Source organism: Mya arenaria, chromosome 6 (genome assembly GCF_026914265.1).
Source record: "Mya arenaria isolate MELC-2E11 chromosome 6, ASM2691426v1".
Lineage (NCBI taxonomy): Eukaryota > Metazoa > Mollusca > Bivalvia > Myida > Myidae > Mya > Mya arenaria.
In genome coordinates this window covers 77,132,116-77,238,283 of record NC_069127.1, presented here as the reverse complement: position 1 = coordinate 77,238,283, position 106,168 = coordinate 77,132,116, and the positions used below count along the sequence as shown (strand labels likewise).

Below are 106,168 nucleotides of genomic sequence, written 5' to 3'. Positions count from 1 at the left end.
ATCCTTAAATGCTACTGATTTTGGTAATTTATGTTTTGCTTTTATTGATGTATTAAGAAACCCGTGATATTGACGATAGGTGCACTCCTTAATGTAAAGGAATGTAAACAGGAACATTAAAGCATGTGCATTTCTTCCCACCGCACCATTGTAGAACAGAATGATATCCTATTAAAACATAATTCACACAGTAAACAAAATGAAAGGATGAATCTCTATGCATGTGAAATTTGAGATATTTGAAATGTAACAAAAATGTGACCAACCTACAGGTAAGGAATCTGGTTAAAATGAATTAAGTTTTATGGAGTCAGACACAAGGCATTCAGCGATTATTGAAAAACAATCCTGCAGATACCCGATACCACCGTAATGAGTTTACAATGTGTTGACAGTTACCCGTAAGTTTCTTAGCAGGGGCGGATCTAAGATTTGGCGTAAGAGGGGACGTAACTTAGGGGCGTAAACTTTTGACTTGCGCCCTTTCCTCAGAACCGAAACTATTTGGTTTATTTGGTTGAAAGTGTTGGTAGGGGGGATTGGTTACTCCACCAGGACCATTTTAACAAATTATAGTCCGAAATAGGCATATTGTATTATTTTTTCTCGTTTATGGAAATAAAAAGACAACTCGGACGATTTAAGGAGGGTGTGCACCGGGTGCGCCCCTACCCCCAACCGTATCCGCAAGTGCTTAGTATCACAAAACCTTTTCATATGACGTTAAGGATTTGTTTGTTTAATTTCCTTATGTTTAGTAAAGCTCATGTGTGTACGTGATATAGCATTAGTCAACTTGACTTTCTTCTCGCTGTACACTGCCAGTGCAGTTTTTGAACATGTTTTTAACCGATCAACATATTCGGTTAGTACCACCTAAAATAGCGCGTAAAAACTTACGCTGTACTTATTTCAATTGATGTCCGGCGGTGCGTGCACTCTGAGAAGACAGTGGAATAGATAAAGCATCTATAGTACGATACTAGGAGTTCTGCAGCTGATTGTATACACATATGATACATTATCCACAGGTCAAGGTGCACATTTAAATGATTGGATTGGTTGATAGTAATAATTGGATAAATATTGACCAACCAATGAACGCTTTAGCTAACTTTGACCAATCCAAAGAGATAAAATTATCACGTTTTAACCAATATGTTGTTCGTAGCGAAATATAGGCCCCGTTTACGTCTAAAAGCAACGACAATCGATAATTACTTCCCTGGGATAAGCCAGTACCAAGTATTTCATATGCTTTTGTTACGCTTAAGAGTGTCAAATAACTACCATGTGACGCTTGAGAGCGTCCAAAAACTACCCTCTAACGCTTTGAAGAGTCCAATTACTACCATCGTACGCTTTAGAACGTCAAATAACTACCCTGCTACGCTTAAGAGCGTCCTATACCTACCATGTAACGCTTTTCAGAGCGCCAAACAACTACCCGCTCAACTGTAGAGCGTACTATAACTATTCTGTTACGCTTTAGAGCGTCCAATAACTACACTGTAGCGCTTTAGAGCGTCCAATAACTACCCTGTATCGACTAAGAGCGTCCAATAACTACCCTGTAACGCTTTAGAGCGTCAAATAACTACCATGTACGGATTTTAAGCGTCCAATAACTACCCGGTAGCGCTTTAGAGCGTCCAATAACTACCCTGTAGCGCTTAAGGCCGTCCAATAACTACCCTGTATCGCCTAAGAGCGTCCAATAAATACCTTGTAACGCTTAAGAGCGTCAAATAACTACCATGTAACGCTTTAAAGCGTCCAATTACTACCCTGTAGCGCTATACAGCGGCCAATAACTCCGATGTAACGCTTAAAAGCGTCCAATAACTACCCTGTAACGCTTTCGAGCGTCCAATTTCTACCCAGTAAAGTTTTCCTAAAGTGTTTCCAAAAACAAAATCACTGCCTCATTTTACCTTCACATTTTCACCTCATTTTTTCAGTAATCATTCCAACGGGAAAGGAAAGTTTATAATTCCGCGTTATTTTCATCAATTATCACGGCGATCTGACATCGATCTGATAGGAAGGTCCTGGTTCATTTTATCAGAGATATTCACATGACGCTTCCATGCTGTTTACATGCAAATATATGGGACAGCTTCGCGTTTGATTGCAATCTTGTTTATGCTTTGGGAATCTATTGTATAACATCAGATTTATGTATACGTGAACTCTTAATTTGAAATAAAAATAAAATAAAATGCCAGATTCGAGAGTTCATTGCACTGTAGCACTAGAAATCGAGAAATGCATCCGTCAGTTACAAGAAAATTCATGGAAATGAAATTTTCCCGGATTTACATGTTATGCGTAAGAGAGGTTAATCTTGGGGTTTTCCCCACAGCGCTCTCATTTCACATGAGTGTTCGTCTAAAAGAGGCAGTCTGTCTGTGTGTCTGATAACACAGTTGTATATTATTTTTTTTCTTGGTGTCCGAATAAATTGTGATATATTAATACAAAAAGTGATATTAACTGTTGTTTCATTGTTAAAAACATTTTGGTTTGATAATTTACAGCTACAAAGTCATCGTGTTCGTATATTTATGGACTTCTATTCTAGTTTCATTTTCACCTGTATATGAAGTGACGGAGCATCCTCTTAATGTGATAAATTGCCAACGCTCAGATAATGAATAAATTTTGAGAACAAAAAGTGAATTTTGTGATGATTTTGGTTTATTTACAATACTGTTCATTATTTTCGGTAAACAAAGCGACATAACGTTGTCATAAATGTTAACGCGTGACGAACAATGTTAGACAACGGAGATTTAATTATGCTAACATTACTTTTAGGGCCAGCTCATTTTAACTTAAGGACATAAATAAACCGCATCTGATCTTAGTCTATTTCGGATTTAGTTTCAATGCATTGTATGTGAGAGCTTAACATTGACATTAAAATATTCAAATCTGAAGAGTTTGGTGCAACAATGTTTCGTGGAGTATTTATGCTAATCGTTGGCCTCATCAACATTAAATGTGAGTATTACTATAATAATCATATCCTGATAGTGTAACAATGTGAACATCTAATTACGTATTCCATTATAAATTCTGCAGCAATTAAAATTTAGCGTGTTTCCCATCTATGCTTGAGGTTAATTGAAATGTATACAGCTGATTGTTGTGAATGTTAATGGATAAGTCTGATCACTGTCCCTGATTTGCATAACATTGTAGTTGACGGCAAAAGCAGATACAATCATGAAGATTCTTTCAAAAGATCAGTGCTCAATATACATTATTTTTCTCATGTATACAATGTAACTATCTTCACACTATTTTTGTTATTTATTTATCTTTTGAGTGGGTAATAGAACTGATTACAATATTTCAAGCCTTTTAAAAGATTCAGATTAATATTCAACATATTAATTAAGTAATTTGAACACAAACGTATTCCTCATTACATGATCAAAAGAGTAATTCAAGTATACATATACACAGAAAAAAACATGCACGAGTATCTCATTAAGTAATTAAGATAAGGCTGCATCTTAACCGCTAATGATGCATCACATATAAATGAAGGATTTAACGTAAATGATGCGTACTATATGCATATCTTCATTGATCAAGTTGCGTTTTCATTGACATGCAGAAAAAAACACTTCATGATTGAATTTTCATTCTTTAAGATGTAAACGGTGAATGTTTTAATGGAATAGGCGAATGCAATTGGTATTTATGTAAAGTTATATTAAACTTCAATACTTAATTTGTTTCCATGCTCCAAACCATGGTTTCAATTACACATAATTGTTATCATCCAAAAACAAGCATGGTATTTCCAGAACATTAATTATCAAATTACACATCACATTTTAAAAATGCCAGAAATAATCTTACACAAAGAGTATATAAATCAAGATAAGGCATATTTTTTAACTGAAAGTTCAGTAGAACAGCCAGGATTCTGATAAGCCATTAAGCATAGCAGGTGCAGGTTGGAGGATTGAATGAATTTTGCAAAAAGGTGGATTTATTCAACAGTCACACATAAAATAAACTTGCATGACATCGTATTACAAGCACACGTTTTTAACGTAATTATACGACGATATAATTGACGTTGACGTTATAAATTTTAACGTCGGGTTGCTCCGCCATATCGTTGGTACATGTTTTAAATTTATTGTAACTTTTTTACTGTTATATGTATGGAATCGAAATTTTAGAGTGAAATGGAATAAAAGATGTAGTAAATCCGTACTAAATTTCATTATAATACAATGAGCCTTTCAAAAGGAATGCGTTCAATCCGGGAACTTTCCGAACATACCTCGTATATCATATATTATCTTGAATGTGTTTTCTTGTCATTTGACATTTATTACACCCTGTCATGAAATGCAGATCTAGAACGAGTTTTTAAAATACTTGGTTCCACTCTAATTACCTTGTAGAACAGAGTAGTGAACTAAACGACCATTTTACATTATTTTCTCATGTTTTGTATATTGAAACAAAACAAAACAGAACAACATAGATATATTTCAAATTACCATTATGTAGCATATCGCGTCAATGACCAGCCGACCGGGTTTATAGCCTAACGCAGTATGTGTATGGCCCAACCGACCGGGTTTATAGCCTAACGCAGTATGTGTATGGCCCAACCGATCTATTTATAGCCTAACGCAGTATGTGTATGGCCCAACCGATCTATTTATAGCCTAACGCAGTATGTGTATTGCCCAACCGATCTATTAATAGCCTAACGCAGTATGTGTATGGCCCAACCGACCGGGTTTAAAGCCTAACGCAGTATGTGTATGGCCCAACCGACCGGGTTTATAGCCTAACGCAGTATGTGTATGGACCAACTGACCGGGTTTATAGCCTAACGCAGTATGTGTATGGCCCAACCGACCGGGTTTATAGCCTAACGCATTATGTGTATGGCCCAAACCGGCCAGGTTTATAGCCTAACGCAGTATGTGTATGGCCCAACCGACCGGGTTTATGGCCTAAAGCAGCATGTGTATGGCCCAACTGACCGGGTTTATAGCCTAACGCAGTATGTGTATGGCCCAACCGACCGGGTTTATAGCCTAACGCAGTATGTGTATGGACCAACTGACCGGGTTTATAGCCTAACGCAGTATGTGTATGGCCCAACCGATCTATTTATAGCCTAACGCAGTATGTGTATGGCCCAACCGATCTATTTATAGCCTAACGCAGTATGTGTATTGCCCAGCCGATCTATTGATAGCCTAACGCAGTATGTGTATGGCCCAACCGACCGGGTTTAAAGCCTAACGCAGTATGTGTATGGCCCAACCGACCGGGTTTATAGCCTAACGCATTATGTGTATGGCCCAAACCGGCCAGGTTTATAGCCTTACGCAGTATGTGTATGGCCCAACCGACCGGGTTTATGGCCTAAAGCAGCATGTGTATGGCCCAACCGACCGGGTTTATAGCCTAACGCATTATGTGTATGGCCCAAACCGGCCAGGTTTATAGCCTTACGCAGTATGTGTATGGCCCAACTGACCGGGTTTATAGCCTAACGCAGTATGAGTATGGACCAACTGACCGGGTTTATAGCCTAACGCAGTATGTGTATGGCCCAACCGACCGGGTTTAAAGCCTAACGCAGTATGTGTATGGCCCAACCGACCGGGTTTATAGCCTAACGCATTATGTGTATGGCCCAAACCGGCCAGGTTTATAGCCTTACGCAGTATGTGTATGGCCCAACTGACCGGGTTTATAGCCTAACGCAGTATGAGTATGGCCCAACCGATCTATTTATAGCCTAACGCAGTATGTGTATGGCCCAACCGACCGGGTTTATAGCCTAACGCAGTATGTGTATGGCCCAACCGACCGGGTTTATGGCCTAAAGCAGCATGTGTATGGCCCAACTGACCGGGTTTATGGCCTAAAGCAGCATGTGTATGGCCCAACCGACCGGGTTTATGGCCTAAAGCAGCATGTGTATGGCCCAACCGACCGGGTTTATAGCCTAACGCAGTATGTGTATGGCCCAACCGATCTATTTATAGCCTAACGCAGTATGTGTATGGCCCAACCGATCTATTTATAGCCTAACGCAGTATGTGTATTGCCCAACCGATCTATTAATAGCCTAACGCAGTATGTGTATGGCCCAACCGACCGGGTTTAAAGCCTAACGCAGTATGTGTATGGCCCAACCGACCGGGTTTATAGCCTAACGCAGTATGTGTATGGACCAACTGACCGGGTTTATAGCCTAACGCAGTATGTGTATGGCCCAACCGATCTATTTATAGCCTAACGCAGTATGTGTATTGCCCAACCGATCTATTAATAGCCTAACGCAGTATGTGTATGGCCCAACCGACCGGGTTTAAAGCCTAACGCAGTATGTGTATGGCCCAACCGACCGGGTTTATAGCCTAACGCATTATGTGTATGGCCCAAACCGGCCAGGTTTATAGCCTAACGCAGTATGTGTATGGCCCAACCGACCGGGTTTATGGCCTAAAGCAGTATGTGTATGGCCCAACTGACCGGGTTTATAGCCTAACGCAGTATGTGTATGGCCCAACCGATCTATTTATAGCCTAACGCAGTATGTGTATTGCCCAACCGATCTATTTATAGCCTAACGCAGTATGTGTATTGCCCAACCGACCTATTTATAGCCTAACGCAGTATGTGTATGGCCCAACCGACCGGGTTTATAGCCTAACGCATTATGTGTATGGCCCAAACCGGCCAGGTTTATAGCCTAACGCAGTATGTGTATGGCCCAACCGACCGGGTTTAAAGCCTAACGCAGTATGTGTATGGCCCAACCGACCGGGTTTATAGCCTAACGCAGTATGTGTATGGCCCAACCGACCGGGTTTATAGCCTAACGCAGTATGTGTATGGCCCAACCGACCGGGTTTATAGCCTAAAGCAGCATGTGTATGGCCCAACTGACCGGGTTTATAGCCTAACGCATTATGTGTATGGCCCAACCGGCCAGGTTTATAGCCTAACGCATTATGTGTATGGCCCAAACCGGCCAGGTTTATAGCCTAACGCAGTATGTGTATGGCCCAACCGACCGGGTTTAAAGCCTAGCGCATTATGTGTATGGCCCAACCGGCCGGGTTTATAGCCTAACGCAGTATGTGTATGGACCAACCGACCGGGTTTATAGCCTAACGCAGTATATGTATGGCCCAACCGATCTATTTATAGCCTAACGCAGTATGTGTATGGCCCAACCGATCTATTTATAGCCTAACGCAGTATGTGTATGGCCCAACCGATCTATTTATAGCCTAACGCAATATGTGTATTGCCCAACCGATCTATCAATAGCCTAACGCAGTATGTGTATGGCCCAACCGACCGGGTTTAAAGCCTAACGCAGTATGTGTATGGCCCAACTGACCGGGTTTATAGCCTAACGCAGTATGTGTATGGACCAACCGACCGGGTTTATAGCCTAACGCAGTATGTGTATGGCCCAACCGACCGGGTTTATAGCCTAACGCAGTATGTGTATGGACCAACCGACCGGGTTTATAGCCTAACGCAGTATATGTATGGCCCAACCGACCGGGTTTATAGCCTAACGCAGTATGTGTATGGCCCAACCGACCTATTTATAGCCTAACGCATTATGTGTATGGCCCAACCGACCGGGTTTATAGCCTAACGCAGTATGTGTATGGCCCAACCGACCTATTTATAGCCTAACGCATTATGTGTATGGCCCAATCGACCGGGTTTATAGCCTAACGCAGTATGTGTATGGCCCAACCGACCTATTTATAGCCTAACGCATTATGTGTATGGCCCAATCGACCGGGTTTATAGCCTAACGCAGTATGTGTATGGCCCAACCGACCGGTTTTATAGCCTAACGCAGTATGTGTATGGCCCAACCGACCGGGTTTAAAGCCTAACGCAGTATGTGTATGGCCCAACTGACCGGGTTTATAGCCTAACGCATTATGTGTATGGACCAACCGACCGGGTTTATAGCCTAACGCAGTATGTGTATGGCCCAACCGACCTATTTATAGCCTAACGCATTATGTGTATGGCCCAATCGACCGGGTTTATAGCCTAACGCAGTATGTGTATGGCCCAACCGACCGGTTTTATAGCCTAAAGCAGTATGTGTATGGCCCAACCGACCGGGTTTATAGCCTAACGCAGTATGTGTATGGCCCAACCGACCGGGTTTATAGCCTAACGCATTATGTGTATGGCCCAAACCGGCCAGGTTTATGGCCTAAAGCAGTATGTGTATGGCCCAAACGACCGGGTTTATAGCCTAACGCATTATGTGTATGGACCAACCGACCGGGTTTATAGCCTAACGCAGTATGTGTATGGACCAACTGACCGGGTTTATAGCCTAACGCAGTATGAGTATGGACCAACTGACCGGGTTTATAGCCTAACGCAGTATGTGTATGGACCAACCGACCGGGTTTATAGCCTAACGCATTATGTGTATGGACCAACCGACCGGGTTTATAGCCTAACGCAGTATGTGTATGGACCAACTGACCGGGTTTATAGCCTAACGCAGTATGAGTATGGACCAACTGACCGGGTTTATAGCCTAACGCAGTATGTGTATGGACCAAATGACCGGGTTTATAGCCTAACGCAGTATGTGTATGGACCAAATGACCGGGTTTAAAGCCTAACGCAGTATGAGTATGGACCAACCGACCGGGTTTATAGCCTAACGCAGTATGTGTATGGACCAACTGACCGGGTTTATAGCCTAACGCAGTATGTGTATGGACCAAATGACCGGGTTTAAAGCCTAACGCAGTATGTGTATGGACCAACTGACCGGGTTTATAGCCTAACGCAGTATGTGTATGGACCAACTGACCGGGTTTATAGCCTAACGCAGTATGTGTATGGCCCAACTGACCGGGTTTATAGCCTAACGCAGTATGTGTATGGACCAACTGACCGGGTTTATAGCCTAACGCAGTATGTGTATTGCCTAAACCGGTCGGGTTTATGGCCGTAAGCAGTATGTGTATGGACCAACTGACCGGGTTTATAGCCTAACGCAGTATGTGTATTGCCAAACTGACCGGGTTTAAAGCCTAACGCAGTATGTGTATGGCCCAACTGACCGGGTTTATAGCCTAACGCAGTATGTGTATGGACCAACTGACCGGGTTTAAAGCCTAACGCAGTATGTGTATGGCCCAACCAACCGGGTTTATAGCCTAACGCAGTATGTGTATGGACCAACTGACCGGGTTTAAAGCCTAACGCAGTATGTGTATGGCCCAACTGACCGGGTTTATAGCCTAACGCAGTATGTGTATGGACCAAACCGGTCGGGTTTATGGCCTGAAGCAGTATGTGTATGGCCCAGCTGACCGGGTTTATAGCCTAACGCATTATGTGTATGGCCCAACCGACCGGGTTTATAGCCTAACGCAGTATGTGTATGGCCCAACTGACCGGGTTTAAAGCCTAACGCAGTATGTGTATGGACCAAACCGGTCGGGTTTATGGCCGTAAGCAGTATGTGTATGGACCAACTGACCGGGTTTAAAGCCTAACGCAGTATGTGTATGGCCCAACCAACCGGGTTTATAGCCTAACGCAGTATGTGTATGGACCAACTGACCGGGTTTAAAGCCTAACGCAGTATGTGTATGGCCCAACTGACCGGGTTTATAGCCTAACGCAGTATGTGTATGGACCAAACCGGTCGGGTTTATGGCCTGAAGCAGTATGTGTATGGCCCAGCTGACCGGGTTTATAGCCTAACGCATTATGTGTATGGCCCAACCAACCGGGTTTAAAGCCTAACGCAGTATGTGTATGGCCCAACTGACCGGGTTTATAGCCTAACGCAGTATGTGTATGGACCAAACCGGTCGGGTTTATGGCCGTAAGCAGTATGTGTATGGACCAACTGACCGGGTTTATAGCCTAACGCATTATGTGTATGGCCCAACCAACCGGGTTTATAGCCTAACGCAGTATGTGTATGGCCCAACTGACCGGGTTTAAAGCCTAACGCAGTATGTGTATGGCCCAACTGACCGGGTTTATAGCCTAACGCAGTATGTGTATGGACCAAACCGGTCGGGTTTATGGCCTGAAGCAGTATGTGTATGGACCAACTGACCGGGTTTATAGCCTAACGCAGTATGTGTATTGCCCAAACCGGTCGGGTGTATGGCCTAACGCAGTATGTGTATGGCCCAACTGACCGGGTTTATAGCCTAACGCAGTATGTGTATTGCCCAAACCGGTCGGGTTTATGGCCTGAAGCAGTATGTGTATGGCCCAACTGACCGGGTTTATAGCCTAACGCAGTATGTGTATGGACCAACTGACCGGGTTTATAGCCTAACGCAGTATGTGTATGGACCAACTGACCGGGTTTAAAGCCTAACGCAGTATGTGTATTGCCCAAACCGGTCGGGTTTATGGCCTGAAGCAGCATGTGTATGGACTAACTGACCGGGTTTATAGCCTAATGCAGCATGTGTATGTCCAAAACCGGCCGGGTTTATAGCCTGAAGCAGTATGAGTATGGACCAACTGACCGGGTTTATAGCCTAACGCAGTATGTGTATTGCCCAACCGACCGGGTTTAAAGCCTAACGCAGTATATGTATGGCCCAACCGACCGGGTTTATAGCCTAACGCAGTATGTGTATGGCCCAACCGACCGGGTTTATAGCTTAACGCAGTATGTGAATGGCCCAACCGACCGGGTTTATAGCCTAACGCAGTATGTGTATGGCCAACCGACCGGGTTTATAGCTTAACGCAGTATGTGTATGGCCCAACCGACCGGGTTTATAGCCTAACGCAGTATGTGTATGGCCCAACCGACCGGGTTTATGGCCTAAAGCAGTATGTGTATTGCCCAATCCGGCCGGGTTTATGGCCTAACGCAGTATGTGTATTGCCCAAACCGGCCGGGTTTATGGCCTAACGCAGTTTGTGTATTGCCCAAACCGGCCGGGTTTATGGCCTAACGCAGTATGTGTATGGCCCAACCGACCGGGTTTATGGCCTAACGCAGTATGTGTATTGCCCAAACCGGCCGGGTTTATGGCCTAACGCAGTATGTGTATGGCCCAACCGACCTATTTATAGCCTAACGCAGTATGTGTATTGCCCAAACCGGCCGGGTTTATGGCCTAACGCAGTATGTGTATGGCCCAATCGACCTATTTATAGCCTAACGCAGTATGTGTATGGCCCAACCGACCGGGTTTATAGCCTAACGCAGTATGTGTATGGCCCAATCGACCTATTTATAGCCTAACGCAGTATGTGTATGGCCCAACCGACCTATTTATAGCCTAACGCAGTATGTGTATGGCCCAACCGACCGGGTTTATAGCCTAACGCAGTATGTGTATGGCCCAATCGACCTATTTATAGCCTAACGCAGTATGTGTATGGCCCAACCGACCGGGTTTATAGCCTAACGCAGTATGTGTATGGCCCAACCGACCGGGTTTATAGCCTAACGCAGTATGTGTATGGCCCAACCGACCTATTTATAGCCTAACGCAGTATGTGTATTGCCAAACCGACCGGTTAATAGCCTATCGCAATATGCTTATGACCCAACCGACCTAGTTTATAGCATATTGCAGCATGCGTTCGACCCAACCGACCACGTTAATAGCCTTACGTAGTATGTGTATGACCCAACCTGACCCCATTACAACAAACAGCAAAAACGTCTGTCTCCGCTGTGAAAGTACAACATTAAGCATATCATCTTATAGTTTTATCAATCATACAACACTTTGTTCCAAGTTTGCTTATCAATCAGACCCAGGGAATTCAGTTTCACGTAAGATGTATGTAAACATCTGTATTCATGACACTAGGGTGGTTAAAACCCCGGACATTTCTACAAACTCTGTACCGGCACCTCATAAATATTCAAACTCTGGACGTTTTCAATGACGTAAACAAAACAGGGAATGCGTAGATTCTCCGGTTTTCAAATAAATGCAATGAAAGAGCAAATTGAATAAACTACCAAACAGTTAGGCAAGGCAGCAGAAATAATGTGACACAAACTTAAGACCGTCAACCTCCGACCGTTCTACGTTATAAGATTGTTAAAAAAAGTTTGGTCATGGGGCCACGAATGACTTTTAAACACTGTGGCAGCGGGAAGAAGCTTAAACTTTGCAAATGATAGGGACCTGGTGCGGTATTCCGAAAAAAAACTTAATTTATTAACTTTGGTCTGATTCAAAATACATTCATGTTAAAAACAAGGATACTATTTTTTTAAATTTGACTATGAAAAATTCAGGAAATTGACATAATATGTTTTATGATTACCGACCCTGGCGTTTTGCAGTTTGTAAGCTTGTTGTAATATGACAAATAAAGTTGATCGCAGTTGACCAGTTTCGTAGTATCTTCTTGTCGCTTTTAGGTACCAAAATTGCTATTTTGATTATGAAAGAAACGTTAATAATTAAGCTGGAGCTACTATAGTCGATTACTCGGCACTGTTTATCTCATGTTTTGATCATATTGGTTGCTGGTTTAAAATGCGCCATAGACGGAATACGAGGTTAATTGCTGTCACCTGTTATTACAGGTCATTTGTCTCATTCGGACAATTTTAAATGGCGGATAAATAACAAACATGTTATTACCTATATGGTTTGGCTTCAGGGCCTAGTAAAAGGACAAATTAAAGATACATCACCAGAAGTCATCGTGTACATTCAGACATAAAAACGTTTGAAACTCATTTTCCAGTTCATTGTAGTTATGACGACATACTCAATTGGCACTTATTGTTACTTAAACGTTTAAAGCATTTTAACGAAGACTATCTGGTTTAGTCTGTACAAGTGGAGAACTTGATAAAGCTGCACACTCACAGATGATTGACAGTTTTCGGCATTTGTTTTATTTTTTGTCTTAGTAACAGCTGATTTTGCACCAATGCCTTCAATCCCGTCAAATAAGATAAATCACACTAAAACAGGCCGCAATCTCCTGGAAAATTGTCGAATATTTCTTTTCTATTACAGCGTAAGTTACGCTTTTAGCCATAAAACATTTCGAAACTGCGATGTAATCTTTAGTAAGCAGTCTTATATCACTGTTTTCCAGACATTTGCACACAAGTTGCCTCATTCCAAGACAAACAAAAGTTGTCAAACCTGCCAATCTGTGCGGGTACAGCTTTGAGTAGTTGCCTCAAGTAGTTTGTTTGTTTGTGTTGATATGATATTGAAATGGATGGATGTTTACGAGTTGAAGTAAATTATTCATGTTTATCCTTCCATTAACATCACAATGGTTCTATAATGAAGTTCAAGTGTATCACTACACCAGGAAGAAAAATAATGTAAACTAGAACACACTGCAATGTCAAGTGTTAAATGTACTATATAAATATGAACTAAAGGGCGCTACCTCTGCAGGCTTTAAGTATTATTGCCGGAAACGATATTGTTCAAGTTTACTAATTACATCAAGTGAAACAAACCAGCAGTTAAAGGGGAACTTGTATTTATGTCCCATGTAATGCAGCTCTTATTTTAAATAAAACCCAGTTCTGCTGCCGTTGATAATTTATTCAATATAATACACTAACATGTACAATAATACTGATTCATTATAACATATATAACCCTAACACTATAAGCACAAATTATGCTAAAAAAGAGTGACAGTGTTGTTTTATTTGAAAAGTATTTTTTTAGAATAATATGTAACAAAACTATTTTTTTAATCACATAACAAAAATGATTGCACAGAACATTATTACACAAGAGCAATATCATGACGTTATTCGTTTTTGATAATAATAATAATAATAATAATAATAATAATAATAATAATAATAATAATAATAATAATAATAATACGAAGGTTACACATTTAGACATATGAGAATATATATTCTAATTTTCAATGTGTTTTTGTGTTTATAACGACGAGCTATATATTATGTCTGTTCTGTTATGTTGCTTTAAACACCACAATGAGTGGAGAATATGTTTGTTTGTTTTGTTTTGCGTTCTCTCATGAAAGTAAACAAAATGCTTATTTCAATACTTAAACAATATCATCAAAACTTCAGATAAGAGCTCTGTTGTTTATAACTCCTTACAAATGTGAGAGAAAATGCTCTATTTTCCCGAAAAGTGTAAGTTATACTATATATGCATCAACACTAGGTAACATTTAACTATTTTAAGCTGTGGTTATAAGATTCTATTCAAGTGATATGGTGTTTGTTAAAAAAATACGCAAATTAACTGAATTCTATCAAAGTTTAACGAATAGATACAACACAAAATATGTTCTTGAGTCCAATTAAAAGAAAAAAATACATTTATTAATTGTAGTAGGTCTAATTAAGCATTTTACTTCTCAATACATCCGTTAGACGACAGTACGACCGATCAAACTCATTTACTTTAACCTATTTGAACACTCAGATTGAAAAAAAAAAGAAGAAAAAAAAGAGATGGCATATAATATCTTCATTATTTTGTCTGTTTCTTGTGGTTTTGAAGCAAAACAAAAATATTTTTGTAACCTTGAAAAAACATGCAAGTGCATTGACCCCTTCTGTATATCTGTGCCGTCTGTCTTGACAAGATCACGAGCAAGATGCATACGATTTTTTTAAGCTGCACTCTCACAGATTGAACGTTTTGACAACTTTTTTTATTTTTTTTGTCTTGAAACGAGCCAATTTATGCGAAAATGCATATAAACCAGTCATGTAAGACTGCTTACAAAAATTAGATTGCAGATTATTAAATTGAAGTTCAATAAATGGTGTTTTATTTATTTTTCGTAAACCGTTAGTAACGGTTTAAGCCATAAAACCTTAATTTACGAACGGAAATATGAAAATCTGCGACCTGATCTTTTGTCAGCAATCTTTTATAACTGGTTTGCAGATATTTACGCAAAAATTGGCTCATTCCAAGACAAATAATAAAAAAAACTTGTAAAACCGGTAATTCTGTGAGAGTGCAGCTTTTAAGGGACTTTGATGTTGGCAGCATTATGTAATGACAAACCTTTTACGCATAATAGCATGTCAGTTAGGCGTGACAGCATTAGATTTCACAACATAAGACAGTTGTTGCGTTCCATATTCTGACCCTATTAAACTTGAACGAGTCGCTTTAAGCTTGTTCGTTCCTCATGATATTGGCACTTATCTTTGTATTTCGTCCATGGATGATAATAATTATCTTTCGAAATCGTACAAAACTGATAGAAATGTATTTATTCTTGAACGAAAATGAAACCAGTGCGTGCAACAATCTTAGGTAGATAAAATAGATATGTTCATTAATAATAATGTTAATGTAAGATGAAAGAAGACAAATGAAGTCCCGGAAACATGGAATATCACTCAGTCTTGATGATTCAAGGTCAGATGCATATCGGACCATAACTTGGCCTTTATCCTTACCACAATGTTGTATTAAGTTATTAACTATAATACAGTCGAACCTCGTTGGCTCGAACTCATAGGGATTGGCTAAAATACATCGAGCCTAAAATAATTCGAGCCAATGCTTACATTCAGTATATTTTAAGTACTTTAAAGAAATCGGTCTTTCGCATTCTGTTCGAGCCAACGAGGAATTCCAGCCAAGCGAATTCGAGCCAACGGGGTTCGATTGTATCTACACATTATTCATTTGAATGGTACGTTCAAAAATCGTAGTATACATGTTATTTAGTTGTGTTTGTATTAAATAATCTGTAACCAGTTCCTGATTTGAGGAATATCTGTTTGAAGGTCTTGTTTGTCCTAAAAGCATTATGGTAGTGCGTTGATGGATGAGCTGTTATACTCAAAGTGATTAAAGTTCATTTAACTCAGTGTTTAATTTAAACAATATTTTATGAACAATCCAAATAATAAGTTGTATGTGTTGTACTGCGATGAAGTTTTGCTCGTGCGTAAATGATGGTAATTAAACTACCACACAAGCAATTTATTTAGTCACAGTTCAAAAATCAGTGAACAGTTAAAGGTGACTTCGATCAAAACATCAGAATATTGTTGTTAAAACGAAAGTTTAAAACGCAAGTAACTTTATATCACATCATTAAAAACAAACAAGATGTCCGCCTCTCAACCAAGAGGTCAATATATATTCAAGACCCGTCAGGGGCACGTGCACTCAGATTCCGTCTCAAAGAGGACAGTACTAAGTGCTGGTTTTTATACCATTTACCATTCATTTCATACAGGAGCGATTCATAGCAACACAATTATCATGCGGAACTCCTCGGCCATTTTCCTCCGAAAACAACCCCGGTACAACAGGAGACGAAGTTCGTAGATTTTAAATAATAGTACAAGTAAAGTGTATTACTTAAGTAAACTTGATTGCCAATGAAGTGTATGATTGCATAAATAATTAAGATTCCCAAGTAAAGTCATAAAATTTAACTGTTAAATTAAAGTTACTACGCGATCAACTGGTAGCGTAGTTAAGTATAAAGATTTCCTACATTGTAAACCGTTCATATACACTCGAGGTTGTTTTCGATGAAAAAGAGCCGAGGATTTCCGAATGAATAATTATGGCTGTATTCACAATCAAGCTAAAACGTGAGTTACTTACACTTCTAGCCCCTTCCTGTACTCACAAACACACTTAACTATTATTCCAGGGTTCATATTGTTATCCCACTTAAGTTAATATGTTTTATTGATTTAAATAATGAACTTTATGTATGTTTGAGAGACACACATCGGAAGTAATACAAAAAAACTAAATGACGGGGATTATTTTATTGTATTGCCATCTGATAACGATCTAAAAGAAGCTGCTTTAAAGTACCAATTTCATTTATAAGTTTTTATTACTAATGTTCTGATGATTCATTGCACCATCTGTCTCCCTGTGGAGCATGTGCAACTTTTAACAGTATATGTGCACCATTTTATTAGCTTTTCTGGCAGAGGGCAGATTGCTTTGTCAGAATTCACAAAAATTACTGGTACTCCCTACACTGCTCGCCAAAAATTTTAAACGTCACAATAGAAACATTCTATACACTAAACGTGATGCAGATGCTACGTTTTTAGCCATTTCAAGACGATAATAAAAAAGATGTTTTATTTTGAGTGTATAATACACACAACATAATTTCATAAACATGGTATTTTGGGAATCACCTTGTCCGTCCGTCCGTCCTGGCCCTCCTTGGCTATACTTTTCTCCATATGTTTTGAGGTATTGACATATATTGACTGTGTTGAGGAGAAGGGCTGTGCAAAAGTAACATTATTTCGTGTATGGTATTTTAAGAATCATTGCCCTTGATGATTTTTATACTTTTTTACATTTTTACATATATTTTATACCCCCTTCACCTTGTGGTGATTGACGCTTTTTTCATTATATATTTCTGCACTCTCCTAACACTGATACTATTGAAGGTTATACTATATAGTCAATACATGACCCATAATTATCTTGCTACACTGATACTATTGAAGGTTATACTATATAGTCAATACATGACCCATAATTATCCTGCTACACTGATACTATTGAAGGTTATACTATATAGTCAATACATGACCCATAATTATCCTGCTACACTGATACTATTGAAGGTTATACTATATAGTCAATACATGACCCATAATTATCCTGCTATGCATACAACAAAGGTCAACCTGTCAGTCAACACAATTAAAAACTGTCCTATGCTTTTGAAAGAAAAAATCAATACAAAGAATCATGCCTTATGTTGTAGTCCTTATTTCTGTTTATTATAACTTAGTACCATTAACTTAATTGATGCCTTCTTATCGATTAAGGACATTCAATGAGCATACATCACTCCCAGTGATAATACATCTTAATAGAAGAAGGTGGTAGAAGGGATATTAACCTTATTCCGTGATAACTTTAGTTAGAACTGAGATAAATTGCTAAGATAGTGTATATTTGATTTACTATCATATATTTATTTGTATGAACGATGACGTTCTTTATATATGCGACTTGCTGTGTATACTCTTACGTATTGCCTAAATGACGTGTTGTATATATACGACGTGTTGTGTATACTCGAACATATTGCCTATAAGACGTGTTGTATATATTCGATTTGTTATGTATACTCGAACGTATTGCCTATAAGACGTGTTGTATATATACGACGTGTTGTGTATACTCGAACGTATTGCCTATAAGACGTGTTGTATATATTCGATTTGTATTGTATACCCTTACGTATTGCCTATAAGACGTGTTGTATATATTCGATTTGTTATGTATACTCGTACGTATTGCCTATAAGACGTGTTGTATATATTCGATTTGTTATGTATACTCGTACGTATTGCCTATAAGACGTGTTGTATATATTCGATTTGTTATGTATACTCGTACGTATTGCCTATAAGACGTGTTGTATATATTCGATTTGTTATGTATACCCTTACGTATTGCCTATAAGACGTGTTGTATATATTCGATTTGTTATGTATACTCGTACGTATTGCCTATAAGACGTGTTGTATATATTCGATTTGTTGTGTATACTCGTACGTATTGCCTATAAGACGTGTTGTATATATTCGATTTGTTATGTATACCCTTACGTATTGCCTATAAGACGTGTTGTATATATTCGATTTGTTATGTATACTCGTACGTATTGCCTATAAGACGTGTTGTATATATACGATTTGTTATGTATACTCGTACGTATTGCCTATAAGACGTGTTGTATATATACGACTTGCTGTGTATACTCGTACGTATTGCCTATAAGACGTGTTGTATATATTCGATTTGTTATGTATACTCGTACGTATTGCCTATAAGACGTGTTGTATATATACGACTTACTGTGTATACTCGTACGTATTGCCTATAAGACGTGTTGTATATATACGACTTGCTGTGTATACTCGTACGTATTGCCTATAAGACGTGTTGTATATATTCGATTTGTTATGTATACCCTTACGTATTGCCTATAAGACGTGTTGTATATATTCGATTTGTTATGTATACCCTTACGTATTGCCTATAAGACGTGTTGTATATATTCGATTTGTTATGTATACCCTTACGTATTGCCTATAAGACGTGTTGTATATATACGATTTGTTATGTATACTCGGACGTATTGCCTATAAGACGTGTTGTATATATACGATTTGTTATGTATACTCGTACGTATTGCCTATAAGACGTGTTGTATATATTCGATTTGTTATGTATACTCGTACGTATTGCCTATAAGACGTGTTGTATATATTCGACTTACTGTGTATACTCGTACGTATTGCCTATAAGACGTGTTGTATATATACGACTTACTGTGTATACTCGTACGTATTGCCTATAAGACGTGTTGTATATATACGATTTGTTATGTATACCCTTACGTATTGCCTATAAGACGTGTTGTATATATTCGATTTGTTATGTATACCCTTATGTATTGCCTATAAGACGTGTTGTATATATTCGATTTGTTATGTATACCCTTACGTATTGCCTATAAGACGTGTTGTATAAATTCGATTTGTTATGTATACTCGTACGTATTGCCTATAAGACGTGTTGTATATATACGACTTGCTGTGTATACTCGTACGTATTGCCTATAAGACGTGTTGTATATATTCGATTTGTTATGTATACTCGTACGTATTGCCTATAAGACGTGTTGTATATATACGACTTACTGTGTATACTCGTACGTATTGCCTATAAGACGTGTTGTATATATACGACTTGCTGTGTATACTCGTACGTATTGCCTATAAGACGTGTTGTATATATTCGATTTGTTATGTATACTCGTACGTATTGCCTATAAGACGTGTTGTATATAAACGACTTACTGTGTATACTCTTACGTATTGCCTAAATGACGTGTTGTATATATTCGATTTGTTATGTATACTCGTACGTATTGCCTATAAGACGTGTTGTATATATTCGATTTACTGTGTATACTCTTACGTATTGCCTAAATGACGTGTTGTATATATTCGATTTGTTATGTATACTCGTACGTATTGCCTATAAGACGTGTTGTATATATACGACTTACTGTGTATACTCTTACGTATTGCCTAAATGACGTGTTGTATATATTCGATTTGTTATGTATACTCTTACGTATTGCCTATAAGACGTGTTGTATATATTCGATTTGTTATGTATACCCTTACGTATTGCCTATAAGACTTGTTGTATATATACGATTTGTTATGTATACTCGTACGTATTGCATATAAGACGTGTTGTATATATACGACTTGCTATGTATACTCGTACGTATTGCCTATAAGACGTGTTGTATATATATGACTTATTATGTATACTCGTACGTATTGCCTATAAGACGTGTTGTATATATTCGATTTGTTATGTATACTCGTACGTATTGCCTATAAGACTTGTTGTATATATACGATTTGTTGTGTATACTCGTACGTATTGCCTATAAGACGTGTTGTATATATACGATTTGTTGTGTATACTCGTACGTATTGCCTATAAGACGTGTTGTATATATAAGACTTGCTGTGTATACTCGCACGTATAACATGTAAGACGTGTTGTATATATACGACTTGCTGTGTATACTCGCACGTATAACATGTAAGACGTGTTGTATATATACGACTTGCTGTGTATACTCGCACGTATAACATGTAAGACGTGTTGTATATATACGACTTGCTGTGTATACTCGCACGTATAATATGTAAGACGTGTTGTATATATACGACTTGCTGTGTATACTCGCACGTATAACATGTAAGACGTGTTGTATATATACGACTTGCTGTGTATACTCGCACGTATAACATGTAAGACGTGTTGTATATATACGACTTGCTGTGTATACTCGCACGTATAACATGTAAGACGTGTTGTATATATACGACTTGCTGTGTATACTCGCACGTATAACATGTAAGACGTGTTGTATATATACGACTTGCTGTGTATACTCGCACGTATAACATGTAAGACGTGTTGTATATATACGACTTGCTGTGTATACTCGCACGTATAACATGTAAGACGTGTTGTAAATTCTCGTCCGTATTTTATATAAGGCGTGTTTTACATTAGACGTGTTATATAATCTTTATAAACGTGTTATACGAATAAATACGATTTGTGCTGTATGCTCAGACAAGGAGGGTACACGTACGTTTATATAACATGATATATAGACAAAGATATAAGTTAACAGAACATCATAGACCATGGTATACCAATTATATGCAATAACACAAAAGTAAAAATAAATGTTATCATTCCTTGCGTATCTCCAATCGTTTACATTACATGACAGTAAAAACGTGACAATAAACTCGAATTTCATTGCATCCTTTTGTTATCGTATCCGTCGTTAAGACACTAAAATTGTATCACTGGGATGATAGGTAATAAACAAATGGGCGTGCGGTTTTATTTTGAAATTCATACCATTTTGTCAGTCTGTGAATGACCAAAAGTATTGCGCGTTTTCGCTTAAAATATGAGTTTTGTGCATACTTGGTGGTTAAGGAAAGTCATCAAAATGACAATGATTTTAACTATTTTGTAAATGTATAAGCAAACATAACTAAAAATGCCATCTGATCAAATAACAATGAACATTATGAAATATACGAAGTGAAGTAATGCAATACCAATATATGTTAGTAAAAATATTTGAAATAAAACAATCATCAAAATGTATACATGTGACTTATACATACCCTGGTACATATTGATTATGCACCAGTCAATTGAAACCACGCCCCCCCCCCCCCCGCTCCGGGGAATAGCGGAGTCTTTGACTTTCGGTCCAGCCAATCCCAGGTAAAATCCCCGTCCTGCGGGAACAAACTGTTGGTAAAATCCCTGCCAAATGCCCCCGCACCCCGAGAACATCCTGTAATTTGAAACTGACTTTCAAACTGGGAGAGAGTCAGGATGAGGCGCCATTTCTTTTAAAATATCTCGCGAGATCTCGTTAAACTCCGGGGAAAGCCTGGCTAAAACGCGGACAAATCCCGTTTAAAGAACGGATATTTCTCGGCACAAAGCCGTGGCCCTGCTGTTTTTGGCGCGAGAACAAAACCATCGCATACACCCGGCCTATTTCCCCCACTATCCCCGGTATATCCCCGAACCTGGGTGGGGGTGATGGTGGTGGGGTGGGTGGGTGGGGGTCGTGTCACAGTCACAATTGACTGGTGCATTTCACGCTTATGCGCATGCGTGCACTATTGTTTTTGTCACTGTTACTAGTGAACGTAAACATAAAAGCAATCCTTGTACGCATTATTCGTACATATTGGATGTTGGTACTAGAAATATATTTCGTTTTCAGCAAATATCAAAATCCATCTGTTTGTCTTTCAGATATTAAGGCAACATGTCTTGAGAACCTTCCCGGAGTGAACGCATCGAAAGGTAAGTTGAGATGATTTGGTCTGACGTTGAATTGACGCCAAACTCACCAAAACGGTTACTGGTGATCATTACCAACAACAATGAGCGTTAGTGGACCTTTTAAACATTTGGACATTCATTATGTAGAGTCGCCTAAACAAAATAAACATCAAAAGACTGAGGCGGCTGTCTTTATGGACTAGATGAACATATCCAATAAAACAATGATTGACCCGTGGTGGAAGTCATCATAAGAAACGTGAGCAGTAGTAAGATGCACTCTTACTCTCAAATAAGATGTACCAACAATAATACAATTGATTTGATATACCAAAAAGGATGAATAAATGGCGAAAAAAATGGTTTTTATAAAGGATACCGATTTTAATTTGAAAGAAAGGTGCAGGGAACATGGTACCTTATGAGACTATAGTAGATCAGAGTAAATCTTTTAGCACTCACCAATCATTTAAATTTTTATAAATGCATTATTTAGTAAGTAGCTAAATCTATATCACTCAAAATTTATGTTTCTTATGCATGTGTATGTATTGAATTTGAATAAGTGTCACTTTAAACGCGATTTTGTGTTGTCTATATGGCTTTACATTCGTTATCATAATAATAAAATTATTTTTTAAAAACTTATATCCCTCCAGTGGCCATAATGTGCCGGGGGTCCAGTGCAAGTGGTACGATGGTTTATATAGACACGTCACTCGCCGGAACGACCACGCTGGAGACTGGCCTTCCCTGCACGTGCACCGTGACTACGCAAGTTGCCAAGACAACCAAGGTGTACTCCGACTTCAACGGTGTAGACAAGTCCTTGTAAGTACGTAATGGGCGTTTTAAAAGACATCGTAGACAGTTCACGAACGATAGGCAAACATGTGCTTAAAATATGGAACTATTGTTTCTCAGACATTGTAATGGTTGTGTTATCAAGACTCAATGGCTGTACGTTATGTTCATCTTGTACAAGCTATGCACAAGTCAATTGTTAACCAGCCGTAAGTCAAAGTCCCCCTGCACCCTAGGTCCGGGGAATAGCGGGGACTTTGACTAACGGTCCAGCCAATCCCAGGGGAAAATCCCGGTGCGAGGCCACCTGGAAGGTAAAAACATGTCCCATTTACGCTATCCTGGTATACCACCGGACCTGTGGTGGGTGTGGTTACAGTTAACTGGTGCACTACATGCATATAATCTGAACACCAGTAGATATACATGTACCCGGCATTAACACTACAACATACTGGTCCAGTGTTCGTCGGCAAACAACACTGAAATGTAAATGTAAACCTATAGTTATTTTTTGTAGATGTGGTACAGCAGTAGAATTCGCCATTGATTCGTTGGGACACAAAGTGGCCAACCCATGCTACGACCACATGTTCACGTTCTCCCCCACCCACTCCAATAAGCTGTATGTCAGTTTGCGTAAGGACAGCCCGCCGTACATGTCTGATTACTGCCTTCAGCTGGAACCATGTGAGTTGCCTAATTGATAAAAACTTATTAGTTTCATTACTAGTATCGACAGTATCGAATTGTATATTTAAATTTTAAGCACTCAAATATTTGATAAGTGAACTAGAGAGAGAGAGAGAGAGAGAGAGAGAGAGAGAGAGAGAGAGAGAGAGAGAGATTATAATGATTTGGGAAATGGGGTGGAATATAGGCATATGTGGTCAATAAACTGTTGATAAGCCGGATGGAGTATATAAGAGCCCGTGAAGCAGAAGAACAGTTGGTATGGAAGGATTCAGGCGTGTTGTTGGAGCTAGAAGAACATTGACTGGATTGCGAGGGAGAAGGTTGAATTGTAGAGGAAGAAGAGCAACGGGTAGTTCTGTTGGTAGAATGGAATACAGGAACATCCAGACAGTTTGTTTCGGCCGTTAGTTGACAAAAACATTCGATTAAACCAAGATGTCGTGCTTGCCAACGATTCTGTATTTCTATTTGTATTGAATTTAATCAAATCAAATATTTTTTACAGAAAGTCAGAAAGTCATAAAGCAAGAAAATGTAAAAGTATGTAAAGCGGATGTAAGTAAAGCTGGAGGTAGGGAGGTAGAGAGGAAGTTAAGTAGAAAGTTTAGAACTGGTTTGAAAGTGAGTTATATGGGATTTAAAGGAAGTGAATTTTGGCAGACATTGAGATTGATATACCACATACATGTATGTCGGTGTAGTATAGCTTAAAATGATATAACTTCTTTTCATATAAGATAGTTTTTTATCTCGAACAATGTGCACTATTCAGTAGGATGCGGCACTGGCAAGTTCCAATGTGGTGATGGGAGCTGCATCAGCTCTACCTACGTGTGTGACGACTCACCAGACTGTGCTGACGAGTCGGATGAACGCAGCTGTGGTAAACACAAATCAGTCTTTTATAAGTAGTAAATAGAAAATATAGAAAATAAATAAATAAATAAATAAATAAATAAATAAATAAATAAATAAATAAATAAATAAATAAATAAATAAATAAATAAATAAATAAATAAAATAAATAAATAAATAAATAAATAAACATTTAAAGATGTGGAAGTAGCGAGTGCGGTGTTTTTATTGTTGTCTTCAATTAACACATACTAGTATTATTCAAATAAATGATACACATACTGAAATATCACACTTGCAGGTTTTATCATCACATATTTTCAGACATTCCAACGTGTGTAGAGGGACAAATATTATGTCCCAGCAACAAATACTGCATGGCTCCAGATGCACGCTGCAATAACGTGACTAACTGCCCTGATGAATCAGATGAGCAAAACTGTGACGGTAAGGTTACAACTCCCCACCCAATATGCCCCCATAATATCCGCAAACACTGTCCTTTTATCTACATCCCCTCTTACCCCCACCATTCCAAGCACACAAACAGAACGTAAATAGTCATGACCCCACTATTTGTCACCTTCCGCTGCCCGTTTCCATAGCTTTACACCCTCTGTCGCCTTTGACCATTAACACACCCGGCCTCACTGACACTTTGCACTCCAAAGTCGTACTCTCGCCCCCTCCCCGCCCCCTCTACCCTTCCTCTCACATGTAGTATCCCCATTTCTCATTGTGCACCATCATCCCCCATGTCACTGGTCAAGCTACACGGCGTTCAATTTTTGCTGTTCCTTTCCATCACCCGCACAATGTTTTGTGGTCATCCAGCAATATATGTTTTGCTTAGCCTACGCACTCCGCTTGGTTCTGGGTTGAATTATTTCTTTCCTGTTGTCTCTTTCTTTCTTAGTCACTGCCAAGGTCGACGTCATTTCCTCATCTCTTACGTAAAATTTTTGGTATAAGAGTATTCTCCTTATTAAAACACATTTAAAATGTTTTAAACGTATTTTTGTAAACTTGCGTTTCTATCTTATATGTATATATACTTTCAGGTTCTGTTTCTGGGACAGGCGGTGTATCGTCAGGTACGTTGTCAAGATTCCAAAAATAATTTGATATGTATTATCGTCAAGAAGGCCAAGCAAATAACAAACAGTCAAATGCTATGTTTGAATGAATGGACCTACACAGTGATTATACTAGTATCTCAGGAATTAACAGCTACAAACGTTTACGCCTTTAACGATGAAAATTTTATGTTCTTTGATTTCATTCGCAGATTCAATAGAACCGCTGGTGATAGTTACTTGCGCGGAAAGTGAATACCTGCCAACAACAACGACAACTACAACCACAACAACAACAACAACCCCGACGACAACAACTCCGACGACAACAACCCCGACGACAACAACTCCGACAACAACAATCCCGACGACAACAACTCCGACGACAACAACTCCGACAACAACAACCCCGACGACAACAACTCCGACGACAACCACCCCAACAACAACAACCCCGACGACAACCACCCCAACAACAACAACCCCGACGACAACCACCCCAACAACAACAACAACTCCGACGACAACCACCCCAACAACAACAACTCCGACGACAACCACCCCAACAACAACAACTCCGACGACAACCACCCCAAAAACAACAACTCCGACGACAACCACCCCAACAACAACAACTCCGACGACAACCACCCCAAAAACAACAACTCCGACGACAACCACCCCAAAAACAACAACTCCGACGACAACCACCCCAACAACAACAACTCCGACGACAACCACCCCAACAACAACAACTCCGACGACAACCACCCCAAAAACAACAACTCCGACGACAACCACCCCAACAACAACAACTCCGACGACAACCACCCCAACAACAACAACAGCTCCAACGACAACAACCCCAACAAATGAAATGTCGTCTTCCACACCATCATCATCTGCTACACAAACTTCAAGTTTAGTTACTTCTACAGTAAAGCCTACAAATCCAACATCCGCGTCACAGGCGAGTTCCAGCTCCGGACCGACGACACCTTTACCAATAAAAACATCAACAAAATCTCCAACAACACGGCAGGGTCAGTTCAAATTTAAGACAAAATGTTCAGTTAAAAGTTATAATTTCTATAAAAACAACAGCAAAAATTCGAACGATACGGCAAAATGTTTCTTTTAAGTTGTAAAATAATAATAAACTTGTTTTTCTAGGGATCTATTTTGGGGATTGTCCACACTAAGTACATTGGTGTTCTCTCTTGTTTCAGGTACGGAAGTTTCAACCACAAAGTCAGGAGGCGGTCTCACAACGAAAGAAGGTGAATAGCTGATTTTTTTTTTATTATTATGCAAGAAGTATTTATACCTAGTAGTAGCGTAGTACACATGTATATCCACATTGAAATACTTCAAAAAACGTAATTATTTTTGATAAACGAAAAAATGTTCATCCCAATATAATTCCTTTGAATTAAGGGCAATACATTAATCTTAATTCACAAGGAATTTACTGGGCTGAACGTTTATACCTTTATCAAAAATAGTTTTCTAACTACACGTTTTGCGTTTTTAAAGTCGCTTAGTGTACTTGATGCATATTTTAGTCAAGTTTTTCTGGGTAAGATTTTGGTTTCTATTTTGTTCACTTGCTATTAGTCGAGTTTGGATTTAGAACATATACAAAGCCTGCAGATGTTCTTTACAAGTATCATTATGTTAAACTAAGCTATTTAATTTAGCTGTATTGTAAGGCGCCATTAGTAATAAAAGAAACAATGTTTCAAGATATTCTTATTTATTTCCAGCGGTGATTGTAGGCTCCGTGTGCGGGTTTCTGTTTCTGATTCTACTGTTTAGCTGTATCATCATCTGGGTTCGCACCTCCGATTGGTGAGTATGGTTAGCACAATGAGGGGGGGGGGGCAATGATTGGGCAGGGTAACGGGTGTGAGTTGGGATGGATTCGGTCGGGCTGGAGGGGTAACGGGTATGAATGGGGATGGATTCGGGCGGGAGGGGTAACGGGTATGAGTGGGGAGGGATTCGGGCGGGAGGGGTAACGGGTATGAGTGGGAAGGGATTCGGGCGGGAGGGGTAACGGGTATGAGTGGGGAGGGATTCGGGCGGGATGGGTAACAGGTATGAGTGGGGAGGGATTCGGGCGGGATGGATAACGGGTATGAGTGGGGAGGTATTCGGGCGGGAGGGGTAACGGGTATGAGTGGGGAGGGATTCGGGCGGGAAGGATAACGGGTATGAATGGGGAGGGATTCGGGCGGGAGGGGTAACGGGAATGAGTGGGGAGGGATTCGGGCGGGATGGATAACGGGTATGAGTGGGGAGGTATTCGGGCGGGAGGGGTAACGGGTATGAGTGGGGAGGTATTCGGGCGGGAAGGATAACGGGTATGAATGGGGAGGGATTCGGGCGGGAAGGTTAACGGGTATGAGTGGGGAGGGATTCGGGCGGGATGGGTAACGGGTATGAGTGGGGAGGGATTCGGGCGGGAGAGGTAACGGGTATGAGTGGGGAGGGATTCGGGCGGAAGAGGTAACGGGTATGAGTGGGGAGGGATTCGGGTGGGAGGGGTAACGGGTATGAGTGGGGAGGGATTCGGGCCGGATGGGTAATGGGGGTATGATTGGGAGGGATTCGGGCGGGAGGGGTACCGGGTATGAGTGGGGAGGGATTCGGGCGGGAGTGGTAACGGGTATGAGTGGGAAGGGATTCGGGCGGGAGGGGTAACGGGTATGAGTGGGGAGGGATTCGGGCGGGATGGGTAACAGGTATGAGTGGGGAGGGATTCGGGCGGGATGGATAACGGGTATGAGTGGGGAGGTATTCGGGCGGGAGGGGTAACGGGTATGAGTGGGGAGGTATTCGGGCGGGAAGGATAACGGGTATGAGTGGGGAGAGATTCGGGCGGGAGGGGTAACGGGTATGAGTGGGGAGGGATTCGGGCGGGAAGGTTAACGGGTATGAGTGGGGAGGGATTCGGGCGGGATGGGTAACGGGTATGAGTGGGGAGGGATTCGGGCGGGAAGGGTAACGGGTATGAGTGGGGAGGGATCCGGGCGGGAGGGGTAACGGGGATTAGTGGGGAGGGATTCGGGCAGGAAGGATAACGGGTATGAGTGGGGAGGGATTCGGGCGGGAGAGGTAACGGGTATGAGTTGGGAGGGATTCGGGCGGGAAGGGTAACGGGTATGAGTGGGGAGGGATTCGGGCGGGAAGGGTAACGGGTATGAGTGGGGAGGGATTCGGGCGGGAGGGGTAACGGGTATGAGTGGGGAGGGATTCGGGCGGGAAGGGTAACGGGTATGAGTGGGGAGGGATTCGGGCGGGAAGGGTAACGGGTATGAGTGGGGATGGATTCGGGCGGGAGGGGTAACGGGTATGAGTGGGGATGGATTCGGGCGGGAGGGGTAACGGGTATGAGTGGGGAGGGATTCGGGCGGGAGGGGTAACGGGTATGAGTGGGGAGGGATTCGGGCGGGAGGGGTATCGGGAATGTGTAAGACTTGTAGGCGGGATGGGTTCCTGTTTCTTTTTTTTGACGATAGCACAATTGACTTGAGAGAAAAGTTATTGTAAAGCTATACACACATTCGATGTAAGAAATTATTAATTAAGGTATTTACTGCATTAAGAGTATTTATATACTCAGAAATCAATCAAACTTAGCCTAACAAATATTAAACAACGGTGTCATGATGAATTAATAAAATTGACAATTTCTTCTCCTTTTTCTCCTTTGAATAGTTATAAATATATAGAAATCTATAAAACTTCGGTATACAATCACTTTACATACATTGAATGACGGTGCCATGATGTATATTTTTAACTCTTTCTTCTCCTTTTTCAGGTATAAAAGGTAAGTTGTTTAACTATATACGTAGATTGAAATTCTTAAAAATACAGAACTCTTAAAGTATGAAGACTAGATAAAATGAAATTTGGCAACAAAGAAAGAACGTCTTACTTGAAAACGTTTGCAAATGAGACTAGTAATTTAGACCTCTCATTATTTAAAGATCTTCAATAGTATGTTTATGAGTATAAAACTCACCCCAATTTCCCAGGCTCAATACCTTACAATAGACACCATAGAATACAGCGCTATTACCAAAGATTTGGATTCACTCGTCTTATAGACGCATGTCTTATTCCTGAACTCACTAAAACATTTCCAAGTGTTGTTTTTTTTCAATTTCTAACACATGTTTTACTTCTGAAAATAGGCGGTACCAATATCCAATATCAAACGGATCGTCATCCCTGTCCAGTGTCGGGCACAGCCGGCCTCCAGGTGGCGCCGCGCCGGTCGTGGAGCCGTCACACTTCATCGTGTATGAAAAGCCGTCGGCTCTCTCCTCGGGGCCGGCCACCCACGTCTGGGTTCCAGTGGAAAACGGACCCAAGGTCATGGACTCAAATGGCATAGAATTTGGCGAGGAGGAAGTTGTGCATCCAGCAGAAGAGAAATCTAAAATTGTAGAGCTTTAATAGCAATATGATACTCTAGTGTAAATATGTCATCCATCGCCTCCATTTGAGATTGTTCCTTCATATTCATGGTAGATCGTTGTATCAGTGTGTGTTTACCACGTGCTAAATAACGTCATAAATGCTACGTCGGAAGGCAACATTTTGCTTCAAATGAAGACAGTGTGTGTATACCACGTGATAAACTACGTCATATATGCTACGTCGGAAGACAACATTTTGCTTAAAATGAAGACTTAAATCAAAGATAACTTTTCCTTTTTAAATAAAAAAGGGCAGTCTATGCAGCTTAAACAGCCCCGCCTTCGTTTTAATACCGAAGTTTGATAAGGTGATTCGTTTCATCAAAAACTTCGACAAACCTGTTTCCAAAGTTATGTTTTGACAGTGCTCCGTCAGACGGCCGTATTGTGAAAAGGTTTGTCGGAGTGTTTTAAGAAACTAAACCCTCAATCAAACTCTGGTAAAAGACCGAAGCAGGGGTAAACGGCGTAGACTGCGCTATGTTTCATTTAAAATGGTGAAGAAATAGTGAAATTATCTTTGTTTAAAGTCTTCATTAGAAGCAAAATATTGCCATCCGACGTAGCATTTATGACGCAATTTATCACGTGGTATACACTCACTGGAAGACTTAAAACAAAGATAACTTCTTTTCTCCATCATTAAAAATAAATGGAACAAATGGTAGTCTATGCCGCTTAAAGAGCACCGCCTTCGTTTTATTACAGTAGTTTTAAAGTGATTAGTTACCTCAAACACTTCGACAGACCTGTATCTAAAACATTGTTTTAACATTTTAACAATGCTCAATGAGTATAAGTATGTGTATGGGTACTCTATATTTGCATGAGGTGCTGCGCTTATACGCAGATGTTGAGAAATGATTCTATGTACCTTTGATGTTATTTGAACGTATCGTGTATCATATCTTTGGTGACAGTGGTTTGAAATGTCGTATTTGTGTAAATAACGTTTGAATAGTTATATTTTACATCATGAGTTATTAACTTGTTCAAAAGTTTGTATTATTATTGCTACTGATTGTATTGTACTAGTATTTAATGACGAATAAAATGATAAATAGTTTGTGACATATCGTTATCTGCATTGCGGGTTACATGAACCACCGGTTTTATGACTATGACAGGTGGGCGCGTTTAGTTCAAATATGGTGACAAGTTTCAGCACTAGGCAAGAGTGTTGTGATGGTAAAGGTGTCCGCCTCTCACCCCAGAGGTCGTGGGTTCGATCCCCATAAGGAAAATGTTCTTTTGGCGTCTACATATGAACAGAGAACTGGTTTCTGCGGACACAGAGTGATTCAACGCAGCTCCTAGCTGTCTTCACAATCCAGCGAAAATAAATGAGAATAAACCACTAGTACCCAATGCGACAATTCAAATCTTCATCAAGAAATAGTAGATATTGAATTATTGCAATAAGCAGATGACTGATTCATCATGTAGAGAAATTCTTACATCAATGAATTAAATGTTGGTTTTCTATACGGTTGTGTACAAGAGGTATTGAATGCGCTGATGCATTTTTTGATATTCTAAAGACGAATGTCGATATTTTCCAACATTTACTCTACTTCCAGAACATGAAATAGGGAACATAACAAAGAACACATTTCAAGTTCAACATATAACAATATACAAGACATTTAAGTATAACATTTTTAACAATTCATAAAAACCAGGTGCTAGGCACAAACTTGATTAGATCTGAAAAGTTGCTATCATATCTTAAAAGGGCACTGAGATCTTTATATATTTAAAATGACGATGTGCCCATTTGTGCAATTATACAAAAATACATGGTTTGCGAATATGCAAAATATTATGAGTGTTGGTTTAAACCGCTGAGCATAGACATTGGTGTAAATGAACAAATAAGCGATACCTTTTCAATGACAACCTTTTGCATACATGTATTTTTTTTTTTATCAATACCATCTAATTAATTTGCTTTTATTTCCTGCATTACATAACTTTGCCAGGATTCAAAATAAAGTGAACACATACCATATGAATATACATTTAACATAAACAGACAGGACTTAAACACCAGAAAGAGTCGATTTGCCCTACACAAAGTAAAAACACATTTCTCGTTTATTTATATTAATAATAATGCATCTTGTCTGTCTGTTTTCAAACACAAATATTCAACAACAAAGTTTAAAAATAGATCTATTTTAAAATGTTTCAACAGATATTAGTTGTTTCATATTACATTTATCTAGTATCAAATTAAGCAACAAAATAATTACACCTTCAATACTAAAAGGAATTTACTTGAGATTAAACCAGCATGTAACAAACAACAATTTAATTGAAACACTTCAAATATTTATGTTGTCTTTTTCAATAGACCGTCAACATTTAAAAGTCAACATTTAAAAGTAACGGTCAAGGTTAAAGATTTTGCATGACAATGAAGCTAATAGCTAGTAAGAGCACCACAAACCAAGCATCAACTATCGTCTGTTAAAACAGGGGACACGACTCAATAATAATTCAGCCAGAGTTATGCACCTTGCTATTAACTATCTTTAACAGGTGCCCTGATATAATAACATATACTTTGAATTAAGCAATTCATTCTGGTATAATAATTTATACAGATACTCTTGCCATATTACAGAAGTATCGAACACAAGGTAAAATTTTAACATAAAATGCTTCTGTAATATCATGGCAGTACTACATACAAATACATAGTGTTTTGTAAACATAAATTTCAATAAATATATCAAATTCAATTATGTAACATTTTTGCCTGAACATTATTTTCCGCAATGTTTAAATCTAAGATGACTTCATAATCATTGCCCATATCCCCCTCTAGCATTAACAATGAAATTTAATTTTATTTGTAGCTTAGATGTTCTTTTCAAAATACCTTTGGAACCTTTTAAAGGTGCACTCTTACTCCCAAATAAGATTTACCACAATTAATATTGTTTTAATATCCCAAAAAGGATGAAAAAATGTCGAAAACAATGGTTCTTATGAAGGAAACCAAGATTGATTTGAAGGCAATTACCACAAAACTCGGTATTTCTACCTTATGAGACTATAGTAGACCCAGTAAATCTTTTAGCATTCACCAATCATTCATCAATTTTGCACTTTCTGCTATTAAATACACGGTTACAATTTTGTTATCAATAATTAATATTTTCCTTAAAGGCATTATTAAGTAAGAAGTTAAAGGTTTATCAGCCAAAATTGATGTTTGACATACATGTGTATGTATTGATTTTGAATAAGAGTGTCACTTTAATAAATAAGTTACAAGGCCAACTTTCTTATTCCAAAACCGACTGCCACAGCCACTAAAGTCAGTGCTAAAGCTCCATATCCCAGCCACAAGTAGGTCTCATCATGGCCATCATTGTGTGTATCTCCTCCCTGAATGAAACCTCGCTGCAATGGAACTTCTTCTGAATTGTTATTCTTACTCTGATTCTCATCTGGTTCAAATGCATTGTCCCAAATTTCAGTTTCATCATCATTATTCCTATCAGAATGTACATATCTGTTATTATTGTCATTTTGGCTAGATTCTGAATCACCCACCCGTTCTTTTATGGCACATGGCACTGGGGTTGTCTGTGTAACATTAACATTTGTTTTATCATAGGTTGGCACTTTCTTAACATCAATTCTATCGCCATCCCCATTCTGACTGCTATCAACTGGAACGCAGACAGCCCTATATTGTGAACCATCGCTGAGATCATGAACAAGTTCACTGGAATGATTCTCTTGTTCAAAATGGTTACCATTTTTGATATACTGGTCACCATTTGTAATTTGTTGGTCACCATCTTTTACCAGTTGGTCGGCATTTTCGATATTTTGGTCACCAAATATGACATCATCATCATCATCAAACCCAGACTCCACATCAGCAGGCTGTAGAAAGGCCATACTGGTGTCTTCATCATTTTCCGTGTTTTGTTCCATTTCACCTCTATCATTTCCGGTGTCAGTAAAATCAAAACCAACACTAGAGGCATACCTACTCCTTTTTTCCCTCAAACCATCATTTTTGGAATCATTTCTGAGATCAACTGGATTAAGCAATATATCATTGTTTGCTGCATTGTTTTCATCATCAGTTCTGTCTGTTAACTTCATAGCATCCACACTGTCTGTCACTGAAAATATTCCTGAAGTTTCATCATTTTCAACTGGAGTATCACTTTTTCTTCTCTCATTACCATCATTATCTGTAGGCTGAACAGTATTTGCATCCCCATCTTTACCCTGACTGATACTGTCAGGGTCTTTACTAGTAGTTGAAGCAAGGCCATTCTCATAGTCCTTATCATTGTTATTCTTCAACAATACATTGCCACGGTGAAGCCCGGCCTGAATGTGAAGGTCAATATGTTGACTGCCATGTGACTCATGACCCCTGTTGACCACAGTGTCCCTGTGCCTGCGAAAGTACTCACTGACCTCAAGGTCTGCATCTGCAGAGCTCTGATTGTCAGAGGATGACTGGCTGGGGTCAAAGTTCATCACTGAGTTCTGAAATTAGAAGAGAGACAGAAAATAGACACCATCTTTTAAATGAAAAATAATTAAGAGCCCGGTTTCAAATAGTTTATTATGTAAACCAAGGATAATTCCACACGTGGAAGGCTCTGAAAAAGTAACTTATATAATTCATTTATGATTGATTTTAACTATTTAAAAATCCTAAATGGATCTTCAATGTTAAGACATACCCATCCGCCCTGTTTGACAATGAAATCTGCCGCCAGGTCAGCCACCAGCTGTGAACAGTTGTCGATGATCCCGCCTACTTGCCTTTGTCCTGTCTGGAGCACATCCCAGACCAGCCGCTGCCCAAACACCATCAGCAGCGCCACCTAGAGGACAACAACAGAGACTAAAAACACTAAAACTTATGATGGAACTTGCTAAACATGTTTATTTTGATATGGTGAACACCAGCACCAATTTTTATATGAATAAAATTACTTAAATTGTTTCCGAGTGATTGCTAAAATAATTGAAGTTTTTACAAGACCATCTCATCAACTGATGACACCATGGACAAGACAAGACCTTCATCTCTTTCACTGAACAACAGACAAACAAAAACTTCTTAAACTACAACTTCTAAAGCATATCAAACGATAAATTGTTTGTTAAAAAATGTCTCAATAGTTATTCATTAATCTTTATTGAGATTTCATCAATGTAATGTTTTATTCTGCTACTAACAGTTTCAGGGGTGAAGGCAAACATGTTCTACGTGACTTTAGATAAAGAAGCAGAGATATAATTTTTTCACTTTATACTGCATAAGATTAAGAAACTACTAACGTGATGCCAGCCGCTAACATTCGCTTGTATGAGAGTACTGGCAATATCTCTAAACTGCGGGTATGACAGGCCCTGTATCTGGGATGGTGTTAACGAACTGAGAGCTGTGGTAAGCTGGGAACCATACTGGACCCGAACTTCATCTCCGATCCGGGCGAGCATCAAAGCCGCCTCAGACTGGGGGGTGATTGGGGTTAGACGTCCCCCTGTGGCACTGGACAGCTCCCGGCTACTGCTGGCTAATGCTGTAAATAGAAATCATATTGAAGATTTTGTCTACACTCTGTCATATTTTAATAGAGCAAAATCAATGTGGCATTTTTGATTAATAATGCACTATAGTTTTCAAAAAGAATCTTTGAGTTGATCATAGTTGGCCTCTCTTGCTTTAAATTTGGTATGAAACACATTAAAGTATGCAGCTGTATGTCTTAAACCAGTTTAATCCCCAAGACTAGTGGTCACATTAAAGTATGAGGCTGTATGTCTAAAACCAGTTTATTCCCCAGACTAGTGGTCACATTAAAGTATGAGGCTGTATGTCTTAAACCAGTTGAAACCCAAGACTAGTGGTCACATTAAAGTATGAGGCTGTATGTCTTAAACCAGTTGAAACCCAAGACTAGTGGTCACATTAAAGTATGAGGCTGTATGTCTTAAACCAGTTGAAACCCAAGACTAGTGGTCACATTAAAGTATGAGGCTGTATGTCTTAAACCAGTTGAAACCCAAGACTAGTGGTCACATTAAAGTATGAGGCTGTATGTCTTAAACCAGTTGAAACCCAAGACTAGTGGTCACATTAAAGTATGAGGCTGTATGTCTTAAACCAGTTGAAACCCAAGACTAGTGGTTACATTAATGTATGAGACTGTACGTCTTAAACCAGTTGAAACCCAAGACTAGTGGTTACATTAATGTATGAGACTGTATGTCTTAAACCAGTTGAAACCCAAGACTAGTGGTCACATTAAAGTATGAGGCTGTATGTCTTAAACCAGTTGAAACCCAAGACTAGTGGTTACATTAAAGTATGAGGCTGTATGTCTTAAACCAGTTGAAACCCAAGACTAGTGGTCACATTAAAGTATGAGGCTGTATGTCTTAAACCAGTTGAAACCCAAGACTAGTGGTTACATTACTGTATGAGGCTGTATGTCTTAAACCAGTTGAAACCCAAGACTAGTGGTTACATTAATGTATGAGACTGTATGTATTAAACCAGTTGAAACCCAAGACTAGTGGTTACATTAATGTATGAGACTGTATGTCTTAAACCAGTTGAAACCCAAGACTAGTTGTTACATTAATGTATGAGACTGTATGTTTTAAACCAGTTGAAACCCAAGACTAGTGGTTACATTAATGTATGAGACTGTACGTCTTAAACCAGTTGAATCCCAAGACCAGTGATCACATTAAAGTATGAGGCTGTATATCTTACACCAGTTTAAACCCCAAGACTAGTGGTCACATTAAAGTACTAAGTTGTATGTCTTAAACCAGTTTAATCCCCAAGTGGTCACATAATTTGTCAGGCTTTATGTCTTAAACCAGTATAATCCCCAAGACTAGTGGTCACATTAAAGTACAAGCATGTAGTATAAGGATGTATGTCTTAAACCAGTTTAATCCTTTGTAGTCGCATTTAAGTATGAAGCTGTATGTTTTAAACCAGCTTAAATCCCAAGTGTTTTTACATGTTACAAATCCTATAATTGCTACTGTACCAAGCCTCTAACCTTCATCAAACTCTGATTCCAGTTCTTCCATCTCAGAATTAAGCCCTGTCTGCAGTGAAAGAAGAATATCGTCCAGCATGACTGGTTCACATGGAATGTTCAGTCTCAACTTGGAGCGGTCAGCAACACCACTGCCTGCAACACCTTGTAGAGATAAATATATTTTTTAGTTTGAAAACTGGTTAAAATACCAGTCAATGAATACTCAATTGTAAATTTTAATGCATGTTCAGCGTGGTCATGTAACACATGTGACCATGCAATGAATTTTTTACCATGAAATTGTGTAGGACTTTATCTCTTCTTTTTCCAAACATTTAGTGGACGAATTAATATTACATGTGGGCGCTCATATACAAGAGCTGTCGTAAGACAGCGTGCTCGACTTTGCCACTTTGACTTAGAAGTGAATACAATAACAATGTAATATTACCAAGTTTGGTCTATTTATGTCAAACCTAACTAAAATTATTCAATACATACCTAGTGACTTTGATGCTGCCCTCCCACCACCCCAAAAATGACGCAAGTCATTCAATAACTTGATTTCCCATTATGAAAATGTGGTAAAGAATATACAAATATGCCTTTCAAAAGATATTAAAATAAAATTAAAAAAAAAAAAATATATATATAATTCAAGGGCCATATAGTATAGCCCTCCTTGTTTTCCCTTGGTAAACTAGAACTGTAAGCCATAGGCTAACGAATACCCCCCACCCCCTCCATGTCTAGGTTGTTTGCCTGGAGTTAGGCCGGACAAAGCTAATTTTGCCTACAAGGGAGATAACTCCAGTCAGGGTCATGTGACCTGTACCAAATTCACAGAGGCGAAAGTTTACAACATGGCCATTAATTTCTGAAAGTTTGATAAAGATTTGTTGAATAATAACAAAGATGAATCCCGGACAGGGCTTATTTTGCCTACTTTAACACATCAAGGGGAGATAACTCCAGTCAGGGTCATGTGACCTGTACCAAATTCACAGAGGCGAAAGTTTACAACATGGCCATTAATTTCTGAAAGTTTGATAAAGATTTGTTGAATAATAACAAAGATGAATCCCGGACAGGGCTTATTTTGCCTACTTTAACACATCAAGGGGAGATAACTCTGGTCAGGGTCATGTGACCCGTACCAATTTCACAGAGGCGCAAGTTTACATCATGGCCATTAATATCTGAAAGTTTGAAAAAGATTTGTTCAATAACGACAAAGATGAATCCCGGACAAAAAAAAAAACGGACGGACAGACGGACAGACAGACGGACAACCCGATTCCAGTATACCCCCCCCAAACTTTGTTTTGGGGGGTATAAAAACTGGTTAAGAATGTAAAAATGTGCCTGTCAAAGAAATAAAAAAATATATATATTCAAGGGACATAATTTGTATTTAGAATTAAAATGGAGTTATGTTTCTTGTTGTAAGATGGTCGTAAATAATTTTGAATTTTATTAAGTCAATTGAATGAATGGTATTGGAGTTTTAAGTGAAAATTCCAACATGCCCTAAAACTTTAACCTGCCCTAAAACTTTAACCTAAGTCAATCAGGGGCCATAACTTGTATTGAGGATAATATGGAGTTATGTACGGAGTTATGTAACATCATTGTGTGATGGTCCTGAACAACTGTGTGAAGTATTAAGTCAATTGAACAAAGGGTATAGAAGTTATTTATAAATATCCCAACCTGCCCTAAAACTTTAACCTAAGTTTCATAGTCAATCAGGTGCCATAATCTGTGTAAAGAATAATATGGAGTTATCTAACCTCATCATGTGATGGCCCTGAACAACTGTTTGAAGTATTAACTCAATTGAATGAAAGGTATTGGACTTATAAGTGAAAATCTCAACTTGCCCTAAAACTTTAACCGGACGCCGACGCTGGAGCGAGTAGTATAGCCCACCTATTCTTCGAATAGTCGAGCTAAAAATCATGAGGCAAATGCCGTATAATAACATTAGAACCGGATAAAAAAAATAGTCATGTATATATATATATATATATATATATATATATATATATGATTCAGTACCACAGTCTAACCTACCCATTTGTTGTGCATCAGCAGTTTGATCAGTTTGTGTAGGTTCCAAATTATCTGCCTTATCTTCTATTCCATCATCCTCATCATAATCTATATTATCATCCTCTATATGGTCATCTGCATCTTGCTCTGTCCTTTCAACAACAGAGCCCTGGGTGCCTTCAAATGATTCGTCTTCCACAGTTGGAAGAGTGTGAAGACTCTTTCTCAAGTCAAGAAACCCATCTCTGTAGCTGAAACTTCTCGAGCTCATGATGCTGGAAGCATTGGAACCATCATACTCATCATCAGCATCACTTGCGTAGCTAAAGTCTTCTAAGCTGCTTACATCACTGTTCTGTCGCTGTAATGATAATGGCGTTTTCTGTGGACTGACTGGTGTACTTCTCGTACTTCTTTGAGCTCTCAACCCTGATTGAAGAACAATACCATGTTTTGAGAACATAGTAATATCCAAATCTTGGGGAGAGACTATTGAATCTATGCTATCAAATGTTGGAATGTTATGTTGATATTTATGATATTTATAACCCAGGTTATCCTCAGAAGCAGGTGAGTCTAGTTTACGTTGCAGAGATTTTAGTCTACCTAGCTTCTTCAAATATGGTCGCCTTTTGCCAGGACATGCACTTAGAGATTTGCTTTTAGTAAGTGTGGGATGTGATTTGGAAAAAACGGCACTGTGGTGAAGTGCATCATTATCATCTTCTTCAATATCAATGTCTGGCGAAGTTGATATGTGGCCTTTGTACATTTCAGGAGGAACCATTCCCATGAAGTTAAGCATGACAAATTTGGTCTCTGACACGAAGTCCATGGATTTTGACAATCCAATTTGGTGAAGCTTTTCACACTTATAACCTGGATTGCCTTCTTCAATTTTCTGTGGACTTGTTAAAGTTAAACCAGGTTCTGAGCCTTCTTCAATTTTCTGTGGACTTGTTAAAGTTAAACCAGGTTCTGAGATAGACTTCATTTTACTTTTATCACCAGACTCTGGTGACATTATGTCGTCTTGATGTTTCATATTCTGGAAAAAAAAACTTATGAGAATTCGGGCTTGTCCTTCCAAAGTTGCCAAGAGTCTAATAAGGACTACTGTTTTTTTGTATTTTACATCCTGTTCAACTGTCAAGTCAAATCAATATAAATACATTCTGGAATACTATTCAGCACAAGACATTGTGGCATGAAAATATTTTTGTTAATGTTAGACTAGTAAAAACGAAATAAAAAAACGAAATATGAAAAATGGTTATCAGTGTTAAAAATTTGACCACAAAAAAAACTCACTTTTTTAGTCAACTTTTCATTTCGACAGGAAGTTGATGAAGTTTACATTGGAAACCGGATGCGTGTAAACGTCATCGAAATTAGGAAATCACGAGAAAAAGGCAACTTCCGGTTACTTGTCAACTATTATTTAGAAGTGATTTTTGTTCTGTAATTTCGTTTATTTACCTGCAAAGATGGCACTTAGTGATCAAGATGTACAGAAGCAGGTAATGTATTGCGATACAGTTTCTTTTTTTCTATACAGATTTTTTAAAGAAAAGTCTGAACATTTTAATTTTTGTCAAATTTAAAAAGTCAATGAAGATGTAGTCCACCTAAATGGCCGTCAACGAGTCTTTTGACGATTTGTTTACTTTAATACTATGGCAGACTCGTGACGTCCACCATCAATTTTGAAATTATCTCCGTTATAAATTCAAATTTCTACTAAAATATTATTGCCTACTATTAAACACATATTTATCTATCTATCTATCTTTGAATACTGCCGAACCCCTCTTTCGAGTATTACTGGCAGGTGCGCGTCGGACTGTTTATTTATGTCATTATGCCAAAAAACATGTTCAGATATCATAAAACACTTACTGGGTACATGTGTCGTTTGTTTATCAAGTATCCCGATATCTGTAAATCTGACAGGTTGTGTACATATAACGGTATTCGTGACCCAGAATATATTTATGTGAAAATAAGGAGTCTAATAACAAATTAAATCCAGTTTAGATCACTGTCGTGTATATATTGAACAACTTTGTCATTATTATTCAACATCGATGCACAACATTACCATATATTATTTCCCCGGTGTTAAATGGTAGAGAGTTGTAGTGTTACAAGGATACATAAGAAACAGGGATGATAAAATTCCGGATTAATCCGGAATTCCGGATTTAAGGCCTCACGATTCAATTTTGAGATTAATGTAAATCCGTTGAGGTTTTTTCTAGGGGGGGAGGGGTACAGGGAGCGATTCGAGCTCAGTTCGAACAATATGGGTACGAAAGGTGAGTTTTCCGGAAGTGTAAAGCCGGAAATTAACGAACCTATTTACGTCCTTGCAATCGAGCTATATGATTGGTTAAGATAGCATCCGGTGATTACGGAAATTACCGATGGGACTAGAAGACAGTATCCGGATGGTCGTATCCGGATATGACAGACGACGAAGACGAATAAACGGGTATTGGAAAATTGGAAAAAAAAACAACCACCACCAACTTCTAAAAACATCGAATCGCCGATTTTAAGGGTATATTTGCCATTTATTGTTAAGTGAAATTCCCGAAACATTTATTTTTAAGTAATAGAAAGTGATCAAACTGAGAATGAATTTTGCACATGTAGCATTATTTCGGACATCCCGATTCGGATTGTGTCATAATAATCGATTTTTATTTGGCCGATTGAAGTTTACGCTGTAAACCGTTTCTTTATTATTCTCATGTTTGAAGCATTGTTCTCAATAAGAAGTGGTGTTGACCATAATGGGAGGTTAAAGTGAAAATTGGTTTGGTTCAAATTAAAAAAAAAAAACATGAAGAAATATTTTGTAGTAGTAAAATAAATTACGTGGAGGCAGTCATTTTATTTTCTATTTGAGACAGTTCAACAAAACTTCTTGAGGAGAATTAAATTCTATAGTTGTAATTTGTATTTCCCCATCCAGGTATGTTGATGGATACAAAAGTCAGGGATGAAAGACACCTCAGCCAGTGCATCCAGTTGTTCCTGTCAATGACTGACAATTCAATCCAGAGGCCATGATACTTGGACTTATGGCTGAACTATTTGGACTAATGGCTGAACATCCCTGGCACCACAGTAGTTGTGACACTTGCCAAGATACAAAAGCTCTCAGCGAATTAAAACTTCAAAGGTTTACAGCATCATACAAGATGACTTACGGAGTGGCTAGCCATTTCAATGATGAACATGTGGAGGAGTTAATGGATCTCGGTTTTGTTTCAACTAAGACAAGTCAACAAACACAAACAATGAGAAAACTGTTGCAGCTTTTTTTCTGCTATAGAGAAAGAAATAGTGTTGAGACATTTGGCCTCCTTAAAAATCACAAGGGCTGATTCTAAATCAATTTTCATAGAATTTGAAAGCCTGTTGAGAGACTTGAACTGCCGTGGGACAATCTAATTTGTGTGCTGCTGGACTCATGTAACACCATGAGGGGGAAAAATCTGGCTTGAGGACCAGAATACATCAATGTCCACCATGTCCACAACGGCTATGCTGCCAAAGCATTTAAGTACCGTTTGGATATTAATTTGAATCATATATATAATAATTAATAACATTATATTCTCATCAAATGTGCAGAAATTGAATAAATACTCTAATGATACATAAAAATTGAATAAATACCACTTTTACAATGAACATTTGCAAGCATGATAATTGATATGTTGTTCATTATTATAAATCAAACATCCCACAGTGTAGACTGTTCATACACAGGCATTTGATCATAGCCAGTTGAGTTTTATGGGAAGTGGACAACTGAACCAAAATGTCAGGTACTTGTCTAATGCCTGTGACTTCAGGTAAAAAAAGTAAATTTAACTTTGTTTAAAGACAAAGGTGTTAAACTTCACTGCTAAGATTTTGATAATTGTTCTGATTGTGGATGTCTCGTGTTGAACATGATTATATCTACCAAACCGAAAGGTGTACTCCTTGAACACTTTTCTAAGGCAAAAAAGGGTATTAGAATCCCTGAAATATGGAAAGCTTCGGGGGGCTTCGCCCCCCCCCCCTTGTCCGCCCACCAGGGCTCTGCCCTGGACCCATCGGGACCCTTAAGCGGCCCCCCTGAACCCCACGCAGACATTTTCAGGATTGGCAACTTGGCTCTGTTATCATCCCTGAAGAAATGTCAAAATTATAAAAAAAAAGTAACCCTGATCGCTCATTATTGGAGCTAGTGTAAGATGAAAATTTATTTCTGGAGTGATCACAAACAGTAACAATTTGACAGGTGGTGCAGCCCTACAACCCCAAATATGAATGCACAGAAAATAGTTTCAAAATACAAACGGGAGCTGTTTAGTTTAAACATATTTATTTTACAACGATTGTGAAACAAGTTATTACAACATTATATTAATCACTCTCATTGGCACAATTTTACGCGAGAGTGTGGTCTTGTGTTGTGGGGGGAAACCAGAGAACCTGGAGAAAACCCACTTGTCCGGCTTGGTGACCACAAACCAAACTCACATGCGCCCATGGGAATCGAACCCAGGTCGCCTAGGTGAGAAGCGAGTGTGCTAACCACTGCGCTAACCGGACAACCTAAAAAGATAATTGAAAGCAAACACACATCATAAAAATAATTTATCAAGGAAAATATGTTTTTCAAAAATAATAAGTTTGCAATTTTTTCTTGCTTTGGAATCCACTTGCCCATTTGATATATGTAACTAGAACCTTCTTGCTATCTTATTCAATGTATAACTTGTTCCTACTTGCATGTGGTATAAAATTGACCCCTTTTTCATGCTCAGGCTTCATTTATTTATTTTCTCAAATTTGAGAAAAAAGTATGTGTTAGCATGGGGCTCAATTTCGGCCTCAAAATGGCCAGGAAAAAACCTGACTTCTATTTTGGCTTGTCCTTGTGTTTTCGAAGTCAGCTAACAGTGGTTCATGATGTTAACTTGCATTCAATTTTGATATTGACGTGTTTTTTGAGGAGTGATCAAGTTAATGTAATAAGGGATGACCTAGATCATTCATATTTAAAGCATTCAATATTCGTTTTCATTTTCAGATCAAGCACATGATGGCTTTCATTGAGCAGGAAGCCAATGAAAAGGCAGAAGAAATTGAGGCCAAGGTAAATCATCAATAAAACATCCTAAGTTTAAGGGTTTAAAGGAAGGAGTTTTCAATTTAAACATCACTTATTTGTAATTTAATTTCGTATGTTGTTTGAACAGTCTAAGAACAGAGAAATCACTTTCATGATGGTTTTGGTCCCTTAAAGATAAAAAAAAAATTGTAAGTTTTTCAAATTATATTTTTTTAAATGGAAATCAAATCCTAACAGTCTCAATAAGATACAGTAAATGTACATGATTGTAAATGAGTGTTTTGGGGGACAGTGGTCCTCCGTGTAAAATCAGACATCGTGATGCTGTTTGAACATCAGTGTGCAAGTGTACTTAACCTATCATAGCTAAGTGGGTTACCAGGGTATTTACCACAGACTTGCAGTGATTGTAAAAGGTCAATGGTTATACCCATTTTTTGACAACGACCTGACTTTGCCACTGATAAAGTAACTATATTCCATGAACGAAAAAAATACATATATGGGTACTACATGTTTACATTGTAAAACTTTATACAAATTTAATAAGAATGGACAAAAAATAGAATACTAGCAATACATAATGTTTCATTTTGAGTTTAAATTTGTTTACAAGTAGAATGTATTGAATGATTCGCATGCATATTAACCTTCAACTTTTCCTATTAGTACACACATCAGTTTATATAATGGAACATTCCATAAGCTTTGAAAATATTTTCCGTGCCATGGAAATATTTCAATCTGCCTCGCCAGGTAACATTTCAAAGTACGGTGACATCTTGCCAACCATAGTGATACACTACAGTTATTTCAATAATATGGTAAACAAATAGGTTAAGGAATTTCGCCTGTAGTTAACTTAAGACTTAAGTTTTTAATATAAAGGTTGCTATAGGTAGCACACAATCATGGATAGGTAACACACAATAACGGCATGTACCACATTTCAGGCGGAGGAAGAGTTCAACATTGAGAAGGGGCGTCTGGTTCAGCAACAGAGAGTCAAGATCATGGAGTACTATGAACGCAAGGAGAAACAGGTGGAGCTGCAGAAGAAAATGTACGCTTCCTGTTTTGTTGCTTATGTTAATTATCACATATTATCATTTGTAATAAATATTGCATCTTTGAGCCATTGGGAAACATTCACTGTTGTTAAGATGTGATTATGCTTCACATTTCAAGATAATATATATATAAAGTACATGTATTTCAGTATATATATATATATATATATATATATATCACCAATGAATTTTACAGTAAACCTTTTGTACAGTATATATCATGAAATAGATCTTTGATTAGGTCACCGACCTATTAACCAATGTATATGGTTTTTAGGTCCGTGATTGGTCATACAAACATGATACTGTGCCATACACATAATACTATTAATAATAATAATCAGATTTTTTTAAACTGAGGCTGCACGAAACAGGACATGCTATTTAATTTTCCTAAATGTATCGAGAGTCGAGAAATAAAACTTGTATATTAATTAAGAAAAGATGTTTCTGATGGAAGATATCCTATTATTATGTTTAATGTTTTTAGTCAGAACTCTAACCTGTTGAACCAGGCGAGACTACGCGTGTTGAAGGCCAGAGAGGACCATCTCAAGGTAACACACAAGTCAACACACATCTCCTACAGAAGCCATGATTTTCCACTTTATAGTCATGATTAGATCTTTGCCTCTAGGACATGTATATGGCAGATTTCTTCTTTTGTCTTGAAAAGACAAAAAGAAAATCTTATTAGGTTAACAAAAATTTAGTTGAAAGTTTTAAAAAGTCTGTTTTTTTTTAAAAAGACGGTTGAGCCATTGTCGTAGCCTTGGTGTTATTGTCATCAACATATTTTTGTGGAGAAAATTAAACCTTGGCCATAATTAAACAAGTGTTCCAAGACATTCAAGTGAAACTTGGTAGGCATGCTGCCAGAGTGAAAAAAATGCATGTGTAGAAAGGCTTGTTCCTGTGTCTTTTATATTTGTTGTTTTCATATACAGTTCCCCCTCTACAGCACCATTACGGTACTCTATTTTACTTCAATAAGAACGTTTTAGAGTATGTATGTATTGGAGAAGGTAAACCCCATGAAAATCTTAAAAAGTATGCAGTATTATTACCCGGTAATGGATATAAACCTCTACTTTTTCCCAGGTCTTGATAGAGGAGGCTAGAAAACAGTTGGCTAAGATCACAGCTGACAAGGGCCGGTACAAGAAACTCCTGATCGGACTTATTGCTCAGGTGAGGTATACTTTGTAATGATTGTTTTAATTGTGACATTGTGTAATCATATTTGATTTTAAATGGAACATACGTATAACAGTTGTAAAATTGAGGAGAAGTGGTGCCTCTTGATTAATCTGTTAACTTCTTTGAAAAGTCTAGAACAAGAAATCTTATTAGTGGTTGCTGTTATATAATGTTTTATATATCTTTTGTTCAGGGTCTGTATCAGCTACTGGAACCAGAGGTGACCCTCAGGTGTAAACAGCAGGACCTTGACATGGTTATGGTGAGCAACTGTAAATCAAATATCGTCACCACAATCAGAATTTTAATCAAAAAGTTCTTTCCATTAAACCATACCCTGTATTCATGAATTTGACTTTAAAATGTAACTAGCTAAGCTATATGAGATTTTGAAAATGCCTGGCAACCATTGTCATGGGTTCTACAGTTCAGGGTTAATCCTGAAATGGGGATTTAAAGCTTTTATCTTCAGACTATCATAAAAAAATGTTGCTTGCATCAAAAACAGTAGGAAGTAGTAACTTGAAATGATTAAAGATTATTTTGCAAACAATTTCAAAAGGGGTCTGAGCCCCTATTCTCTGCTTTCGTCATGAATCCCTCATTCTCAAACAGACCCCTCCGGAGTTCTTCAGAATTGATAATTTTTAGCTGTTAGATCTCTGTATTGTACTGTTGTCTGGCTTGTGCTAATTTAAAACACTGATAAAAACTTGAACTGCTTTATATTAATACAGATTCATACCAAGAAAAAATATGCTTTTTTGCCTTTGAACTGTTTATACACCCAATTCAAGGCAAGAGTAAAAATATTTTTTTGTGAACCTTATTTCCAGGATGCATGGCCTGGTGCCGTTGAGGCTTACAGAAATGCCACTCAGGGGAAGAAAGATGTCAAGGTTACTGTGGATACAGAAACATTCCTGGGCAGTGATGTGTAAGTTTATCTTTTCAATATACTTTTTATTACTGACCAGTACATTGTACATTGTAATACATTTTGTATTTCTTTTCAATAATCGTTCAATACCTGCCTAGTTGTAAATACACTTTTGGAGTAAAATATAAGCAAATCATTAACTTTCAAACAAGTATACCAGTGCTTAGATGGTGTAGAGCTGATTTCCAAGGGTGGCAAATTTGTGGTGGAAAACCAGCTAGAGAGTTGACTCAACCTCATGAGCGGACAGATTATTCCAAAGCTTATGATTATTCTAATCCCCCCCTGTCTATATTTAGGTCTGGCGTTTTGGATCTGGCCTCCCAGGTAGGCAAGTTTGTGGTAAAGAACACACTTCAGAGCCAACTCATTCTCATGTGTGGACAGATGATTGCCAAGCTTAGGCTTATTCTAATTTCTTTCCCTGTCTGTATTCAGGTCTGGTGGCATGCAGCTGTTCCCCTTTAAGGTGGCCAGTTTGTGGTGGAAAACACGCTTTAGGGATGAATCAATCTCATGAAACGACAGATGATTTCCAGGCATTGGTTTACTCTAATTTCTATCCTGTCTATATTCAGGTCTGGCGGTGTGGAGCTGGTCTCCCAGGGTGGCAAGTTTGTGGTGGAGAACACACTGGAGAGTCGACTCGACCTCATGAGCCGACAGATGATACCCGAGCTTAGAGTTATACTCTATGGAAGAAACCCAAACAGGAAGTTCTCTGACTAATTAATGCATAAATTAGGATTAAGAACTTTTTACACATTTTTTGGTCAATATTTTCTAAAAAATGATTGTTCAATAATATCAAAATCTGCTATTGGAAGTTCACTGAATAATGATTATATACCTTAAGACTTACCTGGTAGAACTTTATATTTGTTTCGTAATATTTTGTACTTTTGATGACCATTGTTAAGGAATTTTAATATGATAAACTAACTGCTTTATGATTGATTTTCTATGTTTTAAAAAAAAATCCTTTATGGAACCGATAAAGCAGTACAATTGTTGGGAATTTCAACATTATAAACTTGATTCTGTTATAAAGGTGCCATTACATAAAACATGTAAAACTGCATTGAACATTCCTTTGACCTTTATTGTGTTAAATTTTGTACATTCGTATTTAGTTGGGCCATGACTATTCTTGAAATCCATGTTCAAAGCCATTTAGAAATTGTATTAACTTTTCTTCCTTGGAAAGTCTCAACTAAAAAACATTGATATGTCATTTTGAATAATTGCTTTCTATGCTTGAATCCCTCTGGAATATTTATACGCAACATTTGTGAAAGCAGTTTAAAAACATATGAAAATGTTGTACTATCTAGTCTTATCCAGATTTTGTGTATGTAGAACTGATTTGTAATAATATTATAGGTTTTCACATATATATATATATAGTTCAAGAATGCATGTCATATCAGGTATGAGCCAATCATCAACGTAATCCGAGTGTTTATACTTCCAGTAATAAAACTTAGAACAGCTTTTACAAGTAAGCTGCATCAACCCTATGTTTTGCGTTATTTGACACATTTCCATTAAGTTCTGTCTCGAAAAGTACTATTAAAGATGCAAGAAATGAAGTACCTCTGGTATTTGTTTGGATGTGCTTTTGATTGACTTGTGTGTAACTCTTAGTTTGTACAAGTGTGCAGGGTTAGATGCAGATTGCAGTATACATAGTTGTTTCTCATCAGAAGAGTGCTGTGATGTTCACATGTAAAAGGACTCCCTTGCCCTCCCCAATATGTTTGGGCCCATGTCCCCCTACCGTCAGGGGACCTTTATTTATGCTTGTGTATTCTCCCGGTCTTGAATATACTTGACAACCTAGAATATACCCCTCTGTCTGCTTGTAGAACGTTCAGTAATGGCCGCCATTGTTTGATTGTAGTGCACTAGCCTTTACCATCAAGTATTCTCTACAAATTTAGTAACTGATGAATTTGTACTATCCTTACTCATCGGGTTTTCAAGATGAATGTTATTTACTTTGCCAAATTGAGCAAAACTTGAACAAGAAAAAATAGAAGAAAACTATTAGTGTAGAAGTATGTATTAATAAGTTTGATTGATATTGCCTTGCATACTATTGTATTTCACTGCTACATAAACATTGCCTATCTGCTTGTGTTTCTTGAATTTACGATTGTATCTTGCATTGTTAACATTTGCAGTGTTTTAATGTACGATAATTGCTTTGTCCCGTGTACAATCCTTCAGTAGTGTCCGTTTGTATAATAGACTTTGTATACATGTTAATATTTCCACTTTGAAAGGGTATTATTGTTATTAATAATTATGTAGATTAAAAGATATTGTATATGGAATAAAAAACAGACAATAGTTCTATGTTCCTTGTTATTCACCAATTAGCAACAGTGCTTAGATTTGCTTTTCAAAGTTTACCTGACTATTTGTGGCAAGGATTATTTTCTTTTTTCACCACGTGTTCTACCTAACTAATCATTGTAAAAGACCAATCCTCTTATTAAAAATGTAGTGGTTTTTGACAGTGTAGAGCACCTACTATTACCCCTGGTGGGACTTCCGTGGAGTAATAGTGGATGTTGTACATGTGTAGGCATCTGCCTCTCACCAAAGAGATCCCAAACTCAGCCACTATCAGCCTTTATCACTATCCAGCCAAAGTATTATAGTATAGTATAACCCAAGAGTGACAGGCTCGGAGCTGCACATGAAGTTGCAACACATTGACATGTTCTGGTTGCTTTACTTTCGTAGACAGGGCCTTAAAAAAAGGTTTGGTTAGGGTTACATCCTTTTCAAAAATAGGTAGGGTAGGTAGGCCTTTTTTTTCTTTCTTTTTATTGGGCTTTATATAAGAATGTCATTTTCATCACTGGAGAGTGGTGTTAAAGTGTTAAACCAAATGTATTTATTTTTTTAGGCCCAGCCATCATACTTGAAGCACAAAATATTTTAATGTCCAAATTAGACAGGTCTGACAGCACAGCATTTGGATATTTTATTCCGTTGTTGTGGCAGCTATTACTCAAACATCAATACATGTCTTTCACAATTATGTTTATTAATACAACACACAAGTGGGTTTATAATTTAATGGCTTAGCACACAGTGCCATGAATACAACTTGTAGAGCTAAACTATCAGTAAACAATAAACCTAGTATGGCACAGTACATGCTCTATTTGGATAAATGGCTTAAAGTTACATGAATATCAAAAATCAACAATCAAGCTTGGCCATTCATTGTACACACTTAACACAGAAATTTCAGTCAATTACTTGTATATTTGTGATCTGCATAATAATATCTGCTCTATCACAATATAACACAGATAAGATATATTTATCCTGGTGGCCAGGTCATCTGTCGGCCCCCCATAATGTGGAGGTGTAGGTGGTATACAGACTGGGCGCCATCTGGACCGTTGTTTATCACTGAAACATATGCAAGAAAATCTACATTGAGCAGAAAATATTTACATGTACATGAAGAATTAACCAGGAGACCTTTTCATCATTAGGAGTAATTTTGTATCTAAGATCTCCATCTCCTAGACATATATGTAAGCCCTCTTATAGTTTTCGATAAAACAGCCCCAAAGTACAGATCTTTGCAAGAATCACCTAGCATACATGTAACTTTGTCTAGGTTGATTGGAAATTAACATTTTATACATATACCGGGTATGTTGGTGCTTGAGCCAAGATTTGAAAGGTCAGGGTTGTAACATAAGATCACAGGCACAAAGCCACGCATATTTTAATCAGATGCGACCTTGTGTACTATTATTTACTTCAAAATTTTGATTGTTTTCATGTTAGTATTGATCGGCAGTTGGTGACATGGTAATTACTACAGATATATAGCATTCATGTAATTGATATAACACTTGAATCAGATTACAACTGCCTTGAAGAATTACCTGCTATGTCTAACAAAAGAATGTATTGAATTAATGTCCAAGTTCATTTGTTTTTCCAATGATATCATGTCAGTCTGTAGAAACTAGTTTCAACAAATTTGAAAAAGATTAAAATATATTTTTAAAAGAAAAAAACTTTTATCCTTATTTTACAACATCCATGACTTAAATTGGAAATGACAGTTGCTCACCAATTCTGTACCCTTTCTCCAGCTTTTTCTGATCTGCCACTTTTTTGGCTACAAGTAGCAGGTGGCCAAGAAGCTGTAAAATAACATTGAGATTTATAGTAGCATACAATGAAGTTTATCTACATAAAATATCTATCATGATCTATAAAGGTAAATATATCTTGTGGGTTGGTTACTCATACTAAGGCTTATTGAGCTCAAAATAATATGAGTATTGATAAGGTAAGAATGTTTTACTACAAATACTAGATATGCTCAATAATATTGATATACTGTTTGAATGTTATAATAATGATGCGACAGTTGCACTTCTACTGATGAATGTCTTGCACCACTAGGCCCTGTTTTAATAAGATATCTTAGTCGTTAACCTTATCCTGCTTAAGAGTGCTCAGAGAAGCCCCTAAATTTACAGACAGAAACTTTATGATAAATGTTCTTACACAAAAATATTTCAACACAGGAAATGCCCAAACAGGATTATGTCTGGAAATTTACCATCTTAAGCCCAAAGATCTTTTTCCAGAAGGGTCCTTGGACTTTTGGTCCAAAGTCCAAGGAAAAGAAAATCAATCTGGCACTCAGAATTAATCTAAACCAGTACATGTATATGTCTTATAATTTTTGCAAGAATACTTCAGTTATGCAAACAAAATTTATAATATGTCACAAGTGTCGCTGCGGCTGCCTACCATTTGATCTTCAGGACCGGCAGCGCCGACCCCAGTCAATGGTTTCTTGGGAATGACGAGGAAATGGACTGGGGCCTCAGGAGAGACATCGCTGAAGGCAAGGCACTGGAAAGAGTCAACCAACAATAGATCTTAATAGAGCAACATTCTCTTGACAGAACACATTTTAGTTTATCAGTAGTTGACCACACATTACAAACTTTAAAAAGAACAAACACATTGTGTTAATTTATAATATGGACAAAACAATCATGTTGTACAATGTGTGTTAAATTAACATGAACATTGTACATGTAATGAGTATTTCATTCAAATTTCGAAGATAATTATAAATCTGGCTGGTATTCAATATGATACTTATGGTCATGCCCCATTGGCCTCATTCATGTTAATTTATTTGAGCTTATCAAGGTCTGCACTCAAGTATTGGCTGCATTTTGGCTTGACCTTGCCATAATGACAAATTAGGTTGACATGTAAATCCAGATACTAAAAGACTTAAAGACAAAGTGAGATACAAGCTTTTGGGGGTGCTATACCCTAGCTCTTTGTAAAGAGACCTCTTGGTTCTTTAACGGGCTTGTTTTAAAGCACCAATACATAGAAAACAACTTTTCAAGGTTTAAACAGTACTGAGTAGTGAGTACACCATTTCCTCAGTACTACTGGTACCATATTTTAACGTCTTTCGGTTTGCCGTGGCCAGGGTTTGAACGCACAATCTCTACCACTGAGCTATCAGGGCAGTTTCATTTACTGAATTGTTTGGTTATTTATACCTCACAATCCCATTAGCTACATCTACAATGATTTAATATACATTCCAGACCGATATATTGACTACCTACCGAGATATTTCTTTATGTAATAATTAAGGGAGCCAAGATTACCAGTAAAGACATTATTTTGTATAAAAAAAATATGATCTACCAACAAACCTGGTCGTCTTCATACAAAATATCTGCCGGTATGGTTTTATCAATGATCTTGGAGAAAATAGTAGGCTGTGCCGAAGGTTGGGCTGTCTGAGCCTTAGACACCTCATCCCCACCACTACTGCCACTTGACATCTCCTGTGGTGAAAATACATTTTTTTCTTTGCAATTACAAATGTTTTTTATACCATTCTCTGACAGAAGTTATGTTTTACAAGCATATTTTTGTGTTATATTTAGATAATTATAGTCAGGATTATAATACCACTGAACCTGAAACTTTGTGTAGTAACCTTGTACAGGCAAAAATTGGGAAAATCTTAAGAGTTTCAATATGCAAATATTGTCATACCTTTGACATCAAAATTCTTAATGTGAGTGTGACAGCAGTAAGGTTCTTGACAGTGGTATGAACGTTGGTGAGTCTAGATTTTCTTGCCAGATTCCTTACAACAGCGCTTAACATGTTCCACGGAAAGGCACTTCTTACATGCCACCCTCAGCAGGTCAAGCTTTGAAAAAAGAATACAAAATATTACAGTTTAAACAAAAAATAGTCAAACAATTTATAGTAAAGAAAATATTATCAGTCCTGAAAAAGAGGGTGATTGTGGTATTGGTGTCGACCTCTCACCAAAGAGGTTGTGGTTCATAACTTACAAGCCACAACCTCTTTGGTAAAGGCCTACATAAGTATTTAGTGTTAGTAATAAGCCAATATATCTATAATTGGTTCTATCCCCACTCTCTCATGGACTCTCAAATTGGACATCAGTTCTACATTCTACCCAGAAAGCGGACTCTAACCTGGTTCTATAAGCTATAAGCTTTTGTCTCATTCAAACTGAAATAAATTCATATAAACTCATGCTGAAACAAGACGAAATTAAAATATTTCTGTGCCAGTTTTATCTTGTGTTCCCTCAAGATTGTCTTCTTTATTGAAAAGCCCCAATCTTAACAAGACCTTATTACTCCACAGAAAGATCTCCAGTTACTAGAGACTTGGGCAAACACCTGGGGCATACTTTATGTGGACCTCAAGTGAGGAGAATCCATGTCTTGGATTAACCATTTCTCAAGACCTCAAATGGTCAATTCATAGCTATATTTTTACCAAAAAAGGTAATAAAGACCATGGCTTTACTACAAAGAAATGTGAAGAACTGCAAGAAAACAGCGTATATCACCCTAGTTAAAACACTGTTGAACTATGCATCCATCATATGGGACCATTATTTCCAAAAAGGAGCAGACAACTGAAACATGTTCAGAAAAAAAAGCCACAAGATTCATAACTAATGACTACAACAACAGGTACTGGGGCTATGTAAAACACAGATCTCTATTCCAAGAATGCCGCAGAGAGAACAGACTGATCTTTATCTACAAGGTGGTCTACGGGCTGCGACCAGCTAAAATATCTAGTGACTCTTTTACCCCTATAAGAGATAAAAGACTTTTAAAGTATAACGTGACAGTGACTTTTATATACCCAACATTCTCACTAGTTAGACTGTGAAGGTGTCGGGTCAACTCCGCCCAATTAACTCCAATTTGACCTACTCCTTTTCAGCCTACCTAGTTTACAGCCAAGTTACTAAGAGCCGTTAAAGAGTTATATAATGTGTGTGTTTTAAAGTATCATGTATTTATTAAATGGTAAGTGGGCCACGTTCACCGTGAATAGTGATAGACCCTTCAAGTAAAATCAAGCAAAGCTGACTATTTTTATGTGAAAACGGTTGTAGGTTGGAACTAGTCCAAATAATTGTACGTTGACGGATTTTTTTAGATTTTTGATATGGCAAAAATCCCGTATAACACGTCTAATATTTTAGACTAAGATTGGAACCATCTGGAAAATAGTATGAACACTTCAAGATCGCTCTACAGAATAGAGACTACCACACACCCTCCCTTGCCCAGGTGTCACTACGCCTTAACTGGCCTTTCTCTGTATTGAAGCAGAAGTAAAAACAAATAGATCTTTATCCGAATGCTTTTATCCGAAATACACTCATCTATTAAAATTCACTAGGCTATGTATGACTTGGGAATCATGTATTAAAATGAAATTTACACATATTTGTTATTGTAAATAAAATACAACAAAAAATTGTAAAATTTAGATGTCTTTTAACTGTCAAAACGTATTTTAGGAAATTGATACTGTGTGCCTACCAACAGGGAACAATAATTGGGGTAGCAAGACACTCTTACACCGACAACTAATTTGCCACCTAGCGGAGAAGTAAACAATGAATCTGTCAAGTATCTTTTCCTGTTATTAAGCGTTTTACAAGAATAAATAACATTACTATGGGGAATAAATAAAGAAAAATGTCAGGCCCTAAAATTGACCAAAGATTTGCTGACTATTTCGTTATAGCTGGGTTAGACGTTACTTCTGGTTTAGAACCTGATCTACTTTCGGGTATGTCAATATTTCGGATACATTGTCATTTTTATACTAAAATTTGTGATAGTATTTAAACACACATACTCACAAAAGACAACATGTTCAGATAAATAGATAGTAGTGAGAGCTACTGTATCTGTACATCAATATACGAAAACTATTCAGTGGTCATTGACATGTTTCCGTAAGACTAATTGTAAGATGAACACAAGTGACGCAATTGTAAAAGTCCAATATCTGCCTCAAACATTGTTCCGGAATCCTGAGGATATCAAATATTATGGTTGAACACCATAACCTCAGAGTTGTGAGTCTCGGTGGGACACCATTTACTTTCTAAAGGCAGAAAATAAGATAGGAACCAAAAATACATGTCTATTTCAAGCATACATTTATATAACTAAAGACACTAAAAAATTTAACTAAAGAATTTCTTCAACATGCTTTGGCTGTAATTCTTGGTAAAAAAAAGCAAAGACCACATAAAAAGCCTATATAAACTCATTAGAATGAAGAAGAAACAAGGCCACATTCTTCAGGGGATACCTGACTTCAGGGGACACTGATTTCCATTCTTAGTGTCCTTTCAGGATCTTTGGAAAATGTAGTTAGTGTCTTCACGTTTTGATGTACATGGGTTAACTGTTAAATAGAACCAGGTCCAGCGGCAGGTTTATTTTAATCTGTAGAAAGGATCATGTGTTCAAGCCCTGCACTTGGTGCACTTTAACTCCTAGATTTACTTTACTGGTGTTGGGAGTAAGATGCAGTCCTGAGTGCCTGGATTGGCCTAACAAATAAAAAAGGTTAATTTGAATGGAGTGAAGTGTGCGTGGGTAAAAAATCAGTTACCCATTTACATTGTTTTTCTCTTTTGTAAAATTGAGCCCAATTCATAATATTTTTAAAAAAGACACTTCTCAACAAAAAAATCATGAATCTAAATATAATTAAATATATATATCAATTTCTTCCATTGGTTTCAAATTGGTTGTTAATTCATTTTTATGAATGTATTTGAGTATATAATTTAAACCCTTAAACTAGCCACACAATTACATGTCAGGTTTACTAAAAATGCCATGCACTACGACCACAAATAGATTTTTTTTTTTCTTTGGAAGGCTTCTGCCAAGTTCTGTTTAAATCTTAAGCCTTTCACAGTGATCTTATTCAGGGATGTGATATGTCAGCGGATTCGTGGATACACAGATTTCTGTGCATCTAATTGATCCAGGGAACCGAAAAATTGTTCTATTTTGTATTTTGTTAACTGATAGGAAATAGAGCTGTTTGCTTTTGCTTATTGTTGGTATTGACACTTGAGTTTGCTTCAAATTTGAAGTCAGGAGGGCCCTTGAAATGGCTTCTAAAGACCCAGTTTTGCTTCTGCGGGAGGTTGCTTCCCCACAAAGGCATCGTCAAAATGGTTTCAGCCCTTCAGCTGCACAGTCAATCACATCACTGTTACTAGGAAGTTAAAGCAGAGTTTCTATCAGAGCTGATCTCTATTGGAAATAACTCTGCCTTTATATAGTAGGAATGTGTCTAGAGAAGAAGCTCTTATTTGTATCTTTACTTTCAATTTTTATAGGGGAGCACCTGCAATGTCCGCCTCTACAGAGACCGTACAAGTCGCGAGTCTTAGCGAACTACCCAGACTCCCTGCCTTGGAACCCGATCGACAGAGATGCAGTAGGAATGGTAATTTGTGCTGAGTGCAGCTTCTTGACCTTGTTGTGAATTTCTGTAAACAAAATATCATAAATATATATGAGGTCTTGGTAAACATTCCTAGAAAGTGTCATTAAAATTTTGAATTGCAGATCATAACAGAAGTGTTATTGTAACTCAGACAGTGAGTGTGTAGAAAGAATAAAAATTCACCTTTCTTGTATACCCGGTATACAGATACATCTGCTCACTATTATCTCATTGACTGTACACATGTATGATAATTTTTCCACAAAAAAGTGTTTCTGCCATATTTTTCTTAGTATTATTAACATATTTTTGTTTTTAGTATTTGTTGTTCAATGCTTGTAAATGTAATCTGTGGATGTAATTGTGTTTCAGCTTTGTCTTCCAAAAGGCCTTTCATTTCGAACTGAGAGACAATGTCACAAGCCACAGTTCCACTCATTTATAATCACCAGAGAGGATGGCTCTAAACTGTATGGGTCATCTTACATCTTCTTTGAGGAAGTCACAAATGTTCAGATCTGCGCGGCCATGCAGACCCTACAACACATGTATGAAGCAGAAAGAGGAGGGGGGCTGATCACGAGCATAACAAGTACCCAATCGCTGCAGGAGCCCTTGTTAGATCACAGTCCATTGTTGGACGATCGGGACATTGACACTACAGAGAGCTATGATATTAAAACTGACAGACTCTATGTGACTAAGAGTATCTGCCTCATCTCACAAGTGCAGTTTGTGTCTGCTCCGAGGACATTTCTCAAGCAGCTAGCGGAGAGTGTCCACAAGCCGATAGCCAATCAGCTACCTCTGGAAGCGTACATATACAATCAACTTTACGATGTGCCCATGCCCCCACCTGGGCGCAGTATGAAGTTCTATGGAGTCACCTCACCCATCTTCTGTCAAAGACCAAGTATGGAAACCTGAGGTTTTGAGTAATTTGAGAGAGAGAATGTTTACAAGTATTTAACGCACATTAATTGATTTTATTGATTTTGTTATATTAAACTTACATCTAATTAGACTCAATGCATTTTCCTTGGGACTTGTAATTGTATTCTTAATATGTGTATGTAGTCATGAATGGAAGATTTCTGATGAAATGTTTTTCAGAGATATATGTTTGTTAAAATGTCTTGATGCATTAGAGCTTTACTATTTCACTGTTGCAGTGGATTGGAATGATATCAAAGGTTTGTAAATGCTTGGGTGTGGGTTAAAACGGATGTAGAATAGATAAATAGGCACAAGCTATTGGGAAAATGTATGAAGGAATATACTGGTATGTTTTATCTATAAAACTCATTTAATATAGTTTGTATAGATCTGTCATTTGCAGCGTTCTTGTTTGATGACATTTAGGCCTTCAGTAACAAGTTAATGACATTCAGGAATATGTACCAATCAATTTCTGTTTTTTTCAAGTTTTTTAACCTTTAAATATTGTTTAAATACTATTTTCACATGCAAATGCCTGAATATTCCTAAATGTTAAAACTATTGCCTTGGTTACAGCGTGCTAAAGTGTAATATGCGTTATCATACAGATCAAGTATCTGCTATAGTCATATAGTTTTGGCTCATGTTTACGAACAGTCTCAGGTCTGAGTCACATCTCAGTATATTAAGTAATATAATTAATCATCGTTTATTACCGTACACTCTTTCAACAAAATCTGTGTAAAGATAAATAAAAGTGAAACTTGTGATATGCATCAATTTTCACCATCGCGTCGCAGGAAAGAAATGTATGTAATGAAAAAGTTATATGCCTTTTTGAATCGTGAGACCTTACTTAAAAATGAAGCCAGGCCCAAATATCTCGAAAAATACTCTGCACATTTCTCAATCTTAACCCATGTTTCCACATAAAAGCGTGGCATAGTTCAATATTATAAATGTTTGACTCCTTTTAAAATGGCATTATGGATATCATTATGTTTATGTTGATTATCATTGCTTAATATTTTAAAGCAAAAAATGTGCTTGAGGAATAACTGATAATAGATTAGTTATTAGATAGTAAATTGTACTCATTTGTCTTGTAGTATTGACTGAAGTGTTATTTTATCAACATGATCTATCATTAGAGAAAACACTTTTAAAAACATTTGAGAATTTTTATCATTTAATGATGTAATTAGTTTAAATAAGTTCAGATTGAGAATTGACTCAAGTACATACATGCCATATTTTCTGGAGACCATCCAGGGGGATTTGTTCAAAAGGCTGAAAATTCAGGGGGATTTTGATTGTATTCAGGGGGATTTTTTTAGCAGGTCTAAGTTGGGAAATTTTAAAGTATTTTTAGACGCAAGTATGGAAAAATGTTTTCACATAGTTTGCTTTGAAAACCTCTTAACTTTTGCATTATACAGAATTATTTTATTTCATGATTTATCATATTTTTATGATACACTGTCATGTCATACTGTAATGCACTTGCAGAACAAAATATGTCATTGGAAAAATATGTTTTCGAGACAATTAAATGAAATTTACCTTCCTCCAAAGTCTTTAAAAAAATTGTGCTTAATTCTATCAGCTTTGATGACTTTCAGACAATAAGGGAATAGAATAAATATTATTAATTTCTTCCTTCCAAAAGAGTAATATTTCTTTGCCTTTGATAATTACTACAAATTAATTGATCACTTGTTGTAAAAGTTTCCTTTTGGAGAGTTTCACTCACATACTGTGGTTTCACTTTGTCATTATTGCCTGATGTAAAATTTCAAAAAAAATAAAATTCCGGGGGATTTTTATCTCCCGCCGGGAGACCGGGGGATGGATCGAAATTCCGGGGGATTTTTCCCCCCGCCGGGGGATATGGCATGTATGCAAGTATTTTTTATGATATTGGGGCCATAAACTGGTTTTAATGGGCTTTATTTATAGTTCCACTAGTTTACAAATGAAACTTTTCCTGTTTGAACAATAGAAAATCATGGAAAAGTGTAATGATTTTTCAATTTCAGTTCATATTGAATGTTTGAAGTTAGTTTGTTACATCTATAACATCTGTTTAACATGTTTTACTACATGCATATTAAATAATTGACAACGCATGCTGCCTAAGTTTGCCTTGCCGTATTTATTGATGAAAAGAGCATGTTGCAAAAAACATACCATCTGCTTAACCAGTTTGAAGAAATATGGTAGAGATTTTACGCATTTGCATTGTTGTTATAAATGTGCCATTGGTCACCAAAAAGACAATGTCTCATATTGATTGTACAGTGAAGTCATTGATGAGTCATTATGACATTTAAATGTACATTTAATCCTTGACTTAATTCTATGTCAATAACCTACCTATAGGTACTGGTGAGCTGCCTCTGTTTGACTTCTCGCTGTGGGATCTTGTTAGACTACTGGGTCTTGACCACCTGGTCCAACTGCTAGTCAGCGTGTTGCTGGAACATCAGATACTCCTGTTCTCATCTGGTAAGTAGTTCTATGAACATGCTATGTGACCATGTAAGACTACTGGGTCTTGACCACCTGGTCCAGCTGCTAGTCAGCATGTTGCTGGAACATCAGATACTCCTGTTCTCGTCAGGTAAGTAGTTCTATGTACATGTAATGGGACCATGCTAGGCTACTGGGTCTTGACCACCTGGTCCAGCTGCTAGTCAGCATGTTGCTGGAACATCAGATACTCCTGTTCTCATCTGGTAAGTAGTTATATGTATGGTACATGAAATTGAACTATGTAAGACTACTGGGTCTTGACCACTTGGTCCAATGCTGGTCAGTGGTTTTTGAATTTGAGCATGATCAGGTTATTTGATTACCAGATTTGTGGCAAACTACAAAGTAGCAGGTTTAAAGATTTCAAAATGATTGAACATTTTCTTATACCTTCCTCTTAATTCTTGTTCTTGTAGCTATTGCCATGATATATAGCAATACACTGGTCTGTTACTATCAAAGAGATATTTATAAAAAACACACAAAATACATTTTACTTACTGAGTAGTTGTACATTGGCAAAAAACAACTTAACCCGTTGGTGGCAGAGAAAATGTTAAAGCTGGTGTTCCCATTTTCCTGGCAGCATTTGTGCTTTAGTTGGTTTGTACTGATATTTAAAGTATTTATGTTTGTTCATATGCCAATTTCATGTTACAGACTACCATCGACTGATGCTGGTCGCAGAGAGCATGGTAACGCTAGTGTTTCCATTTTCCTGGCAGCATGTGTATGTGCCCATCCTGCCTGCCTCGCTGCAACACTTCCTGGACGCTCCTGTTCCCTATATCATGGGACTACACCATGGGGAGGATGACATGGATAAACCTCAACTACCTAATGAGGTAATATTTTTATAAGGAAAAACCCATCTAAATTAGTAATTAAATAACAAGTGCTAGTTTCACAGAACATGTTTTTTAGCAATCTAAACATCTGTCATCTCCCTCAAAACTCAACTAGCATATTTTTTGAAATGCGGACATTTATATCTTTTTGAAATCTAAAAAACTTAAGGGTTATTAAGTGTTATGGATAAGTGTCTCTCGCAAAAGAGGTTACTTATTTAAGCCCTAGTTTAAAACTCTCAAAATAGAAAACCTGTACTGGTATCTGCCTAGGGAACAAACTGCAGCATGATGAATTCATTTTTTGCAATTGTGCAAAATAAATAGCATACATAAACAAAACTATATTATTTATTACAGGCAAACCTGTGTTTTGTGGACATCGACAACAACACAGTTGAGGTGCCTGAAGATCTACCGGCCTTTCCCTTTGAACAGGAGTTAAAGGAAGAACTGTATCAGGCCATTGTTAGCAGCAAGGAGCGCATGCTCAAGGAAACATTTACTGATTCTGTCATTTCTAGTCCTAAACGCAGGCCTAACCCTCGCCAGCTAAGCAATACCAATGCTGATGTTGAACTAAGCATGAGAAAAAACTACAGCTCCCCTGGCTTGGAGAAAATGGAAATCTTGCAGCAGAGTGAGGCTTGGTCTAAAATTTCCGCCATTGCAAAGAAAACCGGTGTCTGGAATAAAGACTTTGGGACATATGAAATGGAGGTGTCGCCTAAACTTGCCAAAGAAGAGGAGGCTAAAGAAAAGTTTACTGACTCGAGTAAAATGCCTGCTAGAGAGTTAGAGGAGTTGAAGTTTAACAATGCCATACGTGAAATATTTCTGAACAGATTTGTGAATATGTTTTGCTGGTACGAGGAGTTTGTGATATTGAATTCGCAGGATCTTGACTCGTGGCTTACGAATAGGGAGTCAATGCAGAACTTTGATAAGGCTTCATTCCTCAGTGACCAGCCTGAGAGTTATCTTCCTTTCATGAGCCCATTTCTCGAGACTCAGATGTTTGCCTCCCTTATTGATAATAAAATTATCTCAAACTGGGAGGACTCTGACGCTAGTTTGAAGGTGTTTGAAAGTCGGGTGAAGACTCTAAAAGAAGGCTTGGATATTTCATCTCACAGATCTCAAACCTACCTTCCTTGCTCAAAGCTCAAAGATACAGGTGGGTTGCTGTGAAATTTGCTTTGATTTTGATAATATGGTTTTAGGCTTGTAGCCCTCCAAAGCCTTACATGCTTATAGTGAGGTTACAGAAGTATCTTCTGCTTATAAGTTATTTTTGTGTCACCTGCGAAACACAACTGAGACTGGGATTATTTGTTTGTTGGAGTCACACTTTCATTTTCAAAACGTAAGGTCAAAGGTCAAGTTTATGCTGTCGTTTACTAGAAACATTACATGCGTTTCTGTTCAGTAGCTTTTGAACTGTTTGGCAAAGTCTTTAATCTAGGTATGCATAATGGTCATGGTCAGTAAATGACACCTATTGATTTTTGGATCAATAGTTCAAGGTCATGGGGACATTTTCTAGAATGATAGGCACTCCTATTCCATATGCAGAATCTAGTTCAGTGTTTGAGCACTAACTGTAACATGATATCTTCAGGTGAAAGACCCATAAGGCCCATTGTGTTTTTTAAATGTACTCAATTTTTTACATACTGTATTCCCTAGGCTTAAAAATTTTCTTGATTTTTATTAACTTAAAGAAAATAGTTCTGTCACAATCTTACACAGGGATTTTGTATTTCAGAGATTCTTATAGAGAAGCGATCAAACTACATAGACCATATTGGAAAGAAACCAGGCTTGCCAGAAGACGTTACCCCTCCGCCGGAGTTACAGCTTGGATTCTTTCCCATCCTTGTCAAGGATATACTCAACTCTGAGGCTAATATCAAGTTAGTGAATATTTTGTGTCTGTAGTCATGGTCATGTGCCTCAGGTAATATACTTGTCGTGAATATTTCGTATATATTATGACATAAGTATTTTCTTTGATTAAGTGGTAGTGCTTGTGCTGTTTCTGATGTTCATTTAATGATGATATTTCAGACCTAAGATGGACAGTGCCAAATGGCGAAGAAAGGACCGCTTGTTGCAACAGTCAGAACATCTGAAACTCAACTCCAGACAGAGAGAGGTATAATGCAGAACCTATCAGAATACTTTTGTCAATTAAAGAAGGAGCTTAGTTCATAGCCTTCATTTATCATACCCCCAGATAGATATATCTGGAGGCTTTATTGGAATGGTATTTGTCCCGTCCCATCATGTCACAAAACATTGTGTTGCATGTACCTCCAAAAGTATTGCTCCTTCATAGCAATGTTGGGCAGCATCAGAAATGGTGCACCTGCAATTTCTGTGACATTTCGCTATGTCTAACAGGAGTTATGGCCCTTTTATTAGGAAAAAATGGTCTGAAGCTTATTTTACTTCACATATGAAACTTCATAGAGATGTTGGACAGTATGGAAATTGTGCACCTGCCGTTTGGGTGACATTTTTGTTGGTCTAACAAAAGTATAGGCCCGGTAAATATAAAAAACGGTCTAAAAATCTTCATTCCAACATAAAAATAGCAAAATGTCGGTGAGTTTTTTTATGCACATGTTGTTAATTCCTAAACAAGACACTTAACCATTCCTGTGTCAAGGCAGCATTTGGGGGTATTCATCAAGTCTGTGATAGCTCTAGTTTCTATTGGTTTGTTGTTGGCATGAGATACTGTATCCTTGAGTGTTGTGTTACGTGTGGTAATTTCTAACAGCGTTGCACTTGTACCCTGTAGGTAACTGTGTATATTTTAAAGAGACACTTCTGCTGATTGGTTACAGAATTAGTTTTGTTATTTTAATTTCCATATCCAGTGATCTAGGATTTTCATTTCAAGACTCATTGGCCATTGGAATGAAGTACATAAAAATGAATTCAGATTGATTTGCTAATGTACATAAATACTGTACCATTCCTTTTATGAAAGATAGTTCACAATTAATTTATTCTCCACAGAATATGATTAAAATGATTGCTCACTTAAATACTTAATATTATAATAATATAAATTGTTTCCATTTTATTTTTTACCCTGTGTACTAAACATTTAGAAGAGTTTGATTTTCCTCACTTTTTTCTCCTGCATATTTTTTTTATTCTAGCGTATTATCTACAGTAAAATATGGAAGCGTTCCGGTGCATTAATTGGGAATTGTACGAAAAGGAAATGAAAAATGTTTCCTAACTGTGATAGTGTTTCTGTAACTGTTATGCTGTAGTTATATATTTTAATGTGTTGGTTTATTTGGTTATGTGAAAGTGGCCTTACATGTATTTGTGTTTGCTGGTGTGTTTAGTTGTCCCTCCAGGGCTCTGTGGCCAAGCAAACCTGGCTTGTAAGTGTTGCATGACCTGCTTCTTCTTTCTCTCAATCAATCCTGCAATACTGTTGGTTAGCTGGCAATGAGGATAAACTGTAATTCAAATTTAAAAAAGTATTTATATGTAAACATTTAATTTTTGAAATAATCTGTAGTTGTCATAGTTTTTGAGCATAGTCAAGTTTTTGCCACTGAGTACTGTCAAAATATCCATTGTATACTATTTACATCTGCCTAGTCCTTTGTTTAGATAAAACTTGACGTTCATATTGTATAACACGCAGGGAGTTATCACGTCATTGTTTACTTCAACATTGCGCTCCGATTGGATTAGTCCGACGTCATTTAATCATTAACATATGACTTAACAATAATCAGCTATTCCTTTATACAAACGTATGTTGTCGGTTACACTTTTTTAAGATCAAATACTCAATAGCAGAAGATACTGCTAATTCTTAATCGCAATGAATATATTTTGTAAATGTAAATATAAGTATTGATCACCTTTTTTCTTGCATTTATGCTGTATGAATGCAGAAGGGCAAGCAAGCAAATGACCAAGAAGCACTTCATGGAATTTGCTGGCATGCCCTTCTGAGTTCATACAGCATAAACGCAAGAAAAAATGTGATCAATCCTTAAGAATACAGTTTTGCCAGTGCATTCATGTAAGCTTATTTGTTTTCCGAAGAAATGAAGTCCTATTGTGAAAGCCTTTGTAGCATTGTTGTAATCATCATGCAAAAACATCAACCTTGGCCACTACTCGAAAACCATTTAAGATATTCAAATGAAACTTAGTACACATGTTGCTAGAGACAATACGCACATGTAAAACAACAAATGTGTTAGAGGTACTATGGCTTTAAAACCATGCGAGTTATATTTATGCAAAAAGCTACAGAAACATGCTCAGTAGCAAAAAGTTTAAACATAAACCCGGTTAAGTGGCAATGGGCAAACGCCCCTTTTTTAACTGAAAACAATTATTGGCATTCACTCCGCGACACATTTGCTTTTATTCATACATTTGTGTGAGCTTATCTCCCACAGTTTTAAACAATATTGTATCAAGGTTCCATGTGTACTTTATGTTCAGCACAATAACTGTAACATGGTTTTGTTTAAGAGCACAAGAACGATTGAAAGTCATGACCCTGATGACTATTGTGAACATGAGGACACAAAGACAGTCGTGAACTTGTCTTACTGTGATGATCATGTAACGTCTTTCTTCTCTTGTCATATCCAATTTTGCTACAATGCTGCTGCACTTCAGTGTTCTGCCTTCCCTGTTACCATATTTGTCTTAATAGATGTGCAGTGTGTGTCAAACTCAACCCCTTGCATGCTTGTAAAGTAATCATCGCCAAGGTTTCAGTAGGTAGTGTCAGTTGTATAGTGTCAGCAGGTGAGCTTGAAACAATATGGTGGTGAATTTGATGTTTACAGTGGAATAAAGTTTTCAGTACGCCCCATAGCTAGACAAAATACCCAAAAAAGGACCTCCTGCACATCTGTTAGGACTAACAATATATTTATGAAAATAAAACACTTGTTGTTATATAGTTTTAATCTCGGCAAGTTTTAACAATTCTTAAGATATTTTTTGACTGACATGTACCATTTAAATATATGAATAAAGTTGTCTTTGTCTGTGTTCTGTTGCCAATGTTGCATGAAAAAAATAATTTGCAGGATTTTTTTTTCTTGATTGCAAATTGTTTCTGAGTTTACCATGAATTTTGCTTTTCCCTATGATATATTTAGCAAGCCTGCAATGCAAACATTCAAGCTACTATCTGTAGCAGCAGCAGCTGTTTCTTCCCTTTGCAAAATGAACAGCATATTGCTATGCAAAAGGCATGATGGTTGACATTTTTAAAAATCTATCTTTGTAAATAAAATTTCATATTAAAAAGTACAAAAATAGCAAAAAAATACTGATCAAGTTATTAAATATTATTTTTTGAATGTAGTTTATTATTGTCTGAATTGTTTTGTTTTTGGAAAGGGTAATTTGTCTTGGACTACGGCAACTAAATGCGAAGGTGCCTATATAACTATGATCTTTATTTATCAAGTAAATTCCCAGAATATAGACATTTTCATGGCACCATCTTCAGAAGTTCCTGGCAGAAGCTCGCAGTAAGCTTGTCCAGCCCCGGCTGACAGAGATGGCAGCGGGAGGGATGGCTCAGACAAACTGGAAGTTTGTGGAAACATTGCTCAAAGAATGTAAAACTAAGGTATATTTTTTTCACCTTAATCTGTCAGTTTAAATGTTTTTATGGGATCAGTAACTGAACATTGTTTAAGTCATTGTTTTAGGTTTTCTCTACTGAGTTTATAATTCTTGTTATAGGCAAGATTTCAGAAGTGAAAAGCATATTTTTTATAAAAATATTGAAATATTTGATTGACGGAATGTTAGTATTTATCAACTTAATGTAAGAATGTTATACATTTTAGTCTCACCAGCATAGATTTAAATCTTTTGTTTACATGTACAAATCTAAAAATATATATTGATAAAATGATGACAGTGAACAACATTTGGCAAAATTCAGAACCCTGACACAGTATTTATACCATAATTGTAATGGTCAACCTTCAATATAAATCTGTGATTTATCTGAAAGGTAGGATTGGAACCAGCGTATTGAGAAAAAAATTCAAAATTGCATATTTTCAGTTTAAAAATATAATGGTTTACAATATCTACAGCTCTAAATAAGTCAATAAGCTTGTACTTCTTACATTTTAAGCTAAAAAAATATCCTGATTCCTATTTGTAACAGTTTAGACAACACACAATGACCTCATATAAAATAATAATGTTATTACAGACAAAGAGGATGTTGGTTGAAAAGATGGGACAAGAAGCAGTAGAGCTTGGTCACAGTGAAGGAAACCTAACTGGGGTGGAGGAAAACACCTTAATAGCCAGTCTGTGTGACCTGTTAGAGAGAATCTGGAGTCACGGTCTACAGACAAAGAAGGTAGGTGGAGCTTGGTCACAGTGAAGGAATCCTTACTGGGGGGGGGGGGGGGGGGGGGGGGGGAGGAGAACACCTTGATAGCCCGCCTTTGTGACCTTCTGGAGAGGATCGTGAGTCTGGGTCTTAAGACAAAAAAGGTAGGTGGAGCTTGGTCACAGTGAAGGAAACCTTACTGGGGTGGAGGGGAACACCTTGATAGCCAGTCTGTGTGACCTGCAAGAGAGAATCTGGAGTCATGGTCTACAGGCTAAGACAGTGGGGGGACCAGGCTAATTTGTGTAATTGAGAATGCCTATTGCAAGCTGAGAAGTGTCATCAGCTCATGTACTGTATAATATTTATTTAGGTTATTATATCTAGTATCTCTGTTCATTTCTATGTTACAGGGGAAGTCTGCTCTGTGGTCCCATGTGCTGAACTTTGTTGAGATAGAGGAGGGTAATGAAGGGAAGCCAGTCAACCCGGACCTTCTTTCTCCAGGTAAATTCCATCCCTCCCTCACCTTGGGCTGGCTCTCGCCGCTTTGGGATAATAATCTATGCATGTCTCAATGGGAATATTTGTTTGTAGATTTTACAGGTGGGAAAAACTTGTGTATTGGGATTTTAGATAATCACACTTGATGAAAATAGATAAAATAAATTTGTAGCTGTTCTGTCACTTTCATGAAAGGTAAACAACAAATGTATATTTATGCTTTATAATGACAAATCATTGTTGAGTGTTTTGATTGGCAAAATTTATCAGACATTTCTCTGTGTGCTTGCGGCTTCTGTTTGTGATATTTTAACCAATGCTATATGCTATGAAATCATTATAAAATAGTAATGGCTCTATTTTGCCATAGAATTCTGTTCTGGGTCAATTAATTTATAAATAAAACGCTGTTTTTTGTGTAAGCTGATTTGAAAATTATGATTATTGACCAGTGCATTATTGAATATAATGTATGTCTGGTACTTCGATACAGCACAAAGGTACAATAATATTAAGGAGCCGTGTATTTATTTCCAGCATCAAGTTTAAGTGAGGGTGCGACATACAATTGTATGTCTAACAATATCCCAATTGGTAGGTCATCACAATTTCTAGCCCACTTAGCTGTTGTACAGTGGATCATTTCAGTCACTATTTTCAGTTTGAAGGATGGAGAAAATAGTCGCATGAGCAAAATTACAAACAAATGTTAAAACTAGATCTAAAACCCATGTTTGCACAGAACGCTCTTGATGGATGTTTTTATTTTGAACATTTTCTCCTTCTTCACTATTTTCATTTACAGGTCGTATTTTATTATTATTTTTCAGAGATTCATCGTAAAATTTTATTGTTTAGTTTTGTGCTTAAACTTTTAATGAATTTTATGTTTTGAAAAAATATTTACATTGATTTGCTCAATTTGTTGCCATATGTACCACTACCTGTATTTGGGGGTAAGCGATGAGTAATTTATACTGATATATAAGATAGCTTTAATAACTGAAATTATTCAAAATGTTGTTCTTGACTTTACAAATTAAACTTTGAAAATGAGAGTTGACAGTTTATAACAGACAATGTTTTATATTCCATTAAAAATGTCCAGGTTTAAATAAAGGATCATAATGTTATATACTTTCCACTGTAGAAGTGTTCTACAAATACTTCTAAAAACTAGATTTAGTCTCCGAGTTTTATTTTTTTATATAACAGTGTTGGTCCCAACTGGTCTGAAATCACAAACGACGAACATTCGGAGGAGTAGATCGCTAGCCGACCTAAACTCCTCCCTCACTGACATATATGCCACTCTGTGTAGTAAGTTCAACACACTGCGTGTAGTCAACAGTCTCTGTGTGTATACTCTCTAACACTTCTATTTTTAGCTGACCAATCATAAACTGTCAAGCCAATCTAAGTTGTGTAAGTGATTGGATTCTTCAGAAGTATTATGTTTAAAATACATGTGGATGAAGCACTGCTTTCATTTTTTAAATGAATTGGGTTTTTATTTTATTCAAATGGTTTGTCATATGTTTTAAAAGGGGTCAAGATTTACAATGTGTAAAAGTATAACGTTACACAAGGTGAATTGATTTTAAAACATTTTAATATGGTTGGTCAAGAAGAATGTAACCTTGGTTGGTAGTTAACTAAACCTAGGGTAGAAGTTTGGTAGTTCACCAGTTGATTTTTCTACTAACTCTTACAGGTGTGTATTTTGTATATTTGAGTGAAGATTAGGGGTGACGGGAGTCTTATTTACCCTCAGATGTTTAAAATATTAACCTTTACATGTATTTACACTTATTAAGATGGTTAACAATTATATATGTATGAAAATATTTATGCTGGATCTCTGTAATGGATTTCAACAGTGACTGTTTAAACTTCTACAATTAATATCATATTTTTTAATCTTCCTTGATTGATTCTATAGCCCAAAAATATCAGTCTTTAGCACATTAATTTGACCAAGGTCATCATTTTGATGTCCAAATTGTTTAAATAAACGATAAAAAAATATTTTCATTTGATGGGGTCACATTTTTAAAGCAGAACTTTTTTAATACAATTTAAAAAAAAATGTATATTTTGACATTTAATATTAATTGTTTTCGAATGGTTTTGAATTGTTTTCATAGTGGCATTATATAATTTGTCTTGTCTCCAAAATGTTAACCTGAAAAGTTAATTGCTATGTTCTTTCAACCACCAGCGCTTGCATGGTGCATACTCCGTAAGAGATACCAAAGTAGGTAGTGTTGTAAACCACTCTGTTTGGAGCCTCACTAGTTTCTGTGGAAATATATTTTGGCAAAAGATTTTTAACATTTTACAATCTAGTTTGCTTTAAACTCTTCAGGACTGTTGTAATAGCAAATATCTAATAAGAAGAAAGTCATTGTCATTATGTTTATACAATAAAAATAATTAAAGCTTTGGCTAAAGTATAAGAACAATAAAACTACAATAACATCCATAAATCCTTATTTAGTGTTGTCTATACGTGTTAAGCCTAAAAATATTTCCATGGACACTTAAGCCTTTTTTTAAAAACATTTACGATTGTGTAGCGAGCGACACGGTAATTTCTACCTTAGATTTAGTTGGTATCCCATTGCTTAGTGTTGTAGGTTTGTTCTTTTCCCCTGTATTTGGTTTGGATTTCAAATATATATATTTACACCTCAACTTCCATTCCTTAAATGAACTGCCTTTCGGCAATTGCGTTCATCAATCGATGAACGCAACATCTTCAGATATGTTCGGATCGTAATTCATTGCATAACAATATACATGAAAGCTATTGATCTTGTTATTGGTTGTATTGTGTCAGCAGGTCCCGTAAAATATAGATCAACATTTTAGGAAGTGTTAGTTTATTAAATTTTAAATATATTGGTGCCAGAAGAGTTTCAATTTTTACGTTTTAAAGTGATTTCAAGTGGTTGATCTTTTCCCGCGTTATTGAGACGTCATTTGAAAAAAATGTTTCCGGTTATAGTCGGGTCGTTCTATTTACAGAATGGGTAAGGACGGATTACTGAAAAGTTTTCTTAAATGAAATTAAATAGTTTTTTAACTATTCTTGAATGAAATAATGAACTATTGGTGTAAATATAAGGAATGAATTGCGGGGTTGATGTCATTATCGGGGTATGAACGCAATTGGGTTGGTCAAAGTTGACCAACCCAATTGCGTTCATACCCCGATAATGACATCAACCCCGCAATTCATTCCTTAAATAATACTATAGTCTGCCCCTAAACATGTCACATGTTCAATGCTTTGCATGCGTTTATAATATATATAATTCCAAATGAAACCATGAATGTTGGGTATTTTATATATATGTATATTTAAATGTGTATCATTGATTTCTTTTAAGTTAAATACTTATTATTAGTTTAATGAAATGGCAAAAGACAAAAACTGTTGTTATTTTTATTGCAAACATTGTGAACCATATGTACACTTACTGGTAGTTTGGGTTATGCTTGTCTGTGATAGGTTTAGGTGTATCTACATTGTTTATGTAATCAATAATAAATTTGTTGTTTTATTTTCGTTCCCAATATTGAGTATGAGGTAGAAACACAGTGTCTTATCATAAGTGATGTTTAAAGAGAGAAAATTATATGTAATAAGAATTGTCTTTTATGTAAAATTCTTCAATGAATCATATGATGTGCAATTTTTTTAAATGCTAAAGCATGAACTGGTTTATAAGATTTTTCTCTGATTTCTCCCTAGACCTGTCTTCAATGGCACTGCCAGAAGGGGAGAAGACTCCACGACGGGGACATCGGCGGACCGGCAGCAGGGGCAATATAGAGTTACCTGCCCTCAAACCCTTGCCAAAGACCCTCTCTTGTGACATGAGGTATGTAGGCAACTTTCACCATAATAACTTGCATTTTGGGGGCAGTAATGAGGCTTGCAATTTGCCCGAGGCAGTGGGTGTTGTTGTTTTTCAATCCGGGTCTCATGCTTGATAATATGTCTTGCATATTACCTTAAAGGTTTAATTGTGTAACATTTGACATAGAATAATAGATTTCACCATATAATGGTGCGATGCTGGCTAATGACATCGTGGCGTGTAATAGTTTTAGTTCAATGTTGATGGAATTGATGGGTCCAAGATGGTAATTTTCCAACATGAAATCTGTTCATTTATTTGAAAATATAGAATTCGAAATAAAATAAAATGTCCAAATTACCAATCTTTACATAACCTATTGTTTGACTTTGAAAATAGTGACTTGTAAAGTTTTTAAAAGTTTACAGTTTAAGAGACCGGCCTGGCTTACAAACTGTAGCTTATATCGGTTGCTGTGGCTAAGCTTTCTACTTGCTTGCAGGCGTGTACAGGAGATGGGTAACATAAAAACTGATGTAGGTCGTGCCCGGGCGTGGGTAAGACTTGCCCTTGAGAAGAAACTGCTCTCCTCACACCTGAAGGAACTTCTGTCTGATTCCTACCTTCTCAGGTATGTGTAGATCTTCCAAGCCTGTTTTCTAATATATCTTAACTGACTTCGGATGAAATCTCCTTCCCACTGATTTCTAACCTGCCAATTTTTGTGTGTATGAAGCAGAGAAGGGGATCATACTTATGATGATGGGTGAGAGGCAGACATTAATGCGACTTAACCTTGTGTAGGTGTATCGTATTTCAGGAACCAAAAAAAAACATTGCAATTTCCTAAGTCTTATGGATGAGCAGAAACAGTTCCTGTATTACCTTCTGTCACTCAATGAATATGAACTACTTCTGCTTCACTAATATATCGTATGTTTTTCAGGAACCTGTACAAGCGTTACGCATTCCTACGCTGTGAGGATGAGCGGGAACAGTTCCTATATCACCTCTTGTCTCTCAATGCCATGGACTACTTCTGCTTCACTAACGCATACACTAACACAGGTAAACTGAGCTGTCAAATAACTTTAGGCTGTATTTAAATAATCTTTCTGATCTTCACCTTAAATTGCATTTGCATTATTGATCTTTTCCTCCAAATTAATTATGTTCTTTATGATTTTATACCACATGTAGAAGGCACTTGGACAAAGATAATTTTATAATTACTCATAAATTGAGTATAAAGATAATATTTAGAAAAGTTAGTTACCAGATTGACTAATAGTTCCCAACTTGGACAAAATACCACAAATGATACTTTGCCCAAACGTGTAAATTTGTCTATAAGTGGAATACTGTTAGATCTATATTAATATTAAACCATTTCCTTTAATTGTTTTATAGTGGTTCCATACCGTGTATTGATATACCCAAGCCTGAAGTTTGGCTGCACGACAACCAGCGCTAACCCCTGGATCACGTTTGCCGGTCATATGGGAGAGACGGGGATCATTGAGATACCTAAGGGAGTGCTGGAGTTCTGTGTGGAGGTAGGTGTATGTGTATTTTGTGTAGTGTGTGTATTAGATGTCGTATGTGTGAACCTGGAATCATGTGCATAAGTCACGTGGAGAAGACTGGTATCTTTGATATATAAAGTTGGTAGTTTCCTGAATTTTGTGTGGATATTTGTATGTGTATGTGTATCACTTGTATTGTGTGTATTGAATGTCGTATGTGTGAACAGGGATCATAAAGTTACAGAAAGAAGTTTTTTCTTTGTGAAGGTATGCATAAGTGTATTGAATATATTTGTGCATACATGTATTGAATATATGTGTGCATACGTGTATTAAATATATGTGTGTATTGAATGTATGATTATTTATTAAAATCAAATCTAACATAATTGAAAATAGAGTTTCATATAAAAGCATATTTGAATTTCAAAGATAAAATTATTGAATAGTTAAAAATTTGAAATAATGTATTAATGCAGCATCTAAATAAGAGTATATTTAAGAAATATTTAATAATAAAATTAAGTGCTTAAAGACAATCTATTAACTTTTGTGAAGAAAATAACTTTCCGGAAAATTGGTAGTTAGTTCTGCTAAATGCTTAATGATTGTCCCATTGATTTTAAATACTTCCAGCACAAGAATCTGGGTGTGCTAACGACGTTGAGAATAGGCCATGACAACAGCGGCATAACTCCCAAGTGGCTTATAGAGTATGTGCTCATTCGGAATGAGATTTCCGGACACACTTACAAGTAAGTATGTTGGCCAGTAAAAGGATTAATTCTTTACCTCAATGGTAATTATTATGGTACAAAGTATAAATCTGTAAGACTGCGATGAAAATCTAAATACCGGTAATATACCAACATGGTCCATATTCTTAATTTCACTAAGGTCTCGAGTTTCTATTTGAGACTCCAGCTCAGAAAGCTTCAGTTTATAATGTAGCTCATTTTGGCAAAAGATGTGTGCTTGATATTATTATTTTTGACAGATACAGCAATTTTGACCATATTTACTCCTATTAAAACCCATTTTTACAACAAAATTAAAAATTACTTTTCAGAGTCTCAAACTTAGACTCATTAGCTTTGTGAAAATGGACCAAGTGTTAATGAATATCAAATGAAAATGATACCTCATGATGGCAGTGTTTCAGGTTATCAATCTATTAATTGTGTAGTCTGCCAAAAGTATTTTGATATGGATCTTAATTATAAAAACCTTTTAATTCATTTCTTATGTCTTTCAGATTTAAATCAAACATTTTTTTGGCTAGATTGTAAAGACAGGTAAGCCATGACCTCATATACATCTGTAGAGCACGTTTTGTCTTGTTCCAGGTTTGTGTGTGGTCGGTGGTTAGGGAAAGGTGTAGAGGATGGCAGCATAGAGAGACTCCTAGTTGCAGAACTGCTGTCTCAGAACTCCCAAGCTGGCGGTATGGTTTACTAGTACTCAGCAGTTAAGATTAATAGTGCCTTTTTGTAGAAGTTATGAAGGAAGAATCAAACTCTGTAATTTCAAAAGCCAAATAATAAAAGCCATTGTTTCATTATCAAGTGGCACTCAACCAAGTGAGTTTGAATTATAGCTATTTGGTCCTAATTGTCTCTACTTCAATGTAGCATGTTATACAAAAACAATGTTTGTAAGCCAAGAGCTTACTATAATTGAGCAGTTTGTTAGCTCTACTGGCCAAAGGCCAGAAGAGCTTATGCGATGGTAATGTGTACGTAGTATGTGCATCCGTGCGGTCGTGCGTCCGTGCGGTCGTGCGTCTGTAAACAATTGCTTGTGAACACGATACAGTCTTCAGTTTTGATTGTATCTCGATGAAACTTGTACAGTATCTAGATATCCATTAGAGCTCGGTTCCTTTCGAAAACCAGCCAGATCCGCCCATGCATGGCGAGATTATGGCCCTTGATAGTATAAAAAAATGCTATTGTGTAAACAATTGGTTGTGAACACGATACAGTCTTCAGTTTTGATTATATCTCGATGAAACTTGTACAGTATCTAGATATCCATTAGAGCTTGGTTCCTTTCGAAAACCAGCAAGATCCGCCCATGAATGCCTAGATTATGGGCCATGAAAGTTTTAAAGAAATGCTTTCTATTTTTAGCCAGGTCTGCATGAGCGAATTCTATTTTTAGCCAAGTTTACATGTATATGTTAATTCAAGTCTAGAGTTAAGGGAGACAATTTGCAAGTCTAGGATTTTGAGAGACAATTTGCTTTTTGCTTCTGCAGTTGATTTTGTAAATTTCTCTGCCTTGTTCTTGTTGAAAGCCCAAAGGCCATTTTTTAGCTTTAAGTTCTGTAGTCTGCGCATTCAACTTAACAAAATTGATTGTGAATGTTTAAGTTATGCACCTGGTGTCATTACTGGCCACACCCAGGGTTCACAGGTTTGGTAAACATAAATCTGGAAAGGTTTGAAAATCTTTTTGTGTGTTCGTGCATCCATCTCAACACAATTGATTGTGAATGTTTGTTCAAATTGATCAATGTTGTCCTAGGATGCCCTTGACTTTGACCTTTTGACCAACTTTTTTTAACTTTTAAAACTACAGAAAATTTTACTATGAGTACAGTTTTGAAAGCATTTTTTTTTTGTCAGATGACTTTTACTTGGCACATATTAAAATAGTTCATGCAACTAATCTGCTTACAATACTTTCTGGGCTCAGATGTTGAACGTGCTACGTTTTCAGGTAACCCAAACACAAAACATAAACTATATGTCTGTTGCCTTTTACCCATACATACATGCTCTGGATTGATATGACCACGAAAGCCATGCCAGTAGAGCATAGGCCCTTTTGGGCCTCTTGTTATAGAATAATATTGGTCATAATATCTTTCCCTTCATGTACTTGTATTTACATTACAGAACTGTTGAGTGCAGTTACCTCCCCTCCCAGGGCAACGTCCCCGGTGTCAGTGAGAAGCCCTGCCGAACCTGGTAAGGCAATGTTCAAATACAGGTTGTATAAATCCTTTGTGTTTTTTCCATATATTGTTTTTATAAATAAAAAAAAGGACTCTTAGGGTTTAACAACAGGGATATTTCATTCAAACACTAGAAGTTTGTTTCCAATTTTACTACAAACAAACAACAGGAACCTCCCCTAGAGAATTTCCTTATTTTGCATTCCTGGGGTGGGATGTTTCGATGGAAAAGCACTCAGTTAAATTAGGTAAGATTGTCTTAACCAGGCTGGATACAGAAGGAGAAGAACAACTTACAGATGGTACATGTTTGAATAGATCACAAAACAGTTTTGCAACGAAAAAAATCCATAGTAACCTCAAACTTGCAGAGTGTTCAATTTCTCAATGACAGCACTGTCCAACAGAAGTAGGCAGCGCAAAGTGTTGATAGACAATGGCTTATCATAATTATCACAGGGATGACTGCACTTTCTAGGATGTTTAGTTTAACAATGTAGGATGGGGTAATTGAGAGTATTTATGGTTGTTACAGGTACGACAGGAAACCTGACGATCCCCGACATACAGGAGATGCTGGGCCACGCTGTGAACGGTTTGATTAAGCACTTCTACCGGTCAGAGAAAGAGGTACATTCGGACAGTGTTTTATTTCTGTCAGGTTAAGTAAAACAGTGTTACTTGTTCAAGGTCATATTTCATTACACGTTGTGTTATAATAATGGTAGTAGATTTTACACTTATATTTTTATGCTCACCTGAACTGAGAGCAGGTACACTCCATGATAAGAATCAAGACAAATTGTCTAAATTTCATTATTTGCCTCTTGCGATAAAAAAATCCTAGACAATTTGAGAATTTAACCATAATATTTCAGAGAGGCATCCTGACTTGAGAAAAGGATCTTGTCCAGTGTATGAGCTTATGAATGGTTTCTGTTCCTCTTGCTTGTATACAACTATATCACGTAACTATATTTTGGAGAGGCAATCTGACATACCTGCAGTGGGGATTAAGGCCTGGTGCAGTGTATAGGGCTTATATCCCAGTACGGTTTCTTCTCCTCTTCCTAGTATACAGTTTAATCTACCTATATTTCAGAGAGGCAATCTGACATACCTGCTATGTGGGGATAAAGGCCTGGTTCAGTGTATTGAGCTGATTTTCCTGTACGGTTTCCGCTCATCACGCTTGTTCAGAAACAAATTCTACACTTGGGACTACCTTGGTATGTTCACAAACACTTGTGTCATATTAGAAAATGAATTTGCAGAAATAATTAAAAAAATAATTGCAGAACTAATTCTTTATTATCTTAAAATTATTATTTAGGTCAAGAGAAGCTGAAATGACCAATTCTAGTAGTTGTAGCAAACAAGGTGTTCCATAATGACATGACCATATGCCAATAAGTCGACAAGACCAGAACTTCACACTATTCATGAATGCACACTCACTAGAAATAAAAAAAATGATAAATTATAATCTCTGGTTATTACGAGTAATAGTCCATTTGGGCTTTCTTCAATTTCCCATCCTCCACAATTACAGTATTCTCTATTATTGTCTATTAAAGAGCGTGTGCGTTCACACCTGGAGCCTTCCATGTCACGAGAGGGAGGTCGGCGTCGTACGGAGGCCGAGGTTGCTCTGTTCTGGGCTTTATCTAGTCTACTGTCAAAAATCAACGAGGATGCAGAGTCTGTTGGGAAGGATGGGAAGTTCCAGATCTTCGTCTGTGTGGGAATCAGGTTGGTATTATGGTATTTGAGTAATAGGACAAAGTTGAAAGTAGACTGATGGACCTTTTAATTTGATTCAGATTATTATGTAGTAGAAATAATAGGCCTGTTCTGTGAATGAGGTTGTTTGGGCTCGGCCCAAAATAGAACTGTTTGACTTTTTGCTGCTCTGCATGTTTTTGCATTATGCTTTCAATAAAAGAAATGCTCTGTGACACAAATTCCATATAAAATCATGACAATTGTTCCACAGGGATTGGCAGTTGTGTATCGGCCAGAGGCCTTTGTACAAACTTCGGCAAGTAAAGAAGTTTTGCTGAAAAATAAATTTGCCAAAAGCATGGTTGATATTCGATAAACCTTCAAGATAAATACTGAAGACTGCTGCATATTGTTTGTGTTGTATTTACAGGGATCACACCCTGCAGTCGTGGCTGCCCATGATCGCCCGGAATGTGATCACAGCTCAGATGTACGAGGAGAAATCGTTCATGCGTGACAATGACCTCATCACCTTCATCACTCACATTCTCGACACGCTCAATGACTTTAACATTGTCTTGGAACCATCTCTGGTCCGGGGGCTTGACATTTAGCAAAGGAACCTTCACTGGTCTGGGGAATGCCGTTTAGCAAAAGAACCTTCTCTAGTCCAAGGGCTTGACAGCAGTTGCTTCCCCTTACAGAATAGTAACACTGCCATTATACTACCAATATACTCTTCAATTATTAAGAAATTGATTTCATTTTGATTATTTTTAAATTGTCCTACCAAAAAAGTAGAATACCAATGAACATGTCTTAAATACCAAACATGATTTTATTTTCCTGGATGAATTAGTGATTATTTACTTGTAAAAATAGGGCTTTTGCATAATAAGTTTCGCAACACAGTAAAAGGATATGATTGAAAATCGCAAATCTGTGCTGCCTAGTTTATTTCTAAAGTTGTCTTACATCGCACCTGTGGGCAGGTTTAACCTGGTTTTAATTATATCCTGGAAATTAATACTGCCATTATTCAGACTATTTTTTTGCATGAGAGTACTCTGACAAATATTTACACTGCTTTTATAGATTTTGGTGTACGTCTATTTAATGAAATTAAAATGCGTTCACTGAGCTGGTCGAAAATGTTTCAAATAATGTCACAAAATGTAACATCTGAACATTATGAATATCGTTCGATTTTCCAATTTATGTTGGATAAATTGACATTTTTCTCACACAAAATCATAAGTTCACCTGTTGCTGTGCTACTCATGAAAAAATTGCTTTCAATGATTACACCGCAAAAGGAATTTCAATATTCCACCAAAATTTTACAAATATACTCTTTTATGCCTTACGGAAATAGTTCTGTGTTTTGTATGACTAAGCAGATACTCTTTTGCCTTTGTTACAAGAAGTGTTTAACAGTCAAACATATTTTTATACTTCTTCATATGATTTTGGCCTTGTCACTTACAGTATTTGATTATTTTTGCTGGTTTACGCTACTTGGGGGGGGGGGGGGCGGTTATAAAAAATATTATTTTGGGTTATATTGTGGACTTTATCTTATTGAGGGGTTATCTGTGTTGAACTGTATGTATATATATATACGTAAAATTTGTGTCAACTTAAGAATTTAAACAACAACAGTCTTGATTGTTGAGATTTGAGTTGATAAATATATAGGTTTCTTTTTAAAACCTGTGAAATACAGGAACATTTTGATGTAGTCATTGCGTGCGCATACATGAGAAATTATACATATTATTGCTCAATGATGTTAGTGGACAGTTTATCTGGTATTCATTGATATGTGACGACATAGTCGGTATATCTCTTGTACCAGTCATCAGTATTCAACTAACAATCAGTTGTAGTTTGAATATGCATGTATTTAGTATATTCATTAAATAATAGTAATCATATACATTTCAGACTTACATGTATACATGTATTATATTTTGTTGTGTACAACAATAACCTTGATAGTAGATACTTTTAGAGCAATATCTTAAGTCATTAGCATTTAAAAAATTTGTCATCACTATTATCAGCTACTTAGGGATGTATTGTTTTGTTATTAAAGCTTTATATAATGCATGTTTTAAAAGGTTGAAAGCTCCTATGTTCATCTTGTTATGGCTCCCTTTCATGATGTGTTTTGTTTGCTTTAAAAACTATGTATTTTATAGTTCTATTTTATTTTGTCATTTCCATGTGTTTTGCAAACTATGTTTGCGATATTTTCAGGATTAAAATACCATCATTTTTACATGTTAAGCATTTTTTAGACTCATCTTTTAAGGGTTTTTCCCATGCACGCTAATTCTGACAACCGTGACATATTTTATTGCCTGTGCATTTATAAGTCGGTCATTTTTGTCAGAGTATATTTCTAGTCACTTTTTACAAGACTACACAAGATATGTGTGTTCAAACTGAACTATGTATTCATTATCTGCACAAGGTTTTCATGCTTGATGCAAGCATTCAGAAGTCCGCATTTAAATTATATTTGGCACGAAAATGTGTGGAACATTTACCTCTGTAGTATATGGAGATACAGTTTAGTTACTTTACAGGGTGTTAAATGTGCTTGAACATTGAATAACTTATGCTTTTTTTATGTTTCCGAAAGAACTGAAGGCCATTGCAAACATAGTATTACAAAATCCCTGAAAACATGTGCATTGTCCATATTGGCATGGCTGACGCCTTTGAATTTAAAATAAGTTAACTTAGCTGTGCTACACCACTCCAATTATGCCAGGCCTTACCATATCTTATGATACTCTAGTTATTCTATTGGTAATATATATTATAATTATTAAAAATATTTATATATACTTCCTAAATAATTATTTAGAAACTAACCAAAGAAAATGTCTGTTCTTCAGAGCAGTATCTTCACTTTTTGTATGAAAAAGTAAAATAGCAATCCCACAATTGCATTTAGGTTCCTACTGTTCATTGAATCAGATTTTGTGTCAAACTACAATATTTGATATTTAGTATTTTCTTGCTATCTTTCTACAACAAAAGACATTTTACATTTGTTAACATCTACAATTGTTTATGAGTGATTATTTCATAATTATTTATGTTATTCTGAAAAATACTAAGATAACAGACCACACATTGTTTATAGTCAGTAAGCAGCTTTATTTCACCATTATTTAATTTTGTTATTCTGGAAAATACTAAGATAACACACCACACATTGTATATGGCCAGTAGTCAGCTCTTTGTTTTTGTTTTCTTGGTTGGAATGATAAGTTTTTATTCAGTTATATTTATTTTTCATTTGCAACAATCTGTAGGGCTGTTACAAATCAACTCAACTCAACTCAATATTCTTTTATTATATCACAGTTTATATTTAAGTAAAAGCAAGTGAAAACTCAATATATATATATATGTTAACACAGGTATAAAGAGGTGGATTAATGGCGGCTTCACAACAGGTTTGGAGTTCATTATTATACAAGACAAATATTATTAGTAATGGGAATGTGGTTAGTTCAAATTGTATTTTTTTATAACAAAACAAACTCACTGAGAATGTTACGAGCACACCTCTTGGGCGAGATCCCGTGCCGCCATGCCGGCAACCAATTCTATTGGCCTGCACTATTCCGATTTTAGAAACGTCCTCAAACAATCATTCACTAAGGAACTTATGGATGGTGTCAACACAGTTCTCGGCCCCGTTAGGGTACACAATGCCATTTAAAACATATTAATGCTGCATATTTTCAAATCAAAATTGTTATTTGAATTAAACCGTCCAGGTTATATTGACACTTCCATAAAATTGTTCATGTAACTAAAAGTCACTAAAAGTATTAGGTATTGATGTTATTCAACTATTTTAGTGGAAAACTCTTTGATGTTAATTACTTTTTAAGTCTTGATGTCTGCAATTAGAATAATTGATCACCATTTTATTTTATTCTTCATTTTATTTTATTCTTTAGAACGTTCTACTGTTTTGCAATATACACTTGTAGTTTTGTGATATATTGTCAAATGTTTAATGAGTATTCTGTTGTTTAAGTTGATTTCTTATTGTTCTTACAACTTTTGCCTTTATTGGCATTAAATTTTTACCTGCAAAATATTGACAACCTGGCTCCAATTTCTATAATTATTTCATACCTCTAATAACAGGTTTAAGCTTAGCACACTATTTTTTAGTATAATTTCTTTATTTTTTCTCTTTTTACAGAGTTTTGAGACTGTTTCAGGAATATAATTTTAAGATAATAATGATAAACTACTTTATGTCATGTTAATTAAGTTTAAGCAATGAAATAAGGGACTTAAACCTGTTATGCTTGAGAAACTTTGATGAATTGGGGCCGGATGCTTTAAGAGTACATTTAGTGTACTTTCAAAAGTCAGGGGCCCATCTTACAATGGACAAACAATAATATTTCAGATCAGGAATTTCAGTTCTATATGAAGCCATTGTCACAAACAATATTAGTTTTACGTGCAAAATCAAATAAACATTACCTAAACTGTCTAATTAAGTTATTAGCTTCGAAATTTTTCATTCAAATTACTCAGAAATATCAATTTAAAAAGTTGAGGTAGCATACGTGTGTTGCTATGATTGCCCCACCAGTCAGTGTATAAGGCATGGTGATTGTATATAATGCTAGGATGTATTGGTTCATTGTCATACTGTTTTGTTACACCCTGTTTGGACCTTGTATGTGAAGTTATTATTGAGAAAATAAAAAGCAAAATTATCATACATTTTTTGTTCAGCAATTACTTCGTTTACTCAAAATTAAATAATAGTAACTCAGTACTACCTTGCAGGGAAATAAGATGCGTTTGATCGCTCGTATGTTGCTGTTTTATATTGTCGATACAGTCGAACCCCATTGCCTCCAACTCCCAGGTACTGGCGAAAATACATCGAGCCTCTGGGAGTTCGAGCCAAGCGTGAATGCTTACATACAGTATTAAGAAATAGGTTCCTTACATCCAGTTCGAACCATCGAGCCAAGCGAGTTCGAGCCAACGGAGTTCGACCGTACTTTGGTTTCCTCGTCGGCGTCATCGACATTCGTTAACTTCTTTGCTGGCCATGAATTGAAAACTTTGACCTCAAATTAAGTTCACATATCCACGATAACATCGCACCTTTGTAGCAAGTTCCAAAAACCTTGCTATAATAATTGTCTAGTTAAGCAACATGGTATGGTAAGTAACACAGACGAGCGTTGTCATCCACTCTCAGTGCTCTTGTAACTTATCGGCCTAGATAATAGTGTAGTAAAACTATAGGGAGAACCCGAAAAGTTATACCCGCTTATTTCTTAAACAATTGAAGTCAATGTATGCTGGTAGTTTCTCGCCGTGCTGTACGTCTCAAACATGATTAAGCCCTGTCCCAAATGCATACTAGTAACTTAATTATGTTTTGACTTCAGCTGTCACTGCATCATAAATATATGAAATAATGTTTTCATAGAAATTTTATAAAACAAATAAAAAACGATAAAAGAAATCAGTGGAATGTCACCTTTCAAATTATAAATATCGTAAGCTGAAAATCATGGACTTGTAGACATGGCTGTTGAATGAAAGTAAAACAGTATCACATTTCCAATTGCTTTGTTTCCTTCTACTTAAAACGCGGGTATAATCATTACTTTCATGAATAGAAAAAAACAATGGCATACTCTGAATTGGAAACTTTGTATAACGTTTAATATATATGGGTGTTATTCATGAGCTTATACACATGTACACGAATGTATTCCGACCAATTAGCAAGTTACATAATTAAACATTGCAATTTATTGTAGAGCCTGCGTTTAAAACTAACACAACAAGTTAAAATATTTTTTCCTATACTAGAAAACTGGTATAAAATAGCTCGTCGGAAATACTTATTATACAACCATGGTGAAGAAGCGGTTGATAGAAGTGGTTACAATCAGCGTCGATGACAAGCTTGATCAGAACGGAGCTTTGAGAAACGTCGCTGTGAAGGACGCATGGCAAAGACTCAGGCAAAAAATCGACGTGGTAAGTGTGTGTTGTTTTTGCATTCTGAACAAATCGGTCAACATTGACCGAAGAATACGTGTTCTAAGTATCTCGAGCCTAACACGAACGTCTGCATGAACATTCTCAGTCATCGCAGGAACCAACGAGCTATTATTTCGATTCAATGGGAGTTATAATTTTATGAAAAACATACGTGCAGGTGATGTTTGTCTCCAACCTTTTATAGTACATTAACTGCATGAAACATCAATCATTAGAGAATCTCATCTTGTAAAAGTTCCCAAATGTAAATGTAGCAATGGAAAATATTGATAAAAGACAAAACAATGTTTTTGTTTGTTCGTGCAAATAATACCATTGTCATTCCAATCTTATAATGTTTTTATGACGGTGAAGTTGGAAGGTAGCTGGTAGTTGGTAGTTGAAGATTCGAATATTCAACTACCTGCTAGTTGCAAGTTGGGGATTCGAAAAATTAGAGTTAGATGTTGATGTTGATATTAAGCTACTCGACTATTTCCAGTTATCCAACTACCAACCAGTTGGTAGTTGGGGGTTCAGATTATTTTCATCTTTTTATGGTTTAAAGGTACAATTGTAAAGAAATGTACCGTCATTATATTGTTATTAACAGGAGGAATGGAAAGCGGCGGAGAAAGTCTTAAATGAGCTCACAATGAACCTGCAGAAGATCAACATGTACAAGTCAGTCTCGGGCGCATGTGGCAAGCTAAGGAACGCTGTAAGATAAAGGCTTTTGTTTTCAAATTTACACTTATGATATTCGACTTATCTTTATCAACGCAAGCTGAGCGGAGTTCTTGTCGTTTTATTTGCACTTGTACACATTAAACTTTTATGAAACGTCCGAATTGTGAACTGAACTCTCTAACTCATTAGACGTACGTTGTCAACCAATAGTTAATTTGACAAGAATGGTTACTGCAACATGTGCATAAATGATAGCGCATAGAACTCTAATCCAATCCCAGCCACGCAACACCTCTGATAAGTAGAGATGAACTTACAAATAAGACATTGAGTTGTAGCGGTATTCACTATTTTTCATATGTGGGATATATGTGCGTTAAGAGCAATGAATGCTATTCAGTTGCAGAACCCGGAGCAGCTGGTTGACGAAGCCGAGTTCCTGAGCGCCACTCCAACTCCCCGGGACAGAGGGGACAGCCCGCAAGCACTTCAGGCTGCAAGGTAGGCGATGTTTGATTTTCTCGTTTGTTCATTTCGATAACTCTCATCTATATATTTTAAAACAGCGCTTTACTAATTGAGAAAGACATAAAGGGTAACATTCGTATTCAACAATTTTCACAGTACCAACACATACGCCTTCCGTATTAGTTTATAATCGTAATGTTAGTTTAAAGCAATTGATATTGTTACACGCAACTTGTTCAAAGATCATGCTAAGATGCAAAATACCATTGTACCATTCCAGTGATTTAAAGAAGACCAAAGACGAACTGTCCCAGTTCTGTTCTTGTTTAGAGAAGATCAAGGCTAGTCTGGAGAAAGACAACCAATTACAAGACAAGATTGAGCCTCCGCCAGGTGTCGCCCCTGACATTGCAGGGAGTTACAAAGCACTGGCTTTCATATGTGACAGATGTCAAAGGGGCCTAAGGTTAGTAATATAAGGCGTACCATATTGGTATTTGTATATGGGTGTTTCAATATTTAACATTTTGGTATGATAAAACCATTCCAAAATTCAAACCGTAAGCTATTCACTTTTGGGGACACAACTACGATCCCCAATTAAATGACTATTTACAAACATACTTTTCTGATGATTAGTTATGTACACACCAGTACTTTGTCATACTTATTTTAAGTGCATATGCCACAGTCATGAGTCAAACATATTTTATACCTTAGGGAAATTGACCATCTGAAAAAAAGAGTAGACAACTGTGAGGCAAGAAGTAAAGAACTAGAGAAACATATTGACGAGAAAGAGGAGGCCATTGACAAGTAGGTTTTTACATTTGAATCGCTAGTCTTTTGCACTGCCTAGAACAATCATACAACATATCAATCTAAACAAAAGCCGTATTTGGTCGTTATTTATTTTGTCATTATATCATATGCCGTTTGCTATTGTTGTTATTACCGTTTTCTTACTTTAGACTGACAAAAACTGTGAATACCCTTGAGAAAAAGCATAGCACTGTCAAAGAAGGCAAGATCGACAACATAAAGGAACAAATGAAAATGAAGAGTCTAGAGAAGCAAGTTGAAGCTAAGGTCGCTGAAGTGAACAAGATAAGAGCGGAAAATGCAAATCTTAATAAGAGGTATTCACACGTTTCATTTGTCCTCGAGATAAACTTCTGTACTGGTGTTTTCGTATCTTTTATGTTACTATATATACAAACAATGTGTTGTAAGAATTATTTTTGCGCTATAATGTTCTTCTCAGTAATTTATCTCCAACGGATGCAACATTACTGATATCATGTAAGTAGACCAGTGCAAAAACAATGAAACTGACTTGATAATGGTGCATTTGAACACGATCTCGATCACATTTCAGGGTACTTCCCTTTTGCCTGTAGTTTCCATCATTTTATTGATTGATTTATTGAGTTGTCCCTGTGTTTCTATTGTAATATTGAGAAAAGTTAAGATGTGACTTATTCAAACATTCATATTTTAACACGATTTCCTAGACATGTTTTATATCTTTTAGCAAACATTAGGTACTGCTTCTCAAAATTTGACTGATAGTATACCCATGCTCCTATTATTTTAGACAACCATTGTACTTTCAGGTTAAACGAAATCAAAGAGCAGATGGGTTCCGAGCTAGCAGATATGTACAATACCCATCCCCCAGCTAGAATTGCTGACCTGTATAGAGAGCTGTTCGCAGGCGGCAGGAATGACGCCTTCCAATTTTACAAGACGTCTATGAGCCTTACTGCCAAAGATGCCGCCGTGAAAACAATGGCTGTTTTGCAAGTATGTCACTTGATTTTTAACAAAACTGAAAAAAGATTAGCAATATGTCATATTAAATTCATATTATCCTTGAAGATAGTTTAGATGATTTAAAAACAACAGCATGCTTGTTATGTAATCATCGAACCCAATTTCTTTCCTTTCCAGGACGCATTTTCATTCTGTGAAGAAGCAAGTAAACTTCAATTTGGACTGGTGTTAAACAGTTTGATTACTCCTACTGAGAGTTTCGATGGAAAACAGGTATTTTAAATGTAACATTCGATTGTTCAACCCTATAGTTTCTTTTGTTTTATTATTGATAGAAATTGGTGACTTTATGGGAGACACATCTTGTGTTGCATTATTCATATGCATTTCATTTCAGCCTCCCCACAAGGTGGATGACAATGATATGAGCCAGATCCAGAATGTTCGGAAACAGACCAGTCGCCTATCATGCGAACATGTTAAAAACGTTAGTACTTTTATCATATACAACATCTTACATGTTGCCATATATTGTAGTGTGAGTCATTTGTTATATGCTGATAACAGTTATATCGCTATCATAATAATTACATAATACAAGTACCATACATTTATAACATATATCATAGAGTCAATACATGTTATGTTATCAATTTAAGGCATTTGTCACAAAGCTGGAATCATCAGGTGACACATACAGTATGGACGAACTGACGGGTTGCATGGCGTTCATAGAGCAGTGTGTGGAGCTGTGCTGGTACGTTCTTACAACAAACATAACGTTGCAGGATGTTATTATCCAATAACTTTATACAATACTTTATTGTATGCATCCCGGTTGATTCAAGTGATTCATTAGTGAATACTGGTACATAGTGCGATATTAATCAGTGTGTGTATACCACGTGATAAATTGCGTCATAAATGCTACGTCGGAAGACAATATTCTTATTTAAAAAATACTTTAAACAAAGATAACTTCACCTTTTCTTCACCATTTTAAATTAAACAAAGCGCAGTCTACGCAGCTTACGGAGCCCTTCCTTCGTTTTTTTTACCATTGTTTGATTGAGAGTTTAATTTCTTTAAACACTTCGACAAACCTTTTCACAATACGGCCGTCTGACGGAGCACTGTCAAACATGATTTTGGAAACAGGTTTGTTGAAGGGTTTGATGAAACTAATGACTTTATCAATTTTTGGTAATACACCGGAGCTCTTTAAGCGGCATAGACTGCCCTTTGTTTCATTTCAAATGTTGATGTAAAAGAAGTTATCTTTGATTTAAGTTTTTTTAAGCACAATGTTGCCTTCCGACGTAGCATATAATATATGACGTAATTTATCACGTGGTATACACACACTGTTAATGCAATTTAGAATTGGCTGATTGTTCAGAACTTAGTTCAAATTTAAACAACGTTGTAAACGTCACCGTTGTTTACTTTCAAATATTTACTGCTCTGGACGTTGAAGATACTTGAGTCTTGTGATTTGCTCTATTTCAAACAAGATTGGAGACAACGTTTCCAGATGCACTTGTTTTATTTAAGGATATGAGCACACCATTAACTATTTCAGGTTTAAAAGTAACAACGATCCTGTTAATTACATTGTTAACTTTAACAAAGTTCTTAACAATCAGCCCTTTGTTAAACACTTACAATGTAACCAGATATGACATTTGAGTGGTTAATTTATTGTAACTATCTTCCAATTGTTGAACAATTACAATGCGATCAGATATGACTTTTGAGTGGTTAATTTATTGTAACTATTTTCCAATTGTTGAACAATTACAGTACAATCAGATATGACTTTTGAGAGGATTGTTGATAGTATCTATGCAAAACATGGAATATGTGATTCCGCTTGACTCAAACAAATCATGGCTCGAAAATTCCTGATCGGTTCCGGCGAGTTCGAGCCACCGGGATGATTCTGTATATAAATACAATAATGGAAACGACAGGGACAAGCCCATAAGACTTAGCTAGCCAAACTCCTGTTTGAAGGCACAACGCTCAAGGTCAAACAAACACAAAACATGAGACACGACGATACAAGACAACACACGGAACGCTCAAACAATTAACATAATGACATTTATAAATGTTGAGGTAACCGAATTCACACGGTCAATGAGAACTAAAAAAAGAACTCATTTTGTGTAAAACAATATCATTATTTTTATTGTATGGTCTTGTATTGCATATTGTTCTTTTGTACTGCATATCTTATCATTTTCAGGTACATGTGCATGCAGACACCTCCACTCTTTATAGGATTCTCCGACAACATGAAGCAGGATATCGCAGTGGATAAAACCAAGTATGAAATAGCGTCTGGGAAAGGGGCCAAGGTGGACTTTGTACTGTGGCCGCCACTTTATGGACAAAAGGATGGAGATGTTATCAGCAAGGGTGTTATTCAAACAAAGTAGAAGTTGTGTTATCTATTAAATATGGTGTGCATAGAACTGGGATGGAAATTTTATGCGATGTATTCATGTAAGGTGTGCGCTTTCTTGGATTTTACCAGAATCGAAGATGTATTATAGAAGACGTCAGAGATATACTAACGATTTAAGATTCCAATACACTCAAGTCCACTTTCATGTCACCTGAATCTTGTAATTGTTCTATGATTTATATTATAATGCTATGTGAAAACATTACGCGATGTAGTTTTAAAATACTATGCTACAATGTTTTACCTTTTTAGACAATAAACATGATATCATTTACAACTTGCTTTGGTAATTTGAGCCTCGAAGTAGATCAAACAAGTATATAAATTGAACAAAAGGATTTATATTGATCAATAAACTAAAACAAAGCACAACCGTAGTCCGAGATTTCGCTTTCCGTCTTCGTTGAAAAAGATAAAATGTGTTCCATTCAAACGTAAACATCTTTTTGGTCAATGTAGGTTAACTCACATTGTTTTTAATTATAAAAAAGTCACGATTTGAAATCTGCGACAGCATTGTAATAACACACGAGGACGATGAGTTTTAGTCAGCGGAAGTTGGAGTCCGTGTTAAAGGAGATTAACCGAGAGCTACAGGACGAGGGTGTTCTAACGGAACGGCTTACTCAGGATATATGGACTAATCTCATGTCAAACCTTCTTCAGGTAAGTTGATAGTACATTCTGCCTTTATTATTAATTTTTGACTCATCATTTTCTCTAAAAATTCAAAATTTCGAATAGCCTGTTTATGTGTAAATATCTTGTTTGGCCATGACTTAAATGCCACAAACGGAATAATTATAGCACTTAGTGGCGGATCCATGATCTAGTGGTTACACACGTGACTGAAAATCCAGTGGTCTCAAGCCACTCCACTAAAATACTGATCGTCTTCCGGGAGGGACGTTAAATGGGAGTCCCTTGTGACAGTGCTATAAAATGGTGCACTAGGGTATCTCTTACCAGGGTTACATTCTGCTACTTTGCTCCAAGATCCTAATATGACTAACGAACACTCATCGCATGGGCCTTACCCAAGTGCGAGTATAAATAAGCTGATACACACATTTGATACAAACTCTGTTTTGGTATGAAAGTGCACAATGACAACATGCAGAATTATGCCTAGGTATTACTGTATGTTTTGTTATGCCCCTTGGTCGACTGAAATAAATTGAGCGCACACATGCATCCGCATTGCTCTTGCAACAAATCAAAAATTAGTCTTTTGAATTCCTGAATGTGGTATTTGTCACCTAGCTGACGTTGATATTATGTGAGGTTCGTTACGGTTTGCATCGCAAACAAATACTCAACATCCTTTCTTTAGTTATTAATACAGTATCAAACATTGCAGGGTGAATACCTTCTGGCTCTACCCATCCGACAAAACCTTCAAGACCATATACGTAAGCGGAGGCAGGATAAAATCTACACCTTTGCTAGAATCATTCAGCGATTAGACGAGATATTAGATAAATATGTGAGTAAACCAAACATGTGTCCAACTCATTAAATGATTATAGAAAATGTTTACAAAACCATATAGTTGGCTTGTGTCATTAAGACAATGTCCTAGTATAATTCGTTTTAATTCAGACCTTGTCAGCAAACTGACGTTATTTGAAATTATTATGTTGGTTGCGAAACATTATTGGCAAACTATATATATATATATATAGATACCGCCTCCAAACCTGGAAGACGGTTTCCCGAAGAAAGGCAAACAGGTCAAGGGAGTTTCAAAGGAAACACAGGGGGATAAGAAATATAGTCCACCACAGGTTGCGTAAGTAAATAACATATATAATCAATAAGTGAACGAGTTTTAAGTGTAAGAGCATACAATAATGAAAAAGACACATGCAAAGCAGCGAATATCTTTCTAATTTCATAGCATCAGGACCATATAGCCCAATATGACAGATAGAATGTCAGGAGCAAGAAAAACAAACTATTTAATAAACCTATATATCTTGTCAATGTGCTGTAACTAACTCGGCATGAATTTTGATGCAGCAAGCATGTCTCACATACAGACAGAAACATTGAAAGACCCGAAGAACGGCCGACCAATGTTGACGTCCAAACACATTCAAATTCAGGCGGTGATACCATTACACACACTGAAAGGTATGTTGCAGTTTACATCTGATCTTATATAAAACTTATCATCATCATAAACTGAATTGATTAATTATAAAAATTGAGTTGAATTTTATCATACTACTTACAAGTAGTAGTTGTTAGAACATAGATCATAATTGCTAAATATTGAAGTTGAGTATTGTGTGAAATGTAACAATTATGTTTACAAGGTTTAAGCTTAAAATATTTTATTGAACTTTATTTAACTCGATAGTGACGAAAATGCTGTTCGCTTTAAAAGTCCATATCTCTGGCAGAAACCATTACTGGTGTTTTATTATGTGGGTCTGAGATAGTTTTCCCCACCATGTTTTTGACGACATTTATTTTGAAAATGTTAAACCATAATGCGGCGAGTTTGAATTACAGAATAGCTCTAAAATCTAGCGCACCAGAAGCGAGGACAATGCCAAAGTTGCAGTCCATGCGGTATTGAAACAACCTTTAATGAAATCTCTGTATTAAGTTGTTGTATTTTAACATGATTTAGTCTACGATCTTTCAAATATTATACATTGCAACCATAATTTGTATTTCATTAAGATTGTCCAAGCATGAGGTTGCAACTCAGATTCGCCAGACAAGTTTTGCACCGGAGGTTGATCGAGTTTCCATGCACGACATGTCCATTGAAACTGACAAGTAGGATACTAAGTATACGTATTTTGACCTTTTAGATAACAAGATGATTTTGTTTTTAAAACATGTGTGTTATTTTATACGCAAAAGGCATATATTGCTCTTATTAAAAGAGTGTTTTCAAAAAATGTATGACGCGTTATTGAAACAAATTGAACCAAAGGAACATGAAAAGTTACAAACTAAGAATAATTAATATTGCAGCAAGACCAATGATGGTCATTGGGCCAGTGATATGAACAGGTACAAAGAAACCTGTACTATATCTTTATTTTCTGTTGAGGCCGGCCTTCCTTATAACATACCTGATAAGGGCTTACGTCGTCCTATTTCAGGGAGGACCATTTTGAAGAAGACGACGTGTCTCGTGAGGAGTATTTGACAATGAAAGCAAGCCAAAGCGTTCTCAAGAAAACTGTCGAGGATCAGCAGATAAAAATTAAACGGTGTGTACTGGCAAACTAGCATTTTGATAAAAGTCCAATGTAACAATAAAGCATATCATTAATGCAAAACAAAACAACTGCTTACATTTATCCGATACAATATCATTGAAATCATCTTTAGGGCAATACGGCTATCATTTTGAAAAGCAAGTAATAAAAATAAACCTTTAAAGCCGAGTTTTAATACTAGTACATGGACAAGCTCAGTAGCCAAACCTTAAAACAATGCTCCTGTTCGAAGGCAGAAACTAAACGCCTTACAGTCACCGACGAAAAACGTACGACACAATACAGACAGACCATGTTTTAAGTAACAAAAAATGCATGTTTTTTACATAAACTTTAATAAATTTACTTAAAGCGTTACTTTTACATTTTTTTTTTATCATTTTCCAGTCTTGAAGAAAGCGTCAGTCAGCAGGAGAAGAAAAAGCTAGAGTTACTGGATGAAATAAAATCACTGGGTGCAGATAGGTCGGATAAGATTGATGTGTACAGAAAGGCTGAAATGGAAATAAAGTTTCTGCGAAACGAGTTGCAAATAAAAGAGAAATCTCTTCAACTGAGTTTGATTGAAAGAAACGAACTTCTCGACAGGTAACTAATTTCCTTTTAAAATCTCTTCGTTCCATTCAATCATATAGTACACAAAACTCTGTAACGCGAGCAGCAATGTGTACAGAAAAAGTGAGGCAAACATTCCTCAGCCATCTATTTCATATGAAAAAATGACCATGTAGCTAATTCCATAATCTTTTCTAAGACAAGGAAATCGCCACTGAATACGCAGAGTACCCTTCATACTAGTAACTTTATGATTCAGCATGCAGTGTAATTTTACACCAACGTTCCGAGGTTAAACTTTGATATGTATTTGTGTTTCTTTCAGGTTAAGTGCTGTGACATCTTCCAAAATGAAACACTCCAATACAATACCTCTGCTAGAGGAGTTAGATGGATTCACCAGACCTACACAGGTTGCTGACAAATATTCAAAGGTACAACCATGTTACTCGTCATATGTAATAAGTTATTAACCTATTACAAAGAAAGGGGAATTTTTATCTTCATTTAATCTTAAAGCGTTACTATAGACAACGACCTTGTATGTTTAGATTTGTACAGTTTCTGTCATCAGCAAATAAATCGTAAATGTTTATGATAAGTAAATACATAAACAATATATACTCGTACAACGCTTCAAATGCCCGTAAATGACATGTAATGCAGTAAGATATTTTATCTAAGATTCATACCACTATTTTGCATTAGATTACTATGAACTATGCTTTGAACTAAGCATTCTACACTCCAAAATAATTTGTAAAGCGAACATGCTTTATATCCTTAACCTTGTGAAATGATTTTAATCTTATATTCCATAAAATACTGTTTTGTTTTTATTTGGATTGATAGTATATTTGTATACTGTTGTTTTACATCCAGCAAATCTTTGTCAACGAGAAAAGAATTCGCAGAAATAATTCAGTAAAACGTTTTCACAATTATGCCATTCTAGTTGTACGAGACGGAGTGGATGGACGCACTGAATCTTCTGACTCTTGAAATGAAGGAGGAAAAGGCAAGCATGAGCTGGCTCCTGGACATTCTTCGGGTAACTTATATGGATGTTCTATCCTTCGGAACTCTTGGGTTGGACTGTGCCAGAGGGCGTTGTCAGTGTTGCACTAATCATTACTGTCTATGCATGGTTTCCATCAAACCCAGACTACTTTTTCCCATACTTTGGGTAAAGTGTGTGTTTTGAAGGCTCTTTTTTCCAGAATGTATTAGAGTCTGTGCTATGGAAACGCCTTTATTTGGCCTGGTATTCTCAATAATTGTAATTAGTGAAGTTTTTTTTCTTTCAGGAAAGCTACGCCTTTTGTTTGATGACGAATGATTCCCATGTTAAGCTGATGGTTGAACATTTGTGTTATCCGTTTACAAGAACATCGGAAATCAGGGTGAGTTATTGGTAGTTTTAACAGCCTATTAAACTGTTCAATTCATTTGTTTAGATGGAGTGGCTCGTGTATTGAAATATTCCCCTGTAATATCAATGAGAAAATCACCTTCACAGACATTCGAAAAAATATAAATGCAATACTAACCTTGTCTATCAATCAAATAAGAAACACACAACATAAAACATAAACACACCAATTTAAATAAAACGCCTTTCGATAATAACGCATGGATGTGGGACGTATCACATTTGGAATTGTCGGTAAAAATACAGAGGATTTAATTGGGAGCAAAACTTGTTTTATCTTCACTTAATGTATGTTTAAGAATGCAAAACTGACCTTTCAAACAATGTTTTATTTATTATATATTTAGGAAGTGGACAGGTTTGCAATTGATGACTCTACGCGGCAGATGATTCTAGAACTTAAGAAAGCCAAAGCAAAGGAATCAGTTGCCCAAGTACAGGTGGTAAGTGTATGTCCCTACACGCGTAAATAATACATTGTTAAAAGTGTCAGCTTCAATGTATACATGTTGTTTATATATGGCTGTTTAATTAAGAAATGTATAAAAAGTTATTTTCGCCCAATTAAAGAACTGTAAAAGTAGTTGTTTTGCATAAGCAAATGGTCATCACAATGACATTCAGAAATAAATATATCTTGGCTGTTTGTAAAACACAAGATTATAACCCTTTAATTATTTATTGTGTGTACATAATTATCAATCAATTTTAGCAATTCATCAAGCACATACAACGCTCCAGAAAAGAATATGGAAAGGATAAGACAATGAAGAAACTAACATCATATATGGATAGATGCTCCGAGCTTTGCTGGTACATGGTCAACCAGAACCCTCCAGTCTGCCTGGATGAGACTGTCAGACAGTCTGGGGATGAGTTTGAAAGAGAATCATACAGGTTTTACAGCCACTCAGGGTCCAAACTTGACTATATCATCTGGCCAGCCCTTTATCTGGCATCACAGGAAGGTTTCCTACTGGTGCGAGGAGTTGCACAGCCGAAGCAGGAAGGCGTAGCTTTGAGAATAGCCTCATCAATGTCAACTACTTCCAGAGTTTCATACAATGCGTCATGAGTGATGTATTTAGTTGATTGGACACACATGGAATTTCCTTTCAGTTGAGATATGAACTCTGATCGTCGCTATCGGGTTGTGCTTCCGGTAAAGTTGTGCGGTCCTTTTTTAGCTTTTCGATAGTTCTGTTAAAATAATATAATGTTTATTTTGAAAAAAGTAGATATTTTTTATGAAAAGGAAAATGCTGATAAGAACCTCACATGTTTAGATTTCAAACTGTTTGACGTACCGTTTCAGATGAAAAGAACAGTTGTCATTTGAACACAATATATGAAAATTACGGAAATTACAATTATATGTACTTTTTGTGACAATTATGATATCATTCTTGAAATATTTGAACAAATAAAAATAACATTGAAGCGTACATCTCCTTGCGTTCCAGACGTTTGATGAAGTCGTCTTTCTGCAGTTCTATTTCGTTTTCTTTCTCGGCGATTTTTGCAAGATGGTCCTGGCACTCTCTATGAAATGATATAAGAAAACTCTATCTGCATTCAGTAACACATTGTCGAATTCAATGTTCGATCCATTCTATAACGTCCTGTTGAGTTTGTATTAACATGCAACCTAGGTTTGCGAGCGTGTTTATATCAACTTTTTTAAAGAATAAAACGTTCTTGATTCTTTATCTTATTCACCAATTTCGGTATCAGACCGTTAGTATTAATGTTTAATATGGATATTTCCAGTTTTCTTTAAATATAACATAGTTTTCCAGTGTTTCATAAAAAAATAATTTGTGTTGAAGTTGGACTTCTTTAATTATCACCAGTTTTCTTTAAGAAATTTAGAACATACCGTTCTTGATCCTTTATTTTCTTCTCCAGCGTGGCATTCTTTCTAAAAAGAAACAGCGAAATCAGTTATAAAATGTCAACAAACAGTGTTTAGTTTCGAATTTTGACCACTGGGCTTGTCCCAGTAGTTTTTATTGTATATTTGTAAAAAGCTGTAAACCAACGCGTTTTTTGTTGTTGTTGTTTTTCAAACAGATTCAAGAGCAGTTAAATATATGATGTTTCTTTTATTCTGCTGCTGGTATTTAGTCAAAATTAAAACATGTAACATAAAAGGTGACTTTGGTTGGTGACTGAGATCCGATAAAAAGTGTAATACGGATTAAAATCGACTAACTTTTTGGCCTCTCCGAGTTCTGATTGTACCACGTCTAGCTCTTCTCGTGCATCTTTCAGTTCAGTCCCAATCACACTCCTGCACGATATATGCACGATCTAATTTTTTTATAATAGCTAACGGTAATATTAAGCGAATGTTAGAATGGGCCGATAACTAGAACAAAACAAGCACAGCTGAAACAGTTGTGTGAAATTCTGTGAGACGTACTGCATATAAAAAGGTTGCCCATAAAGCTTCCAGTGCATTAACGATTTGAAAATAATTACGATAACGTTAACAACGTTGTTTACATTAAAAATAATTTTGTACAATCGGCTCAATGTTTCACAATAACAAAACATTTATACTATTATGCAAATACCTGACAGCTAAAAATGTTTTTACAACATCATACAAGCAGAGTGTACACACCTAGAATCGGATCCGGGTGTGCTACGACTTTGATGTTCCTCAAGTTCCTCGGCTTTCTTCATGTATCTCTGAGCATATGACCTAAAAACAATATATATATATATATATAAGGTAGACATCAATTGTGTTAATGAATACAATAGGTAAAGTAATATAATAACATCAACGATTACGGACACTCACTCTCTGGTTAAAATACAAGACCTCCCCTTATTGAGGATATGCCTTTAAATAAACAGATTGCTTAAACTCATCGCTGACATAGTACTTAGAAATTGTACGTAGAATATCATTGATAATATTACATACTTATACTTGAGCAGTTCCTTCCCCTGCGCCTCCCATTCTTCTTCCTTACTTCTTAATTCAGCTCTGCACAAAAGGGAAATAATACAATTGTAAACAATCCGTCCTATTCATAAAGAAATACAATCCAATCCAACAATGGTCTTTTGACACAAACAAACACATTTTGTTCTTACCCTTTTTCTTCGCTTTCGCTTTCCAAATTTCGAATCCTTTGAAGTACTGCTTCTTTCTCATTTCTGCAAAAAACACACAAAAAAAACAGTATTAAACGTAACAATAGTAAAGATAATTAGACATAGTTATAGGGCAGTAGAAAATACACATTAGACAATCCCAGGATCTTGTTCTAGTGGTTTGTGTTTATTTAATCATAATTATGAAAGATGCCTGCTCACTGATAGCCCTGTTTCTCTGCTTCAAGTTTTTGACAACGGTCATTTGTTTCCTGCAGTCTTTCTTCGAGTGTAATTCCTGCAATGATTTTTTCCTCGTAACCAACGATTTCTTCCCGGAGTCGGCGACTAAGTGTAGAAAAAGAAAGCATAAGTATATTATGTGTGTATTCTTATTTTTGGCATCAGTAAAAACTATTCATCTGCTTATTTTATTGTATGATAAAAACATTATAAAAAAAACAACCCGACTTACATTTCAGCCTGTAATTTCATCACTTCTGCTTCTGCTTGTTGTTTTATTTCTCTAAAAGTAAAAAGGGCGTATGTTTGTGCATTGTGATTAAGACATACTTCAATTAAAATCTGGAGATTTTATGGAATAGATGAATGAATATCTTGATAAAGAGGCAAGATCTTTTTAATTACTTTTATGTTTATGCAAAACCTGAATGCTAACTAAGGGTATAATACTCGGCATTTAATACTCACTCGTTCTCTTTCTGTAGGTTTCCAATCTTCACCATTGTATTTTCATTGTCTTCTCTGAAATGATAGCAGTTCCATTTTCAACTATTTTTTCGTGATCCTGGAGAAATAAGCGAGACACAAACATCTTGTAGATATCTATTTCAACCTCACACTTGCCCTCTCATCAGATAATGAAAGATAACTAGACGCTACACGTTGATAAAAAATGAAAAAGGTTCCGAAACGCTTCTTTCACGGGTAAACTACGTTTGGTGCACTACGCCATCAAGATATGTGTACATCGTACAAGTTTTAAAGGGTATACACTAAGGCACGAGTAAAGTGATTGAGGAGAGCGTTAACAAGCTTATAAGAACAGATTTGACGGACATTTCACAAAATATGTTTAAACTCGACTGCAACGTGTACGTATGAGCGCAACCTTCCTGATAATGGCCTTCAAGAAATCAACAAGAAGGGGTACCTCAGTGTTGCCAACTCGATGTTCAGTTGTGTCACCGTCTCTTTATTCTTTTTCCTAAAATGAACGGGCATAATCTGTCATATCATCATCGCATTGGAGCGTTTTTGGTTATTAATGAATTCATTTAAAACTATAATATATTTGACAAAACTTTGAAACAGAACTTACAGTTCATCCGTTACGTAGGCTTCGTTGTTGAAATATCTGAAATATACGAAATAAAAAGGAAGATGATTTGTGTCATAGATACTTTGGAAGAACAAAACGTATGAACATTATGGAATACAACAGCCTCGGTTTGATTGAGACTGTTCATTTGCATTAATGGTTTGTTCAACAATGGCAACGTCCCGCTGTAGCCCCTTGCATTGTACATTCAACGTTTCCTTTGCACACCATTGTATTGTATATTAAACGTCACCCCTGCACCCATTGCATTTCATATTCAACGTCCACCTAGCACCTCCTTGCACTCTATATTTAACGTACACCTTGAACCCCTTATACTGCTTATCTAACATTCCCATTTAATTTTTTGCATTATATATTCAACGTCCCCAATACATTGCACCCCATTGTATTTCATATTTATTGATCCCCTTCCACCCATTGCATTGCTTATTCAACGTTAACCTGACCTCTTAAATCGATTATTCAACATAGCATTGCATATTCAACGTTACCCTTACGACCACTGCATTACATATTCAATGTTACCCTTGCGACCTTTGCAATGCATATTCAACGTTGTCTTCCCAAAACGCATTGCATAATCAAATTTACCCTTGCGACCATTGCATTGCATATTCAACGTTTTCCCAAATGCATTGCATATTCGACGTTGCCCTTGCGACCATTGTATTACGTATTCAACGTCGCCCCTCCCCCCACACACACTCCCCATGCATTAGATATATAACGATAACCATTGCGACCATTACATTGCATATGCAACAGTACCCTTCCGACTATTGCATTGTATATGTTACTTTACCCTTGCGACCATTGCATTGCATATGCAACGTTACCCTTGCGACCATTGCATTGTTGCATATGCAACGTAACCCTTGCGACAATTGCATTGTTGCATATGCAACGTTACCCTTGCGATCATTGCATTGCATATTCAACGTTACCCTTGCGGCCATTGCATTGCATATGCAACGTTACCCTTGCGACCATTGCATTGCATATGCAACGTTACCCTTGCGACCATTGCATTGTTGCATATGCAACGTTACCCTTGCGACCATTGCATTGTTGCATATGCAACGTAACCCTTGCGACAATTGCATTGTTGCATATGCAACGTTACCCTTGCGATCATTGCATTGCATATTCAATGTTACCATTGCACTGCATATGCAACGTTACCCTTGCGACCATTGCATTGCATATCCAATTTTACCATTGCGACGATTTCATTGCATATGCAACGTTATCCTTGCGAACATTGCATTGCATATGCAACGTTACCATTGCGACCAGTGCATTGCATATGCAACGTTACCCTTGCGATATTTGCATTGCATATTCAATGCTACCATTGCGACCATTGCATTGCATATGCAACGTTATCCTTGCGACCATTGCATTTTATATGGAACGTTACCCTTGCGACAATTGCATTGCATATGCAACGCTACCCTTGCGACCATTGCATTGCATATGCAACGTTACCCTTATGACCATTGCATTGCATATGCAAACTTACCCTTGCGACCATTGCATTGCATATGCAACGTTACCCTTGCGACCATTGCATTGTTGCATATGCAACGTTACCCTTGCGGACATTGCATTGTTGCATATGCAACGTTACCCTTGCGACCATTCATTGTTGCATATGCAACGTTACCCTTGCGACCATTGCATTGCATATCCAATGTTACCTTTGCGACCATTGCATTGCATATTCAACGTTACCCTTGCGACCATTGCATTGCTTATTGAACGATCCCCTTGCATTGTCGCATGATATTCAATGCTTGCGAAGGACCGAACATAAAATTCTGCACTGCAGACAACAAAGAAAGGATCGACATTGCATATAGAAAATAAATCAATAATAAAACGTTCATACTTGCGGGAGAGAATGTCTGGTACTTTTGTTTTATAAAGCGCAACATCTTCACGTAGATCACTAACTATTCTGCTCATCTCATCTTTATCCGATGTTAGTTTACTTATCTGTTTCCTATAAAGGAAACAAGCATTGAACATGGTTATCGACTTTCATATACAAGCATACAATAGTTTAATCATGGCTTGTGCATTCTTCAAGTTAAGTTGAGTTGAGTTGCAACAATACAATGGAAACAATTAGTTTCGAACTCCTTTCTTTTCATATGTAATGCTTTTTTATATTATATTCATGGATATGTATAAAGTAACCTGTATTATGGTTCATATACGAAGGATCTCTCTAGGTACACATTATTACCTATGTTCATCATTTGTGGTCTGTTTGTAAACTTCAAAATTATATTTCATTTGCTTTAGGTCTGTTTCCAGGGCAACATTTCTTTCTTTCCTGGAACACAAAATGGCATACTTAGAGTTATTTCATTACAAAGTTTGCAAACCACGACGTGAACGTGTACTGGTAGTCAGTGTAGCTATGCGTACAAGTTGCAGTTGAGTTGAAAACTCGTTTGCAAAATTTCTCTTTAAAATTATACGTGTAAATTGCCGATACAGTCGAACCCCGATGGCTCGAACTCGTTTGGCTTGACTTCCTCGTTTGCTCGAACTGAATGTTAAGGACCCATTTAATTATACTGAGGGTAAGAATTCCCACTTGGCTCAAAGCCGAAGCTCGAGGTATTTTCGCCAGTCCCTAGGAGTTCGAGCCAACGGGGTTCGACTGTACTTGCATAAATCACGTTTATCATGCTATCGTACATGTCACTCTAAATGATTTCTGCACAATACACACAGACAGGGATGACGGCATGCGCCAAAAGATGTCTACACATACAAGTAACCTTATAAGTAGTGTTACGAACAGAAGGATTACAATTTTCAGCTAAGGTATAGGAATGCATTACACATACTGTTTACTGATTTTTACCGTGAGAAAAAGAAATGAATTATACTTACTGTTTACTGAGTTGAAGCTCAAGGAGTTTGATCCTGTCGTTTCGTTTTAAAAGTTCCAACCTAAAAATGACAGCAGGTATTTTTTTTCAAACACTAAACAGGTGTGTGATCATTTCAAACATTCCATACAATTTCCAAATCCCACAGCTTACAATTATCTACCTATACTCAAATACATAACTTATTTTATCAAATTAATTACCAAGTGCATTTTTGTAAAATTCTAATTTGCGGCAAAAAACTTACTCCATTTCAGCAAAATATCCAAAACGTATAGTGTTCTGTAGGAGATACTGTTTCAGTTTTGAAAATCTATATCCAGGTATTAATCAGACCGAACAGGTCGTTGTAAATTGTACATGTTTAATAAGGCTCATTCGTGTAATATGATATAGTTTAATTATGAACAATACTAATCGAATGAATTCACTGAAAATCAAAGCGGATTACTGTATTACATTTGTAATGAAATATGACTTACGATGCGCTGTTGAACCGTAATTTCACACATATATAGGATCTGACACTCGTTGTCATTTAATACAAGATTTTATTAAACGAGTTCATGAAATTTGTTAGTAAGCGAGCCTCTGGCGAGCTTACTAACAACCTTCATGGATGAGTTTAATAAAATTCTTGAATTAAATGACAACGAGTGTCAGATATTTTTTATCACATGCTTAAAACGGTGTTTTTATTACCAATTAAGTTCCACTTTCTGAACCGATTGTTTGCCAGCCAAAGTACTCAGAGTAGAATGTCAACGATGCGCCATATAAATAGTTCCAAATTAAAATGACAAAAGTAACTAGCAGTTATCAAGTTTTAAAATCTGATAAAGCGCTTAACAAGTCACAAATATAAAAATGTGTAGTAAAATATCCAACAACATGAATAACGAACGATTTTAACAAAAAAAACATCAATAAGTACACAATTTGATGACGTCACACTCAGAGTACATGCATTTACGCGGTTTATGTGACCTACATCGGTCTGTCAAGTTTTACTGTGTGCACGGATTTAAAAGTTATTCGCTGTCGATTTCTACGATTATTTTGCAGCGTTTTCTTGGTGTACATGGTGTTTCTGCTACAACGCCAATTATTTGCAATAATTTACTTGTAGCATTTTAGTCACTGAATTTTATTTTGTGAGAATAAATATATATTTTGCAATATTCAAATGTACATTGCATATTAATTTTACAATGTTCTTTTGTTCGTTACGTATCCACCACGTTACAAGTACATGCTTTAGATATTTATCTTTAATGCATATCGCCATAAGCGCATTTTGTTGTTAAAACGTCTTATTTCTAAATGCGGCGGTCCAGCATGGAAAAAAGTTATGTAATATTAACTTATTAATAGCCTTGTGACAGTCACGTGGTAGATACTGACCAAAAGATACTGATAAAACATTATAGCTGGTTTTGACAAGCGTCGAGGATACACCTCTGTTAGGATTTCCTATCAAAATTACAAAACATATGAACATTTTAAACTAGTGAAAAGGAATTGTTACCACTGTTATTCATTATTATCACAATCAAATAAAACACTTAAAACTTGTATGCTGTTTTACTTGAATACTTTCGAAGTGAGTGTTGGACAACTAATAGTTATAACAACATTGCTTCATAGTCGACTAAGACTTCGTGACTAACCGTGTATTCCGGACATTACTTTTACTACTACTACTTTTAAAAACCCGTTACACGACCAGTTTTTCATCCTGTCATCAGTTGGTCGAGAATCCAACGGGTAGTTTATATATTTTAAACTGCCCCGATATCCTACCTTCACAAAGCTAAGCGAGATGATCTACCCAGAGTACCCCCACCAGCGGATGGACCTCCGACCCCGCTATGGAAATCCACACAAGCGAAAACCCTACAGTGGCTATCTTCAGCGAGATCGTCTCTTCAGCCGCCATCCTAAAGCTTTTCTGCCCGGACATATATGGGATAGTAATATTGTGTTTGAAGCCCATCATCAGCATCAAACGATTTTTCATCAAAAAAGGACTTTTTCTTATTCGTTACTCCGGGCTAAGAAAGTTGCTCGCGACAGACGTCGCATGACGGCATTTCTGAGGAAGAAGACAGCTGAAAGTATGCCATTTGCTTCGATAGAAAATCATTGTCTTCAATATTATCAAACAAACAACTCAGTTGATTTGAAAATTGCAGTAGTTGCTATGCAATCAGAAGACAAGGAATGTCAAACAGACACCTCACAGACAAACACTGACGTAAACCACGTGCAACTTTCAGACACAGACATAACTACACATGAACAAAAAATCGCGGAACTATTTGGTCATTACAACGAATGGAAGGAGCACGCTGAACAGTTGCAGGAAGAGGTTAGGTCCCTTTCGTCATTCAAGGAACTTGTCCTCTTTCGTGTTAATGAATTAAATAGAGAAATGACGGCAATAACTCAGGATAATGACACTCTTCACGCCGAAATCAAAACATTAACATCGTGCAACACATTACTAGCAAATGAAAATTCAAGGCTACAGTCATCTCTCAGGGACCTCAACTTTAAACAGGAGCACCAGATACAGCAAAATGAACATTTTGAGCAATTCCATCCTTGCGGTCCGAATAACCATCCGCCTGATGCATATAACACATACGGACACTACAACAATCATTACAACTATTAACACTAACCTCATTTATGTGTGTATTAAAGTAAATTTCTTCGAAGTAATACAACTATGATTTTATAATATAATTCATGCACTGTATTTATCATTATTTTAACTAACAGATTTTACGAATGATTTTAGCTTGTTCGAATTCGGTTAACACATTTAAATTTTATACTTATGATAAACATTTGTTTTGATTACAACTGCATATATCACTTATTATCATGTTGTTTTCAGTTTATGATCACGAGGACGTGATCTTATCCGGACGGTGGAGATATGCTACAACGCCAATTATTTGCAATAATTTACTTGTAGCATTTTAGTCACTGAATTTTATTTTGTAAGAATACATATATATTTTGCAATATTCAAATGTACATGGCATATTAATTTTACAATGTTCTTTTGTTCGTTACGTATCCACCACGTTAC

The 106,168-nt window shown here is 36.8% G+C and overlaps 8 protein-coding genes across 19 annotated transcripts; 5 read left to right on the top strand and 3 right to left on the bottom strand.

The window, feature by feature from the left end:
- The first annotated feature begins 2,387 nt into the window (after window positions 1-2,387).
- Window positions 2,388-27,755, top strand: LOC128238612 (mucin-2-like). 2 transcript variants are annotated; one of them, XM_052954712.1, is made up of 10 exons: window positions 2,388-3,006; window positions 22,416-22,466; window positions 23,105-23,276; window positions 23,770-23,939; window positions 24,718-24,828; window positions 25,125-25,247; window positions 25,862-25,894; window positions 26,089-26,919; window positions 27,106-27,156; window positions 27,643-27,755. In XM_052954712.1, exons 1-10 carry the CDS (start codon window positions 2,958-2,960, stop codon window positions 27,729-27,731), a joined length of 1,680 nt encoding a protein of 559 aa, XP_052810672.1. In that variant the 5' UTR covers window positions 2,388-2,957; the 3' UTR covers window positions 27,732-27,755. The 2 variants fall into 2 exon arrangements, with proteins under 2 accessions (XP_052810672.1, XP_052810673.1); XM_052954713.1 differs by lacking the exon at window positions 2,388-3,006 and adding an exon at window positions 16,576-16,618.
- Window positions 27,756-31,919: 4,164 nt separating this feature from the next.
- LOC128238304 (uncharacterized) lies at window positions 31,920-40,839 on the bottom strand. 2 transcript variants are annotated; one of them, XM_052954087.1, is made up of 6 exons: window positions 40,791-40,839; window positions 39,501-40,527; window positions 37,443-37,577; window positions 35,701-35,945; window positions 35,097-35,240; window positions 31,920-34,896 (listed from the first exon to the last, which is right to left on the bottom strand). In XM_052954087.1, exons 2-6 carry the CDS (start codon window positions 40,522-40,524, stop codon window positions 33,649-33,651), a joined length of 2,796 nt encoding a protein of 931 aa, XP_052810047.1. In that variant the 5' UTR covers window positions 40,525-40,527; window positions 40,791-40,839; the 3' UTR covers window positions 31,920-33,648. The 2 variants fall into 2 exon arrangements, with proteins under 2 accessions (XP_052810047.1, XP_052810046.1); XM_052954086.1 differs by having other exon boundaries at window positions 37,443-37,586; window positions 40,791-40,838.
- An 11-nt stretch (window positions 40,840-40,850) lies between these two features.
- On the top strand, window positions 40,851-50,184 carry LOC128238305 (V-type proton ATPase subunit E-like). The gene is made up of 8 exons (XM_052954088.1): window positions 40,851-40,999; window positions 44,578-44,643; window positions 45,573-45,682; window positions 46,180-46,246; window positions 46,791-46,880; window positions 47,083-47,151; window positions 47,726-47,826; window positions 48,408-50,184. The coding sequence occupies exons 1-8, from the start codon at window positions 40,967-40,969 to the stop codon at window positions 48,556-48,558; spliced, it is 687 nt and encodes a 228-aa protein (XP_052810048.1). The 5' UTR covers window positions 40,851-40,966; the 3' UTR covers window positions 48,559-50,184.
- Window positions 50,185-50,907: 723 nt separating this feature from the next.
- LOC128237100 (adenosine 5'-monophosphoramidase HINT1-like) lies at window positions 50,908-55,811 on the bottom strand. The gene is made up of 6 exons (XM_052952316.1): window positions 55,755-55,811; window positions 53,923-54,082; window positions 53,574-53,708; window positions 52,636-52,740; window positions 51,944-52,016; window positions 50,908-51,264 (listed from the first exon to the last, which is right to left on the bottom strand). The coding sequence occupies exons 2-6, from the start codon at window positions 54,034-54,036 to the stop codon at window positions 51,173-51,175; spliced, it is 519 nt and encodes a 172-aa protein (XP_052808276.1). The 5' UTR covers window positions 54,037-54,082; window positions 55,755-55,811; the 3' UTR covers window positions 50,908-51,172.
- Window positions 55,812-55,823: 12 nt separating this feature from the next.
- Window positions 55,824-83,751, top strand: LOC128237098 (DENN domain-containing protein 5B-like). 8 transcript variants are annotated; one of them, XM_052952308.1, is made up of 27 exons: window positions 55,824-56,007; window positions 57,587-57,696; window positions 58,069-58,609; window positions 58,869-58,889; window positions 61,018-61,143; window positions 61,831-62,015; window positions 62,379-63,195; window positions 63,787-63,934; window positions 64,089-64,176; window positions 65,390-65,428; window positions 66,546-66,638; window positions 67,543-67,665; window positions 68,266-68,418; window positions 68,805-68,898; window positions 69,433-69,489; window positions 70,111-70,215; window positions 72,656-72,785; window positions 73,267-73,395; window positions 73,711-73,832; window positions 74,175-74,320; window positions 74,927-75,045; window positions 75,637-75,734; window positions 77,194-77,265; window positions 77,788-77,882; window positions 78,355-78,481; window positions 78,830-79,004; window positions 79,408-83,751. In XM_052952308.1, exons 1-27 carry the CDS (start codon window positions 55,914-55,916, stop codon window positions 79,589-79,591), a joined length of 4,191 nt encoding a protein of 1,396 aa, XP_052808268.1. In that variant the 5' UTR covers window positions 55,824-55,913; the 3' UTR covers window positions 79,592-83,751. The 8 variants fall into 8 exon arrangements, with proteins under 8 accessions (XP_052808268.1, XP_052808269.1, XP_052808271.1 ...); XM_052952309.1 differs by lacking the exon at window positions 58,869-58,889; XM_052952311.1 differs by lacking the exon at window positions 66,546-66,638.
- A 964-nt stretch (window positions 83,752-84,715) lies between these two features.
- Window positions 84,716-90,702, top strand: LOC128237043 (uncharacterized). The gene is made up of 11 exons (XM_052952228.1): window positions 84,716-85,037; window positions 85,654-85,761; window positions 86,131-86,231; window positions 86,479-86,664; window positions 86,919-87,014; window positions 87,170-87,337; window positions 87,815-88,004; window positions 88,152-88,247; window positions 88,372-88,461; window positions 88,634-88,731; window positions 90,226-90,702. Exons 1-11 carry the CDS (start codon window positions 84,912-84,914, stop codon window positions 90,416-90,418), a joined length of 1,452 nt encoding a protein of 483 aa, XP_052808188.1. The 5' UTR covers window positions 84,716-84,911; the 3' UTR covers window positions 90,419-90,702.
- A 136-nt stretch (window positions 90,703-90,838) lies between these two features.
- On the top strand, window positions 90,839-97,098 carry LOC128237042 (uncharacterized). 2 transcript variants are annotated; one of them, XM_052952226.1, is made up of 13 exons: window positions 90,839-91,113; window positions 91,808-91,933; window positions 92,133-92,239; window positions 92,470-92,583; window positions 92,968-93,027; window positions 93,142-93,240; window positions 93,573-93,683; window positions 94,080-94,280; window positions 94,573-94,681; window positions 95,203-95,298; window positions 95,555-95,650; window positions 96,027-96,122; window positions 96,392-97,098. In XM_052952226.1, the coding sequence occupies exons 1-13, from the start codon at window positions 90,985-90,987 to the stop codon at window positions 96,752-96,754; spliced, it is 1,707 nt and encodes a 568-aa protein (XP_052808186.1). In that variant the 5' UTR covers window positions 90,839-90,984; the 3' UTR covers window positions 96,755-97,098. The 2 variants fall into 2 exon arrangements, with proteins under 2 accessions (XP_052808186.1, XP_052808187.1); XM_052952227.1 differs by lacking the exon at window positions 92,968-93,027 and having other exon boundaries at window positions 90,842-91,113.
- LOC128237044 (restin homolog) lies at window positions 96,739-103,724 on the bottom strand. Of its 2 annotated transcripts, XM_052952231.1 has the most exons (17): window positions 103,548-103,567; window positions 103,313-103,359; window positions 103,067-103,126; window positions 102,408-102,497; window positions 102,048-102,161; window positions 100,133-100,168; window positions 99,965-100,018; window positions 99,502-99,555; window positions 99,266-99,316; window positions 99,013-99,138; window positions 98,791-98,853; window positions 98,618-98,680; window positions 98,309-98,389; window positions 97,895-97,972; window positions 97,559-97,600; window positions 97,126-97,221; window positions 96,739-96,879 (listed from the first exon to the last, which is right to left on the bottom strand). In XM_052952231.1, exons 2-17 carry the CDS (start codon window positions 103,315-103,317, stop codon window positions 96,795-96,797), a joined length of 1,098 nt encoding a protein of 365 aa, XP_052808191.1. In that variant the 5' UTR covers window positions 103,318-103,359; window positions 103,548-103,567; the 3' UTR covers window positions 96,739-96,794. The 2 variants fall into 2 exon arrangements, with proteins under 2 accessions (XP_052808191.1, XP_052808189.1); XM_052952229.1 differs by lacking the exon at window positions 103,313-103,359 and having other exon boundaries at window positions 103,548-103,724.
- Window positions 103,725-106,168: the final 2,444 nt, after the last annotated feature.

Coding starts and splice junctions, on each gene's coding strand:
- LOC128238612 (XM_052954712.1), top strand. CDS start 2,958: ATGTTTCGTGGAGTATTTATGCTAATCGTTGGCCTCATCAACATTAAA. Junction 23,940..24,717: donor CTGCCTTCAGCTGGAACCAT/GTGAGTTGCCTA, acceptor TGCACTATTCAG/TAGGATGCGGCACTGGCAAG. Junction 25,248..25,861: donor AGATGAGCAAAACTGTGACG/GTAAGGTTACAA, acceptor ATATACTTTCAG/GTTCTGTTTCTGGGACAGGC.
- LOC128238304 (XM_052954086.1), bottom strand. CDS start 40,524: ATGAAACATCAAGACGACATAATGTCACCAGAGTCTGGTGATAAAAGT. Junction 35,241..35,700: donor ATGTTAGCGGCTGGCATCAC/GTTAGTAGTTTC, acceptor GTTGTCCTCTAG/GTGGCGCTGCTGATGGTGTT. Junction 34,897..35,096: donor TTGTCAAACAGGGCGGATGG/GTATGTCTTAAC, acceptor TTCTAATTTCAG/AACTCAGTGATGAACTTTGA.
- LOC128238305 (XM_052954088.1), top strand. CDS start 40,967: ATGGCACTTAGTGATCAAGATGTACAGAAGCAG. Junction 41,000..44,577: donor ATCAAGATGTACAGAAGCAG/GTAATGTATTGC, acceptor TTTCATTTTCAG/ATCAAGCACATGATGGCTTT. Junction 47,827..48,407: donor ACATTCCTGGGCAGTGATGT/GTAAGTTTATCT, acceptor GTCTATATTCAG/GTCTGGCGGTGTGGAGCTGG.
- LOC128237100 (XM_052952316.1), bottom strand. CDS start 54,036: ATGTTAAGCGCTGTTGTAAGGAATCTGGCAAGAAAATCTAGACTCACC. Junction 52,741..53,573: donor TTTTGTATGAAGACGACCAG/GTTTGTTGGTAG, acceptor GACTCTTTCCAG/TGCCTTGCCTTCAGCGATGT. Junction 51,265..51,943: donor GGAGAAAGGGTACAGAATTG/GTGAGCAACTGT, acceptor CATATGTTTCAG/TGATAAACAACGGTCCAGAT.
- LOC128237098 (XM_052952308.1), top strand. CDS start 55,914: ATGTCAGGCCCTAAAATTGACCAAAGATTTGCTGACTATTTCGTTATA. Junction 70,216..72,655: donor CATATATGCCACTCTGTGTA/GTAAGTTCAACA, acceptor ATTTCTCCCTAG/ACCTGTCTTCAATGGCACTG. Junction 77,883..78,354: donor TCTACCGGTCAGAGAAAGAG/GTACATTCGGAC, acceptor CCTATATTTCAG/AGAGGCAATCTGACATACCT.
- LOC128237043 (XM_052952228.1), top strand. CDS start 84,912: ATGGTGAAGAAGCGGTTGATAGAAGTGGTTACAATCAGCGTCGATGAC. Junction 86,232..86,478: donor CAAGCACTTCAGGCTGCAAG/GTAGGCGATGTT, acceptor GTACCATTCCAG/TGATTTAAAGAAGACCAAAG. Junction 88,248..88,371: donor AGAGTTTCGATGGAAAACAG/GTATTTTAAATG, acceptor ATTTCATTTCAG/CCTCCCCACAAGGTGGATGA.
- LOC128237042 (XM_052952226.1), top strand. CDS start 90,985: ATGAGTTTTAGTCAGCGGAAGTTGGAGTCCGTGTTAAAGGAGATTAAC. Junction 91,114..91,807: donor TCATGTCAAACCTTCTTCAG/GTAAGTTGATAG, acceptor CAAACATTGCAG/GGTGAATACCTTCTGGCTCT. Junction 95,299..95,554: donor GGCTCCTGGACATTCTTCGG/GTAACTTATATG, acceptor TTTTTCTTTCAG/GAAAGCTACGCCTTTTGTTT.
- LOC128237044 (XM_052952229.1), bottom strand. CDS start 103,603: ATGACAACGAGTGTCAGATCCTATATATGTGTGAAATTACGGTTCAAC. Junction 102,162..102,407: donor ACCACAAATGATGAACATAG/GTAATAATGTGT, acceptor TTTCCTTTATAG/GAAACAGATAAGTAAACTAA. Junction 98,854..99,012: donor GCAGAGAAACAGGGCTATCA/GTGAGCAGGCAT, acceptor TGTTTTTTGCAG/AAATGAGAAAGAAGCAGTAC.